The following is a 112,086-nucleotide window of genomic DNA, read 5'->3' as shown; positions in this document are numbered from 1 at the left end:
AGAGGCAACTCCAGGAGCGATTTAGGGCTGGGACCAAGGAAATCCCTGCTGTTTCCCCTGCCTCCACTACCAGGCTCACCAGTGACATCATGGGCCCTTCCTTACCCCCACCACTCTTCATCTTATATATATATGGGAGAAGATCCTCAAGGCAGACAGTGCCTTTAATATGAGTGTTTCCAAGCAAACCTGTCTGATAGTGCTTCCAAGGAAAACCAATTTCAAATGGAGCCCCCATGTATTGTTACACAACCTATTATGAATGATCCCAACTTAAGGTGATGCAGAAAAAGACCCTAACACCCATCTTAAAGAGACAAATGGGTTCCCAGTCCTGTCCTGCAGCCTGTAGTCTAGGCAGACCTGGGTGATCTGCATTTTCAGGAGCAGAACATGTTTACTAGTTTTTAAAATATAAAGAACAAACATTTTGTTGACTATTTCAATGTCATGTTTCAAACTCTGATTTGGGAAGTGGGTTTGTGTCATTTTTAAATAGAAAATGCTTGAGTTGCTCATGAGATGCTGAGAGTCGTATAACATGCAGAAAATCTATCAAGTCCCCATAGAAATTGGGATAAGTGTGGCTCCAGAGCTTTTTTTAAAAGGCACTTGAGAACAAGCCTTCATAACAAGCATTGCTGAGAATCTGCAACTGTCACAAAAGGGAGTGGAAATACATATAGTATCTTAGAAGTGTCTCTCTGACACACTTAAGAACTAAAGTCACAACAGCCCCTTCGGGGTAGTATCTCTTGAAAATCTAACTGGAGTGATGTATTTCATATACAGGCAGAACATTCAGCTTCTCTTCCCTTCCTGGGCTCTGAAAACACTTTCTTTATACCTGTCTGGATTTTCCTTCTATTTCTTCTGCTTTTATCTGCTTTGCTTCTGCTCATATACAGTCCTATTCACGTGCTTGGCCACCCTGAGCTTTAACTGGGCCTCTAATTATTTTTTAACAATCTAGCAAAAGATCTGAGAGAAAAAAAAGTGGCTTATGAGAGACTTAACACACTTAAGAATATTAATTTCATGGCTCTAATGGATTTGTCCTAATAATCACAAGCATCCAAATAATGATGGCTCTTCCTCCTTCTCCCCCACCCTCATATAAAAAGCAGTGAAATTAATGGAACCAGTGGTTCCACAGATTTACATTTTCTGTTCCCTATCAATCCTCACTGTCCTAGCAATAATCAGTTCCCACCCTCTGCTTCCACTACCATATGGATGGGCAAGATGCTGGATCAGCATCAGGTAGACTGAGCTATGAGCATAGATCCCCTTGTTAGATCCATGGCTGGGTTCAACTTCTTAATTTAATGAGTCTCTTCATAGATCTGCTGAGAACATATAGTTAACTTTGAGACTCCTAGATTTCTCTCAAACTCTGATGGATTTGGCCAGTGGAATCAAAATTTAATGGTGGTGTCAAACAACTAAGTGTTACTATCCTGCCACTGTGGGCTGTAAAATGTGTCCATTCCATGAGTGAGGGGCAAGCTCCTCCACTCCTCCAAGGTGCCCATATCCCTTCATCTCCTTCTACTATCCCTCCTCACACAGTGGGTTACACTGCTACTGCAACTACTGTTTCTGGGAGGCAAGGAGGACTCAGGGCAAGCTGTGAGCAGGGTGGCAGCAGGAATCTTCTTGAGCTGCTATTCCCACTAGGTATGACCTTCCTTCTCATGCTCTGTGAGTCTCACAGCCCATTTTTGAGTCTCCTGACCGAACTGGGTGTGCTCCAAGTGGCAGACACCTGCACAACCCCCACTAATTACACTGCACAAATAAATGCTTCATACAGAGAAAATTAAGGAGGAAGGAATTAACTCATCATCCTTCCCAGCTATATTAACCAAACAGCATCCCTGGCAATGCCTCCAAGCTTCAGGGCAATAAAATAACCTGTGTGACCTGGAGGCTACACAGCTGCTGACAGGAAGCACTAGGCAGCACCTTGGGTTGCTCCAAACTTTTTAACTGGACAGCTGTCCTGCCCAACTTCAGTTACAGCACTTTTCTCCGTGGGAAGAAAATCCCCCTCTTATCCAGGGTGAGAAGGGTCTATGAGAAACTGGCCTTGGAGGCAACCGTCCAGGATGACCTCCACATTCCCTAGGCTGTCTGATTGATACCCCTCCACCTCAATATTTAAGAGCCTAGGGTTCTTAAGAGTTTACTTTCCTCTTGAAAAAGCAAACCCAACTTCTCCTACTAGAGCACAAAGCTTCCAGCATTTGAAAAGCAGTTCAGAAGAGACCCCACCCCACAAGGCTGGGTGGCTCCAGTACCAACATGGTTTGTGTCTGTCCTGGGGGAACGTGGCCTCTTTCCCTGCCTTCTTCTCTAGCCACTGTGCTTCCAAATGTCATGTATTTATAAACATAACAAAACGTCTGAAGAACTACAGAGAAAGAGGCTTTTGGAGGACGAAGTACAGTACAGGTGAAATGTGATACAATAAATCAAGTTTTGCAATATAAAAATTCTCAGATTTTTTTGGCAGGTAAAGAAATAAAACTTTGCTGTCTCAGAGGGAAAAAAAAAAAGGTGTCGTTTTAGACATTGCTAGTCCCTGCCCAGGATGAAGTTAGGTACATAAAAATTCTTGAGGTATTTAGGAGAGCAAGCAAAAGCCTTACCTGGGCATAGGTTTGGAGGGTGAAATCATGGTCTGTGCAATACAGGTCAGGGCTGGGTGCTCTCACCATTGGTCACTCAAGCAAATGGTTACCAAAACAGGCAAATACCTGCAAAGTGTTTCAGTGAATTGGCATCTTAGAGCAATACAGGTTGCAGAGGGCAGATGAACTCTAGGCTACCAGAGCTTGCTAGTGGACATGGTCCCCTCACCTCACAGTCTGCAAAGGGCTCCCAAGAGCCTCTAGCTGTCCAGTCTCTGATTTAGAGCCCAAAAACTGCTGCACAAGCTTCTGCATCTGCCATCTGCCTCTGCCAGCTGCACTCAATAAGCTTGTTCAGGCACCATGGGCTCCTAAGACCTGAGGTCTGAGGGTGAGACCAAGACTGCAGCCCCTTAATGAGAGCTTCAGTCACCCAGGGATGCTCAGATGTCTGAGGGGCACCTGGACACACACGCTTGTTTCTGCACAAATCTGCTTGAATGAAAAACTTGGCTGTTTTCTCCCCACAACAAGCAAAGAAAATTTGAAGTGGTCACATCAGCTACAGGGAAGGATGGAAAGAAAATCTCAGACAGCAACACACATCCTAGCTGATTGAAATCCCTGAGAAAGTCACCTGCCTGGGAAGGGCATGTGCTGCATGTGACACATGTGAGAAACCTGGTTTTGCCAAAGAACAAGGACAGTGATTCTGGCATAAGCTCAGATATTTCTCCTTTCCAAGGGCACCTGTTTGGGAAGCAGGGCCTGATTGGTAACATAAGAGAGAGAAAACAGGAGCAAAAGTGAGAAACCCCCCCCAATACTTGCAGGTATAGACACAAAACATAATTATGCATATACACTCTTTAATTATTTCATACCCTTAAAATGGGGAAAGGCTATATTAAAAAGATAACTTTCTTTAAAAAAAATTGAAGCATTATTTATTGTGGGTTTTTTTTTTCTATATTTAAAGGATGCTCTTTAAAGGTTCCAGGACTGTAAAAGAGTCTTTGACTTTTCTGTCTCTTCCTGTCTTTGCTTTCCACAGCTGGGAGAAAAATCTAAGGGCTTTAAGTAAGTTTAAATATGAAAGTCAAAAAATGGCTTTGAAAATAAGCTGTGAAGGAACACTCTGTATTTGAACTCCACAGAGAAAATTAAAATCAAGGGAAAATGTAGAGCTGAAACTGTAATACATCAAATTTTTACATGTATTTATATATATATATATTTTTCAATCAGAGGACTCAATGTCTTACAGATTTCAATGGGACTTTTGTTTGTGTAAAGATGGAAGAACAGAGCTCTGTTTCACCATGGCTCTGTGCTTTGTCTCCTATCTCCAGTACCCAAATTTTTACTCCAAACTGTGGTAGGACACTCATCTCACAGAGCAGCTGAGCTTGTATAGGATGGGAGCGTTCTCCTTCGTCTGGCACCACCAGTGCCTAAATCCCAGCTCTGCTAAAATCAGTGGCAAAACTGCTCTGAGAGAGTTTGCTTCTCACTGCCAGGCACACACAGCCACCTTGCTGACCCCCCAGCACCCTGCCAGGGCCCCTGCCATGTAGGATTAGTTGTGCTTGTGCTCACAGGGACTGTGCCTTGGTGGGTTTTCTCACCTAGGGATGAGACTGCTCTTGCCACAGCCTGAGCTGCCTTTGGACTGGTTTCCATCATCAGCCCCCAGAACCAGGCTGAAATGAGCAGGGCTGAAGCTGAGCGGACATATACCAACGTCAGGTGGCATCCCCCAGTGACTGCTTTTTCCTCCTCACAACTTATCTGCTGACAGCTGCTTGAAGTTCTCTGTGGCAGGTTCATCATTCACAACCACACCAAGGTGAGTCTTTCCTAGCAAAACCTGGTGAACACCAGTCCCCCAACCCTCCATGTTCCATGTCCTTCAGCACAAAGTACAACATCCCACAGCACAGAAGCACTCCCCTGCAAACAGCCCTAACTCAGCTATAAACGACAAACACACTCTGCAGGTTTTCTAACATATTTATGTAGCCTGCTTCTTCTAGCCACCGAGTTTTAAAATATAGCCCATCACTACAACATCTGAGCACAAGACTAGACTTGGTGCTGCTGCAGACCCAGTGCAGTGCTCTCCTTTGGGGTCAAAGAAAATAATTTATAGACAACAAAAGATTGGACAGAAATTAAGGGAACAGATAATGTTTCCTAGTAACTCACAGGCAGAGGAAGGTAATCCCTGCCACTTTTACTATTGTGGTTTCTAGGTGCAATGAGGAGAATGGCTGGAAAGAGTCTATTTTAACAACAGTACTCACCACCAGCCAGAGAGAGGAGAAAATTGTTGAAGCTTCAGTCAGCACCTCACAGCTTTCTCTGTTGCATGCACAGGGCTCCAGGGGACACAGCAACAAGTGTGGAATCACAAAATATTCTTTTCCTCTCTGTTTCTTCTCCAGAATCTCTCCGACCTCAAAGAAACCTCTTGCTTCCATGCCATGGCTTTGCCTCCAGGAACAAGCACAGTACCCACCTGCATAAACCATTGTGGACTCCTCTGTTCACCAGGACCCTGTGAATGCCAAGTGCCTAATTGCAGTATTTTTCCTCTTTTGTAAAGGCAATTCTTGTTCTACCTGGATTAACTTTCAGAGAAAGTGTGGGACCTCCTTTCTATCCTTGTCTGTATCTCCTCCAATCATAGACAGGCCATGGCAGTGCCTTTTGCTTTTGATTAAAAGAGCTTTAGGTATCCATTAAATGGCACTGACCCTGTTTTTATCATCTGGCCCCACTGGTAAAGCTCTCTTTTGGGAGGCAGCATCCCTCAGTGGAACTACTGTAGCAGCCTTCCATCACCGGAGAGAATAATTCTCCCGAATAAAAGCTAAATGATGGAGCAAGACAGAGTGGGTGTCTGTGTACATAAACATTAGAATTTGTTTACTAATGCAAACAGCTCTCAGGGTGAGAGGAAAGTAGCATAAATATTCAGTTAAACATTTATCTCAGTTAAACATTTATGCAGGATTTACATATGATGACATACACAGAGGTGGTGTTTGCATGGGTGACACTATTGGCAGTGTTGGATTTTTTAGGAATGTTTTCCCAGAGCATTTTTCTTGCCAGGAGAATTTTTAGTGAAATTGTGCATGCAAGTGTAACAGATCTATCATTCACATACAGAGCTGTGCAATTTTTCTTCCTTCTAAAGAACAGCTTCTTCCTGTATTTACAAGTTATTAATATAGGAGGTCCTATTCCTGACACTTGGATATAGCTTCTCAGGTTTCCCATATGGGTTCAGATCTCTGATGATGTAACCCAGTGAGGTCAGCACATAAAATTGGAGGGAAGTTAGCAGGTTAACATCCTTTTCTTCAAACAACAAAGATACTGCTTCTATTTACATATTCCCCTAGAAAGGTAACCCCCAAAGCCAAGGACTCCCTTAGAGCACTTACTGCTGCTATTACAGCACTCTGCTAAGGGTTGAGAATGGAAACCTCAAATTAACCAGAAGACCTGGTTAACCCAAAAAATCGCCAAAAAAGTTTGAATATTACTTCTCTCAATTAAACTGAGATGTAAATTAGATAAATAATACAATTATCAAAACACAGAGCAGAATTCAAAAAAGGACCTCATCTTTACTAACTTACATTTTACTTACATGAAGGTGTTCTGATAGACAGGATATTTTGCCCAGAGCCTGGGGTAGGATACTTCAGGAAAGTTAGGTCCCACGTCAGTCACATGCTTGAGGATTCCAGGTGTGCATTTTTCTCATCAGCTGTGAAAGTCACCTGCATTACTGAATTTACAGGTCTTAAAAATCAGGGCCTGATTCTGCTGCATAACCAACCTCCAGTCTCTCAAATTTATGATGCAAGGATTCAAAAAAAAACATTTGTGGGATAAGTTTACCATGACAACCTGAGATGCCTTTACATACCTTCTCATGACTGAGTCCTAAGGGTCCCCTTTTTCATTCTCATCCACAGGTAGAGAGAGAAACTCCTCCCCTCTTTTCTTTCTGACAAGGACAACTGAAATGCATCAGGGCTCTCATAACTCCAGGAGCTGCAGCTGTAAAAAAAAAATGCACAATTGAGTGCACACACTGAAACCATGAGGTCATTGTGAGAAGTGCCATTTTTTCTGGTCCAACTGCAATTAATTGGAACATTGCTACTGTTTTCCAAGGCCAGCAGGACTGCCTTTTCCTGCCTGCTGAGCTCTGTGGCAGGTGAGTTTCAGTGGGATGAATTCCAATTTAATTAACAAAAAACAATTTTCTTACAGGGAGAAAAAAAAAGAAAAAGAAAAAGAAAAGAACAGCCCAGACAACAAACTGTTCCTATATTTCTCTCAAAATGAAAATATACATCATATAGAAAACAGAAAGGTAATACAAAGAAACTTGGCTACCTTCCACTCCTAGGAGATGCTAGAAAGCCATTTGATACTATATTTTAAAATACCATTTATACTAGCACTGGATACCTTAGTTGTAGGACCCCATAATGGATGGATGTTTTTTCTCTCATTGAAAAGCATCCATTTCCTCTCTTAGGCCACAAACATAAATATAGAAATAGATCATTCTGAATTGGTCTGTTAACGATTATTTATTTAATGGCTAACCACAGTGTCAAGCTACTAATACATAATTTAAATGTCTCACAAATACAGCACTTAGTTTTCAATTCATTCTCTGTACATATTCAATAAACTGAGCATGTGAAAATAATAAAGGAAGTGAGGCCTCAGTTATTAATTCTGACAGGGTTCACAGTCCTTCTAAATGTGTCTTTATGTTACTTTAGCTTGCATTTGAACATAATTATCGTGACAGACATGGCTTCAACCGAGCCAACAGAGCTTTAAAATAAATACTGGAAGCTGCTTGCTCAATGTCGATGCAAGGTCTGAGTCCTGATCAGGCAAACATCCCTATTTCCTTCAGTAAGCCCAGTCCTGGCATGGCCTGGCAGGCTGAGGGTTCTTTGTTAGCCAGCGTGAGGGTCACCAGAAATGTCTGCAGGAAATAAACACCCAGCCTTGAAATTCAGCTTTTGTCATGCCTCCACTTCTTCTTCCAAAGCCAATCTGGATTTGGGGCCTATTTGTCCTTTGTACAGGGGTGAATGTCCCTGCCATGCCCCACCCCCAGAGGAGCAGGACAATTTTTCAGACTTTCTGCTGAAGTCCCACAGGACCATCTGTGTAGCCTGCTCTGCACAGTTTCAGTAGTTACGCTAAAACTCTCTGCAAGTGAAAACATTGCAGCCCACACACACTTACACTAATTTAGGCTTTACCAGGGGATCCATTTCATATTGCAATTAAAAGCTACTCTAGCATGCAGCAGTTTAAGAAAGAATGCACCTTTAACACTTAAATATATTGTATCATGCTGCAGGAAGCCAGGTCTTCCATGAAATCTATTCTGCTTTGATTAATAATTGATTTTTGCACAGGAAAGAAAAAAAATCCCAAAGACACTCTTCCTATTGATCTGAAAGACTCAAATAAATGAAACAGATTCCAACTTTTGCCTATGTTTGTTAACTATTGATAAAATGGCAGTACTAAGTAGAGGCAGTCATAGGTACAAATGTAAGAATGATGATAGAGTTTTACACTGCATCTGGTTCAACATCTTGAAAACCTTATTTGATGTTGAACAGCCAGAAAACCTGTGTATACTGACAGTACAAGGTTAAGCATATCTTCCATACGAATTGCAATGTATGTTAACATACAAGAAGTAGTGGAAATTGTGCAGGCACTTGAATGACAGAAAGATAAAGATTTGGGGTCAGATCTTGAGCTGGGAAAAGAAGTAGTTTAAAAAGTACAGTTCATTAGTCTGACCTGTATCATGTACAACTTTTTCAAACAGATACTGGAGAAAATAATACTCAAGATGCAGAAACAAAAGGAGGCCAAAAGGCAATGTGGTTTTAGGAAAGGCAGATAACATTAGACTAAACTTGTCTTGATCAGAGAAAAGTGGTAGATGTAATCTTTGGACTTTGCTTACATTTGACTTAGGCCAACATGGAAAGTTATCTGTGGAGCTGGAGAAGAGGTGGGTTGTTTTTTGTTAGTGGTGTGATGCAGCACATTTGCTTGTTTGTTTTTTAATTTACTGCCATTGCTCCAGTTCACTCCAACAGGAGACTAGTCCTCTTCGAATTTCAACAACTTTCACTGAGTTTTCAGGCTAGGACTCTGAGCACTGATAGAGGTTTTTCTTCAGTCGGAAGCTGCCGTGGCTTCTCCTGTGGCTGATAGCAAAGCCAGCAGGATCTCAGCAGCACCTCGGGCTCAGTATCGCCCAAAGTGTACAAACCTGGGGAGCTGCTGGAAGATTTTCCTGGGTAAGAAGCAGAAGTCTGCTCCATTTGATCTGTGGGAGAAGTTTCAGGGCCAAGGTGAGGGGATTCTAATAAGCCAGCAAGGATGCACTGGGAGGGCATTTCCCAGCAATGAATATTTGATTAGAAGAGCTGAGAGGCAGAGGCAATCTATAAAATAAGACTGATGAGTCATTGACTCTCAGTCTGTGCCTTCCTGTGCATCAATATTTCTACTGGAAGCTCACAAAATTAAAAATATTAATGGGTCAGATTTGGCCCCAGAAGTTTTGAAAAAAGTTGCAGAGTTATTTCCACAAAATAATTTTATCTTTCCAGCTACATTTAGCTAGTGGCAAGTACTGCTGTTCTCCAGTGTTTCTAGTCCCATTGCTTCTTCCCAGGTTTAAATTCCCCTTTCAGACCAAATGGCCTGTATTTGAGAATGGCTCATTTAGCATACATGAACATTTATAAAAATGCCACTGCACACAATTCTCCCTAGCAGGACTAAAAAAAGGAGCAAGTCTCATATGAGAAACATTACGTACTGTCAGAGGGAGAGCAAGTCAAGATGTAGAGTGACATCAACAAATCAAACTAGCCAGAAGCACAGTCCATTCAAGGCTCTTTTTCCTTGCATTTCTATGTCAGGCTCATGCCTACTGCAACACATCAATGGTAAAAAGTGAAACAGAAAGCAGATTTAAATATATAAGACTAGTTTGGTATATGAAAAACAGTTAAAGTTGGCATTGCTCAACTGAGAAGTGAATACGTTTCACTTTTATTTACTTTTTACTATAGCATTGCATGGGACAAAGCTGAAGAAAAAAAGCAGTAGTTTCCATTCACTGGAGAGATCATTGGGAAAGACAGGTATCCATTCCAATAACTGATAAATTAAAATCTGAAGATTATCATGTTTTGACACACTGTGTTTCCTTTTATGTTGGATGATTTCAGCCTGCCATTTTACACCTAAGAAATTATTCTGGGTGGAGAAGCCTGGGCATGTACAGGTCACTCCTCGAATGACTGATATGAAAACTGCCAGGCTGTGCTTTGGTTTTGTGGAGTTGGTAAGTCTGTTAAATCTAGTGATTTCCCACATGATTATGGATAAGGATTTTAGACTAGAATCTGTGTCTATGCCTGTGCCAGGGCAGGTATGAGGGGTGTTGCACAGTCATCACCATCCTGCAAATACAGTTACAATGAATAAATTAATCCAGTGACATCAAAATCCATTAGCATTTTATGCTGACTTTAGTACAGACAGGATCAGTCACCTTACTGCCTATAACCTACCTTACAAAATAAAGAGATACAAAAAATTAATTAAATCAGTGATGAAACTCCTATGACTCTGGAGGCTTGGGAACAAGCCTCTGGTGTGAAAAGCCAGCAGGATACCTTCTGCAGGAAAAACTAAGCAGAATTGCTTTTCACTCAGTAAGCAGTAGAAAAGCAACAGCTACTAGACAGCCTCTAAGAAGCTGAGTGTACAATTGAATCAATACTTTCAGTTTTACACTCTTACACAGGCAGTGGGTAGAAAAGTTTATATTCCAGTCATGATATCTGATGGCTCAACAACAAAGAAAAATGAAAAAAAATGTTAAAGAAAAATGAAAAAAAACCCCAGAGGCATTTAAAAATTCATTGGGTGACAGTGGGTACCTTGTCCTTGTGTAGGAAATGCTTCTACTAGAGAGACTTTAACAAAATTAATTAGGTCACCAGAAAGGTTTACAGGCTACATTCAGTGAGATAGCAATTTTCTTGAAGCAGTCTGTTGAAATAGCTAGCTAAACTCTATACAGAAAAATCACTTGCTGGGTACATCCCTGCAGATTAAACACACTGGGTAGAAGAAAAAGCATTTAAAAAATTAAAATCAGTCTTCTTGCAAACAGTGAATGAAAAAAGTCCACCCATGCTACATCCCAAACTTTAAGCATGTGCAGAAGTGCTGTTTATGTCACTGAGAAGCAAGTCTGCCCTTTGAGCAGTTCAAGCCTTTCAGAGAACAGGCCATCCAGTGACATCCAGGACTTGCCCTCTGGAGACAGGTGACCTGTGCCTCTACACCACTTCTGGCTCAATGCAGGGTAGAGGAGGCTGTGGCACCCTTGGGCTGCTGCAGACTGCAGGAAACAATGTGGGACTCAGCTTACAGACACTGTTCACTGCTAGTGAGCAAAAAACAAGGGATTTTTGTCTTGCTTATCCTATATTATGTACAATTAAGACTGGTGGTAAATTATCTGGCTGCATGTCTATTGGTGATTGAGGGGCTACAGCAGCAACCCAGCAGTGCCCTTAAACACATGCTTAGATTTGTCTCTAGTAAATCATACACCTGTTCTGCTGCACCCCACATGCTGTTCTGCACTTTTCTACAAACCCCTCTGCCAGGTGAATGAACTCATTCTGTTAAGAACACTGCATTCAGAAACAATGGCTTAGATGGGACTGCTCTTCCTATGGGCTCTCAGAGAGAACAGGTAGGGCCAGCCCAGAGGAGATGAGAGTGTAGCAGAAAGTAAATACTGTGCACAAGAGCAAAGGGGGTGGTACATTGTGGACCTCATTTTCTGAGTCTGAGAGAGTTTTCAATCTCTCAGTGAAAATTCCTCTTCCCAAGGGAAAGTTTCTTGAGAACATTTCTCTCTCAAGGACTGTTTTTGTAAATAATTTATAGTTCTCAAAACAATATTGTACAGCTGTGAAGAGTGTGTTTTTTCTTGTTCCACCAATGGGACTAGAGAGGTGTTCCCTTTACCAATCATGTTAAACCTGTATTGGAACACCTCATAAAAAGGAGCCAAAAGGTGACAATAAAGCCCTACTGACGATCCTCTTTCTGCTGTGGAACTGAACTCACACTCCTAATTTCGTGTCCAACAGCGACTGTACTTCATCTTCAATGAGTGTGACAAATGGACATCTTGGGACCCTGTATGGTAGCACTGCATGATGTCCTATGGCTTTACAAAGCATAAATATGCTTACCTTTTCTTATTTTGTCAGGCATGTCCCGTTTTCAAAATTGACTTGCAGTGAAAGCCTTTTACAGTAGCTATGTAATTTTTGAGGATGTAGTCTGAGGACTCCATCATTTTTGAAAATTTTATGTGAACCGAATTGCTCGTGAATATGTGAATGTAGAAAACTGGACAAAGTCCCCATGAGATGCGGGTTAGTGTCTTATGTGGACACAAGCACGGGGATCCTGCTTCAATTCAGAAAAGTACTGCCCATCCTGAAGGTGAACCTTTGCAATTTGAAGGATGTCTGGCTTGTCTACAAGAAGCAAAATGTGTAATTCTTTAATGCCTGAAACTGTCTGCAGAGTAGTCAGCAGACCTTAGTGTTTCACAGCAGCTGACAGCTCATCTCAGGGAGCAAGGGACTTCAGTGATACCTTGATAATGCTTGACTTATTTCCAAGGGAAAAAAACCCTGTTTTATAAAACACTGATTAAAAGCAGAGTTGGGTTCTTAAACTGACTCGGCCCAAACATCAGGAAAAAACCCAAGTGCCATAGATTGAAAACTCTGACAAAGCTGCTGCAGACCAAAGCAAAGACATAAGAACATTAAGCCATCAGTATTTCAGTGACTGGCTTTCTTGCATCGGGAGCAGCAGTAAAACATCTGCCTTATACAGTGCTGCACTGCATAACATGGAAATGCCTTTGGCACAAATGACCAGTGATCTGTACAGTGTGGGTACTGCACACTGCAGTAAAATAAATACTGAGTAGCGAAAAGGGAAAGCTGGTGGCTGTTTTCATATTACCCCTCTTCTGTGGACATATTCTTCCCTTTGGAATGTGCTGCTCCTGGTCAAGGCTGGCCTGGAGAGCCCATATTAAATGACATACATTTCCCTAGTCAAGCCCAGGGCAGGACACCAGGTCATTTCAGAGCACCTGCCTCAGGTTCATGCGTGACTATGTCTTCTCTTGGATTGTTTGTCTGTGACTGTTGTGAACTAGATGTGCTCTGAACTTCCAGCAGAGGCCTTCCTCTTAGTAATTTTGGCAGGGGGAAGCCAGCTCTCTGCACTCCACAGTGCTCTTGTGCAGGAGCTGCAATTTCTTGTGGAAGCCTCTGCAGCCACCATGCACATCAGCTTTGCAGCTGGTCCCACACTCCCATGAGAACAGCTTTGACACACCTGAGAGCCCCAGGAGAAAGGATCTGTGTGGAAGCTCCTCCAAGACAAGACACCAGAACCCATGCTAGTCATAGCAGGCAGAAAGTAGCTCTAAAGAACTTCCCTGTATTCAGGAGAGCAGTAAATCCTCCAGGTCCCACAGTGATACTAGGAAAGGCTGAAATCTGAAGAGTGAACTCAAATATTTGCTTTGCTTCTAGGCCCAGAGGTCTACTGGAACCATCCTAGCATGTTACCTCTCTTCAGATGGTATCTCCTGGCTCTCCCCAAAAGCAGCACATTTCTTCAGGTGAGTTGGTACGTGGCCAGAAATATATTTTTTTGGTGCTGAAAACCACCATGTATGGCAGGTACCACCACTTCTTCCACACATGTGGTTCACCCTATGGCAGAGCCCAAGTACATTTAACACCAGGGATGATGATTCAACCCTTAGCTAAGGCATGTGGAAAAGTGCTCTCTGCAGCAGCTGCTCCTGGTAGTACTTACTGTTCCCTTAGGGACCAGTGTCTCTCCGTGCCCAATGCCTCAGTTTGTGTCACCACCAGCAGTACACACAAGGTGTCCCAGAAGACCAGGGATGCTGGGCAGCCTGAAGCCAGAGCACAGTTTTCAGTTTGCCTGGCACCACCTTACACTTCTTGGGATGTTTTCTTCACTGCACCACAGAGTCTCACACTGCAGCAGAAAGGAAAAGAGCAAAACAAGACACACAGTTTTACAGCTGCCACGGGGAGAAGGCATTTTGTGCCCTGCTTTGGCAAACTGACTCAAGGAGTTGGAAGAAGAAAGGCAGAACAGTAGATGGGATTCTGTGCTGGATAGTGGATCAGCTAATGGAGGGAAAACAACTCTCTGAGTAAGAAGACTGAGATGATTATTGGACATGAAGTGTGCAAAGAAGGTCAATAACTAGAGGACAGTGGGACAGTAGAGGAGAAAGAGGTAGTAACCAAGACAGAAATCTGAAGGTTTGGACAAAGTCTTTTAACTACAGAGCAGAGAGAAAATGCAACACAGAGCTGTGCTGGAAGAAACAACAAGGTCAGGAAACAGGGAAAAATTCTCACAGGATTGGCTGACATTCCTTGTGTACTGCTGGTACCACACAGACATGCTCCACAAACCTGTCATAAGGCAAGGTCTGCCCCAAGATCACCTGCTGCTCCAAGGGGAGCAGCAAGCTTTCTTTGGCTGTCCCTCAATGCCACCTTCTCCACACCTTGACATTTCTCAGTGTGCTGCAGCATACTGAGAGTTGATCAGCCTCCAGCCCTCCAGGGTAGAAAAGACTTTAGAGAAGAACTAACACTTCTCTCCAATTCAAGGAGAAATAGGCATTGTGCTAGTGGATACAGTTATGGTGTTATGACCCATGCAAAGGCAGAAACCTCCCAGTGCAGCGTGGTGGTTTGTGGAGGACTCTGGGAGAAGAGATGAGACTGGTTTTGTTGGGGCACTCTGGAGAGTCAGCCGTGCCCTCCAGCAACGAGGTGCCAAACAATCACTGCTGCTCCTTCCAGATGCTGGGGGGGTGAGGGGGGGGGGGGGGAACCTTTGAGTGGAGAGTTAATTATAGGGGTTGTATTCCATTTCCTACAATTAAGGGAACCCATCTGCAGAGATTTTAATTAATGGAGATCTTATGGGGAGTTTCAGTTTGGCTGGAGGGTTTTACTGGGTGTACTCTGTCTCCCTGGTGTTTTCTGTAGTTGTGTAGTCATTAGCTTTGGCCATTAAAGACAGGGAGGCAGCAATAAATGAGGAACGGACAACACAATGATTTCCATACATAGCAGATGGACATATTTGCCTGTTCCCCTGATTCCCACCATCTTTCCCTAATTAATACAACCACTAGCTACAAAAGTCTTTTATTTTTAAAAAAATGTGTGGATGGTACAATTCATGTGCATGAAGCCACATTTAAAAATTAAATGAGGACATTTCACTCCATATAATATATCAAATATAAACAGGCATAGGATGAATATTAGAAATAATTATTGAAATAAACTCTTTTTCTATCTAAAACATTTTCATTCCATTTTATTCTGTGTTGCAATTAAAACTTATCAACATTACTATTGATCTGTTTGTTTTTTCCCAGCATTCTTTGGACATAACCCTCCTTCTTGGATAGATTTTTTGTTTTGCTTAACCTACTGTGTTTCTCCTACATACATCTTGAAATGAGCAGTTCTTTGAAACAAAAATTAACTTAAATCATATATGTCACACTTATCACGAGCCTAAGGCACCACAATGCACTGAAGTTTGTGCAGCCATGAGTGTGTAACCAAAAGCTCAAACCACTGGGCATCTCCTCTTGCTGTGGGGACTTTGGGTCTGGCATATGCACATTCCTTCATTCATGAATCGACTGAAAGGTACCACACTGCTGGCTCCTGCTGTAGACTACTTAGGTTTTGCTTGGTTTGAATTATATTCCTCATGCCCTAATTATTCCTTGTTTCCCCAGACACAGCTGAGGGTTGGGAGCTGCCAGGCTTGCTGGCCAAGCAGGGCTGGTAAAGCCATGATGTGAAGTGGGGAGACTGAGCCTGCCTGGTTCACCCTGCTTGCAAAACAATGTCCTGACATAAAGAAGACATCAGGTCACCCAGGAATGACTGACTACCCTTCGGAAGATTCCATTACACACTGCCTCCAGCTGCATCCTGCCTATCCTAAGACACAACAAAGGTCTGGGAGTGAAACCCCTGCCAAGCTATAGAGGCAACCACTCTGGCTTCTAGACCCTGCATGTTAGATGCCACAGCCCATATTCACCTGTCTTGCACCCAATCCAGACATTCCTCCTGGGCCCAAGCCTCAGCTGTGTGGGAGAGGTTGCTCCCTCTGCGAGGGTCATGGAGCTGGAGGAGGCCACTGCTGGGTGCTGTGGTTCCACAAATGCAGCTGGAGTAGTTTCTCCACTTATATGAAGATGCTTTGACTTTCTTGCTGACTGGAATTTAGTTCAGTTCCTCCTAATTTTTTTCCCATTTTCAGAGACCATTTTTCATTCACTATCTGTAATGAGACATTCATTCCACAGCAATATCCAGTTCATCAATCTTTCCTTTCAAGAGCACTGCTGCTTTTACTGACCTTCTATTTCTTTTATATACAAGGCCATATGCACACACTCATATATATGTGTGTATAGAGAAGATTTCTTTCCTTCTGTCTTTTTGTTCTTTGCTGTGTTGAAATTGTTCGCAACATTCTTGTAATTACATGGTCTTTGATTACCTTATGGATTTATTGTTGCCCCCAATACTGTCTCTTACATGTCTCTCAGGAAAAGTATTAACAACTTTCCTGTTATTCCCTTTCTATGCCACTCCTGCTTCCTGGCTTTCCAGGGGGATCTATGTATTCTTGCATAATTTTCTGGTGAAATGTGCTCTGCAGCAGTGAAGAATATCCCTTCTGACCTTCAGAGAGTTAGTTTGAAGAAAAGGTGGATCTTTACTAACCTCAGATTACCATTTAAGAGGCTTTATAACATCTACCCTCCTAACAAGGTCTAACACGTTGCTCAGAGCTCCACCAGACAGCTCTGCTTCCTCTCTGTGCTCACTCAGCTCCTGGTGCAGTCATTCCCAAAGTTTCAAAGCCAAAAAGCTTTACATATTGTCTCCTCTCCGTCTCAATGCCTGGAACAAGCTGTGGTCGCCCTTACTACTCAGTCAAGCGTTACTGAGAACTCCACAGAGAGACAATATGCTATGCAAACCATCAGGCCTTTGGGGGTTTGAGGCAGGGAGAAAGGCAACTTCTCCTGTGGGAGCAGTGCAAAAAAACAAACCAGCTGTCTGGATTGAAATCATGAGCAATTAACAGTAGTTTCAACTACCCAGAACAGAACTTTATAAATATTTGCAAATTACAGCCTACCTATTTTTGCATGAAGAGTGGCAACCCGTGAGGGAGCCCTCCGTAGATCAGAGGGGTGTCATCTGAGGGAATTCTGAAGGTCAAGGGTTCAAGAGATATTTTGAAATTAGCTTCTTAATTAGAAGCAGCACAGTCTAGTCTGCTGTGTGTAGATGGGCACAAGAACTACAAATTAAAATTAGAGAGAGAGCTTGGAGAGAAACTCTGCCAGCGACTTCTCATCATAAGACACAGCATGGCAGGGATTCCAGCAGGAAGAGATCTCACCCCTGCCTGCCTCCAGCATCCAGTGGAGACACCACAACCGTCAGACTGCAGTGAGCATCGGAGGAAAAAGGACCCATCCATTTATACCTGTCTTGGGAGAAGAGATTGGCTTGAAAATGAGTGCTCTTGCAAACTAGAAAGATTTCCTTGAGTGGGGGTGGGCCTAGGTCTAGGTTTCCTTTTTCAGGCACTGGATACTGAAAGAAACTTACTGATCATAATATTTATCACATTAAAATGCATCATGTCATGATAGCTGTAGAGACAGAAACTCATCCCAGATCATCTGATAAAAATAGTTACATGGGGAATGGAATCCACCACCACCTCGGTGAAGCCACAGGAACCTCTTTCCATTGTAAATATGCTCCATACAATGATGCCAGCTCTCGCAGGAGCGATAGTAAAACATAAATCACACTAACTCATAACAGCACCCACCAAACAATGCAAAAGGGCTACAGACTGAGGCTTGGCTCTGCCTCCAGAGAACTCTCTAAACTTGGAGCATGTGCTAGGGCAGCCAGAGGAAAGACTCCAGGCTCTGTGCACATCATGGGGGGAAGACACAAACCTGGGACACAGACTTCACAGAAAAGTCACACTCCTGTGTATTTTATTGCTATCCTGCTTATGGGGAGATTGTTAACACTCAGTGTGCCAGCAGAGGCCCAAGTAAAGAGTTACTAGATTGAATCTCGGCAGGAGCTACACACCCATGGCACCTGTGTGAAAGAGGCTATGTGCCTATCGGTGTTAGATGAGAAATAGTTAGCTCAAAACTGAGACTGACTACATTTGGCTGTCATCAATTATTTAGAAACCATCTAAATCTGATTTAGATCCTGAGGTCAGGTGTTCAAATTTGAAAGTCTTGGTGTATTCCCATCTCCCATGGCTTCATTTCTGGCAGGATTTTTCCACATATATTAACAACAGCAGTAAGAGGAGAGTGTCTTCTTTCACCAGTGCACATTCTCCCAGCCCACCAGTTCCAAGGGACATACACATGTAGCCTGAGAACCAGCCCAGGATTTTTTTGGTGTTTGCAAACTGTGAATTAAATGAGAGCTCATCAAGCAGTGCTGTTTTCAGTGGTTTCAAAATTGCATTATTCTTTATCTGGATCTACAAACACAGGTTTGATTAGGCCTGTAAGTACATGACAAAGTGCCTTGCAATACAAATTCTACACCTTCATAAAGATTACATTTCAATAATTTTTCTTCTATTTACAGGCCTCATTACTTTGGGTGATATTTTATGGTATGGAGCATAAAACCCCAACAAATATTTCAGAAAATACCTTCAAGTTTGCAGTAAGGTGATTTTGCCACTACCAGTTGTGAGTTAATTTGGGGTTTTCACATGTTTATGTTACACTTTTGGCATTAAACCAGAGGATTAAACCAGTGCTTTCCAAAGTGGGACCATTTACAGGCTTCTAAGTCTTGTCTGGAGCCCACTAAGAACCCCATTAATGGAAGGTGTCTCCCAGCAAGCTGCTGTTTGCTCAAGACCAGGCAGCTACAAGACACTAAGGAACAGTTCTTAATTCTCCCTATGGTGACCTGGGCCACAGTGGGGCAGGGAGGAGAACCATAGGGAGAATGAAGAACCATTCTTGGAAGCTGAATTACTCTGAGTGACTATAAGGTGTTTCTGCCCTGCAAGTGGCTTTTGTTGCACAGCCACCTCAGTGCTCCCCTTGCTACCCAGGAGCAGAGCTGCAGGATGTACTTATACAGAGCTCTGCCAAAACCACACAACACCACAGCCTCTACAAGCATCTAAAATTCCAGCTTTTTCACCCTCAACACACATGAAGAAAAAGCCTCTGATGAGCTCCAGCTTCTCAGGCAGAAGTCTAGCAACAGGAGCCACAGCAGAGGAGGGGACCCCTCATCAGTAAGTGCTTAGTAGCATTTGAGGTCACAAATAAAATCAAGGCCTGACTGCACTAATTGCAAAAAAATACACATATGCAAACATTTTGCATGAGGCAAGACAGTCCCTTAAGTCCCAGGCAAGCTCTGCTGAGCACACGAGAAGGATGCTGAAGCACCCAGGGCAGCTGCCCCGCAGAAGGGAGAAAAGCCCAGTGTGCTACCCCAGAACTCTTCTTTCCTGGAGGGGCTGGCAGTAGAACTGGGACCAAATCCATCAAAATCCACAAGCACTTGGAAATCCCTATGCAATGCAAGTATTTTCAGAAATTTGTAACATTATTTAGCACCTAGAATACCTGAAAGGATTATTATTTCCTCCCCTTCTTCACCCTCTTAAAAAAAGGCTTATGTTTTAACATAACAATTATCCAGTTAGCCAAGGCATAATGGATGGTAAATTTATCCATAAGCCTTTATCTACCAATGGACTTCCATTTCTTACCTTTTATTTCTTTGTTCCTTCAGATGGCAACTTTCCTTGCACCATCCCTTTAATTGTCCTTCTTCCATCCCTAAGAGGGAGGCTTCTGCAAAAATCCTTTCCTACCTCCATCATCTTCCTTCCATCCATTTCCCAAGCTTCCTTGTAATCTCCTGTTCCTGGGTGTGTAGCAGCCATTCTGAAGTCTGAATGCAATATCATTGATGTTTGTTGGTGCAAGCCATTCCTCAGAACAGGGCTGTGTTTCCACCACTATCAGGTAAAGAGCACGTTGCTTAAAAATATTGCTAGCTTGGTCAGGGTGAAAGGTACTTGATAAAAATGTATGGTCCAGATAATTAAAAACCTTGTGATGACCACATGGTCTGAAGCTCTAAAAAGACAAACAGACCTGAAGAAAATTTTCCCTCTCTGCAATTGCTGCTTATAAATTGCTCTTATTAACTAATATGCCTATTGGTTACTCCCAGTCAGAATAGTCATAGTTAATAAGATTATCTTCTTGTATTTTGTGTAATTAGCAGGGGTAGGAAAAGCAGAGAAAAGTATAATTTACCTTGCATCAGGTGCACAAGTTTCCACTTACCACAGATTCTTGGATGCAGTCCTGCACATTGGCCGCACCTTGGCCTTTTGCAGTTTTTCTTTAAGAGTTCTGGATTTTGAAATTTTCACTAAGACCTCTTGCAAGCAAGCATACCAACAGCATCCCAAAGAAAGAATCTCCTTTTGAGTCTCTTTTCCATTTATTTTATTCCTCTGTTGTCTTTTTGTAAATATATATTGAAATCAACTCTACTTGCATTCTTTAGTTTAATACTGAATTAATTTTGCATTTGCGGTGCACAGTATTCAAAAGCAGGAGCTTAGATCCCTTGAAATCAACATTAAAATTATTTCTCTATGTCTGCTTTTAATTTCCTTGTGCTTTTTGTATCAATGCAAATTTCCCCTCTACCCAGAAATTTTCACCGCTTTTGAAACTTTAAATTTCTGGGGGAAAAAAAAAAAAAAACTGCAATAAGCATTGGAGTTGAAAGCTGAGGTAGTGAGTGAAGTAGTGTGAGAATTTCATTTGCTTAGCCCTTTAAGGGCAGCAATTCTTGCCCAAAGAACGCTTTTCTATTGGAAATTAGAAGCACGAAGAAGAGAAAGGAGGCTCTCTTTGTCTCCTGCTTAATCTAATCTAATCTAATCTAATCTAATCTAATCTAATCTAATCCAGAGCAACACGGCTGCCAGCAAGAGCCTGTGCACGAAGGCTTTGGGAATGGAGAGATCTTTACCTGAGTCTGTTTAGTTTCTGATGGAGCAGAAAAGAACCTGGATCTCAGGTGTCCTGGCTCCATGCTCTTGTCCAAAAAGCCTCCCCGGGGCTAGCAACAGCCCAGTAAACATTTCAAATAGGTAACAGCTCGACCATACTTAAGAACTGGCTTTTGGAAACAATCTCTAGGCAAAGTGCATTTGAAAAAGAGACTGTATTCCTGTGCAGGCAAGCACACACGGCAGCGTTCCTGAAAAGCAGCTTCCAGAGTAAGAAGAGGTTTGTTCTTTCCCCGGGAAGCAGAGGGTAGCTATTATACAGCCATTCTATGATTTCCACGTATTTTCCCTTCTCCGGAGTGCTTTGTCACCGCAATACTCGGGCTGACGAGGAGCTGCTGTCGCTCCGTGCCCAGGGCCGGGCTCTCCCTCACGGCCGCGCTCACAGCGCCCCCTGCCGGCCCAGCCACAACAAACCCGCGCTGCCCGCACCAATCCAAGGCCAGGAGCTCCCAAAAAGGTGAATTAACTCTGCCCCAGCCAGCTCCGCACAAACACACACCGGCAACCTCAAGGGCTTTGAGTTTTAACTCCTTTTGTTCCCCTCCTTTCAAAAACCTCTCTACTGGTAGCACCAGTACAAGACGGGTCCCACAAAATTCCTTTGCAAACACTGAAGTTCTGAATGCTTGAAGACACTTTTAAAACTTTTTTTTTTTTTTTTTTAATCCCAAATATCCCCTAAAGTTGTTCCTGCATGCTTCCAGAGTACGTTTTTTTGTTTCCAAAAACCACAAGTCTGCAAACTCTCCTCTCCCCGTCTCCTACCAGACCAGGGAAGGGCCGGCTAAATCCCTTGGGAACGGAACTTTGAGGCGTATTTTAAGCTCCATTTCTGGAGTAGAGATCTAATAAGCAACGCCATCCTAGCCCTTATTGCATACTGGATTTATAGCACATGTCCTACTTCTTGAAAAATCACAAGGGGGTAACAGGGGTGTGGGGAGAAAAACCCTATGTCGCAATGGTTTTAGCAATTTTTAAATGTGCAAACAAAGCCTTCGCCCTTTATTTATTTTTGTGGTCACAGCACTTAGTAGGTTGGAGGGGAAGAATATGAGGCAAAGGGCTTTTATGAGGCTACTGCTACTCTGTAGGCAACTTCTCTCTCACACTAAACTAATCACAGACTCTTTCTTCCACCACAGTCCTGACACCAGAACTCCTTCAAGCCAGCACACAAGTGAAACAGCACTCTCCACAGATTTCTCCTCTGCAAACCCAAGGATTTGCCTACACCAAGTAGAGGAATACTCACTTCAGCACTTAAGAATGGGGGAATTAAAAATAAACCGTATTTACTTACCATAAAAATAAACTCCTTAGGAAATTTCTTCTTTCACCTATTAAACTTTTACAGTGGTTGGGGGAAGGTAATATTTAAGCAGAAGTTCTTATCTTGATGAAGTTTCTCTGTGGGAGTTTCATATCCTAATCATTAAAAAAAATTTAGGTGGAATATTTAATTTAGAAGGTATGGTTTTATTAATATAAGGTTAGCAGAAAAATTTAGCATTATCTTGACAGAGTAAAACATGTCTTAAGGCAGTCTAGGCCTATTTCTTTCTTCCTATTTTTTTTTTCTATTTTTAAGACGACTTAAACAAAAAATGAATTGTTTATTCTCCTTATTATGTATGTTCCAACCCTTCCATTTTACTTGGATTGATCTGTGGAAAATACCTAGCATCTGCTTCTCTATTCTCACCACTGAGTTTTTTCATCAATTTCAAACATTGTCTACCTCAATAGACATGCCTCTATTTTCTTAGTGGTATTTTTGATTTTGCCATTGTATACAAATCAGTATGTAGAGATATTTACCTTAACAACTGTAATCTACAATCTAGCACCATGGTAGTTTATTCTGCCACAAGAACTCTGCTGCATATGCCATTAACCCAAAAATCTAATCTGAATTTTAAACCAGTACACAGAAGTGCCCCTTGTCTAGAAGTCACCCATCTGATACTAAGAATAAGGTAATTAACTCCTCTTGCTGTAGAATTAATTAATAATTAATACAAATAACAAATTAGATGCTGGGGAAGTGCCATGGGAAGGGACCTGAGGGTTGATGGCAAGTTGAACACGAGCCAGCAGTGCCCTGGCAGCCAGGAGGGCCAACCCTGTCCTGGGGACATCAGACCCAGCATGGCCAGCCAGGCAAGGGAGGGGATTGTCCCCTCTGCTCTGGGACAGCCTCACCTCCAGTGCTGGGGGCAGTTCTGGGTGCCACAAAATGAGAAGGATCTAAAGCTCTCAGAGCCCAAAGGAGGGCACAAAGATGGTGAAGGGCCATGAGGGAAAGCTGTGTGAGGAGCAGCTGAGGTCAGTTGGTCTGTCCAGCCTGGAGGAGACTGAGGGGAGACCTCACTGCAGTTACAAATTCTTGTGAGGGGAAGAGGAGGGGCAGGCACTGATCTCTTCTCTGTGGTGACCAGTGGCAGGACCTGAGGGACTGGCCTGAAGTTGTGTCAGGAGAGGTTTAGGTTGGATGTCTGGGAAAGATTCTTCACCAGAGGGTGGTTGGGCACTGGAACAGTGTCCTCAGGGAAGTGGTCACAGCACCAGCCTGACAGAGTTCAAAAAGCATTTGGACAATGCTCTCAGGTACATGGTGCATGAGATTCTTGGGGATAGTGGTGTACAGGGCCAGAAGTTGGATTCGGTGATCCTTCTGGGTCCCTTCCAACTCAGGATGTTCTAGGATTTTAATTTGGGCACCCATTCAAGTAGGAAATTGACTTAGTAATATGCAAATTCATATTGCTTCTTCAAAGATCTTAATGGTCTGAGAAAACAGATACAACTGCTCACAAACATTTGAGACAGTATTGACTGAGCATTCATGGAAGTCTGAAATCAACAGCCTCAAAAAGCAGCAAATTAAATGCATTGCAAGAAAGACTTCACAGCTATCAAGCAAACTGTAATTATAGCTGGGAAAAAAAACCAACCCAAACACCTAGATTGTGAAGGAACACTTAATAAGTACATTGGTGAAAACCCTTTAATGGTCAGAATACATACATGCAGTTCAAAGAAAAATGCCTGGATAATTTGAATATTGTTTTGCTTCAATATCATGAAAATTGGAAGTAAAAGGTAATATAGTTCACTGTTTGCAACTTCCAGATTAAGTCTAAAAAGAGTATTTCTCTTCTTTCCTGAAATGATTCTGTTTGGAAATACAAGCAGGAGCAACAGAGCACACAAAAGACAAACATATGTATCTATATATACAATTTTCTTTTATTAACAAGGTATGTCATTACTGAACAAGGCAACTGAGAAATACAAGGACTGGACATATACATGAAAATCTTACAACTTGACTAAAATTGGCATATGTTTTATATACAGATGTGATTAATTACGGTTACAACTCTACTGTATTTGATTAAACACAGTCCTAAGCACTTACATTATGAAAATATGACATTGATCATACAGAGCTCAAATATGGAATCTAAAAATAATAACAATTTAAAAACTTCCAACTCTCTATTTTCATCTGTTTTTCAGAACAGCACTATAGCTTTTCCTACTACCATATACATGAAAGATTATCAAAAATATATTGATGGGTCTATCACTAATCATGAATATTTATATTTACAATAAGTTAGCAAATTCTTCACCAAATACTTTATATACAAAACTCAATTTGCCCTTTGTGAAAGAGTCATTAAAAAGTTAAAAACCATAGAAATGCCAGTTAGAAATAATGCATTCCAAAAATTGGACTTGTTTACAACAACTGAGAACAATTGAAAATAATTTATGAAAAAGTATGTAATTTTAGAACATGAACTCTCACAACACTTTAGCTCCAATACAGAGTAGCAGGAATTTTGTCCCATGTGTTCTTTGAGTGGAAAACTTCTCTTCCAATCAAGCTGCAAGAAAAAAAGAAAAAAAATATTCTTAAGCAGTTTGATGTGAGTCTTTGAAGACAGAAGTAATTCAGGGGACCAATATTGTTCCCCCCCTTCTCAATGCAGGAAGCCCTGTCCCAGTCTGTACTGGCCCAGATACTCAGAATTCTTATTTCTCACCCTAGAGGCTAAAAGGACAAGGAAACAAAATAAGAGAAACCCAACAAAAGCCTCTGTACGCTGTACTTTAGTGCCATTCAGAAGTGCACAACCTTTTGCCAGCAGTGTTTTTGAGTATGATCTTGGCTGATGCTTGTATTGACTATAATGCTTTTGCAGCATGCTTTGAACACCCCTAACAAAATCATCTTCTCTGCCAAACTAAAAACCCCTCCAACCTGTCTCTCAATTGAAAAAGAGCTTAGACAGGAACCAGACGTTCGCTCTGCAGGTAGTTCTTCTACACAGACACGAGCACCTAAGGAATTCTGCAATACAAAACATGGATGCTGAATGAATCTACACATACTAAGGATTAGACAGCTACTGAAACACAGACTCTCTTGGAATTATGTTCCACTCAGGTCCATCCAAGTAACAGAAATCAGTTTGACAACACAGAAGCAGTTTACAGGGCTTCCAGTATGTGAGAAAATAGCAGATGGATCACTCACTAAGGTCTCAGCTCACTTCCTCAGTTGACAGCGTTATGGAAACAACGCTGTGGCTCTGCACTGAATCAAATCAGTACAACACAATTGCTCCTAATGCACCACAGTAACTTTGACAAAGTGCTGCCACTGTATAACAAGCAAAATTAGATCTCGCTATCAAAACCAAATGAAGTAGACTGAATTTCCCTTTTTATCTCTAGAGATGATAAATGTATCTCCTAAACTTGTTGTATGAATTCCCTGTTTTCCAGTTCCAACAATGTCTCTCCATGTGCTATTATCTTGCTTGTTGCGCTATTCTTATTTATTCTTCAAATTTCACAATGAGCAATGCTCCACTTGGTTTTTTTAAACATCTCAGTCACCTTTAACCTTTGCAGCTGTACTCCCAGTTTTGAAATCCTGTCCCCTCTTATTTCAGACAGTCCTCAAGGCTTTTCTCCTTAGTAATTACTCTTTAATCTTATTTCTTTTCAGGCCATCTTCCATGTTCCTCTCAAAACAAGCCCACTGAGGGAAGAGGTATAACAATTTTGGCTTTCTCTTTCCTCTATCCTGTTCCTAACTTTATCCAAAAACCACAATCAACTTATCTTCTCTGTGTTAATAATTTTACACATAGAACACCTCCTTCTCCAGTTTTCTGCTGCTCTCTCCACATTTTCACACCTGTTTGTGAGTATCCATTTACAATGCCCTCTCCAAATTCAAGTCTTTTTCATCACAGCTTGACAAACTTGGGCAGTCTGAGTAACCTGCTTCAATTACAGACCAATGACAAAGGCTCACATCTTCAAATCTTATTTGTCCCTACATCTTCACACTCAAGAACCACATCAGCATTTTGCACATTTTTGACAGTATCTCTCTGAAACATGTTCTGATTAGTCCACTTAGACATCTAAACTAATCCAGGCCCTAAGCTCTTCCTTTTAAGTTGTCTTAGTCTCCTGATTCAGGTCACCATACATTCACACAAACAATGCTACTAGCACAACTTAAGGTGAGATGTGGAAGCAGAGAGTAACTGAAGCTACTTAAGCAGCTCTGCTAATGTATTAAATCCACAGTTTATCCATCTTCCCTTCATTAACACCTGGATCTGTGTCTGATAATCTTCAGTCACAGTCTATTTTTGCAACTGCTTCCTATCTCATACTTCACAAACTCTAAGAGCCAGAATTTCGTACTGTCTGTTTGTACAGTCCCCAGAAAAGAAGTATTTACAGCAATAGTTCAGGATCCTTTGCATTGCAGTGACATGAATGTTATCACAGACACAAAATTTGTACAGAACTTTGATAACTTTAAGGTGCCTCAGATCTTACCAGTTTAATTTGTGCTCTGTCGCTGGACTTTTGGTCCAACGCTCTGAGTTTCTTCTTCTGGATTTGGGCGTTTCCCTGCACTAATGCCAGTACCAAGGGCCGTTCTTCCTGATAATTTAAAATCAGTGTTTACATTAAGACTCTATTGCACCCTTATATATCCAAGAAAAGTGTTTGGGGTTTTTTTGTTGTTGTTGTTTAAATTACCTGCTTGCAATAAGTGTGATTGCTGATTGTCTCCATGAGCATAGTGTAAGATACTACTTGCTTGACAGTAACCTGTTCAGATACAGTAGATATTTATTATACTACAAAAAATTAAGAGCTGCAAGCAAGTGTAAAATTATGTTCTTTACAACAACAAAAAGGAGCCAATTGATTTATTTTCCATCATCAAGAAAAATCCTGCCAGAAACTATCCTGAATGCAGAAGAGTTCTTAGGCAAAAGAAAAATAAGCCTCGTGGTAGTCTACAGCAGTTAAACATATATGCACTTATATCTGCAGAGTGAACAACATTTAGTGCCTACATATTTATGCATTATATTTGCAACAAGCAGAATGCTTGTATAGCCAAAGATTTAAAGTTGTTATAAATTTTAACATTACTTCTGCCAAGTCTCCTTATCCTTTCTATTATTTTGTTATAGCAATGTTAATGAATCCCTGGCATAACTTAGCTGTGGAAAAACAAAAAAAGCAAGTAACTTAAAAGAAAGAGGAGAACTTCCTTCTGATTCATGTAAACTATCTACTGGCAACCTTGAAACTGAGTGTTCTGCATGAATAGTGCAATCAGCAGAAGCAGTTGCAAGGTTTCTTGTTCTGAACAGTTGTCGTGTTCCGGTAACGTTCTGGGTGCTTAAACAAAACACAGATTACAGCCTTTCCTGATCAGTAAACACACCACCTCTGTTAAGACTGCAAAGAAACAAACAGTTGGGTTAAATTTCATTGCAAATTGGATCTATCACAAACCACAGCTTAAGGTTCTGTATAGTTAACAAAAATTTGGTTCTACAATTAGAAACTATCCACACAAAACTGTGGAAATTAATTATATATGGAAAGAGTGGTAGTGAAATCAGGGAAAAGATAACATACGATTTTGCTATCCAATACCCAAGGTGAACTTCTGGTTTTCAGTTTCTTTTAAAGTAGCCTAGGATATTGTTTATTAATTTTTGTTTAGTCATACTTGTGATCCCTCCCACTCAAAACATACAAATACTTCTCTAGATGAGCACTTTAAGGATAAAAATGACAAGATAAGCAAGTCCACGCTAAGAAATAATTTCTATGTTTCAAGAACAGAAACAAGGTCAGTTCATGTTGTAGACAGCAGCTGTCACCCAAAATCTATCCATGCTATTTTGATGTTTTGTCTGGTTTTCCATAGCTGCAAGGATTTGGAGATCCTCTACAGACAGGCACTGTCATAATACCTTGCTGCTGAATTCCACTTGTTCCTGTATGAGAGTCTCCCAGGGCACATGACTGAACAACAGAATGACCATCACCAGTTCCCAGTTGAGCTCCTGGAGAGGCAGGGAGAAGAGTTAAACATAACAGAAGGTACAACTCCAGTTCTGGGATCTAAAATGTGGGGGGTTTACCCCTGTCTTCAAGTGATAGGCTGCTTATTGTGGCTTTTAAACTTTCTTTTTCAAACCACCTCATTATAGGTCCAAAGCTCTAATAGTTTTTGTCTTCCAAAATTCACTGAACTTCCTACAAAAGGAATGCATTTCTGATGTGAAAAGCTTAAGTACATGTATACATGAATGCATTTCAAAGAGAAAAGAGTGCACATAATGTTAATTTTTAAAAAATAAACCCTTCTTGTTTTATACAGGTCCTAAATGTATACGAAACAAAAGCTCAAGCACCCAGCTTTAAGGAGTTTGTATTTTAAAGCTTTAGGAGAACTGTACTGGCTAAGAACAGTAAGGTCCATCTTCCTCCACAATCTGCTTCTAACCTTGACTAAAGCCTACGAAGAATATAAAACCTGTAATAATAACTGCAATAATACAGATTTCCAGTTCTGCTGTATCATTTTATATTGAAGAGTCTAAGGTGTATATAGAATTTAAGTATTTAAAATACACCATGGGTTAATTCAATCTTAATACTGTTCTTATTTTTATTTTGTAGAAATAAATTCCAGTATGTAATCTAATACCAGCATTAGAAAATTTTAAAAGTTAATAATTCTCACTTGAAAGTTCACAAGTCACTCCTTATTATAAATATCAGGGTGCTTATGCACTTCTAGGAGAAAATAACATACAAATGCTTTTGAAATCAAATTGTTTGATACTAGTTAATAAGTAATTTTTGGAGGGGAAAAAAACATAGGTGAAAAATATTTGCGTACTTGAGATTAAAAAAATAATTTAACAATGTCTATATACAAATACTACCAGTGAATAAATTTAAAAATATTTGTGATTTGCACTCAAAATTGTCATATGAAAGCAGTTCTTTTTTATAATACAAAATGGCAAGGGCATTATAAAAGAAGTTCATGTAGTTCAGTCCCAATAATTCTATGTATTGAAAGAATTTGACTGACCTCCTGTACTAACACAACCAGAAATGCTTTCTCCTGGTGAATAGCCCATTAGGCCACCATTTCCATTTCCATTTGGATTAGAAGGCACAGTTGCAAGAAGACCTAAAAATGAAAATAAATATATTTAAGAAAGATAGCAAGGAGGGGAAGAAAAAATAAAAAATCAAGTGCAGCATTCTGTTTCCCTTGTGAGAGCAAATTCTCCACCCTCACATCTTGAGTGGTTTATTTTATGACAGAACACCTCTCTGTCTTGCCTGTTCCTGTTTCTTGCCAAACAATTTTAGTTCACATTTACTTAACTTAAATTTTTCTACATCATATTCTGCATCGCTTTTCCAATATTCCTTAGTTACACATATCCAGTGTGTTGAGTTTAAGTGCAACAATTAATATCTGAACATACTGACTGCTCATACTTTCCTGAGCAGTACAATGCACCTGGTTGAGGTGCAAAGGGGAAGAATCCACCAGGGGCTGGGTTGGCACCTACTTCTGCAACATCATTTGCATATGCAGATACAGTATTGCTGAAGTTAGAAACCATATTAAATTTCTAACCACTGCTGCTAAAACTTAACTGTACGACAGTTTATCAGAATGCACAAAAGGCCCAGCTTAACAAGAACACTTCTAAACACCCACAGAAAAGCAAATTCAGGCAATATTTTGGACAGGTACTCCCCTCAAACTCTTTCCTTTCTCAGTTACATATAATATTTACTTGGATATGAACCCTGGTCACCACCCTGAACTTAGACCTAATTCTCACTGCTATGAGACTAAATTATTAATTGCTAGAAGGTGAGAGAAGTTTTAAATAAATAACTAAAGCAAATATTCTATAATCATACCCAGTCCTCTGTATCGTGAAAGCTGCTGGTAGATCTGTTTCATCCTCTCAATATTCAGACGGCTTGCCTCTGCATGGTTTACCATTGGTTTGGGATAATTAACTCCTATAATACATTTTGCCGCCTTCTGGATGCTCTCTGGGGCATTCCAGGGATCATAGATGTATTTTGCAGGGAAACCTCTAAGTACTGGCAAATAACGTCTTTAAAAAAATTACAAAAAGGTAAAAAGGTCATGTTAAGTATAAAGTTGCTAGATAATTTAAGCAACCCATGAATCAATCACTGCAATTTCTGGATTGTGAGTTACCTGATATAATCCCCATTTGGGTCAGTTCTTCTGCCAAAACCCACTGGGCAGTAGCAGTGAAAAAACTGCTGAAAGAAGGAACTACAGGACAGCCACATCCAGCTTCCAGCATTCACACTCCAATCTGCATCAAGTAACAGCTCTTCAAAGACCTTAAGAAAGCAGTGCAACAAGTTAGTCTGGGCATGGCACACCTTCAGTACACCTACTTATTCAGCATTAGCTCCTGAGTTTCTGCTTTAAGCTCTTTTCTACCTGGCAGCATTCACAGAATGCTCAGTATGCAATTACAAATGCCTTAATACCAAACTCAAGAACAAAAGAAAAAAATCAAAACCAGGCTTTTATCCTGTAAGCATCACAGGAAGCTACACAATCTTACATAAACACATCCTTGAAAAATGAATCCCCAAAGGATGGCTGGTGCCTCATGGCTTCCAAGTCGCATTTGCTGTTTTCGGAATTGCTTCATCACATCACAACTGAGTAAGCTTTGCAAACTTCCAGAAAACATACAAAAGGAACATACAAAGTACATTTTGAACTCAAATTGCTGGTCTGAATACCTCAACTTCCACACTTTTCACTATGTGAGGAATCCCAAGAGTAGAATTCAAGAGTTTCAGGGCAGAACAACATGCAGAAGTTGTGCTCTTAAAGGCATATAGTTAATCTAGCAAGTCATAGTTTTGAGAACACACTCATACTCTTAGAGGCATTATGAACCACCAAGAACACTGAAGGGTGATGTTACAGATAATGAATTCTGGTCTGAAGACCAAAAAAAAAAAAAGAAATCTTCCAAACACTGTAATTTTAATTTGCTACCTGATTACAGTTTAAAAAACCCCCAACAAAACATGAGAAAGTTAAAGATATATAAGGGCTTTACTTTAAATCAGGAGCTCAGTAGCTGTGAAACATTGAAGCTTCCAGCACTGATTGTTTTTTCATCTTCAACACAGACAGTACCAATTTGTATAAAAGGAAGTCTGTCTCTTCAGTCAGATCACAGCAATGCAGACTGACAAAAAACAGAGCAAAGCCTCATTCTGTGAAGGACAATGCTCAAGGACCTTTTATAAAAAGAGTGTACCTAGAAGTAGTTTTAAGAACATATACTTATTTAATACGTATTTTTGCAAATTCTGATTTCCATTTCCAAATTTTCCAAAGTAACCATCTGTCTTCATGCTAAGGCAGTAAAAACTCAACATCTTGGTACTGCCATCCAACTTCAACTAATACAATTCCTATACAAGGTCTAAGTAAGGTAATAATACCATTAAACAATGATCTCTCCATCTTTCTCTCCATATACTCAATAAGGCATTCATTCCACAGTATACAGTGAATAAGCATTACAAAAGTATCTTTTAATAAATATCTGCAACTACTTGGGAAAAAAGTTTGTTTTGAAGAACTAGGATTTATCTTAAAATGCTTTCAAAAAACATTTCAAATAGATGGTGACTCATAATGCAACAAGATCTTTAAACAGGAAGTGTGTTAGCACACAATTATTCCACTAGATGCTGCCATGTAGTAAGACTTTGGAAATAACACCACATGGAAGGCCAGATTAACTTTTGCTACCTAAGGAAGTTTGAGTTGAACCTATTTCCACTGCACAAGTTTGGGGCCTTCATGTATCTGCATTATTGAAAAAGTAAGAACAAGCTGCCATGTATCTGTAATTTACAGAGTAATTTATCTGTAATATACTGAGTTACCCATGTATGTGAATCTCCAATGTCTGTATTTGTGAACTGCAGAAGTAACCAAATTTTTTTAAATTGAAAGGTGTTTGCTTACAACTGATTTGTTAAGAAAGGAAATTTCCTATGATTATATACATATAGAAGTATGGGGTCAAAATCCTGATGTAAATTAAATTTTTTTAGATTTCAAAAATAAAATTCTCCGATTCTCAATTTTTCATAGATTATTATTATTGCTCAGTAAAAGTTATGCTACCCTTCTAAAAATGTAAAATTGATTCAATTAATTAGTGAGAATAAATTATTCCATTGTTTTCTTCAAAAACCTGACATCTTAAATTTGAACTTCAGCATCTTATACTTGCTTAAAATTAACTGCATTGAGCCTTCAGCCAAATTGTGTTGCCTTTACTCACAGTTCTAACACTGGGCAAAGTGACAGAAATTGCTGAAGGGACATTGTCAGTTTTCTCTCTTCCCCTTTGCAGGGAAGCAGATTCAAGACATGAACAGAAATTATTCATACACAGAATGACTGGGAAAGAAATAAATCTAAATTACAATAGTTATCCATGCTTACTTGTCAAGATTTAACAAGAAATCTCAAATTTAAGAGAATTTCAGACCTATTTTGACTGCAAGAAACACTCTTAACGTTTCAGTAAAAGGGGAGATCCAAGAGGAAAAATTTCAGCACACCTGGTTTATCAGAACTGATTTAGTTTTGCCCACAATTTAAGGTTTAAAATCCAACTTACAGCACACACAGTAACAATTCTAGGATGACTATCTGAAACTTTAACAAGTACTTTAAGAAATTCAAGAATAAGAAACAATACCTTCATTCCTTCTTCCCAGCTAATCCAGAGGTCACCTCGAGTCAAAAAGCATGCTACAGCATGCCGGGCTAAATGGTGAATCCAACCTTCCTGACGAAGTTGTGTCATAATTGCATCAATCCAAGGAAAACCTGTCCTGCCTTCTGCCCATTTGGCCAAAGCCTCAGGATTCTTATCCCATGGAATTTGAACACAGATAGGATTCCCCTCCATTTTATCAAACCGTGGATTGTTAGTCGCCGCTGTGTAGAAAAATTCACGCCATAACAGCTGGCCATAGAGGGAGAGGGGAGGGGAGCTGTTCTTTTTTACCTGAAGATCATCATTAAAGAAAAACACTTTATTAGGAGAAATAGGGGAAAACCATGTCATTTAACAATATATATCTGACTACACAGAAGTCCTACCTTTTTGTACAGATCCGTTAACTTGAAGTAAAAGAGCCGACAGGACAAACAGCCAAAGCGGAGGTAGGGACTAAGCCCCGTAGGGCTTGCCAGGAGGGAATTTGCATTCATTCTTGGTCTTTCAAAGTTTGCTACCCAAGCCTTAAAAAAACAAAAGAAAACCCACACAGCAAAATCAGACTAGAGGCTACAAAGAAACAAAGGGGGAAATCACACATTGTCTGTAACTGAATCCAAACACTGGACAGATGGTCAGGTCACCTACGATACACAGGTGCTCCTTTTGAAACAGCAGAATCTCTAGAAGGTAATTCAACTCAATGCAGAAGGCATGGACTGTCTTCCAGAGCTATTTGTGCCTTTCTTTTCAATACACTAGAAACCTAGACAACTAGTGATACATTAGTTGTCAGAGGAATTCCCCTTCAAAATTATAAAATGTATGCTTCAAATAAAATTACTTCAAAAATAATTTATTTTTTTTTTAATACAGAAGAGTAAAACAGACTATCTCTAAAATTCATATTAAAGATTATCTACTATCATCTTTAAAAAATAAACTATTGATTTATATCATTAACACCTTGAGTTCAAGTTTGTGGGTCTGATTTTTTCTCTAACACGACTTGCCCAAATCCCTTTAGGTTTCGCAGTCTAATTTAAAAAGAGTAACTATGTTTCCCAGATATGTCAGGCCTGCAGTAATCTGAAGCATACCTTTCGCTCTAAGTGTCTCTCTAATCGTGTGAGGGCTTCAGTTTCTCCCCCTGGCCATACTGCAGAAGGCAGACCATCTGTGTCAAAACCTGAAAGACAAATTGAAACAAGGAAATTGCTTGTTTGCTTATTCTGCAAGGCAACAAAATTATAGCATATTGACACTTGACTACTGCATCCTGAGAAAAACCCTAAGGTGGACACATGAAAAACTGTGCTTTAAAACAGTATGCAACCAAGCCTTCCCAAAGCACATCCAATACCTCTAACTTGCAGCAAAACTCAAGTTTTTCCTTTACATTTATATTCATATACATTATAAATTTTAGATGTTGGTCTTACTTCAGTCCCAATTCTTCTGGTGATGCAAGGTGCTTTTTTGTTTGGTTGGCTTTTGTGCTTTTTTGGTTTTTTCCCCATGAAGTGACCCCTTTATCATTTTCCAAATCTTCAATATGCAAGCTATCCTAAAACCGCAACCTTTTTTTTTTTAATTATTACTAACAAGCAACAATTACTTTTGTAATTTACAGAATATCTAAAAACTTTTCCACCACAGTAAAAATGTGAGTGCCATCTTCAGAACATTCCTAGATATCACTGACCTCAACTTAACTAACAAAGATTGTTAATCTGATGATAAACATGTACTTGAGCCACAAAAGAAAGATAAAAAGAAGATAATCAGATTTTTTCCACACCCTCCCACCTGCCCCAAGATTGCTCACCAGATGCATGGGAGAACATGTCTGCCTATAGCTTAACCACTGCATAGTGAGATCATCTTTTCTTATAAAGGCATTAAAAACCAAAGTCTATTCTGTGAGAGTTCAAATGGACTAGATAGGGCAGTCACAGGTTAACCAAAATCTGTCCAGAGCCTTCTGTTAGCTAGCAGTTTGGAGGTCATACCACGTTTTCTTGTATTTTGGGATGTGTGAGGAAACAGGAAAGAGATGAGGAGATTCACAGGACCACAGCTGATACAATTGCTTAAAATTTCATTTAAAGAAATCTAAGACTTCCCCCGGCCCCCCCAGAACCTTCTAAAGTAATTAACTGTCTCATTACTATCTTTTTCAGTATATCAAGAAAAGAGGGCGCTTTTTAAAAACTAGTTTGTTAAACGACAGATTAATGACCTGAAGCACAAAGATACAAAGTGTATTTAATACAAAATGAAGCATCAAAGACTATTAATTAGTAGCTTAATGATTATTTGGCACCCTGGGAAATCAGCTATGCTGTATTACAAGAAGCCAAACAATATTTAGTATAGTTCGACCTGACTTCTCATTTACCAGAAAACAACCAAAAGTTAGAGTCGATTATCTTTTTTTTTTGTTCTTTTTGTATGCCATAATTGCATCAGGTTAACAATTAACCACTAGCAGGACCTCACTTCTTTTAAGTATCGTGCTTTTAGTGGGAGATTACATCTTCTTTCAAAATGTCAAAGCAATCTCAGAACATACCCAGCTCTTCAAGTGATGGCACACCGTATTTCTCATCATGGTCATCAGAAACTGGAGTAGTACATTTTTTCATTACTTCTGGGGTTATAGTCTCCACAGGCATCTCCAGGGGTTCCATTCTACTAATTAGGGTCTGAAATCGCTTGTAAGTAAGAGGAGGCTGTCCTCCATTTAATTCTATTATTCTGCATTAAAGAAAAAAAGAAAATACCATGTCAATAATGACAATAGTATCTAACAGTTTTTATTATAAAATATACACACCTACACATACAGAGAAATATCTTCTTACCTCTCTCCATCTTACAATCCCAAATATACAGGGTAATCTAGACAGTTAGAACTTTAAATCTACCATCCTTCTTTCCCCACTAGGGAGACACATAAATTAACTGTTTATAACCAAGTAAATTTTCTTCATGCCTGGGTTACAGAAATTCCCTTGTGAAAAAGGATATACTGAACACGGACAGTTCAAGGCAAAGAAAAGACTAGATAAGTAAAGCAGATAGAGATCCTAGCTAAATACAGAAGTATCAAAGTCACACACAAGGCCATGGTATTTACATTCAAAGAAATTCACTTTCCCATTCTGGTATTGAGAACAGTACTCAATATTAGAACTACCTTAATATATGGGGGGAAAATTACATGTAGCTTATACACACTGACTGCTGTAAAAACACAGATCCATGTTTTGCATTGCCATTTTAAATAAATCTGAAATCTTGGAAAAAAGGAAAACTTTGAAGAAAAATTTACAAAGTGATAGATGAAACCAAATGCTTATTTAGCAGGGTGTGTGGGTGGGAGGGAAAAAAAATCAATTTAGAATAAAAAAGAAGTCAGCTATTGGTTTCAAAAAGTAAATGCTTCCAATTTCACTGCCCTCTCATGTGTCTAACAGTCTCTTATATACCAGCTTGTAACAGAATAAAACGGGCAGCTACCACAATAAATCACTTAATGTTACAGGAAGACAAATCATACTTGTAACTAGTTTGTGGATTATGTTTCCATAATAGGGAATTAACCTAATCCATTAAATAGATCTGTGGAAAAATATAAACAAGACATTAAATAAGGCAACACAGGGATAGCAAGCAATCTCCCATTACTTATTGAATAGATATTTGGTAGGAAATAGTTCTTAAAAAAACTCAAAGGACTTTCTCATAACTTGTGTACAAAAAGTGAAATAAAGACAAACCAAACAAAACAACTAAAGAAAACCAGATGTTATTTGGGAGAAGTTACAGGCATGTTTGAGTAAATTAATTATAAATGACAAGTAATTAAGATGAACATTATTTTCAAAAGAACTCCAAATTAAAACTGCATTTCAGATATAGTTACATACCATTTTTTGGAGTTTCAAAATTCTACTGAGTATGTAATAAAATTTGGATGGATGGATGGATAAAAGCAAAACCTAAATTTGCAGTTTTTCTAACTATGAACTGTTTGGTGTGGAAAGTAGCCCAGAATATACAAATAAATACTACATAAAATTCCAAGGGGTTTTTCCCACCTTTTTTTAAAATCCAAGGTAAATTAAATGGTAACTTACTTGTCTAGGTCATACAATGTGTGTGAAATTCGAACAATGACCTCCACTCCAGCTTCACTGGCCAGTTTCTTGATAGCTGCATCTCTTTCCTTCCCAAATGGTTCTGAATCATATTCAATTGAAAGTTTTGCAATGTTCCATTCCTAAAACACAAACCAAAAGTGTGCTCCTTTAGCAACTCAGCTGCCTGATGGAGGGTCAGGGAAAGGAGAACTGGAAGGATGGGCAAAATGGAACACCAGCTATTACCTGTGGATAGTTATCAGAGATACAGAAAGAGCCAAAACACATATAGCACCCAGAATAACAAAAATAAAGTCAACTTTTTGGCATCTAAGTAGCTATCAGGCATAAGAAAGGCTCCATCTGTCCTATTACCATGGGTGCTCACTGTAATGGAACAATTTCCATGCAAATTTTGAAAACTCATCTCTAACTTTAGGATCCACATACCTTAAGAGAAAAGGAAGGTGACAAAGGCAGTCTTCTGAACATGGATCAGCAGAAGAACCTTGCTCTGTAGAAAAGCTTTTTACTTATGTCTGTTAGCTTTAGCAACAGAACTGAAGTTTCAAGGGAGGAGGGGTGGAAATACTGTCCCACCCTATCATCAAACACTTCCTTTACCTTTTCCAAATCCCTTCTCCTCATTCAGACAATTTTCAAATTCTTAATTAAAAAAAAAAAAAAGAAAAAAAGGCTGTCTTCCACAAAGAGAACACTCTTATGCCTTGATGTCTAATATTCTTTATGTCACAGATGCTGTTACCAAGGCCAGCAGTCACAGGTGAAGAAAAAGAAGGGAACAAAGGGATCAATAATGGCAAAGGCTCCTTCAACAGTAGGAAGTTGGAAAGGTAAAGTATGAGCAAGATAATCCTAGAAAGTTAGCATGTCAGTCAAACTCAAATACCTCTCTAATTCCTCAGAATCTTAATGACTTGATTTAATACACCATAATATTTCAGAGAATTTGCTTTACACCAGAGACAAGGGCACTCAGTGCTAATCACCTGGGGTGCTATTTCACTTCTGAACTCCAGCTCTCTCCTAGATGAAGCCCAGCCCTGAGGACAGATGATTCCAAGGAGTCTTTGTAACAAGGCTGGGATCCCACCATCCTTAAGTCTGCCAAGACTAAGCCAGCAAGCCTTGAATCCTCAAGCAACCTCCTACACCATCACGTAACATTTACTTCCCATTTCATAAATGTAACAAAACCACTGTCTGACAAGTTGCAGCAGAAACTTTTCTAAACCCTTCCTTCCTCTGGCTTTTTGCAAAGAAGACCATAAAAAAACGTGTCCAAGACACAGAGTCACATCCCTAAGGGAGTCAAGAAACTGAGACAGCTGCTGTGTAATATGAATACACCCAGATCACATCAGCATGAGCCAGGCAATTAGAAGAATCATGGACACAGAATTTTACACACATTCATACTGCCAAACAGTTTTAGCAACACTGATGCATTAAAAAAATTAGTGATTGTTTCAATTTTATTTTCTTTATTAAGCCAAGCCCAAAGAGCTAAAGACAGAAAACAGACCAGGACAAATTGAAGAGGATGAGGCAAGAACAAGCCAAAACTTAATTGAAATGAAAGAGCCTAAAGGTGTTTGAGGACTTTTATAAGGATAAAGATAAATCAGTGTCCTGCCTTTTGAAGGAATCCTTCAGACAGTGAAAAGGAGAGCCTTAACAAGAAACAGCTGTGATACGTTCATTCCCAGGAAATCCACAGATACTGGCAGGCTCCTGACACCTGATAGGGCTCTACAGAAGTTCCACTATCTCCTACCTTAAGTTAATGACTTAACTGAAGTTATTTTTCCAAACTTAACTGAACTTATCTTTTCCACATGTGTTCGTTCAGGGTCAGGATCATGGCTCACCTTTGAGACATTTAATAGGGATGATCTGAAAAGCTTTGTTCAGTGTTATAAGCCCTTCACTGCACTGCACTGTCTGATGTACAGCTACTGCTCTGGCAAAAGAAGTTGTGAGATATAATTATAAAACACAGATGCATGTTCCAGGTATACTTCTGCCAAAATGAAAAAAATCCTCAAGAACTGCAGTAACTTGTTTGAGCACAGAGGACGTCCTGAAAAGCCCCTCAGTGAACCAATATATGATAAAGACACTAACTTGAGGAACCAGTGAATATTTTTTTTTGATTGCTGTACACTATCTATATTCCAAAATAATTTTCTTCTCAGCACTAAAATTAATATTCTAAAAATGTGGCAATCCAATGCTACCAGGCATAGAAAGATCAGCCTAGCAGCAATATAGGAAACAGGAGCTGTCAAAGTAGCCATTAAAGTATTTAAGACTTGTCACAGGTTGCTCAAATCCAGAAGGCAATACACAATACAAAGACCTTTGCTTCTATTTAAATGCAATCAAACTAAGTTTGGCAGACAAATACAAGCTTGAATATCTGACAGGCAGGCAAGCAGCAGCCAATGCCACACTACTCTTCCAGGAAATTCTCCACTGAGGGGAAATTAAGGAAAGACCAGCAGAAGTATCATCCAGTTAACATTTCACAACAAAAGCACAATAATGAAGACAGAAATGTGAGTTTGGGTTGAGTTTTCAGGTTGGTGTTGAAGACTTGGGAATTAAAAATAATGAACATAGGACCTCTTTGGAAAAATGGATATTTCCTTTTGCTTCCCCCCCCCCCACCCCCCTCCCCGTCTTGTTTCAGTCATCTCAATTCAATCAATCATTCTGAAAAAAAAACTCTTCAAATCAATTTGCCAACTGTTCATTTTTTACTATACTATTATAGCATTACTACCTTAAATACACAATTATCCATAGACAACACATTACTATCAGTAACAATCACTCACAGCTTTAATTTTTTTCAGTAAGACCCTTTCCCACAAAAGCCTGAAATTTCTTTGACTAGAAATTTCTTTTAACAATCTTACAACTAGAAAAAAGCTTATTAAATCACCTTTAACGGCTAAAAAGCAATCACAGTAGATGTTTGGCCTAAATAAAACATCGCTTTTACAGGTCAGGCTTTGAATGTGGATTCATGTGGGCAAAATTTTATTTCAGTACTACAAAGGGAACTTCTAAAGAAAAATGTAGTACTATACAGTAACTACACTTAGCAAATGATTTGAAATAAATTCTGTTTCTGGAAATGGGTGAAGTCTAAAAGCAACTCAGCTCAGTTGGTGATACGTACATTAGAGATGAAAAATTCAAAACACAACCTTAATGAGAAACTGCAAGGATAGATCAGTATTTACATGAATAACTTGCACTGAATGAAACAGTACAAGAAATACCCCTAGCTGTAATTAGTTTGTTGGTCATATTTGTGGATTAGAAACAACAACTGCAAGGTGGCATTTACCTTAAAGAGCCTGGGGAAAACATCTGCTGGCTGTCCACGGATAACAAACAGACGTGAATTTAGTTTCCGTAGATTGGCATCAAGATCCTCAAGACACTGAAGCAGGAATCTGCAAGAATTCAGAACATTTACTTTCTGAGGCAAACCAGATAATTTTACAATAGAAAAAGGTAACTAAGGAGAATAATCAACAACAATTATCAGACCTTGAGTGCTTGGTACATATTTTAGTGATGCATGCATGTTCACATCCTAATTACACTTGGCTTACAGTGGTATGACACCATGTAATATCTTCCACAATACATAATCATAAAACCAAGCCACGTTGTCATTTCAGTTTTCCTCTCAGTGTTATTCACCTCTAGAATGGACTAAAACATAATCTAATCTTAACTAAAACTACAAGTCTCTTGTCATTCTAAAGACAGAAAACCCCTACCCTACAGAAAAAAACTCCAAGGAACAAAGAGATAATCAGCTGTTGGCACACTGCTGTTAAACTTAATCCAAAACCTTCTTACAACACTGAACCGTTACTAAAAATGGCATACCAGAGGAGTACACAGTCATGACTGTGGCCTTCATTTATAGAAACAGCTCTCTACGTAACATATGCATCTTGGCTGTAACCTCACCTGAATTATTTAATGAGCAAATTAGCACAGCAGGCAAAAAACAAAAAGGGGGAGAATGGGGTGCTGCAAATCTTCAAGTGTTCCAAGGAAAAAGGTAGTCGCACAAAGAATGCTGAGACAGGTTCGCATACACAAAGATTTAGTAGTAGATATAATAACTAAAGTAACTCCAATAATTAAAGTGGTTTGGGGAAAAAATAAAAACAATAGGAAAGAGGAAAAAAAAGAACTCTACCTTGCAGCCAGCTGGAATGAGAAGTGCTAGGCTGTAGTGCCTTTCCCTTGGACTCTCTCCAGTCTAACAAGTGGCTCTTCCATAATATTTTTCTTGTGGTCAGCAGGTTGAGGGAGGTGATCCTCTCCCTTTACTCTGGTCTCCTGGTGAGACCACACCTGGAGTGTTGAGACTGGTCTGAGTCTGCTGAGTTCTGGGCTCCCTAGCCCCAGAAAGACTAGAAACTACTGGGGAGAGTCTGGTAGAGGGCTACAGAGATGGCGAGGGGACTGGAACATCTATCTTAAGAGCAAGGGCTAAGAGAGCTGGGCCTGTGTAGTCTGGAGAAGAGATGACAGAGGGGATCTTATCAATTCATACAGAGATCTTAAATGCAGTGTCAAGAGGAAGAGGCCAGACTCTTTTCAGTGATGCTTAGCAGCAAGACAAGGGGTAATAGGCACAAACTGAATTAGGAAACTGCATCTGAATATAAGGAAAAGCTTTTCTGAAGGTGACAGAAGACTGAAACAGGCTGCCCAGAGAGGTTGCAGTCTCCTTTCCTGGATATATTCGAAACCCATCCTGGACATGATCCTGCTCCAGGTGAACCTGCTTTAGCAGGGACAGTTGGACTAGGTAATCTCCAGAGGTCCCTTCCTACCCCAGACATTCTGTAATTCTGTACTAACAATATACATTTCACCAATGTATGCTCAAGCCCTCTCAGCCATTTCTTCTCACAGTGCTGTTGGCACTCAGCAGAGCACATGCTGATCAGGGCAACTGCTGAGTCAGTGCCTGCTGGTCATCAACTTCTGTGCTCACAGATTATTGCATCCTCTGCCATAAAACACAAGCTACACCCAAAGAGGGGGAAAAAAGAGACAATTCCCACACTGCAGTCCTTTACTCCTGAGAAATCCTGCTGTAATGACACAGTGCAGGTGTCAGGCCACAGCGATAACACCTCTGGAGCAACCACCCCAGAGCACGGCAGGGGAAGCAGTGCCACGACCGCTGGAGACTGTGCCTGCTGAGAAGGAGCACAGCTACCACGGAAGGGCAGCAGCACCTCTGCAAGTGCCCACAGTGTTATCAAGACAAAGGTGCTGCTGAGCAACCAGATTTACTAAAATCACAAGTTCATATGCACCAAGATTTTTAAAACAAATCCTAAAAGGTAACCAGATACAAAGAAATGAACTAATCAAAAATGCCTAATTTTCTCACTTTGCTCAGTTTTGGAAAAGCTCTGCGATAGTTAGAAAAGAAGAAGAAACTTCTCTATACTCATTTATCTAGAATGCAGGAGTCATTTTAAGAATCAGGTGAGAGTTGCATATGCTTCTATTACAGAGAATTTGAGCCTCATGTTCCCATGACAAAGCCAATTCTATGTGGATTCTGAAAATTACAGCTTCATTTTCTCATTTTTAAACTTGGAATGACAGACAATATTCATTAGTCTTATCCATGTGAATCTCACTTACATGGACCATGTGTGCTCATATATACTTCACAAATCACTAGGGAGACAAATTGCAATACTGTCCTGGATACCTTTGGAATAGTTGTTGTTGTTTGGTTGTACGGAACTTTGTTGTTGTTTTATCTAAACTCATCTCACAGAGTAGAGGGAAAGGTTATAGAAAGAAACTGGTGACATGAAGTATTCATAACTATTCCTGTATTTCAGGAAACTTGATTTTTTTCCTATTGGCATTTCAGTTCCCTCTATATCCCTTTTCTCAGTCTTTTTTCTTCCTATCTGACTGATCACAATATATAATCTCTAGGCTGGACTTGGCACAAAATCCTATTCAAGAAGATAACATACACTGACCCAGTCTCCACATCCAAGATCCCTAAACTTGCCCTTAATACTGTTTAATCTCCATTTGTTGGTTCCCCAAATCCCCTCTATTATCTCTCTTATCTCTCACCACACTCCAGCATTTCAATCTCCATAAAACTTTCAGGTACTTAGCAAAAATAACAGTGTAGATTCACACTATTAAATTGATGTAGGAAGAGAGCAGGAGGGTGGCCAGAGGACAACACTTCCCCTTACCTCAGCAACAACCAGTACAAATTAAAACCAGCCCAACCACAACTTGTGTTGCAAGACTCACAGAAAGCGCATTATTCAAAAATAACAGACCAAATCAAACCCTAGTGACCCTACAATATCTAGAGAAATACCAATGCAAAAGAATACTGCTTTTGGCTTTCAGAACACACACTCAGCTCACAGTTACTCAGAAGAGGTATGCCATTTTTATTAGTCATATTTGAATCTTTCAGTTGAACCAAATGTGTTTTAACCACATTTGATGCAAATAATACATTTTTTTTTCATCAACTGTGTTTATACTATACCACATTGAAAGGCATTTTTTTCATTAAAGTGTTAATAGAAATTGTCTAACATAAAAGCCTTTACACAGATTCATAGAATCATAAAATAGTTTAGGTTGGAAGGGACTTTTGAAGGTCATCTAGTCCAATCTCCCCTGCAAAAAGCCTTATTCAATTAAATATGAACCTTCTTAAACAATCACTTTTAAAAATATACCTTACCAAGAAAGATAATAATTGAATCAACGACTTGTCATAAACAAAATTTTCACCTCCTCTTTTTCTCATTAGTACCTCTAAAACTTGCAGAAGCAGCACAGCATCTTTAACTGAATGCAAAATTACTTGACCTTTCTCTCTGAAAAGATACACCAGAATGCTCACAAACATGTTCCTTTCACAGTATAACAAACCCAAAAATAAATGGTAAATTAGTCTATGAATTAAAAATTAATATGAAACCTCCATCTCACAGAAAGTATTTTGTTTCAGAATATGAGCTCTAGAGGCAAAGTTTCTTCATAGCACCTATGAAGTAAGAGCTATTAGGCTTGAACTCTACTATACTTTATACCAGACTCTGGCAATGAGAAGATATTTAAATCTCTCCCTACAGTAACAGGTCACGTTCCTGAGTCTGCAATCTAAACAATTTTTTTCCCCTCAACCTAACAGTCAATGGGAAAGCACTTTCTTTTTCATTTTGAATTAACTGCATGAGCTGTAAGACTTAATTGAGACAAAAAAAGATACCCAGATAATTTTTATGGGATTAGCGTATCAGTCCAGTTTTCTGTATCTAGTTTAAAACATCCCCCGGGCAAACCAGAAGGAAAGGTTCACTAATAATTTCACAGTGGCAAATGATGTGAGGTACAAGTGACATGACAGAGGGAGACAGAAAGGACTTACTTATTTTAATATGGGAAAGATGCTGATGCAAAGCATACCAGTCTGCAAGCAACATTCATAGACAGCATTACAGACATTTTGCCAGAGATATCAAATTATAAAATTTAGAACTTTCATGCAAGCTGATGAAGAATTCATTCTTTAAAAGACATTCACATACATAAAATCTTAGCAGTTGACTCCAAGAAACTCCACAATCTTCCCTGTTGTCAATCATACAAGGTAAGCTTAGGGTCTAAAATACAAACTAATTGCAAGAAATTGGCAATAATTGCAAAATACAGCTTATAATTTCAGCTACCATGCAACTGAAATAAACTGATACCATCAAAGCAGCTATTCAAAAACTTCAATAAATAATTGTTAACCATTAATAACAGTTAACCATTAACAAAATTACTTAAAGCAAGCACTAAATCACACAATGTTCCTGGTTCTGCACTATTAACGTGATTAAAGACTGTCCAGGGAAGAAGTCAGGAGCAGTCTGTTAAAAAGGTAACACTTTTATTCAGGGAGGAGATCTGCAAGAAGGATACTTATAGACACACTATTTAAGGCTACCCTTAAGTCTTGTTTGGGGTTATTTTTAGGTGTAATGAACACCCAGAAATCACATATATGCATCCTTTCAAGTACAAAATGAGGGCAGTTGCTGGGAACTGAGGGGACTTAAAACACAATGACTTCTCTTGCAGGTGCTATTCACATCTGAAAATGCTAGTGTGCTAAACCATTAAGAATAATTTTTCTGAACTAATCCAGATTCTGAAATTAACCATTAGCAGGAGTGTTAGATTGCACAGACCCACAAAAATATAGGAATTTAGCTAGGCCTCCTCAATCTGAAAGGAAATTTAAGAATTTGAGTGAAAAGGAACAGTGCTAAAACTTGTTCTGCTGCTAAGTTTGATTAATACATTTTACCCACATCTGGTCAGCTTCCAGCAACCCATCCAAACTTGTGTTTAACCTCTCTTATTTAAATACCTTTTATCTATCCACTAGTCCTCACACCAAGCCATTGATTCCCATCAATAGAAAAGCTCAATCAAACAAGATACTCATGTTGTTATGGGTATTTGACTGCCACCCAGACTTTGTCTATCAGAATTATCTTAGGCAGCCTAATATCTGCTAGCTTTATTACCCTGTTCAATTGTTTCTTCCAACAATGCTATCAGATATTTCTCATCTTTCAGAGTTTAGTAGAGCTGTATTCAGTAAAAAGAAAGAATATTATACACTGTATAATACCAACCACATTTTATTAGAGGGAGTATAATTTACAGCATTAGACTCTAATGTATCAATCGCATAAATCATGTACCATTTATTTCTCTTCAGAGAGAGAGCAAGAGCACTTTTCTTTCACACTTAGTTTGCCATATGTTTGATTAGGTTATAAGGAGATTTCAGTACATATATACAGTATAAATATACATCTCATATTAATTTCAACAGGAATAACAATGTGAATACCAAATCAAAAACCAAAACAGAGTATGAGGTACTGAGAAGCATCTCAATGATACTTGATGTCCCTTTATACAAATACTTAGTATTTTACCAGTATATTTTCCTGTTTGATTGTCACTAACCAATGTTTGATTGTCACTAACCAACGTGTCTTAGTGCAAGCAGTATATTCTTACGAAACTGTAAGAAGATTAAGCTCAGACAGGATTTAAGTGTTATGTACACTCCACAGCATCCTTTGGCAGCCAGCCACAGTAGCATTTTCCTGTTACCAAATCAAGGTCACAGAGGCATCCCTCATTGTACTGCATTGTTTCAACAAATCCCACATCCTAAAATGGTATACCATAATACATTTTGCAAAGGTAGGAAAATGTTCATGTTATTCAACTCTAAATACTTAAGTGAAGTAGCTGTGGGAGTTAATTAATCTCCTGCAGGGTTGCTCTACAGTCAGCAAAGAAAAAACAGCTCCTTTAGAGAGCAATTCAGGACTATAGCATCTTTCATAACTTAGTATAGCTGATCCACTTGCAAAAACGAAACCAAACATTGACCACAAATGCATCACTTGACTTTTTTCCCCCTAATATTTACTACTGTTATAAACTTTAAGCAAAAGCAGAGCTGTGACGGAGAACGAATGCAAGATACATCCAAGCCCATGTATAGCTGTAAAAGAGGTTCTCTGGGGAAAAAAAAAAAGCAATTCTTTGAAAACAGATGAAAGAAAGGGCTTTGAACAACAATCAAGAGAAAACCATGTTTAAAATTTAATCTCTCCAAGCTGAGTCGTTTCGGGTGCACCTTCTTTGACATTAAGGAATAAAGACCATTTCAGATATGGAGTGGGAATAGAACATCAACCACAGCAAGCAATACTGCTCTATTAGGAACAACAAATTCATTTGAATCAAACCTAGCTCACACTGGGTACAAAGCTAGCACTTCCTTACATATCATCCTTCATTCATTTCTTTCCAGCTGAATTAACTTTTCAAGGTTAGCATTCCCCAAAGGAAGGAAACACACCATTTTTTTTGTCCTATTCAAAAGACATTCATAATCTCCCACAGATGAAAGAAGCAGGGTAATAGGCAGGATTACAAAACTTTTGGAGAGCTACATTTGGCCACTTCAAGCACCTACTTGGAGGAATCCCATGGGTTAAGACTCCACAAGTTAGAAGGCTCCAAGGGAGTTGATTAATACTCAAGCATCCATTTGTCCGAAGCTAAGGACCAGTGCATGCCTATTAGTAAGAAATCAATTAAAAGCATCAGAAGACCTGTATGGATAAGCAAGGAGCTTCTGACAAAACTGAAACACAAGAAGAATATTTATGGAATGTGGAAAACAGGACAGGCCACTTGTGAGGAATGAAGGCATGTTGTCAGAGTATGCAGGGATATCACAAAGAATACTAAGGTCCATTTGGACTGGAATCTACCAAGGGTTGTCAAGTATGACAAGAAGGGCTTCTTCTAAGCTTTCCTACAAGTAGCAAAAGGAAGACTAGAGAAACATGGGCTCACTGCTGAATCAAGTGGGTGTCCTGGTGACAAAGCATACAGAGAAGGCACAATTAGTAAATGCTTTCTTTGCTCAGTCTTTATTGCTAAAGCCAGATCCCAGGAATCCCTGAGCATGGAGGCAAGAGTGAAAGTCCACGAAAAGGAAGATTTCCCTTAGGTCAAGGAATATCAGATTAGATGTCCTTTAGTCAAACTTGACATCCAGAAATCCATAGATTATGATGAGATGAACCCATGAAAGCAGAGGGAGCTGGCGGGTATTATTGCTAAACCATCATCCATTCCATCATCTTTGAAAGGTCACAGAGAACAGGAGAAGTGCATGAGAGTACCAGTGCAGGTTAAATGTTGTCCTGCTGAAAAGTAGCTCTGCAGAGAAGGACCTGTGATTCCTGGTGGACAACAGGTTAAACCAGGAGCCAGCAGTGTGCCTTGCTGGCCAAGAAGACCAATGGTACCCTGGGATGCATTAGGAAGAGCACTGCCAGTAGGTCAGGGGAGATGATCTGCACTGGTGAGGCCACATCCAGAGTGACGTGTCCAGGGCTGTGGCAGGGTATGGCTGGGCTGCCCAGCTCAAGAAAGACAAGGAGCTCTTGGAGAACGTCCAGGGGAGGGCTACAAAGTGGATGAGGAGACTGGAGCATCTCTCTAATGAGCAAAGGCTGAGAGAGCCAGGCCTGTGTAGTCTAGAGAAGAGATGACAGAGGGAATCTCATCAATGCATTCAACTATCTTAAGGGTGGTGTCAACAGGACAGGGCCAGACTCTTTTCAGCCATGCCCAGTGACATGGGCATAAACTAGAACACAGGAAGCTCCATCTGAATATGAAGAAAAACATCTTTACTGTGGAAGTGACAGAGCGCTGGAACAGGCCCCAGAGCAGCTGCAGTCCCCTTTCCTGGGGATACTCAAAACCTACCTGGACACATCCTGTGCAACCTCCTCTGGGTGAATCTGCCTTAGCAGGAGGGGTTGAACTTGATCTCCAAAGTCCCTTCCTACCCCAACCACTTTTTGATCCCATGAAATAGCATTATGAAGTTGGTTTCTATTTTGTGACCCATACATAACAGCAAATGATGTATTTAGCTTCTGTGAAGTCTGGATCTTAACTTCACATTCAAAGGGCATCCATTACTCACCTAAATTATTCCCATATAACTTGAAACGAACATCTCAAATTACTTCATGTTACAAAGGTCAACCTGCTGGTGATAGAAGACTAACAGGCTCACAGCTTCCTAAATCTCTCTCTTAGTGTCTTCTGTTCTTTTATGTACATATTCTGTGTTTATTTTTTTCCAATCCTCTAATTCCAATCTGATAAATCAAAGTCTTTATTATTTGACTTGAATTCTTTATGCTTGTTCTCTCCGCAGAGAAACTACTTGGATCCATAAAGGAAAATCAAGAGCAAACAAATTGTACTGGAGACAACTGGGGAAATATAACCTAGAAGCAAATTGCAAAATTAGAGTTACTTGAGAGTACAGACATGGTCATACATAAATTTAAACCACCTTATTCTCATGTATCCAAGTTCTCTTATTTAAATTAGCAGCTCTTACGGCTTGATGTAATTAAGAGAGCTGGCCTGCTTTATAAAATATTTCAGCCACGTTATTTTCAGCAATCTAAGCTGTCCATGAGAAAGTAACAGCTAAAGCTCATTTCAAAAGAACAAGCACAGTAAGAGAACTCCAATAAGATGGTCTTGCAATCTAATTCTGAAGGACAGATTTTATACTGCCCTTTATTTACTTTAATAAAACCTTCTTCCTCTCCTTAAATTAAAGGGACCTCTTTAAGGTTAGAATTAGTGCTGGTAAAATTTTGCAGCTTTATGTTTCCTAGAAATAAAATACTGGCTTAAATAAATATATTTCTCAACTACACTGGATAAATTGCAAATCCTTAAGGTACAATCCATTATTTCTGGCTTCCCATATCTCAAAAATCTATTAAACTAATAGAAGAGAATTAAAGATAGAGATGAAACGCTTTAGTAAGCACAGAAATTAGTAGAAAGTTTGGAAAAAAAATATCCAGAAGCTATTCTTGGAAATCTTAATTAAAACTGACTGGTGCTCACCTCATGGTGGTCAGACTTTCAGCATTGTCTTAACTTCCCATTGCTACTATTATAAGTCCAAATGCCAAAATATTCTGAACTGGTCTTTCAAAGCTGAAATTAGTCATTTATAGCTGAAAACAAGGTAAACTTGATGAAGATACAATCTGTGTTTTGAGTTATAATCATGTAGGAAAAAAACCAAAACATTTACCCCCCAAGCAGATAACTGAAACACAGATTTGTTTATCAAGGTGTATAAATCGTGAAAACCTCCACTTTGTCCTCAGCTATCTCAGGCTGTGGGCAGACTAATGGAGGTATCTCTTCACCTCATGATGCAGAGGCTGATGCAGGAAATGCAAAGAGCTCAGTCAGGTAAGTCCTGGAAAACAGAGCTGAAGTATAGCTTAAGACACAATAGATGAAATAATACAAATAACCTCTAGATAAACATGCTATCTATCTGCCACAACTTCAGCAGTTCTCTGCAATATTGAAAGTCAGGACCAACAGAAGGTACATCACGTGAAGAAACTAAACTGATCTTATAAAGTTACATAGTACAGTTAAGTAGAAGACTCTGACAACTAAGGGGGGATACTCAACCATCTCTGCCCAAGTCACAGTAGTTTCGTAAAGAACTATTTCATGAAGACTGAAACCTTTACCGTAACAACTGTACTTCCACATCTTCCCCATCTGCCCATTCCTCTTAGAAGACAGAAGTGGATTTCCAAAAAAAATGCACCTCCTAAGCACCAGTGACAGTATTTTTATTACTTTGTTGAAAGAATTAAGGTAGACAATTGGAGAACATCCTTTTATACAGAATCACTGTACTTTTTTCCAGTTTGCTTGTGTGAGGATTAGAATTAATAGCAAAAGAGAAGACTCAGACAACAACACTGCCAATTTTAAAGGAAAAAAGGGGGGAAAAAAGGGGGGCAAGCACCAAGCCCACCTTCCTGAATGTGGATAAACTTTGTTGGATACAAGTAGTATATAAGCAGTGAAATATCAAGAGAAACCGTGAGCATTCCAGAAGAGTGGTACTCAGAATTACAGACTATTCTGAGTTGGAAAGGACCCACAAGGATCACTGAGTCCAACTCCTGGCCCTGCACAGCACCATCCCCAAGAGTCACACCATGTGCCTGACAGCAATGTCCGACTACTTCTTGAACTCTGTCAGGCTGGTGCTGTGACCGCTTCCCTGAGAAGCCAAAAAACGTTTTATCCTCTTTTCCAAGAAAAAGGTGGTTCTCTAGTTTGTTTGTTTTAACTCTAAAGTTATTTCTATAGACAAGAAGGCTCTGAACTCTGGAAACATAATCACCAATGATAGGAATTATTGTTATGCAGAACCTTCAAGAAAAAAAAAAAAAAAAAAAGTCCCCCATTAGAGGTCACCCTGAACAGAAACAAATCTTATTTGCTTTAATCCTACTATATCCAACATCAGGGGGGCAAGACCACGGGGTGGGGGGCGGAGGGGAAGGAGGAAGGCAGCAGGAGTCCACAAAGCATGCAGTTTCCATTGTTACATATCTCCTAACCTGATCATTTCCTTATAGCACTTTCAAGAAGAACATTTCAATATGAATCAACAAAAATAGTTTCGTAAAGTAGGTCGTTGCTGCAGCAACGGGGCGGCTGTTTGGACTACTCCCTGCCACAATGACCTACTTTTCCAGTTATATGTAACCGTGGTAGTAAGATCCGAATATTCCTTCCCTATGGAGCCGCTCCGAGAGGATTCCTGTACCACAGCTGAACTTTATTCCTAACAAGGACAGAGAAAGGCTGCATTTGAGCAGGTAAAAGCAGCGGGTCGGTTCTGCTCCTCCTCTGTGTCATATTCAGAAGTGTCGGTGGCTAAAGGTTACATGAAAGCCAATATGTGCTCGGAGCTCAGAAAGTGCCACGGCAGCGCTCAGAGCCGGAGGAGCCGATAAAGAATGGAAGGGAAGGTGTGAAAAGGAACAGGCGCTCATGGACAGCGCGTCCCCTGCCAGACCCAACAGCTGGCACACAAACAGCCTGTTCCTGCGCCACCAGGAACACAAGCTAATGGACACCGGCCTTTATTACAGCTCTAAATTACATTAAATCTGCATAAGAGAAAAACCCTGGTGAATTGCAGGTAAAGCTCACGTTTTTAAACCCTATTTAACCCTGCATGCGCTGGAGAGGGGAGACACAAAGGTACCACACAAATCCAGGAAGAAATGTTGGCAATTACATAATTTCCTGTTTACTGTTGCTGTCAAAACCATCATTTTTCCTTCTGACAAAGGAAAAAAATACCTCCTGTTAAACTAATAAAGGAAATAATTATCTCTGTAGAAATAAGACTACAAGACTTCAAACATCAATCACACTGTCTTGTATTTTGCTATTTTTTGATCAGTGTATTCAATCCCAAGTTCAATGTATTCAATCCCAAGTTCAAAAGCTTTCATTCAAGGTAAAAGTAAAGAGACAAGCATAAGAGACAAATATTTCCAAGCAAAAGAAAACTCATTCCAAGAAAAGACAAGCTAGGCATTACCATGTAGTACATCATAATTAAAAGTCCACTCAACAGAACGCTTCTGACAGATAATGCAGACCATATGCAGAGAAGCATAAAAATGAAGAACACACAGAAAAGCTCTCCAAAGCTTACTTTACCTTAGGTATTCTTAAAATTTCTAAGTTCAGCAGGAAAAATACTGCAACTGGTGACAATATAGTACTGCAAGTGGAAAAGTTTTTGGAATTTTCCTCACACTTCCATTTGGGAGCAAGCCAGTTACAATGACATAACTGCTCCTGAAAATCTCACACCCTTCAAACAAAATAGTAAAAAAATACCCAAAAAGCCTAAAAATTATTTTTACTCTACCACTGCACTTGACAAGCCATAGAGCAACAACTGCAAACTGTAGCATTCTGGGGTTAAGACAGTCTAATAGAAGAAAAAAAAGTACAGAATTAGGAAAAGAAATAGGAAAGGCTGCTGCCAAAAGAGCAACACATGGTTACTAGCAACACTTTCCAGTTTCAAAGTGTGACCTCCAATACCAAAAATGCAAGTTTCATTGTGCTGTCTCATATGGAAGCAGTAAAGAATTGGAGTAAAAATTTCTTCAAATGCTGCAAATGCAGCATTGAAGAATTTTGCTTTGACAAATACAATGTTTCAGTGTTGGCATTGAAAAAGAGAGGTTGGTGGAATTATATTCAAAAGAATGCAGAAAGCCAAATTCTAAATTGCAAAAATAGAAACAGCCACATTATCCCCCAAAAACTCATGATTTTTTTCGTGGTTTAGAAGAAAAACAGACTACTGCTGAAATACAGTACTCCTCAACAGTAAATTTATTGGCAACTAGCTTTCAGAAAAGAAATTTCAACCAAGTAAGAAAACCTTACTCACTGAAAAGCACCATGACTGAATGATGAAAATTAATTTTACACAGGTCTCTGCAGTTTACAAAAGCCTTGAAATAAAAGGGGAAAATAGAAAGCAATTAAAGCAAAACTGTCAATATCACAGCAACTTACAACTTTTCCCTTTGTCATAAACTGAAGAAACTACATACTAGGAGAAGTTTCGAGGTCATACAAATGAAAGAGTAGGCTAGTGAAAAAAATAAAAAATTAGTCTCTCATAGAGCCCTTTAAGGAAGCATTCACAGGATTTGGGAGATACTGAGCAAGAGCAGTAAACAGCAAACAGTTACACTGTCTAAAAAGAAACATGGATAAAGCACAGTAAACTAGACTTTACCAGGCCTGTCATCTACTGAAAAGTAATGAAGGAAAGTCATAGGAATTATCCCTAGGCAACACAAATAAAACAAATAATTCAGATGCCATCCTTGGCTTGATCACCCTCATTAAGACTTGGATGGCTTTAACTTTTTGAGTTCACCAATAGCAAGGCTTACAAAGAACAAAACTGAAATGCAACCTCCTCCGCCAAAGACCCTTCTCAAACCTGGATAGTAAAAATTTCTGTGTAGAATATTTTCTTTTAAATGCATGTCTCAGTTTTGCAGATGTAGTCATGCTTCTCTCATGAGACAGGAAAAAGGGAAAAATATTAGGTAATCTCTGCTAAAAGCCACAATGTTTCCTTCAACTTTAAGACTTCTAGAAAAAATTAAGCTTGTTTAGTCTCTAGAATATAAAATATAAAGGAGAAAGAATGAAAAGAATCACTTGATGTCACAGGATTTACGGACAGAAAATTTCAACACAGAGGAAACTCTATAGAGAACATAGCAAAGACAATATTTAGTCCATTTTTCAATGAATCCAATGTATTAGAAATCAAACCAGTAACTATTGTCAATGCCAGTTGCTCTCTAAATGCAGGATCACAATTGTCTGTATGCTTCCCCAATACTTCAGAACTGCACAAAGTGTGAAATTGAGGTAAGTTCACCCTGGTGTTCTGTATCTTTAGTGCACAGCAAAACTGCAATGGTCCATTTAGATCATGATCATGTTTTATGAACTGTACAAGGCATGAAGTAACAAGCAGCCTACATGAAGAAGTTGCCTATTTATTTATTTCTCTGATGCAAATTACCCTCCTATTTCTGTTCTTTCAATCACTTTTTTCTCTCAATTGCAGCACAGTTTACCCCTCACCGACAAGGTCAGTAGAACTCTGGCACTGAGAAACCAAAAAAAAAAAAAAAACAACCAAATCTTCAAGCACTGAACTCCACAGATTCCTTACTTTAAAAAAAAAATAAATAAAGCATTTCTTAGCTTTGGATACATAACAGATAGAAAAATCAAAGTTTTCATTACAGGAATTGTTCCTAAGTAACTTGTACTGTATATATTTCATCTCCATCACTGAAGAATTAATAACATATATTCATACTTCACAACTTCCCCATTTGAGCTTAAACAGATTTTTTTTTCCATATTTCTGGTTTTAATTCTGAAGGGGTAAGGGTTTGTGTTCTGAAACGGTACAAACCTTCAGTGCAAGAATTTTACAGCCTTTGCTATTCATGTCCATGAAAGAGCCACAAACATACAGACGTTAAAGAAGGAATACATGAGAGTGAACAAGAAGGGAAATGCTTCTCTATAAATTAAGAAACACTGAGATAAAGTAAATTTCTAACACAGGTCCAGAAAATTTCTCTAGTTTAGTTGTAGGAGAAAGCAATGCATAACACAAAAGTTCAGGTGCACATCACATGCCTCTTAATACAGAAATTAGATATGCAGGACACATCCTAACCGATGTTCAATGGAAGAAATCCCTTCCACCTCTGATAAAACTGAACAGGTTTTATCTTATTGTAAAAAGGTTGTTGCACTAGCACTTTTCAAAGAGATTTTAAGCAACAGTTTGACACCTGAATTTGCTAATTTACTTCCGAAACCCTGAGTATCACAAAATTCTTATTTCCTATCCAGGTTTACCAACATTGAATTTTAGACCTTTCCAATACTAAAGCAATTTAAAAATAAATAGAAAAAAAAAATAAAATCAAAGTACAGAATTTATCAAGAAAAGTGCATATTTTAGGAAACTGTTCACTGCAGCTCACCTACTGTCCAAACTAATGCTAACAAAGCTCATGTGTTGTTTTTTATTATCTCCACTAGTAACTGGAATGCACTCCAATTTTTAACTGCTCCCCACAGTATAGACACCCATGCAGACTTTTGCCACAGCCATCTCCACTTACACACTTCAAACAGAGTACTGTAATATTGACCTGCCCTTTCCAGTCTATCCTTCACCTCCACTGAAGCTTTATTCCCTTACAAAAAAATCATTTACACTCACTAAACTCCAAAGCAGTGAAAGCAAATGTTTTATGGTGACCTGAAAAACAAATGGAGGCTTCAGGGTTAGAAGAACACTGCAATTATAGCTCACCTCTTGACCTAGATTGCAAAGAGCAGGAAAGCCAAAAGTACACAGAAACACACAAACTAACCTTGCTCCATATTAAATTAAGAGTTCTGAGAAATCTAAGTGAAATGTACTGCACCAAAATGCTATGAAGTTCTTACCCTGGTAATCAAATCCAGTCCTTTTCTAGGGGTAACCAAAGGTATGGCTATTAAACCTGCTAAAGTGTGATAAGCAAATTACTAAGCCCATGGAACACACAAAGCCACGTACTCTTACACTACTTACACAACTCACTCATGCTCAAGCTGACTTTTGCCTTTTTAGGTCACTGTGGGAAAGTCACAAAATTCCCTAAAGCAAAGGGTTTCTTCCAGTATACAAATTCATAACATCACAAACTTTAGTGTGACTTCTACATTGAAAAAATGGCCAACTTTGTTGGCAGCTTGACCTTCCTCCTATCACAGGTTATATAACTAACCTGAAAACCTGCCAAGCACTGAGACACAGTATGGAAAAGAACCACTTCTGAAAATAAAGGTTTCCATGCTGCAAGATAAACTGCTAGAAACTGAAAAGTTCAGGCAGTGCACAATGATAAACAGACTTTTCTGCAATATTTGCATAATATATTTAAAGAGTAGCTTCCATTGGCTTGGATAAAGACATTGTCTCAAACTTTAGGAGAATATATTTTATTGTATTAAAATGATCAAAAGAGAATGATAATATATGAAATAACTTGTTTTGAAGAATTGATGTACAATTCATTGACACTGACACATACTGATCAGTTAAGGAAAAAAAAAATTATTCTTGTTTGCCTAAAAAAAGCTGCTTTCACATCCATCACAGATGGTGTTTGTTGGGGGTTATCACCCTCCCCCATTTGCGACCAGAACAGGAAACACTATGAGACGTGGACAGATTACCTTGCGCTACTCAAATGAAGAATGTAATCTATTGATACTTTCGTAAAATAAAACAAAAATAGATTACTGGTCCCAAGAGAAAAAAAGACTAAGAAAGTCCTATGTACTTGTTTCAAAACCACACTTCTCCCTTGATATTCAAAGTCCACATACTATTACATATCAAGAACACATGACCCAGATCTTCTCTGGACATCTTCAAACCTGTAGATTAGTGATGCAAAAACAGGTGTCTAAAACCTCAAAATTTCTTAATCTGGGGAATTAAGACTCCTTCAAGATCAACCTTGGAGTCAAAATCCAGATTGTATAGAGGCTCACTATATTTCTTCTGGCCTATAGTAACTGCTATTTGGAAAAACCAACTTACTGAGCACGATTCAATTTGCTATACCACCTGCTCCCCCCACACAACCAGCACAGTCTTCTTGTCCGACTGAATAACAGTTACATTACAGAGTCTGGTGATACAAGATAATTCACCAAAATAAGGAAACAAGCACAGTGTAATTTCTCAGCTAGCAGGCTTATTTCTCACATTCTGACAGTTTGACAAAAAAGAAATTGCATATTTTCCTGGCACAGTAAAAAGGCCAATACTTATTTTCAGCAATATCATTTCAAAGGGTGTCAACAAATGGTAAACCACAGGAGAAACCAATAATCCCCTTCCAAAAAACACCTGCTGGTTACTGCAGACATGAGCAATGCAGGCCAAGAGTGATATGACCACTGTAATCTGACTCAAATCCACACTGCCACTGAAAGAAATGGTACCTGCCCTTCCCACTCTTTGCCTCTTCACTACTACGGTGACCTTTTTGCTGGCACAATCTACCATAGAGCTAATCACACCAAAACTGGTCATTAATCTCTTTTGGACAGATTGATGAGCTAAACTGGCTCACCACAGGGCTGTGTGCTATCATACAAGGGTGGAACCTTTCATCAACAGTGCAGGATTAAACCCATGAGGACATACGTCAGCGTGCTTCAATGACGTACATTGTAAATCATAGGGCTAGATCATATAACACACATTATAGAGGGAGTTGCTGAATTGCAGGCACTTTTGGGGTAAAAAATGTTTTTTGTGGAAGACAACAGGTGAGCAGCCTAGGTGTGTGGCACTGGGGGGTTTCTCCGGACTAACTGCGGGTACCACAGAGCTCCCAACTGAAAATGCAACTTCTGGAAACAAGCTATAAGACTTTTCATAGATTAATCACCCTCAATTTAATGGGCTGGGTGAACAGTAGTGCTCCAAGTGGCACACGCCACTCTAGAGCTGAAGCCACTCATTAGAGGGTATGATGGGTTGCACTGGGTCTGCATGGCCAGGTTTTGGTATTGGGGGGCTACAAGGGCTCTCTGTGAGAGCTGCTGGAAGCTTCCTCCACCTCTTTCCAGGCCAATGCCAGAGGGCTCCAACAAGGACCTGCTGCTGGCCAAGGCAGCGCCTCTGGGGTAACCTATCTGACAGGAGGAAAACGTTCTTGCTCGGGAGCCACTGCAGACAGAGAGGAATGAGAATATGTGAGAGAAACAACTCTGCAGACTCCTAAGTCAGGGAAGAAGGAGGGGGAGGACACGCTCCAGGCACCAGAGCAGAGATTCCCCTGCAACCTGTGGTGAAGACCAGTGAGAGGAAGGCTGTCCACCTACAACCCATGAAGGACCATGGCAGAGAAAATGAGTGTGGAGAGCCCTCCCCCTGAGGAAAAAGCAGCAGAGACAATATTTGATGAACTGACCAAAACCTCCATTCCCCATCACTCTGTGTTCTTCAGGGATAGGAGATAGAGAAAACAGGAGTGAAGCTGAGCCCAGAAAGAAGGGAGGGGTGAGAGGAAAGTACTTTAAGAATTTAGGGGGTTTTTTTGTTACCCTATTCTGATTTGCTTGGCAATAAATCTATTAATTTTCTCCATGATGGTAATGGCTGAGTGACCTCTCCTTGTCCTTACCTTGACCCCCAAGCATTTTTGGGGGGTTGTATTTTCTACTCCCTGTCCAGCTGAGGGGAGTGATAGGGCCCTTGGTGGGTTTCATGTTAAATATTTAATAAATCAAATAGATTTTCATTCTAAGTGCTACACAAACAATAAAAACCCAAAGGGATGTTTTCATCAGGGAAGTCATAAATATCTCTGTGCATTCCTTACTATAAGCATGTCACCAAAATTAACAAATTATAAAAAACAGATTTTGTTCTGCCTGAATTACATATATGAAACTCAAATCACTCCTATATTAATTCTATTAACAAAATTTTCACACCAATCCCACACCCAACACCTCTATTGGACAAATCATACCTACATAAGCTGAAACTGTAAGTATATTTACAAAACCAGATGCACAGAATAGCAAAATTTAATAGATACTACAGAAAGATGTCTAAATATTAACTTTTTAAAACAAGTTCACATATCAATAAACTGCAGTGATTGTCCTGGAAATCAAACTTTTTTTTCCTCAGATTTTAATTTTTTATTTGCTTGAAATTTGAGTGTGGGAAAAAGAAAAATATCTTTTTTCCTTCTCCAAAATCAATACCACTATCAGCCATAATAGCAGCAGCTAACTTTGAAAGATCTTGAACACATCACTATTCTCACAAAATCTAAGAGGTACACAAACCAAATTATATTACTCTTATTTTAAAAGTGAAATCTGTTCTCTTCAGGAATGGTTAAAAAATAAATATAAGGACTGAAAAGATTAAACTATTAATCTTTATAAAATCAGCTGTTGCACACCAGTGTTTTAACTGTCACATCAAAGACAGACCTACACACTCAAAAAGACAAACTAAAAGTAAATTATTACCTAAAGTAAATCCCTATGCAGCAATTAACAGAATGTTTGCATTTCTTTTCAGGTACTGTGATCAATTGCCACTCTGTACTAAAACCAGGACTAAATAAAACTCTCCCCTAGGTGATGTTGTTAAGCATGAGTTTCCATTCTCCGTAATATGGAAAAGTCTGTGAGCACATATGAACACATTTTTTCAGAAGTAGGTAATGGTAACTTGTTGGAGTATGCAAGTTACATTCTCTCTCTGCTTTGTTGACACAATTAGATGCAAGCTAATTCTGGTGCCTAACGTTTAAGGGCAGCTGACAAAATTTTAAGAGAGCTTTAGTGTGATTTTAGCATTTAGCATCTCCCTCCACCATTTCTCCATCACCTTTTACTGCACCAAGTAACTTCTCTCTCTCAAGTGTTGATCTGTGAACAACACTGTGAACTCATCCCATAGAAAAAGCATGTCTCAATGAAAGCACATCTCGATTTATTTGACAGCTTGAAAAAAAGGAACAATAAGAAGAAACAGAACAGAACCAGAAAAAAATGAAGCGAGCTGAGGGAGGTCCTGGCATTTGTTACGTAGCATTCACGAATTTAGAACAGGTAGGCTGAATGCCAAGAGAAAGGAGGTCAGTAAGACCATGTGACTGCTTAGTAATTAGACTTGCTCAATAGTGCAATTACACAAAAATATTAGTTCCTGATTGTTACATGACTGTTTAAAGAGAAAAGTTAATTAGAAAGCACCTATATATTAAAGATTGCTATTTACCAGATTTAACACACATTTGTTAATATAAACAGTAACTGGTGGCTCTGCAGAGTGACAATATTCTAACAGGAAACTAAACCTTCTGGTTTCTTGTATTCTTTCACCATTCTTCATCACGTAGATTGTGTTAGTCATAGTTTGACAGAGGAGAGTTTTGCCCAGGGCACCAGGACCACAAACACTTGGTGTCAGTCAACTCAAATTAAGAAAGGGCCACTGTAAATTCACACCAGGAGGTTAAATTTGACTCACCTTCCTAATGCTGAAGGGCTTCTGCTCCAAGTCTCAAATAAAATGTTTTTGACTAATTCAACACCCTACTCAACAGGCATGTAAGCACCAATTTTGCTCATATCCAGCAAGTGAAAAAGAACATAAAATGTTTCATCATTTATCATGACACTCATGAGTGTCAAATGAGACTGGCATATCAAAAAACATCATCATAGATCTTGTGTATGCTTATTGGGAATATATGTGTCTGCACTGTTTAAAAATATCTCATTAAAACCACTGGAACCTCAAGTAGATTCATACTGAACTAGTAACTGTCCATTTAAATAAAAAATTATTGAGAGGAACTGTAATAAACATACAGCTTTAGCAGCCAGTTATTCTATAAAGTTACTGTACTTTTAAACTTGGAAAAAAACCCCAATAATCTCACAAACCAGGCAGCAGGGTTTTCTTACCCAAATACATGTGCACCATGTGCCTTGAGGGCATTTGAGTGCCAGGAGATTGCTTGAAGTGCTTTGGACAGGGGAGCTGTAATTTGCCCCAAACTCAATCCCTTCAACCAGCAACTAAAACAAATCATTTTTCTTTGAATGCAAAATGCAGTGGTAGGACTAGCTGCCTTCTAAAACACTGGAAACTGTTAAAGTAAACCAACCAGCAATCTATCACACACAAATGTACTCAAGGACTCTATTAGCTAATGATCATATTACACAGTCATTGAAGAACCAGGGCAATAGCACTGAAGACATGAACTTCCTTCTGCTAGAATCAAAGTTCACATTTGTCTATCATTCACTAACTCAGAGAATACAACCAAAAACTGTTCAGCATTTCAACTGCAGGGCACATTAGAGACCTATAAAGTGTTCTTAAGACATGTGATTTCCTTAACACTTAGAATTGTGCCAATTGTCCACCTTCTTTTAAAACTTAAGTAGCTGTTCACGTTTCATCCACAAAATTAAGACTTCTGAGCTTCCTCATGAATTCAAAATGTTATTCAAAAAATTCACCCCTTCAAAGCTAAAGCTATTTAAAAGTCTGTCATAGAAGAAACAGACACCATGAATCTCAGATAAGAGAAGTATAACAATTATTCATAAGTTATTTTTGTCAGTGAAAAGGAAATAACCATCAAGTTCACAAAAAGCATCTTTAGCATTTCTATCTCTTGAAAACAAGAATGTAAAGAAAACCTCTCAAAAATTGAAAAAAATAGAAAACCAAAACCTCCAGAAATAAGTCATCTGGTTGGTAAAGTATTTAATAAGTTAGGATACAAATTATTAAACCTGAAAGGAGTAATCCTTCAAGTGAACTCAACTGAAACATGAAGTATCTAAACTTTGTCGTTCTTCCATGACCTAGTGTTAAGCCAAGTTTCATTATGCTTGTTCCATAATTAGGCAACTTCTCAGCATTCTAGTCCGGGCAGGCAAGTTCACGAGCATTTCAAGTTCCTGACATTGGAGGGACAGATGATACACAAACTCTGCTGCATTATCAACCGTTTTATAAGGGTAACAATTTTCAGATTCCTAGTGATGTTTTAACTAATCTCACATGACAAGCAAACACATAAGTCCTATTAACCTCTGCACACATTTAGCATGCAAACGTCAGGCACAGCTCCACAGTAAAGTTCATTTTTATATCGGGTAGGAAGAAGAATTACAACTGGCTTGACGGTGCAGGAACAAATCTGCATGCTCCGGAAAGGGACACCAAGCCAACCAAAGTTCAAGAAGCATTTAGCCAACGCTCTCAGGCACACTGTGGGTTTCTTGTGGCTCTTCTATGCAAGGCCAGGAGCTGGACTCCACGATCCAGTGGGATGGGGTCACTTCCAACTCGGGGTATTTTGTCATACCGTTCCGTGCAGGAACGCTACTCTGAGAAAGTACTTCTGAGCTAAGCGAGCAGCTTCACAGTTTCTCCAGGACGGAGTCGCCCTGGGCTTCCCGGCTGCCCAGAGTTCCTGAGATGGTGCAAGCCCTCCGGGCTACTCCCCACAGGGTTTTCCCCGGCAGCAATCCCGCTCTGTGCACCAGCGCTCGGAACCGCACGGAACCGCCGCCTTCGGGAGCGACAACAAGCGCTGCCCTCCCCGAGAAGCCACAGCCCACCGCCCCGCACTCTGCCACGGCCTTCCCGGTTCCTTCCTCCCCGTCCCTCCCACGTGCGCCGCGGGAGCCGCAGCCCGGGCCGGCGCTGGGCTGGATATGTAACACCGCCGGGCCCGCGGGGAGGGAGGGAGGGCGGGAGGGCGGCCGAGAGAAGCCGGCGCTGGCGGCGGCCCAATCGGGCGCGGAGGGGAGGGGATGGCGGGGAGGCAGCGTGACCGAATACATAACGCGGAGATTAGTGCCCCCGCAGCGCCCCGCACTCACCGCCACCTGTTGATGCCCACGTTGGAGGAGCCGGCGAACCAGGGGTCCAGGATGTAGACGCAGCGCACCGTGTCGGCGCCCTGGATGCATTCCCGCAGCGCCGGGTTGTCGTGGAGCCGCAGCCCCTTGCGGAACCAGTGTACGGCGTTCACCCCCATGCCGGGTGCGGGCGCTCAGCGGGAACCGCCGCCGCCCGTGGGGCCGCTCATGGCCCGGCGCCGCCGGGCGAGCACGGACGGGCGGCGGGGCGGCCCGCGGGGCCTCGCTGCGGACGGCTCTAGGACCCGGCGGACACGGCGGGAGCGGCCGCCCGGCGGGGACGCATCACCCCGCGGAGCCCCCGCGCCGGGGAGAGCAGGGACGAAATGTGGGAGCGCTGGATCCGGCGGTCTCTGCTGGGCAGTGACGGCGCCCTTCCCGCGGAAAGCGCCGTCCGTAGCCGCTGCCTCCTCCTCGCCGCTGGCCCTGTGACTGCGCCGGCCGCTGGGCTGCGCCGGCCACTCCGCCCCGCCCCCCGCCGCCCATTGGCCGGCGCCGCTCCCACGTGACCGCGGCCCCTCACGTTTCTGAGGTGTGTTCGGTACCGGCGGCGCGCGGGGGAAGGGAGGCCCGGTCGGGCGGGCGCGCGCCCGCGGCGGGGAGAGAGGCAGGCGGCCGCGGGACCCGCGACCTCGGCGGGAACCGCGGCCGCCGGGGCGGCGCGGGGTCGGCGGGCCGCGGCGGCGGGGGGCGGGGCGCGGCTCTCCGCCACCCCCCCCCCGTGGCTCGGCGCGGCGGGACCCGGATGAGCACGGGGCCGCGAGGCGGCTCTCGGTGGCGCCGGTTCCGCCGGGAGGCGCAGGCGCGCGCGCGCCCCCGAGCCTGTTACGTATCGCGGCCTGCGCGCGCCCGCGCCGCTCCCGTCACCCGGCCGCTCCCCGGGCCGTGGCCGCCGGCCCCATCCCGCGGGAAGCGGGCGGGGGTTATGTAAGCGTGTGCGTAGGGAGCGTCTCCTGGAGCAGCGGAGCTCCGGAGGGCCCTTCCAGCCCTGACGATTCTGTGACGCGGGCCGAGGGCTCGCTGCCGTCGGGACGTGTTGGTCAAAAGGAACCCCCGGGCAAGAGAGAGCCGCTCGGCCGTGCGGCGCTGCCGCACCCAAAGAGGCTGTCAAGCAGCAGAACGAGTTAAAATGGTCCCTCTCGCACCGTTAGTAAAGTCATTACTAAAAGGTGAATTTCTCACGCCTGTTAATTACAGAGCTCAAACCACCGCCTGTGTGCTGCCAGCACAGCGGCTTTCCCTGGAGCTGATCCTTGGCTGCACCGGAGGCCGACGGGGGCATCGCACTGACAGGATTCAGTACAACCCTCTGGAGCCTTAACAGGGCAGCTCTAGTTGCAGGTCTGAAAATAAACCTCCACCTGTGGATTTCAGCTCAAATCTACAGCTTCCAGAGTGCTCACGGACAAGTGGGTAGCAACAGCAAGAGTGGTCTCATTAGAGAGATAAAAGGCAGTACAAGAGAAGTAAAAAGGCAGAGGATCCAAATCAGCAGTAAGGACCTTTCTTAACTTCGAGAATTCCAGACAGTACTTTAAGAACTGTCATTTTTCTTTCTCCTAAAATATTTTTTCTGCTAAGATGCACAGAAAGTAGAAGTCAGCAAGAAGAGACACAGGCGTCATAGATTTTTTCCCTTTATTCTTTTCTTTCCTCACTTCAAATGACATAATAAACATAGTAATAGAATCACAAAATCATTTAGGTTGGAAAAGACCTCTGAGGCCAACTTTTTACTGGCCACCACCATCTCGGCTTGGCCATGGCACTGAGTGCCACTTCCAGTTGTTAATTGAACACTTCCACAGATGGTGGCTTCATCGCCTCCCTGGGCAGCTCATTCCAATGCTTAACAACTCTGTCCGTGAAAAACTTCCTCCTGCTGTCCAACCTGAACCTCCCCTTGTGCAGCTTGAGGCTCTGTCATCTCCTCCTGTCACAGCTTACCTGGGAGAAGTATCACCACCATCAGGCCATACCTGATGATCAAGGTATGCAAAAGCCCCAGCCATGATTAGAATCCCCTTCTGCTTGGTCTTATACAAAATTTAGTTTTAAAAGGTGTAGCACGTGGAGACTGAACAGTTTTTGACTGCTGACTTTAACAATAGCATAGATTATGATGAATTTTTCAGTTATCACTTTGTTGTATCTAGAAAATCATATGCCACAGCTCATCATTCTGATCCAAGAAGAACATATAGGATCCCATCATATACCCTTGCTGAAACTCAGAGCCAGAGTAGTGGGGTCATTGTAAAGTCAAACACTGCTTTCTCAGTTAATACAAAGTACATTCTTATTTGCCTGGTTGTATTATTATTATTATTATTATTATTATTATTATTATTATTATTATTATTATTATTATTATTATCCAAATATTTGATAAATAATTTTCAAATAAAAAATAAAAAGAAAGTTCAGTAGTTATTAACCACTGTCCATCAAGCTCATTTGAATTCTATAATTTTTGAACACACTAAAGAAGTAAAATCCTTATTTTCGAGGTAAGTCACTTCACAACACAGCTTTTATTTCAAACATTTAAATTGCTTTTTCCTACTCATTTTGTGTCCTGCTAGCTCTCCACAAGGCTGCCACACTGAAGATAGCCCTGAATAAAGTCCAGCATCAACCAATCTGCCTTCTTGGAATACTGAGGTTGAAACAGCCCTTCCTCACTAGACCTTGTGGTTTCTTAAACAAATTGCAGCCATGAAAAGCATCAGTGTCTAGGCTGTTTTGTTGCTACAGGCTAAATAACAATTACAGTATATCATTAGCATATCATTATGTCAAAACACTATTTGTCTCTATCTGGCCATGCCTTCTATGCGAGACAGTTTGTTCTTGACTCAGAAGTGAGAGAAAGAACATATTAATGTATAATTAATATTGTATTAGGATATATTAATATATAATAGATACAGAGTGTATTAATTAAAATGTCAGATCTCAAGGGAAGAGCCACTCCAACTTAGTTGAAATAGAAAATAGAATGACAGTTAATCAAAGAACTCATACAAGTAAACCTCTCTACAGTGTTCTCTTGTGAATAACTTTTTTTAAACAATATTGCAAATTTATCCCAGACTGTGAATGCAAAAATGAAGAGACTGGGGAGAAGATAGAAGGGAAAAAAGATAACACGGAGGCATGAAATGAAAAAAACAAAGAAGGAAGTATACGGTACATTTTCTCTTACAAATTAGAAGCTATTTTTTTAGATGCATGTTTTTGACATCATTGTTTGCATTATACTCACAGACTTCGTTAACTGCTCTTGGAACAGCTGTTATTCAGGAGACCAAGCTTGAACCCTGCTCCTAGAGCAAAGTTTCTTTCTATGGCATTTCTCTTCTTCATTAGCTCTTTTTTACATCGAGTACAGACTCCTGAACATGTAGCTTACAAAAGAAAGGTTCACATAGACGACAGCAGTGATTTTCACTCTCTGAAAGATGTGATTGTGCAGACTTGGAGTTAGTTAAAAAATCCAAACACCTCTAGTAAAATATTTCTAGTCTAGAAATCATTTAGGTGACTGCTGATTTGTTACTCTAGATGAGAAATATTAGTAGACATGGCTAAAAAAATTAAGATAGAGGAAGATAGCTCTCACCATCACAGCTCAATGAACTTCTGAAAAGCCACCAGCAAAGCAATATAAGCCAAATGACTATATGTAATTGTGTAATAAGGCAGTGTCATATGAAGAAAATACACTGGTGTAAGGCAAGCCTCCGATCATGATGTCGGTGTTACTGAATTCAAAGGATCATCTACTTCCCGTCAGAGCACAGGCACTCAAGTAGTCTGACTTTCAAACGCTCCGTTCATTGCTATTGTATTACTTAGAAATTTTTATCCAATTTTTTTTTTGTTTTTTTCTACTTAGCCCGCTACTTCTCTTTGCAAGCTGTTTTAATCCACCGGCCTTTCACTTTTCCGAGCGCCGGCCGGGCCTGCTCCGCAAGCGCTGGCCCGGGCAGTTCCGCCCCGGGGGAGCCCGGGCCGGCTCCCGCTGCGGGCGGCCACGGCCCTGCGGCTCAGCCGCGCCCCCCGTGCCCGGCACATGGTACGTGCCGGCGCCCCCCGCGCGGCGGCGGTGGAGCGGCCCGGCGGCGGCGGCGAGGCCGGTGAGCGCGGCCGGGGGCGGCGGGGCCGGCACCGGGGCGCGGGGGCAGAGGGGCCGGCGCGGCGCTGAGGATGGCGAGGGCGGCTCCGAGGGATGCGCGGCAGGGGAGGGACCCCCGGGTGCGGGGCACGGCCGCCGGTGACTGCGGCAGGAGCGGCACTCGGGGCGGGATGGGCCTGCGGCTCCCGGGCTGGCTGCAGCAGAAAATCCGCCTCCTGCCTCTCCGCCCCCAAGCGGAGTCCAAAGGGTGGGAAAGGGACGGGCCGAGCTGTGGGAGAAGGCTGTGATGGAGACCCTTGTTTTGTCTGTGCTGAAAGCACCGCCACTTAATGACCAGTGGTTTAAATAGTGCAGTGCGTCCTTAAGCACTTTTCAAATGTCTCTCCTTTCCTGGATGTAAGAAAAAGCTTTTTCCCTATGAGGATAGCTGAGCAGTAGAACATGTAACCCACACAGGCCGGCTGGGCTCCATCCATGAAGGTTTTAAAGACCTGACTGGACAAAGCAGCCTGGATCCTGCAGACCCTGCTTTGAGCTCTTGAGGTCCCTTCAAACTTGGATTATCCTAGGATCCTCTATATTATTTTCTAGAAAGCTTTCTGTTGGTCTGGCATATATTTTATAATCATTTACTTCATTTCCACCACTAATGCAAAGCAGGGATTAATTTTTTTGTAAGTGTAGAAGTGCAAACATTTACTGTGCATTAATCTAAAAAACTGCAACCTCTGACCAGCCCAGATTCCTTCACAAACCATTCAAACCCTGTCTACACTGCTATCTTCTAGGTAGATACCTACTCTTCTTGGTTCAAAGTTCAATCTAGGCATTCAGGAGTTTAATTTAATTTTTTACAGCCTGCTAAGTTTCCTATAATGAGAATGGTAGTGGTCAGCAGCCATACTTGTTGCCATCTTTACGGAAAGATTTTGTGAACAATCTAGCATGAGTAAAAGTTTGGGTTTGCTAATTTTAAAAAAAGTGATACTTGAGTCTCAAAACACACATTCAGAGATTCACATGGGTGATAAATCAACCAGTTGACCCTTGTAGCTATTTCCTATAGAAGATTTACATAGAAGTCTCATTAAATAATGAAACTTACAGCACCCCTTTACTTCGTATATGCATGTCTCTGCTAGTGTGCTAGCAAGCAGGATCACAGGCAACTTCAACATTAGCTCACTTCCTTATTGCTGTTCTAACACTTGGTAGTGAGAGGGTGCTGCTGGCAGTGACAGCAAGCACCTTATCTGAGCTGGCTCGGTTTTTCTTCTTAATCTCTCAATTGCTTTACAATCCCCACAGCAATCTAAGTATGTAAAAAGTTACAGTGGAGTCCTATGCATTAGAACATGCATTAGATCCAACCAGAGCTTTAAGAGAACTCTGAATTCTTGAAAGCAGTTACATACCCTGGAAATGTGATACTGTCATCTACGGACTTGGAAATACATCAAATCAATACTCAAATCTTCTTGGTTTCTACAGAACTCCAAGACATTCAAATCCATTCATGTTATTTTGCATGTTGTAGTTTGCATTGGGCTTTTTTACAAGGACTCCTGAGTACCCCAGTCAAATGAGTTTTGGCAAATAAAGTTTTCCTTTCTTTTACAGTATTCCGTGGTTCTGATGATCCTCACAAACAAAAGGGACAAATTGACTATGATGCCAGTCATTTTCAGAAAATGTAAAGCTTATTTTAAATAAATGTAACAACCATTTCTATGTCAGATTTTAGAAGAGCACAATTTACTATATCAGAATTTTTAAAAGGTTCTATAATAGTAAAAATTACAGTATTTTAAGGGACTGCATTACTCTCAAAGGAATTTTGTTTAACAGCAGGATTATGCATTAAAGTTAGTCATGGATATTTTTCCAGTTTGTACTTTGGAAATATTATTTGACATTCCAAACAATTTTAACAACACTTCACTTTGCTGGCCACTTCTAGCTAAGCTGAAGCATTAAAGAAGAAAACCCTGATCCTTCAGAAATTTGGTTATTCTGACTGGACCCACTAAACTCAGTAGAACTACTCAGAGTGCTCAGACACAGGCAGTTGTGTCAGTCCTGTAGAGGAGAGATTTAGTTTGCAGCCAATTTTTCAGGACATGGAAAGGTCAGCAGACAAAACATCTGTGACTTACCTACACTTCCAGTACTTCCAGGGTTACTGGGAAAAATCACTTGTTCTGTTGTGGGGCTTGGGACAGCATTTCTTAAGTCACAAGGTGTAGGAAGACAAAACCATCAGCCCTGGGATTCTGACACAACCAGCACATTAGGCAATTGGTTTTGCCTTAGAGGTGTGAAATAATACTAGAGAACAAGTTATCAATAAACAGCTTCTGTTAATAACATAAGTGTGCATATAGGAAATTATGTCATAGTCTGTTAGTTTATGATGTAGTAACATAACAGTAGTCCACCTCAGAAGCAGAAAAAAAGCAAAGGTACACTTTCTTGAGATGAAGGATTTACATCTATAAAATATTTAACTATAACTGGCAACTAGAAAGAGGACCTACCACTAAAGTTCTCTAAACAAACCACATTATTTTCGTAGAAGATGGGCTCGAAGGAAAATTCTAGGGCTCTTGTGCAGCTCTGTGACAGGTATTGAGGTCTGTCGGACAGGAGATTAGGCTGCGTGATCATAACAGTATTTTCTCTCCTAAAAAACCCCCAAAAAACAAAAACAAAAAACAAAAACAAACAACACCAAAACAAACAAACAAAAACCCAACCGAAAGTAATTTAGCAGTGCTCAGGTAGGTATTTTTTGAAGCATGCTATACTTAGGGAGAGGTGAAAGCAACTGTCCAAATGTTCTCACTTTCAGTTTGAGCAGTTTTAAGCATGTTACCAGCAGCAGCTATTTGCAGGAGTATTGCAGAGATCAGCAGTTCTCCCTCTCACAGTCAGTACTTCCAAAGGGTCGTTATGAAAACACCCCCCAGGAAGTTAAAGATACACTTGATGATATCTTTCTTTGATTGCTGCAGCTCCTTTGCCCCTGCAGAGCAAGTGACAATGCATGTGCTATTGGTGATAACTGGGCAGTGAGTTTGGGCAAAGGTGAGGTGTGGGGTTGGCCCTGTGGACTCCAGCACAGCCACACACCTATTCCACAAGGACTGCCTCCAGAAGAGACCTGGAGGCAGAAATAAGGCATTGGTGCAGGGAGCAGCTGTAGCAAACTAGGTGCTGGAAGAGGTAGGTGAAGGCCTACAAATGTTACTGTGTACTTGCTTCCTCCCCCAAAATACCACGGTGCTTATTCAAACTCAATTAACACACTCGGCTGGTGAAAAACACTTACATAAAGGTTCATGTGACTTTTTTTTCCCTTAATTATATAACGAATGATTTCAAAATGAAATTATGCTACAAACTGCTGCTGATGCAGCACTGCGTGGTGGATCTCTGACACATGAAAGAACAACTCACACTCCAAATAATGCTTGAGAAGTTAAAGCAAATACATTCATAAGAACTAAGAAAGAGATTTAAGCTGCCATTTTTTGTTAATTTAGTGGGATTGCTGTCAAATGAAGTTGCATGAATCATTTTCCTCATACAGTGTGAGTGATCTAAAATGCAGTAACAATATTAGCTACAAGAAATGGCTGACAGTTTGGAGCTTGTATGACTGCAGGCATTGATATGGAGAGAGCACTGCCCCACATCAAGTCTGTTGCATCCATGTAACTCTTCCAGTAATGTATCCATCAGAACACTAACCTTTCAAAAATAGTCTTTCCCCCTGCTTTCATGTGAAAGCTGGATTTTGCACTAGTAACTAAAACCACTCTGGAGAGTAATTTCTTATGCCAGTTCTGTCTAAACATCGATGATCTTGACCATTACCTCCTTCCTTAAATGTGTTTTCTTACAGTTGTTGTGTCTCCACAGGACTGACTTCCATGATGTTGAGAGGAGTCGCTCACGGTGCAAAAGACACGTTCACTCTTCTGTTGACAAGATCTCAGAGCCGTAACCCAGGACCGAAGCTTTCATCAGTGTGGCCTGACATAACAAACAAAAGCTTCCTAATACATTCCAGTAACACAACTGATACCAAGTCAAAAGAAGAAAATAAAAAAACCCTTGAGAATCTCTACAGTTTGTCAGTTGACATAACGAAGATACGCAGACTGAAGGAATGGGTCCTTCTCCAGGATGTGGCCTATGTTAAAGAAATTGCTGGTATCTTACAGGAAATGGGAGCAGACGAGACCACTGTAGCCAACATTATAGAACGCTGTCCGGAGGCAATTCTTCACACCCCAGCAGAGATAAACTCTCAAAGAGCTTTATGGCAATTAGTATGCCAGAATGAAAAACAGCTGATTAAATTAATAGAGCAATTTCCAGAATCTTTTTTTACTACTGAGTATCAGCAGAACCAGAAGGCAAACATACTATTTTTTCAAGAGCTGGGACTTAAGAATAATATAATCACCAGGTTCTTGACAAGTGCACCCAATATTTTCTATAACCCTGTCGAGAAAAACAAAACTGTGATAGAGACATTACAAAGAAATTATTTAAATTTAGGGGGTTCTGAAGCAAATATGAAGATCTGGATACTGAAGCTATTGAGCCAAAATCCATTTATTTTATTAAATACTTCCACCACAATCCAGGAGAACTTGGAATTTCTCCAAAAGAATGATTTCACTGACCAGGAAGTCCTACAGCTGCTATCCAAACTTAAAGGCTTCATTTTTCAACTTAATTCTACCACTATGCAGAAGAGTATGCTTTTCTCCAAAAACACCTTCAAGTGCAGTGATCAAGAACTAAAACAACTAGTGCTGAAATGCCCAGCCCTTCTCTACTATTCTGTTCCGGTTTTGGAAGAAAGACTTGAAGGACTACTGAAGGAAGGTATTTCTATAGCACAGATTAGAGAGACACCAATGGTGCTGGAGTTGACAACACAAATCGTTCAGTACCGAATTAAAAAGCTCTCTGCATTAGGATATGATATAAAGAGTGGAAATCTAGAAAGCTTGAATGGTACTAAAAAAGATTTTGAAGTTACTTATGGTAAGATACAATCAAAGAAGGAGAGACCAATTTTTAATCCTGTTGCTCCTCTACACATTGAAGATTAATTTGAATGCTGTACTTCAAGTTATGCGAAAGCAAATTAAAAGGGAAGTTGGTTCTTCAAGAAGAGATGGAAGAAAAGCAATCTTAATCAAGTCTGTAGTCTTACAATGTACTTTGTCCAGGAGGGGGTCTTAGGCACAACTTCAGTGTACAATTGTAGTATTCTAATGCTTTCAAATAATATCATAGAAGTTACAGTTATGATAAAGGTTGCCTTTTCCTAAGAGTACCTCAGATGTGACATTTTCTTACCTGATGGGGCATTAACTGCCTTAGATTTTCAGCTCTGTCACTGCACAACACCACAGCCCATGGTACTGATTAGCACAATTTTTATCTGAGGAAGACAAAAGGAGGACTAGTATTTTTCCAGCAGTGTTCATCAATCTGCTGGTTCACTGTCTTCAGGAAATGCTCTTTGAGTTCTTTTCCTTATTGCTGAAGTAGCTTTAGCTCCTGGATCCTGACCTTCAACAAGACTTGATTTCTTGGACAGGAAAGCCCTGTCCTAAGCACAGGGGTGGGACATGATGGTTTTGTATTCATTGACTGCTATGGTAAGACTCCAGTATGTTTGTGTACAAACCACAACGCAAAGAAGCCACAAGATAACAACCTTTACATTTCTGAGATGTCAAAATTTTTCCAAAAGGTCTGGAACAGGAGGAGATACATTTCTTGCTATTGTATAGTCCTTAATCTCTTCTAGCAAGGTTTGGGGACAGGAAAGATTAGGGAGACTCAAGTCTCAAATGATTGTAAGAGAACAGAGAATGTCATGCTTTTCTATTAGGTGCATCAAAACTCTAGTCTGTAAACCACTGGTGATTAAACATGAGTACCAGATTTGCAAACAGCTGCAACAGTTTCTAAATATATGGGTGGCACTGCTTCTCAGATAACACCATATGACAATTGGCGACAAGTGCTGGCTTTCAAAATAGTAACTATCAGACAGTGTTTAAGTTCTCAAGGGATTTGATTTCTTCTCATTTATGGACTGTGAATGATAATATAAAATAGCAGCATCACTGACAATCATTTCAACAGAATTAGGATCATCAGTGACTTTACTTCTCAGACTTTTTCAAGTAGCTATTCCACACATATTCCCTCTTGACAACAGTATAAAAACCAGCTACACACCACCCTCACTCCAGGCATTCTTCAACACACATTTTGGCAGCAAGTCCAGGCCTCCGTTTCTTAAAATGTGGTTTGTAATTGCTGAAGAAAGCTGGCATGGAGTTACTGGTCCAGAGGGTGGGCTGCAAGAATGATGATTTTATAAAGACTGCCACATTATCTGCTGTGCACTGGGAAAGGGCTGGGAACACCTGGTAGGAGCAGTCTCAAGATCTCAGCAGCTGAAGGTCTTACACTGAGCACTCTGCAGGCAAGTGCAGACGTGACAGGCGTTTCTGGGGGGAAATACCACTCTTAACAAGAGCACGTGTGACAGTGGCAGGAATTCAAGAAGGGGATGTATCACCATTATGAAAAAAATCAGGCTGTGGTACCAGGCTGTGTCTATGCTGAATCTTTCAAAACACGTTATTTTTTAAGAGGAAACTGGGAAGACAGCCATATTAAAAATTCACAGGAACTTGCCTTTGTCACTTTCTGACTGTCCTTCTCTGCTCAGCTATTAAGCAGACCACAATATTAATCTGAATTCAAAAGCCTCCTTCCCCTCAGACACAAAGGAGCATGTCAGCTCTCCAAAGCTCTTACTAACACAACCTGTAACTGAGCCAGAGACCTGATTGGTAGCTTAGGAGGAAAGGAAAATAAGAACAGTATTTTCCCTGAATATTTAGTTCTATCATTTCTACAGGTATCTGTTTCTAAAAAGTTCTTCAAACAGCTTATTCCCATCACTTAAATTATTTCCAGTGGCAAGAGAACAGGAAAAGGATGTATTTCCTTAACTAACTCACAGCCTGAGTTATCACAACTAACTCACAGCCCTGAGTTATGCATTCTGAATGTTTCAATTTCTCTTCCCCTTTCAAAATAAAAGCATGAGCAGAAATGCTCTTATTCTCTACTACCAGATGAAGTCAGTCAGTCCAAATTCATAACTCAATCCTGGGAACTGTTTCTCTCTTCTTCACAGGTTTCATTTGCAATAAAACCTCAGGAAAGCTCCCAGTCACCAAAGCATTGTATTGCTGAAGTACTCATCTTTTGTTACTCACAGTGACTGTGGACCAGGCTGTACATAAGCCTTTCACTACCTGGAGAGCAGTCAGGCATCCCAGCTGCCTTCATAAACATTTCCCCTTTTGAAACAGGGACTGGGAAAAGGAAAGTGAAATAAAGCTACCACAAAAACAATCCCAAGGCAAAAGAACAACCTCACTCCCCCAGAAAATTTAAGTTCCATATTGCATTCAGCACACTATGATCTTAAAACTGGGTATTCCCAAGCATCATTGACCAGGGGAAAAGAAAATTAGTGCAAAACATTTTGTGCTGTGTCTGTGCACAGTTTATACACTGAAGTTACAGCTTTTGTTAAGAGCTGGTTGGTACTAAGTAGATATAAATAAAAGACACTCTGGAGTGTGGTACTGTGGGAAGATTTATACCTAAGGCATAAACTTAGGTTTATAAACTAAGGAAGTTTTCAAATGTCTGAAACAGCAACAATTTAATGTTTCACAGGTGGCAGGACAGAACTGGAGCAAGTTTTTAAGATGAAGCAAGTTTCATAAGTGAATGGAAAATACACAGGATATAGGACAAAGCTAAGCTCTTTGAAAACTAAAACCATATGCCATGTTCAGTTACAAGACTCAACAGCTACAGGATATGTTAAGAACAAAACATAATGAAGTGTTGGCAACTCTTTACATACCTAACATTGCTAATCTCAGACCACACTTGTTTTGCTCCAAGTTTCAAAGTTTAAAATAAAATAATTTAGTAAAAAACATGACTATGACCAGTTCAGCATTTACAGAAAAACTAATAGGAATAGTTTGGCTGACTGTCACAAATTATCACTGTGCTCCAAACAGGTGACTCTTTTTAAAAGAGTTCAGTGGCAGCACTTGGGGAATATTGCTATATTGGAAATTGCATGGGAGCAGACCATACTATATTATATGCTGCAGCAAAATTGCCTCTGATATGCAGGCTAGCTCACATCTAGAGCTAACTGGTACCTCTAACAATACTATATTCTATGCAATTTGCTTTTGACTATAAAAAAAATAGTTAAAAGTCTTCTATTTATTGCATCAACTTACCTCATTACACCCTTGCAGCAGATCAGAACCAAGCAGCCGGTGCACCTAACAGAAGGAGCAGACACCATTTCCTGGGTTTTTGCTGTTGAAGTACCAATGGCTCAGGAGATTGGGTGACTACAGTACCATAATTGAGACATGGTGTACTTTCAACACCCATGAACAGAGGATTAAGTTTGACAAGTGATATGTTTCAGGTTTTTTTCATTTTTAAGAAGTCCCCCTCATATAACCTTCTAGTACAACCACAGCCACTGAAAAAAGTAAGCGTACAAGTTCTCCATAGAAACACAAGTTTTTAGAAAATACTGCATACACAACATGAACAGACGCCTTCCATGGGCTTCTAAAGAGGTGACATACCTGCAAAAACAGTACACAAATAAAAGATCACAAATGGTTTCTATTTTAAGGCAACCTCGCGTTGTGCCATTACAAGTGCATTTTGCCTCACATGCTGCAGAGGATGTACAGGTATTCCCGTTTGAGGTGTCAACATTTGGAATCTGTCAGTATACAAATTACTTGAATCGTGTTTCATTTTTTTAAGGCCTCATCTACAGTTTTTGGTTTGTTTTAAATACGAGTATTGCATTTTACTCAAAAATCAAAGTGGAAAGTACAAGAAACGTAGTGAAAATTTCCTTGCATTTGCCTAAACAGAGCAAAAAGCTAACCTGGTGTGTCACGGAGTTGAGAGAACAGCTTTGCTAGTTCTTCAGTGGTTTCCAGCTACACAAGAATTCCTAGCCAGTTAGACAGCTGTGCTAGATGACCACAAACATCAGCCCAGTTTCCACAGGCTGTCATTTTTTCTAGCGTCTATAAGAAGTTCATTAGAAGCAAGGTCTCACTTGTAGGAGATAGATGCATATTATTAAATACACCTGAGATGAAGCAATCACATTTTCAGTAAAAACTGACAAAGTTTCAGATATAAGGATTTATAAAGAGCCTAAGGCTCATTCTGTAAACTGTACTGAAACGACAGGACAGTTCTTTACACAGCTTCACCTAGTAAAAAGGTATTTTATTCCAGTAAGGCGTTAAGATAGTTCACTCTTTCTGAGACTTTCTACCATGTTGTTAAACTTTTACACTTCTATCTCCCATTCTTATTTCCAATTCCTGCACACCTCCAGTCTCTGCTCCAGTCTTCACTGGCAGAATGCAGTCAGGGATAGTTTACAGGCTGCCTGTACATAACCAAGACTGGGTATGTCCAACAGTGCTTTTACACAGCTGAAGGATCCTTAGCAGGAGGATGTGGAAACCACTGAGAACAGTAATTGGCATCTCATTGTATCGATGGCATCACAGAGACTACCGAGTTTCTACATTCACATTTTAGTCCAAAACTGCAGAAGTAAATAACTATTCAAATACGTATTATTCCTTCAGATACACTCACTTCTATAGTTATCAAGTGTAACATTTCACCAGATACAAAGCTTCAATCTAGGCTCTAATAAATCCTCATACGCTGTGCTAGCCAAGCTTCTTCTGTCCTTTTCAGATGAAATCGAGTTACTTGCACAACTCGTTAGAAGATAAAGTGTCTAAGACACATGGCTTCTCATGGTCCCAATCTTCGCAGATTTTAATGCCACTGATGCAATATTCTGGAGAATTGAGTATGTCTCAGTTTTGGTTTTAGTCGGACTTGTCCTTTTTCTTTCCTGTTAAAGGCACTTTACTTGCAACAGCAGATCCTACAGCTGTAACGCCTCCAGCTACAGCAGAAACACTTCCTTTCACTAGACCCACTCCCATGGAAGGCACAGATGTGACTGCTGTTTTGGTAATTTCCAAGCTCTTCCCTCCAATCCAAGCAACGCCCCCAATCGTGGCACCGACAGCTCCCTTTGTGACACTGAAGAGGCCACCAGTCACACGAGAAAGCATGCCAGCCTGCTGCTGCGGGTGGCCTTTGAGTGACCCTAAGGGAAGAAACAACAAGAAAATCAATCTCAGCACCAGAATTTAAGCATTTTCTAAAAACATTACTCAAAAGTATTTCCTTTTCTAGCCTAATAGCCATTGCACACAGTCTATACTTACCTTGCAGGTCGCTCTTCTTGGATGATCATACAATACCTAGTTCCAAATAACAAACAAGAGGGAAACCAAGAAAAAAGCAAGTGGAACCACAGTGGGCAGAGCTAGGGAATAAACAGACATGAAATAAAGAGGTGAGGGAGTCAGGAGCAGAAATAAGACACTTGGAGGACAACTACTCAAGGAGGCAGCAGGAAAGAAAAACCAGCCCTGGATGCACGGGAGACCTCTGTCCAGCCACGCCAACACAGTGACTTTCCACTGCAACATGCCTTAGGAGAACCAGCAGAACAGGTCTGTCCCCAGCTCCCTCACTGCCCACAACTTGCATCCAGAGCACAGATTCCAAGAGTCATGCTCCAGCACCCATATACTACAAGATGAAAACTAGGGTGAGCAATTTTCCATGCACTGCCAATGCATTTGTGATAATGCCAGAACTCAGAATTCATTAAAAAACTGTAAAGGTCAGAGTTCCTATCTCATACCTGGAATAATTCAAGCAAAAAATGCCACCTAAATGAGAGAATTTCCTACAAAGTTGACAAAAAGGGAAAATAAGGATATGGAATAGTGAAGCCCAAGGAGTTGAAAATACCGAGTCCTTCCAGCTTACACTGGTGTCCTATTTAAGAAATTGACATAGATAATAGAAACTGAAAACATAAATGACAGCCTTTTACTTAAAGCCATGTAATAATACCCTTGCTGGTTCATTCTAGGCCAGCAGCTTTCAACATGGACATCTCCAGCAAAAATGCACTGCCAACACAAACACACAGAGAGCAGAATTTCTGTTTACATACAGAAATCCTTTAAAGCATCACAAGCAGAAGGAAACATGCAGAGTCTGCTATAAAATCCAATGTCTTGGATTATTCACTAGAGGATTCTTGTGATGAGACTAATAGAACTTGTAACAAATTTGGTCAGAAACTGTTTCACTTCACTTAACTGGTTTGCTATCACCGGGGTAAAACAGGTGTGAAGTTTCATCCCACTGAATTTTAAGATCTGATTTCACTGAATCAGAACTGATGTAAGCAAGAACTGATCCATCATAACTAACTTTAATAAGAGAAACAAACAAATGTAATCTTTACGTGTTTTTTTTTTTTACCTTACTTCAGGTAGTCCTTTGATATCTACTCTATTTCACAGGTGTAAATACAGAACATGATGGTGTATAAATAACTTCTGGTAATGGCTGGCACATTCTATTTCCATCCTGTTTGCATTGTCCATGAGGTCTAACAAACACCCAGTGCTGTGAAGTTTTACTGCCAGTTGATTTCTGTTGTAGGACACACATCCCTGGTCTCCTTTTCTCTAAAGAGTATGTTTCCAAAGAATACCAGATCATGCCTAAATCTAAGGAGATTGGCTCAGTCACTTAGACATGGTGCTGATAACACCAAGGTTGTGAGGTGATCCCCATGTGTACCCTCCACTTAAGAGTTGGGCTTGATGATCCTTGTGGGTGCTTTCCAACTCAGAATATTCTGTGATTTATGGAGCACTGAGAAAATGACATAAGTTCCCTATCCAGGAGTTGGCTCTACCAGGCTATTTTGCAGCCAGCTTCCCACTGAAAGGAATCCAAGAATAAACAAGAGTTTGAATGAACTTAGGTTGCAAAGGTTGGTGCCACTTGCAAGACAGAAAATACAGCATTAGAATAGCACTACTCATAAAAAGCAGGAGCACAAAAGCTTCTTCCACGCATCCTTTAAAGCTTGTTGAGCATGATTTGAACAAACTACAACTATTTCTGTCTTAAGGAAAAAATTGCAAATTGGTTTTGGAATTGAGCCTTTCCTTTAAGGAGTATTTTGGCAGCCTGTTCAGAGAGATGATCTTGCCAGCATTGATCTGGTATCCTTCCATCCACATTTGGCCGTCTTTCTGTGATGGTGTAGGTTTATCATATATATAAGGCCTGGCAGAACATTCAAAATGGGGTTGTTTTTCAAGGGTATTACAATATTTTAACTAAACTTGTAAGGCTTGAAGCACGCACGTGAAACAGAACCAAAAGGAAAAAGCCTCTTCAAGGATGGAGCTCACATTAAGATAAGCTGTGCTTCATTCTATTCCCTCTAACTTTCATACACCAACTTTCTCCATCTATTTAGACTTCATATTCAAAATAGTTGTTGTCATACTGAAAGAAAGCAATGTGCAGAAGAAAATAAGTCTTAGCTGCTCACAGATTTTAAGTAAAACTTTGGAATACCCAGTGATAATCAAATTCTGCTGGTATGCTCTGAATCTGGAAAACCTAGTGAATACTCTAGGAAGATAAAAAAATACCCACTTGTTTCATTGCCTTACTCAATAAAGAAAAAGTTCTAGTTTTCACACCACTGTTCACTTTCTGTGCATGATGTTTAACGTGTATAAAACACAATTAAATCTTTAAGGCAAAAAAACCCCTAACAACTAAGCAAGCAAAACCCAGCCTTAGAAATTAGACTTGAAGGTAACATATTAAGGTGTAGCCTCCAATCAGGCATTTGCTATCAGAAATGCTTCTGGGATCGTAACACCAAAAGACCAAGGTTTTTGTTCTCATACCATACTACTATAACAAGTATAATCAAGATGAAGAATTACTGTTCCACGAAAACCTATTTTTCCCTTTCCTCTCATTTTCTTCTACTTGTGTTTCTTGCCTAATAGCTGTTAAGAATAGAGTGAGCTACTCCAGTGCTTTCTGCTACAGTTAGTGGATAATACTGTTCTTCAAATGAAGTAAATTGTTCAGTTATACAACATAAAAAAGCTGAGGTGAAAAATAACCCAGACCAACAAACAGAACTTTTAAAGGCCATTATAAACTGAAGAGCAATGAACCGAGAGGAATCATGACTCACCGACCTCTACATCCAACACATTTGGTTTTAAAGCAAGAGCAGACGGAACACAGACAACCTGTGCGCCAAGAATTGCTTTTGATCTAGTATGTTTCCAGTCACATTATGCAAACACAACTCTGCTCAATCCTGCTAGTCCACAGCTTGGAAGAAACTGCTCATCTGCAACTGCATTTCCTCTGCCGATCTAATAGCAAATTTAATATTCAGTTGGTTCAGGAGACCACGATGTCACTGTGTGTGGTTGTTTTTATGAAACTATGAGATTGTGAACAGTTGGAATCACTTTTAATTGTATGGTGGAAAACAGTCTCCAGAAGCAGTAATGAAATTCTGTATTTTTTTAAACACATCTTGCATAAAAGTCACATGCACTATGAATACATCAACATGTCAAAAAATGAAGCTGGCTCTTTCTGTCTCATATAATGAATAGCAGAAATAAATACCCATTAAACCAATTCATATCTCTGGAAACTAATCTGCAAATTAAGTCCTTCAGTAACTGCCCATCTTCTCGATAATTTATAGGTACAGTTGTTTACTCAGTTATATTCAGTGGCCTTTTTGTAATCATGATAATGCAGAAGTGAACAATAACCCAGGCCCATCTAATCCCAGGTTGGTAATTCCAGTTTGTTTACTGTTATGTAAAAGAAAGTTAAAAGTGTTCAGCTTGCAGATCCATTTTTTAAAGAGAGAACTGACCTGATTAATTTACTTCATATCATGAAAACTAATACATACCTTCTGGTGGTTCATCATGAAGGTATGATGGGACTTCCTGTTGATTTTTGTCCATTTGGTTCATTATTGCCTAAAAAAAGAAATACACATGTGCTATACATCTCTTTTGGCAAAGCATAAATGTAATCCATGAATCCAAAATTCAAGTATTTTAAGTTTCACAAAGACAACTTTTTCATTATTAGATAAGCTAGCAGGTTCTGTCAAATGCTACTTTTATTATCAGACTGTGTTTTTGCATTCTTCAACCAGACTCAGTAAAGGAGCTCTCCACCACATCAGTAGGCTTGGTGAGAGCTGCCACACCACACCAAGTGCATCTCAAACCTAAAAATCAATCAGGAAGACAACAAGTAGGAAAACAAAAACAGCTACTGCCATACAACAGCTTATGTTTAAGTACTGAAAAAGAAAAGCCTAGCAATCATAGAGGTGGTGGCCACTAGAGAAACAACAGCAGCAGGCCTGTGAGATCTGCAGGTACCTGGAAAGCTGTTTAAAAAAACAAGTCCTTCCAGCATAATTTGAACAAATGCTGTGAAAACAAGATGGAAGAACTGCAACAGAAACACAGGATTTATCTTGTCACAGAGCTGCATAAAGGGCGCAGTGATGACAGCAGAACTAGATTGTTCTAGCTCTACCCAATCTTCCAATAGAAACATTTCAGGGAAGATTTCTTTACATCAGAAGCTGTTTCCTAGAGCAGTTCTAGAGAAGCAGTCCCTGACAGGCAAAGCATAAGAGAAAGCTCAGCTTTCTCTCAGCAGAGCCCAGCAGCTCTGCTTTACAGAATTTTTCCTCTGGTAGGGAAGAAAGTAATAACCAGTCCAGATTTCCTTCCTGCTTTCCTCCCCCACCAAAGCATGCCTTGATATTAAGTCCTGCCTCCTCCCTTGAGTCCTCATGCTAATCTTTCTTTCCCTCCTCAGCAAGCACCAAGGTCAGAAAAAGGAAAAACAAGTCACATTACACCAGTCAGCATCCTTCTCTCTTTCTGCCAGCAGTTCTTAGTACCCTTCCCTCTGTACAAGTCTTTAAATAATTTAATTTCTTCCAGGAGTCAACAAGTGCCACAAAAATAATTCCCGCTTCTCTTGCCATGCCCAAATCTCACTGTACATGCTCTGGGTGAGAAAGCAGTGGCTGGGATCTGAAGAAGGAATGCGGAGGCAGAAGCAGGTGGGAAGACTCATCTGGAAAATGAACTAAAACCTTCACAGTACTATTATGAAATTAAAACATCATGATAAAAACTGGCACCCACATACTAAATCATGGATCTTTGGATGAGAAACAAGCCTAAACTGAGTAATAAAGAGCCCAATCAGCACTAAGGCTATCAGTTCAGACCTCAGAAAGGACAGGTACCTTTATACAAGAAGCTGAACAAGAAAGCAAAAACAACCTACTGCCAGGATGGCAAATTTGACAGAAATGCTGAACAAGTGCCACTCAAAAGCCAGAAATCCAAACATGCTAGCTAAGAAACAGGAAAGTATCACATGATATCCCAAGTTGAGAGGAAACCACAAGGATCATCAAGTCCAACTCCTGGCCCTGCACAGCACAGCCCCAAGAATTACACCATGCACCTGAGAGCATTGTCTAAATGCTTCTTGAACTCTGTCAGGCTTGGCACTTTCCTGGGGAGTTGTTCCAGTGCCCAGACACACTCTGGGGGAGCCTTTTCCTAATACCCACCCTAAACTTCCCTTGACACAACTTTAGGCCTTTCCCTTGGGTCCTGTCACTGGTCACCAGAGAGAAGAGATCAGTGCCTGCTCCCCCTCTTCCCCTTGTGAGGAGGTTGTAGAGTAGCAACACAACAAGTTGGAAGATTAAAACATGAGGGCTAAAAGACAACTTTTAGAAGTATCAATTACAGAATTTGTTATTTTATTTAATCACAAATATGGGGAAGAAAATTTTAAAAAATGAACCTGACCAATCACAGGGAGTAAATGAGGACAATCAGGTTCTGAGAAAAGACCCAGTGCAGATACTACATGACTTCTTTGCATTCACCTAACACAAGCTGGAAGAAATACAAGGTTATCACCCTCACTATGTGAAATTCCACGTAGGTTTGTCGCTTTTCTCCAACTTGAAATAATATAAAGCACTGTAAAAAAGATTAGACAGAAGAAACTGACAGGCCTGACATTATTCAATCAAAATATCTGTATCAAGATGAAGCAACTATGTTCCTAATTAATATATGGCCATTTTGGTCATGAAGATGATTACCAGGAACGTGGAAGGAGTTTAACCACTGCCTTAGGGAAAGTCCTAAAAAGAGTAAAATAAAAGTCAGAACCTAGCAAGTCTTAATTCAAACAAAGGAATGAAAAAGTGATCAAAACAGTTTTAAAGCAGACTCAATGGGGACAAATGAGTAAAGCCAGAGGTAAATTATTTTTCTATAAAGAACTACCTCCATGAATTTATTTGTATCTAGACAGCATGTAACTCCTAAAAGAACACAAGATGAAATTGCTTGTTTGAGCTTCCGAAATGTTTCTGTCAACAATTGCACATAAGAGATTCAGAAAAACTATCTAATCTTAAAAGGACAGAGAAAACACTGCCAGGGATTATCAAGTTAGAGGGGAGCTGGAGTAAGTTACCAGTTTTAGACACAGGTAGAACACTAGAAACAATCACGAGACTTCACACAAAGTTTAGTATTTCTGCTATTAAGAAGGTATTGGGTACAACAACATTAACAGCAGACACAGCTCAGAGGAAGCCCCTGGAATCTGCTGTACAAGATGCAATACCAGTATTTAATTAAGACAGGACCTGTCCAATAGATAGACCGGCAGACAAGAGAGGTAAGGATTGCTTTCATAACTCTCCACAGTTTAGTTTAGACTGTTAGGTTTGGTTTCAGCTCCTGCAAAGCTAAATGAGCAAAGCAATGTAATGGCAGGGGAATTTCACAGCAGAATTTCTAGTCTAGTCAAAAAGTATACTGAATATAAAAATATATTGAGTACAAAAAGAAAAAAAAATAGCAGCACATATAAAATCACAGCACTATATAAAAAGTGGTTCAGATTGGCCAGTCCTTCCCATTACCTTTCCTTGAACCTCAAGGTCACATATATATAATCTACATGCACTGGTTTAACACAATTGCAACAGAAATACTTCACTCGCAACTAGACAGATCCCAGTGGTCTTTCTTCAGGCACTGGCAACTTGCTACTATCAAACCCCAGAAGTCAACAGAGAACTACTACATCTGAGAACAGCAGCTAAGGCAAGTTGGTCACAGTCCACCACTCTTGGTGGAACTGAATTTGTTCCACGCAGAAGGGAGTTTCAGGGGTTTAGCAGATCAGAAAGTTGAAAACTACTGTTTGATGGGTGCTTCTACAGGTGCCTGGAAGCACTCCAGGGATGCTAAGTGCGTGGTTGGACTGGATGATCTTGATAATCTCTTCCAACCTTGATGATTCCATGATGCTGCAAGATGTACCCAACCAGCCTGTACTAGATTTTACTCACTATTCTATGATATCAGTGCAAGCAAAAACAGAAGCATATCACTGTCAGAAAAGGCTCACAGCTTGACCTGAAACACAACTTGGCACACAAGATCTCACAAAGCACAATTCAGGTACTTTTGTTTTTCTGTAGAAGCTCTCCAGGGAATTCCAGAATCAAGACCAAGATCCAGCAAAGGACTTCTACAGAAAATTTTCAAATATCTGCATTACAGTTTGCGTTACGCATCCTTGTATCCAATTTAATACGTCAGAAGAGCTGAAGGACTGAAAAGCGATGCAAAAATCCTGTGTACTGAACAGGGTGCAGCATATCTGGTGAACAGGATATGCACAGGAGCATGTTTTAAACCTGGCTCCCTTCCAGAGATTTAAGATGAGTATTTCTATTGACTGCAGGTCAAAGGCCTGGAATAATTGCTTGGCGGCAGATTACTTCATCCAGTCTTGAGAACAAGAGGGCAGGAATACAACTTTTTTCTTCAAAAACTGGAGACAGAAATACAGAAACCACTCACTACATTTTGCATAATACCATGGAGGTAAAAGCACTCAAGGCCTCATTTGTCCATTAAGATCTAAGCTTGTATGTCCTGCTTTGCACCAGAGGCCCCTGGTCACCAGACTGCAGTGTATCCTAAGGGAGGATCCTGTTCAAGCCTCCCCCTGAAGATGTGTCCCCAGAAAGAAGAGAAACCAAAGTTCTGAGAGCCAACAGAGATTACAACTCAGCTGAAATCGAGGGCAGTGACCCAGAGATGCAAGCGTAAGACTTTTGTGCAGTGTTAAGTCATTCAGACACACTATAGGTTAAGAAACTTTGGAAACTTTGAAGCTGCAGATTCAAAGTCCCCACTATGCACTGAATCATTATTCACAATAATTACCAGCACTGCAGGCGTACGCAACAAGGCAAATACTTATCAGAAACCTGAACTTTGGAACTCTTCTCATACATTCTCAGAATTTTCTTCAAAGTACACTAAGACTGGCCAAAGAAAAAAAAGAAAAAGGGAAGAAGGGAAGAAGAAAGCAAGCAAAAAGATCTTTCTTTTGCATTTTCATCCTGTGATGCCAAATTCAGTTGTGTCACTGCAGAAAAGCCTCCAGCCTCATTTAACATCTTCATTAAATGATGACACGGAATGAAGCAGGATCTCCATGAGGCCCAGCAAAACTCATAGGGACATTCATGAAGCAGAAATCTATTATATCACTGACACACTCCAGTTTTCTTCTTCATCTGTCTTTTCTCATATCAAGAAAAGGAAGCAAATCCAGATCTTAAAAGAGATTTCAAACAGGGATAAATGTAAACTACTTCTTGGGTTTTTTCCTCCTGCGTGCTTATGAAGATGCTATTCATTCAAGAGATAAGGGATAACTTATCTTTCTTAGCAATACATTAAAATAAATTGTAGCCTTCATACAAAAAAAAAATAAAGATGGAAGTCACTCAACTGATTTTAAAGAAAACATTACTTCCATATTTTCAGAATATGAAATACATAGAAAGCTTAAATGTTTTACACTGTTGTACAAAAAAAAAAAAAAAAGAAATTGTTTATTAGAGGGTTTTTAATTCAATAGCTATTTGTAACATTAATAGTGTTATAAGATCCTGAATGAAAGAAGCTCTAGAAGTAACGGCACAGCTACAAGTACATTACATTCACATCAAAGCTGATTGAAATAAAACTTACCAAATATATTTCTTGAATATGTTGTGAATATTTCTAGTTAGTTGTTTCCACAAAAGTATTCTGCATACACCTATGAGAAAGGCAGAAGGTTAATGACATCTTAGGGAACAGTGACTGTCACATACCTGCCATGGGTGTACATTGGGAATCAGGAATACAAATCCCCACAGTATGGAAGAAGCACACCTGGCACGGCCTTAAGATGCCACATTTTTAGAGATTTATGTCACCAAAACACCAATTCCTTCTGGGCAATGAAGATTTTACTTGTTCCATGTGTTGCCATGAGGATTGCTATGAAGCACAACAATCCTCGTTAAGACACAAACGCTCCTTAATGAGCCTGCAGTTCTTGGACAGTAATTTGTGTAAAGTTTTAGCCTTCAAACAAGAAGTGGGCTCTAACCATTACAGATGTAACTTCCCAAGTTTCAGCGGATGCTCTTGGTGTCTTTCTGCCTTTACAGACAAAAAGCCCTTCTGTCTTAGCACAGCAAACCTGGCCCAAGCAGCAGCCAGTGAAAACTGGTTTGTTTCAATGCCACTACTCAGATATTTGTGGGCAGCAGTGAAACGACCCAAGGATGGGGCCAATTTCAGCTGGCAGTTTGATGCTGCTCTAGACGGCTGCAGCAGCAGCCAGTGCTGGAACTTCCACCTGACAGAGCTGCAAACAAATCCATTGCCCTGTCTTGTTCCTTCTGGCTACCAGCTATGCAGGTAGAAAGCCTGGCTACAGAACTGATGGAAAATAAACAACCCTTGACACATGCACAGCTCTTCTTCCCCTCTTCCAGCAGCTGCAGCAGATTTCTGAATGAACTTGATGTATTTCATGTACATGGAAAAAAAATATTTTTAGGTATGATAGTTTAGGAAAGAAATTTCTGGAAGAGCAACAGTGCTCTACTCTCCAAATTAAACAAGGAAATAAGCATGAAGCCAAAAAAGGTAATCCCACCTATGGCTGCTCTTCAGGGTACTGCTTCAAGCTGCACAAGCAACCCCTCACTATCAGCTTTGCTGCCTTACTCCTTGGATTAGGGCTTGTAACATGTCACAAGCAATTGTGCTCAGTGCTCTTAGTTCTCGCAGACACCTCAGAGCACAGCCAACATGGAAATGCGTGTTTCAATTTGCTACTGCATGGGAGAGTTGAACAAGCTTCTGCAAGAAATGTTAGTGCTAACAGCACTAAAGTACAAAAACAAATCAAGGCACGTAGCTAAAAACCAAGAGCATAGCTAATATTTCAATAAGCCTTCAGATTAAAACCCAAGTTTTAAAATTCAGATTTATATACAAAGCAAGACTGGATTGGAAGCAAGCATGCCACAAAAAAAGGTGGATTTTCAAGTAAAGACCACAAGAAGTTGATCAGAAGTTTTCAGGTGTGAACTACAACTTACTTCCAAGCCTACAGCAGGATGGGCTACAACTTCCTCCAAAGGAAGTTGCCATAAGTAAAGTATGTAACAGGCTCACAGTATGCAGGATACTGAACACAGCTGGAAAGGTAATGCAACATATCTGTATTAAAAACCAAACACGTACCACAATTAAAAGCAAAAGACAAATATAGTATCTCCTGCAAAAAAAACCCTAAACTCTGCCCAGGACATTACTATGATATCTACCATGGATAGAGAATCCACCATTTCTCCATCACTGTCAACTGAAAAATAGATCAGGCTCCAGAAGAAGCTCTACAGAACACCTGATGTCAGCAATCAAGTTTTCTCTGATGCAATGATTTACAAGACATAAAATCAAAGGTGGCATGAAACAGAATTTCCCTTTTCTAGTTCTCCAAAACTGGTTCCTAAGAAGTACATGGTTAATTCCAGTAAGGTGCATGGCACAGCTTCAGAAAGACCATGAAAACTCCATTTTACCAATTTTGTCATCCTCTGCCTCCTCCTAGCTCAGTTTTCAGAAGAGTTTTCCTCACGTCCCCACTTCTTTTAATACTCTCCTAATGCCTGAGCTCCAGATCAGTCTCAGACCTGCTTTTCCAAAAGACCCTCAAAGACAAAGCCTGGCTGTGCCTAACAGCCAGCAATAAAGCAGTTTCTGAACTTCCTTTCCACCTCGGCTAATGAACTAATTTTTTCCCTAGCATCCACCACCTGTTTGTTGGCTCCTACCTGACATTTAGATCTGGTCACTTGCTGGACAAGGACCACTTTTCAGTCTGCACTTTTGTAGTGCTGTCCATTTCTAAACTGAGAAGGCAATACTAACTTTTCTGAATATTCAACCACAGCTTAACAGAAAGCTTTACATTATATCCTGGATAATATTTACTGAGCAGACTTAAAACTGATGCGCATACACAATCAGCACTTACATGCTATATTAAGCAATCTTGTACGTACCCCTCTAGCTGCATTCATTTTCACCCCAACTCATTCAGAGTTGTCATTTTTACCCCAATTAAATGAGCAGAAGGAAGCATTTAATTGCATCCACAGAAGCTGTCTCTGCAGTTCATACAGTGACCAGAACCAGGCATACGGCTAAAACAACTTGCCTTGATTTCCAGGCCACACCATATAAACGCCTAGGCTAGGTGGATGTGGAAAGCTAAGCTGGTCTCAAACAGCTCACAAAAAAACTCTTCATACCCTAGTCCATTAAGCTGGACTCTGGAGATGTGGATGAAACAAAGAGCATGTTACTACAGCAAACATTCGAACACAGCAAAGTTCAAAAAGAAGAAAACACAAAACAAAGCTTCTCCTGGGTCGGAGAAACTCACGAGGGAGAACAAGACCATCCAGGAGCCAGGCCGAGGCGAGCACGGCTCCCTCCTAGGTAGGAGGTGGGACCGCCTCCTCCAAGGGAGTCCGGCTCAGGGAGGATGGCAGCGGTAGGGCAGAGGAGCCCACCTTGCCCTCGGTCCCGCACCCGAGAAGCCGCCCCCCGCTTACCCTCGGGCGGCCGAAGCCCCGCAGTCCCCGCCGCGTCCTCCCCTCGCAGCCACCTGCGTGCCCGGCGAAGCTCCGGAGGCGGCCCGGCAGCGACCCCCGCCCATATCCCCGGCCGGGCGGGCGCGGGCACCGCCGGTATCTCGGCGCAGGGCGGCGGCACTGACGTGGCAGCCAAGGCCGCGGCGGAGCCGCTACGCCCGGCCCGGCCCTCCCGCCCCGCGGCGCCGCGACAGGAAGCACAAAGGCGGCCGGGCTGTGCCCGCGCCGGGGGCAGGTGGCGGTGGCTCCGCATCCCTGACCCGCCTCTCCCGCCGGCAGCTCCGCCGGGGCGCGCCGGTCGCTCTGCCGCCTCCTCCCCTCGAAGTTCCCCATCCTCCGCGGGGAGGCAGGGAGGGCGCTCGGGGGTTGCCCGGCTGGCGGCGGGGCCGGGGGGCAGCGGCCGCTCATCGCTCCTTCACTCCCTCACTCACCTCACGGCTCGCTCGGCCCGCCCGGGCTGCGCTCAGACTTTACTCCTCCGGCCGTCCCCGCTGCCGACGTGGCGCCCGCCGCCGCCCGCCCTGCCGGCGCCCGCAGACCCCGCCCCAGCGCCCGGCGCGGCCCCTCGGCGGCCGGGGGGCGCCGCCGCTCCCGCCCCCTGCCCGCCCCGGGGGTGCCGGGACCCGCCGGCCCCCGCCTCCTCCGCCGCCGCCGCCGCCGCCCGTGCCCGCTCCCTCAGAGGGGCCGCTCCTCCCGAGGGCCAGCGCAGGCCCGGCCCGACCCCCGTGGACCCCACGGGCCGGGGGGCACGTTCTTCCCGCGGGGCCGGGCACCGAGGTGGAGGAAGATGCTGGGTAGGGGCAGGGCTGAGGAGAGAAGGGAAGGGGTGCCGGCGTCGCTGTAGCTGACCGAGATGTTTCGGGGTGCGGGCGATTGGCTTTTGGCGCTCAGTTGGGCTGGGGAACGTCACGCCGAGAGGTCCTGGTGAAGAGGTGACCCCTTAGGGCACCCTGCCCGTGCTGTTGGCACAACGGGGAGGCTGCAGAAGCTCCCTGCAGCACAGAGTAGCACAGTCCGACACGGAGCTGCATCCAGTCCAGTGCCAGCGGCGTCTTGTGGAGCCATAACACTAATCCTAAGGACTTACGTTTATATTAAGCAATATTTACATTGCACCCTTTATCCTAGCTACTATTTGAGTGAGCTGAGCTTCTTACATGGCAGCTGTAGAGAATAAATTTGTGGTAATCATAGTTTAAGGGCATGGCTTTATAGGTAACTGCGCCAGTGAGGACAGCTGGGGAGATACAGGTTTTATGATGCTCACCCTCTTCTTTGGGACCTCTCCATGTACATATCTAAGGATCCCTGGGGAAGAACAGTGACTTTCAAGTTTGTTAGACAAGGAAATGCTAGATGGCGAAGAGAGAGAGGAAAGTCACAGGTACTTTGAGTTTAGAAACTCAAACAGAACTGCTCTCAGCAGCAGAGGAATATTAACTACCTTATTGCATGCTTCATGAGTTTAATAAAGTTATATAGACAAAATAACATCTCTGCTTCCTCCTCCATTTGTGCATCAATGTGACCCATCAGAGCAATGCTGCATGGGCTCAGAGGTGTTTGCTGATAACCCCATATCAGCAAAGCCAGGGACTTGGTGTTCCCAACCTGCTTAACGAATAACATCCTTATTCTCTGTTTTGGATCTGAAAGGGTGAAATCAAAGTGGGAGAATCCAAGTGAAACACTGAGGATGGTGTCTGGTAGGGAGCATACCATGGATTCTGTTAGGATATGGGAGACACCCAGAGTGCACAGATTAGTCATGTTCTTTGGAAATAATACTACACAGACACACAGGAATTCTGCTCTGGGATCTCAGTTTCCATCTGGGAGGCTGCAACTCTCTGAGCTCAGTGTTTGCAGAGAGTGTTTACTATGAAGTGTTTACCTGCCTGGTTCTAATAGATGAGACCTGCAACTGTTGACATCTTTTTGGTCTTTGAGATAAGGCTATTTTCTTATAGCTGCTGTTCATCCTTTGCCCTAAGGCCCAGCCGTACACTGTGCTTTCTATGCATGTGGTGCTCTGCTTCAAGTGCAAGGCCTGAAGCTTCTCTTGGCAGCAGAAAGAGTTGCTGCTCAAGTATTTTTTCTGTAATAGAGGTAATCATCCATAAACTTTACAGCATGAGGCATCGAAGGATGTCCTACCTCCTAGTAACTGAAAACAGAAGGCACCACAGAGATTAACATCTTTTCAAACACTGGGAGACTTAGGATAGTACAGGACTTGGGTCAGTCAAATGTTTTGCTGAGCCAACAGAAAGAGCCAACTTCCTTGTAAAGCCACAGCTACAGAGAGAAGAGCCTCACTGACAGGTGTAATAACTGAAATAACTTCAGGCTGACATCTCTACAGACAGTAGAAAAAAAATGAGCAGTGTGCATGTTGCTTTGCTAAGCCAGCACTGAAGCTGAACGAAAGCTTTTGGTTGCAGAGGTATTGTTATCGTGACTATTTTTGGCCTCATTTAATTTTTCATTCATTGAACATTTCATTGATAAACAGGGTTAAAGATGGTCTACTGTTGGCATATTCAGAAAAGACTTCAGTATTATTGAATCTTTCTGAGAAATAAATAACATGCTTTCACTGGAAATAGCATGCAATTACCTTCTTAACAATTTTAAAATGGAAAAAATATAACATTCTGTCTTCCCCTGTGGAGGAGTGGTTCCTTCATTTAAATTATAGGTTTTTACATTTTGTCTGGGAATGTACTATAATTATAGATGCAGAAAATAATTGAAGTAAGGTCAAAATATATACATTTTGTATTCTTTTGTGAGGATTGTGGTTGCTCCTGCTGCAGTAGCTGTGGGGAGCTACAGCCGGAGTTGGAGTTTCACTGTGTTGGATTCAATGTAAACCTAGGAAAGAGCCTTAAAAGAAGTCCTTCTCTCTCAGTACAGAACTTTATTTAAAATGTGACAAGTATCTCCTGAATTCCTCAGCCATGCAGTTCCATTCTCCTGTTGTACATAGCTGCTGTGAAAAGGCAGAGCCTGTGGGGTTTGTGTCTGGTACGTGTCTAGTGAAGTCTACAGATGTGTGACTGACAACAAACTCCAGCTGAATTGTTTGCTTATCAGCAGGCCTGAACAGGGAAGGCAACAGGAAAGCTTGTGAGATGTGCTGTTATATTTGATCCATTTCTAAAGATTCTAAAGTGGAGCAGGCAGGGCCAGAGATGGACCTTATGGGATGCATCTCCTAACTTGTATGCCATGGATGTAAACAGCTCCCCACTGCAGATCCATGCTTGTGGTGTAATGGAGAGGGATTAGGGAAAGACTGTGCTTTTGCAAATTCCAAATATAAATCTACCATGGAGCTTAAAAACGTGCTCCCTGAGTAGATAACCTAGGTTAATAGTGCCGGAAGGAAGGAGAGATGGAGGGAGGTTAATATCTAACATTTTTTTGGTAGTGAGGCTGCTGGCTGATTTACTACTGACAAAACCAGGCAGGGATGAAAGAGCAGCATACCCCACTCAAACATATGTAGTGTCTTCATTGCATATGAAGAGATGTGCTTGGTTAAGCATGATGCATCTTGTCTCATAGGAAAGGAAACTGTCTGCTAGTTCTGGGCGACTGTAGCATGCAAGGTAAGAAACTCAGAGAAGTGAGTTGGTTGCACAGTATTTTTGGCTGAGCGGTCAGGAAATAAGACATCAAACATTCTAATGAAGTACCACAACACTTCCAGCTACCAACAAAAAAGCCAGAGTATCATTGTTTGTTACAGAGTTAAACTAATACAAATTGTGAATAAAAAATAACAGATTTTAAGTCTTGGACCCTTAAGTGTTCAGAGGTATCTTTTTTGTTACCTGTGCACACACAACTTCAAGACATTATCAAATTATAATTATATAATTAAAAAAAATTCAAGAAACATGGTTTTGTAGATTGTAGTCAACTCATTACTGAGCCATTAAGAAACTGGTTCCAGCAGCAGAACTATTAATGAGTTGGTTTCAAGTAGAGTGTGTGCATTGTGATTACTTGGCACTCTGCCTCAGTTTAATTAAGATTTTAAATTTACATAGTGCTATTCAACCATGTGTTGCACTAGTGTTTACAAAAGAGAATACATTTAATAGTCCTCATTTTATAGGTCAGGCCATGGTGTCATTTTGGGGTCAAGGGACAAAACTGAAGCCACTCATCCCCTGAAGCAGTCTGGATCTGTTGCTCAACCTGCAGGGTGGCATTTCTTCCATATGACTGAGAAAATGATTGGGTGGACGTTAACAAACCCTGAACAAAACAATTACAGTATTATTTAGTAGAACTACAGTACCTAGTTTGATGCATTCGTTGAGATTGGCAGAGATCACAGAAAAGCTTCATATCTGTAGAAGTGCAGTGGCCAATTAAAAAATTTACCTTTGACAGGAAAATGATCAAAGTAAATGAAGTGGTTTCTCAGAGCCTTAAAGAAAAAAGAAAGATAATCACATAATAAGAAAGACTATTGTTCCTTCTGTCACACTGTCTTCATATTATCAGCAATTATTTGATGTTCTAATCTTGCAAGCCTTATGAATATGAGCAGTCATGAGTAGCATGAGCAAAGTTTGCTGAAACAAATGAGCCTGGAAAGGTCAGATCCCTGCCTTGAATAAACAGGTACAAATGACAATATTGCTGTTTAATCTCCTAGGTGTGGTGTGCTGCATAGAAGTACAGCAACTCTTGTGACTTTACTCAGTTTTAAAATGTCCTTCTTGCTGTTTCCCAGCTGCATCATCTTCTTCCTAGTGTGTTTTCATAAGTTTTTTTTCTCTGTTTTATGCAGGTGGAAGGTTGAGTGAGTTATGAGTTGGATGCGTGTTCACCCACTTTCATAGCGTTAACTTCCAAAGAAAATTGTTGGCATGGGAACCTTCCCCAAGAGGTTGACATTTAAAATAGCATGCTGTGCTTAGCATGAAGTCACTCCTCAGGTTTATCTCTACCATGCCTCCATTTTTGTTATGAAATAAAACATTATCAGATTTACACATCTACACAGCAAGAAGTCCTTCCATGTTTTTGAGGTTACAAACAAAGCTAAGATAAAACCCAGGTATGTGAAGGCACTGAGAACCTCTTTCCTTGCTTTCCTCTCCCAAGAGGTCTCTCCAAAGCTGACTGGATGCCTTCCTCCAGTTTAATTAGACATTCAACTCCTTGCTCTGCTTCCTTGTTCTTCCCAGTGGACCGATGAAACATAAGCATTTGGAAAATCAGGAGCGACCTCCAGATTTTGTTACAGCTATTTAATTACTGGGTTATAGCTGAGCAAATGCTTTCAGGTACTCTTGGTACCTTTCAGAGGTGGCAGCATAACAATAAACTACTCCAGGATGTCTTAAGGTTCAGTCTGATCACTGCAAGCTCCTAATCAGGAGAGCCATCAGCTTGCCACTGGCTCTCAAGTTGGGCATATCACAGTAGTGGCATAGCAGAGACTCTTTTTGCTGTTACCGTGTTTATTCCTACAAATGAAAGGACAACTATGAAACAGAGAATTGTAAAACAGGTGTGGGAACACTCACAAGAAGTACCTTAAAAACTATTTTGAACTGCAAGTCACCTACTTCAAATACAAAGTTCCTTTTGATACTCAGGAGTGAATACTTCATGACACAGCTTTCTAATGCTGTGCCTGATCTCTGCCTGACCACTCTATACTGACACAGTTGGCATATTGAGGGGATGAAAGGAACATTCAAAAGTAAAGGAAACCATGTGATTTTACAAACCCCAGACTCAAGCCTCTGAACTTCATCAAATACAATTCCATACAAAACTAGGTCTAAATTCTGCACAATAGTTCTGAACCCTTCTTTTCTATTTGGAGTACAGTTTTCTTCTTTCTCCTGATTTTTCAAATCAAACCCTATACTTCCTTTAATTTTCTTTTCCTATTTAAGAAAAGAATAAAAATACCAGTGATGATGATGTCAGCATAATTAATTACTTATATTTTAAAGCTCTGACTCACTCCTGTAATGCAGTTAACAGTCTATAGAAGACACAGAACATGTTTTTTTAGAGTGAAAGAAATGATGGGATTGCTGTACTCGCTCAGGGGACTTTCCAGTACCACTATCTGCTGAGCTCCGTGTGGAGCAGGGAGAGGCTGGGTGTCAGAGGTGCGTGTGTGCGGTCAGCCTGAACTCCAGCAGTGCGAGCTGCAGCTTTGCCAGGTCCTGCCATGGGTGATTTGGAAATTCTTGTTGTGCTAAGAGGTTGAGGAGTGGGAAGGTGAAAACACAGCTATGGGCTTGGGGTTACAAGGACTTACAGAGTTTTTATCTGCCATGCAATGCACTCAGTGACTTTGCAGTTCTGCAATCCTTTTCCCTTCATTAGTCATATCCCTTTGCTGACCCCTCATTAACCACTTCCCATCATTAGCTACACTGCTGGCTCTGACCCTGTTTTGGAGTTTGAGCACTAAATAATGATTGGCTTCTCAGCGAGCTTGGCTCTGGGTCATCACTAACAACATGAAGTGCCTACAGTGAAAAAGAAAGAAAGAAGACGTCTTTCTAAGAACAACTGTGGAATGGCGAAAGCCTCACAAGAATGGATCATCCTTGGAAAAAATACAGTGTATCATATCCCCTGTGCATTATGGAGCTGGTGCCCTTCATGCATAGACTCAAGAAAATTAAACATGTAGAAAGGAATGTTCTGACTACTTGTTGATTATGAAATGACAATATGATAATTCTGATTACAAACTACAACAACACTCTCTAAATTCACCCTAGCATTTTTAGGCAAAACCATCTAAATAAGTCCCATTTCTATACAGATAAATTCACACACCTTGGTCACACACCTTCCTCTTTGGGAAGGTTCCCAAGCCAACTGTTCCATCCACACTGACATCTTACAGAGTCTGGAGTAATGCTATGGAAAGAGAGAACGAGTTGCCTGTAAATCTTAACAGCTCATGTTAAGCAGCAGGCGTGTAAGGGCAACCTAAACCCTTTCAATATTTGGTATTTTTCAGGTCCTGTGAGTTTGGATGTCTGTGTCAAATTTGGAAAGGCTGTGCCCTGCACTGCTGCAGCAAAGGTCACAGACCCAGAGAGATTAAATCCCCATGGCTACATCTGGCTTTGCCCTGCAGCATTGCATGTGAAACAACGGTCTAATAAACTTACATGAGGATTAGTACATCTAAACATGATATTCAGCAAAAACTGCAAGCAGAGATGTCTTTTATTCCTAAATCACTACACCCTTATGACGTAAAACATTTGACAAGCCTAATGCTGAAGCACAGGGATACCCATTAAAGGAGAGCTTATATAATCTTAATTTAATTTTTCTTCTATTGATGTGAGTTTAGACATGGAATAACGTGAGTGGTTCATGCCAATGTGAAAAATGAGATCTGACCATCCACATCCATCTTCAGGGTGGATGGAGGGTCATATTCCTTAGTGCCAGCAGATGGCATCCATACACTTTGGCATGCCTGCTCCACACTTCCCACTGCAGCAACGCAGCAATTTCCCTTCACTGGAGGGGCCCTAGTCCGTCACATGAGAATATCTCCCAAACTGGTACAGAAAGTTTGTTTTCATAAGGGTTGGAGTATTTTCTGTACGTTGTCCAGCCTGATATATTGGTGGACTAGGAGGACTAGATTTGTTATCTCAGAGATTAAAACTGAAGTTAGATCTCACAGAAATTAATTACTACATACAATCTGTCCATTTGCAAGACATTTTGATGGAAGTTGGGAGGTTTTCATGCAGGTGCTCTTTCATATGAACTTTTCTAAGCTGCTTCATTATTCTGAGTTCTTTGGATTAAGCAGAGTATAGATATTATCTAGAAATCCTAAGATTTTACTAGCTAAATAATTGCATCATTTATTAAGCATTGCCATGGACAGTTTGCTTGGAGGAAAACAGCACAAAGGTGCTTTAGAAGTAGTGTTTCAAGAGTGAATGTGAGACCAGAAAAGATACTATTGTGTTCCTAGTTTTTCAAGATTCACAGAAAACAGTAGGAAATAGCTGAGGTTTGACTGGACAGCTGATTTCCACTTGCAGAGCAATGAATCTCAACAAGTGGAATTAAATATTAAAACAATTTTGACATGATGAGGACTGCTGATAACATACTAGAAAGCAAAATGATTGATGGATCTCACAGAAAACAGAAATATTCCAATAGACAAACAGAGTATTTGAAACACTTGTAAATGTAATATGAGAATACATTATTTCTGCCCTCTCTGTATCTTCAAAAGAGCACAGTAATGAGGGGGACTTAAACTATTCCTATTCTTTTGAGAGTGAAGATTTCACTAACTTTAGTGAGTTCCAGGTTAGACTGTACATGAGCACAACTCACAAAGTCAAATGCCAGACAGGAAAAAGAGAAAAGCTGCCTCGAACTTGCTGAAGATGTGTCTTGGTAAACCCAGTGTTAATGTAAAAGCCCTAAGTGGAAAACCTGTGATGGAACAAAGTGAACAGTGCAATACTTGTATGTAGAGCTAGATGGCTGCAGTGGCACACTAAGGATGTCCAGATTTGCCAATTCATTGTGGATGTACTTTTGTTTTGTATTTTGCTTCATGTAAAACAATCTTTTCTGTCTACATTTTCTTGACATTTTTATTATGTATGAACTCCATCTACTTTTTTCCTCTGTTTCTTTTAAATAAAGTTAATGAGCTTTAAGATTTGCATCAAGCGGCTTTGAGAAATGACAATTTTAAGCTGAGACTATTTAATTCTAAAGTAAAATGTTCTGTCTGTATTTTTTCAACATAGCTCCTTCTTTAACTACAAAGAACAGAGAGAAGTTAAAAAAAATTAAGGTAACTACACATATTTAGAGAAATATCTTTTTTTAAAGGACTTTTCTGGCAGGCAACCTGCTTTTGCCATAATTTTATAAACTTGCAGAATATTATCTCTTGGGAACTCTATTATTACCTTAGGCAGTAAATTGGCACAAAAGAAACTTAACAAAAAGATGAGCAAAGTGTTGGCGGGTGTGGGAGGAGGAATACATCTTAGTAGCTTACACAGGCATTTCAGAAATTTTTTGGGGGAAGGGGGTGTTCTGTATTAGTTTAAAAGATTAAAGTTTGCAATCTGCACTAGAGGAGAGTTCTTGCTTGAGTCTGTATACCAAAGCTGGCTTTGAATTGAAGAACTGTTGTAATTAGATTACTGTAAATACAATAAGAAACTCACTCCTGGTGGTCTGGGGAGGAGTGTCATAGGGCACTGGAGAATTGTGTTGGCAGGATTTGGGACAGTTTGACTGAAAGCAGAGAATACAATCTCAAAATCCTTTTAATCTTGCCCCCACCTCCCAGTTCTTTGGGGATTTGTTTGTCATTAAGTAACAGTCAAAAGATTAAGGAAGTATAAAATGACATTAAAGCTCACAAGTACTTCTATAAAATTATCAGTGCTAGCATAGTCTTCAGCAGGGTTTGCTTCTGCCAAGACTGTCTAGAGCCAGGCAAAATGGAAAGAAAAGAGGCAAGCAGGCACAAAAGCAAACGCCGCGGACGTGGGCTGCAGTGCCCGTTGTGTGCCTGTGCCGCGAGCGCGGGGCCTCGCGGAGCTGTTGCTATGTGTCTGGGCTCAACAAGCTTAAACTTTGCATGGCCCATGCTAAACTAATTTGAGTCAATTTGTCTACATCATTTCAACAATCATCCTGTGCATTTTGTATCGTACATACAACACTGCATGATAAAGGCCCACCGAGCAGATGCCGACTGCTCATTCTGCCGTGGTCTGGCTGTTGCTAGCTCTTCACCATGGTTTCTCCATATCCTAGTGACAATGTTAGTTTTTCCATGTTGAGGTTAAGTCTGTGCCTGGCTAGTTAAGACTTTTCTTTACAGAGGACAGCTCCTATAACAACTGCCAGCTCTAAGCATGACCTTTAAAAATTAAATGAGGGAGTGTTAACTGGAGGGGTTTTTTTTAATCTCCCAGGGGAGTTCAAAGGAATACAAGGAGATTTTGCAAGCAAAGTTTTAAGCCTGGACAAGAAAGAGACACCAATATCAGAAGATGTTATCATGGAAATCTGATCTAACCTGCTTACAATTAAATAGTTTCCATGTAATGGGTTTTGAGTCACTTGTAAGCATGTACTTTCTAAGACAGTTTTATTTTTGAAATTGAAATCAAACAAGAAAAAAAAAATTAAAGCAACTCTACTCTGTGCCTAGGTAATACAACAGGACTGATCTGCAGCCAGTGCAAATCAGTATAGCTGCAGAGGGAATTAACTGTATGATCCCATTTTCTACCAGCTAAGGATTTAGTCTTTGAGAGCATCATGTTTGGAAAACTCCAGTATTTGATGAGTAAAAGAGCACCAAGGAGCAGTAAAAATATACCACATTCTCATGTGTGGTAAATCCCTGCAAGAGGCATTAAAGTCCATGTATTCTGTAGGGAGACAAAGCCTATAATTAACGTTTTTATTATTCTTGGATTGGCTTGATAGTTTCTCTGCAAACCTCTGCTGAAAAAGGATTACTTGGTGGTTCTTGCCAATTTGGAGCCCTGGATAACTCCAGGGACAGGGTAGTTGTTTTTCTCTCTCTCTAATGAACTATTGAGCATTTTTTGCGACATCCACTAAATGTGGCAGCCATTTTCCTCTAGCAAACTTTTGAGAAAATTTTCAGTTTTCACTGTGTTTCCAAAACAACATAGCTCTGCCCAAGTTGTCAAAATCTTATCTGGGATTAAACTTTACTGGTTTAGGGGCTTGGGAATGGGGGGGGGGGTGTCCCCTTTTTTTCTTTTTTTTTTCCTTAAACCTAAGATATTTAGGTAACCTCTCTGAGTTAACCAAAATTTTATTATGATGAAAAAGAATCAAGGATATATTGTCTAAGGAGTCACTTTTTCCCTGTCACAGAAAATGCCAGTGAAATCTCTCAGTGAGGTCCATATTTTGGGAATTGTTCTAATGCAGAGGCTTTTTTTTCCACCCCCCATATTTCCTCTCCAGCTGATAAAACCAAAGAAATGGGAAACATGGACAGCTCTAAAAAAGAGCTCAGTGACTCTTTTTAAAATGCACATCCTCCAAGCATGCACTCATTGCATTCTGATTTGAATTTTAGGGCTCAAAATAAAGTTCAGTACTTTATTCAAATTCAAATGAAGTGTGCTATGCTCTGGCAGCCTCTAAGGATGTAGCAGGCCTGCAACACCTCAGAAAGTGGAGGGGGCAGCAGGAGCTTGCAGACTAAATCCTGGCTGCCCCAGGACAAAGATATTCTAAAATTTCTCTTTTCAGGCAAGCTGAGCAGAGAAAAGGCGCACATGAAGATCCGAGATGTTCCTTCCTAGAGCACTACAGCTAACAAAGATGCAAGACAGAGCTGCATGTTAGAAAAGCTGTGTCTGAGTTTGAGCTTCCTGCTGATGGTGGTGCTGTAGGAGTGTTGCAGAATTATGGTAGTTCCTGAATTTTGGGTAGGGGATTGATTTAGATGTTGAACTTCCCTACAAGATTCAAGGGAACAAGTGTCTGCCACTGTTGATAGAGTCACTCATGCGAATAAAAGTGAGCTGATTGCAGAAAGGTTTACCAAGATACTGTGAAAAACAGTATCAGGAATAAATCTGAATCTAAACAACATGGGTTTATAAGATAAATGCGGGAGATGGTGAGTGCCTGAAGTTAAAAAAAAGGAGCTGGGCACTGCCATGACTGTTTCACACCTCAGCCCAAAGCGTCACCTCTGCCTGAGCTTTGGCTGTAAAGCCTTCTGGGAATCAGAGGCAGAAATTTGCTTCCATTATTTCAGAGGGATAACTGAAGTGAGAAATGTTAAACTCCACCTTTTACAGTTCATCTCAGAACACATGTCACATGTTAGAAAAATCTTCTGAGCATCCATCTCCTCCAAGAACTACCCAAGCACAATTTTTACCTTTATTTATAATGCTTTTTCACCCAGCTTGATTTCCCAGACAGTCAACAACAGAGAGGAAAGCAAAATCAGGTTCACGCAGGAGCATTAGTTATTAATTATTAATCTACAAATTATGCAACATCCATACAGCTTGTCAAGAAAAAGGTGTCTGGCCTTAGCACTGTGCTAGGAGCTGCAGGACCCAGCTCGTTCTGTCCCTGACTTACCCCTCCTGACGTGGGAACAGTCACAAATGTCAGGACAGAAAAGGCAAAAATTTGCCAAAATTTTCTCTGAAATGGATGAGATCCCCATAGGGAGTCATGGGCTGCCCAAACCCTTTGTTCCAGGGGGAGCAGCCCTGTGAGAGTGCCAGGGCTGTGCTGGCCTTGCTCTCTGCTCTGGGCATCAGCTTCTTTAGCAGATTAGGAATACACAATATGATGGGGAACATCAAACCCACAAGCACAGATCTCAGCAGAGAGCTCTCTCTGTACCCAACAAGGCTAAGCTTTATGCTGTAAACGAGTTCTAAGTGCTTTTCTGCCAATGTCACAGCCAGCTTGCTGCAGGCCAGGCTGCCACTCAAAGGTCACAGGGAGATGGGGACAGCCCTAAGCCTCCAAACCACAGCCAACCTTACCCCAGGGCTGATGTTGAAATCTCCAGTGTGGAAGCACTCCAGGCTGAGAGAAGGTTGTCCATCCATTGGGCATCTCAGCTGCCCATTGTGTGAAGCAGGGGCAGGAGCCTCCTAGGAGCTCCTGCTGCAGATCCTCATGGGAGAAGCGGTCCAGTGCCAAAAGGAAATGGACATCAGCCCTTGGGCCACAGTACTTCGGAGGTATTATTGCCACAGGAGCAAGTGGAGCTGGTTCTGCCAAAAAATGAAAACATGATGAGCACCTATGAAAAGGGAATTTGTTTTCACAGGATATTGCTCTTCTAAATGATAATGACTGCTCTGAAACTCTCACAGAATATTGGTTTTTTTCATCCAAGTTGTCCTTACCTTGTAGCTTCAGTGTGACCCCCCACAATGAGCGGCAGTTGCTATATAAGCAGTACCCCTGTCTCCACAGGCACAACCATGAGGAACAGATGCTGTTCTTTGGGGTAAACTGAGTTACCAGAATCTGGTTTTATGGAACAACTATTTAACCTGTTGATGCCATTCTCTTTTTGTCATACAATGAGCATAAAGCCACGCAGTTTTGCACAATAAGGCTAAAGTGCTAAGATTTTTAATGCTTCTTAAGGTGCCTAGGCCTGGTCTAAATGTTATACTGCACCTTATCTAGGGAGAAAAGTACTCCCAACTTTTCCCAGGACTTGCAGAAGAACCCTCCTGCATTGAAAATCCCCAGCTAACCAAAGAATGACTTTTTCAGTTAGTGGCAGCCAAAGCCAAGAAACAAAACAAGGTGGGAGACTCCAGCAAAAGCTCTGTGTTTACTGCTGAGGGAATGAGGCAAGATGGGGGAAGGATGACGGTGCTTTGAGAATGCTGAAAGAGAAAGGAACAGTATTTTGTCCCAAAATGGCCAAACCTAGGGGTTTCTATTGGCCACTGCTTGTCCTGTCCCACAGATAAAGTCAGTTTTTAGAAAAAACACATTTCTGAAATTTGAAATTCCACTTGGCATCTCTTGCTCTCTATGCTAAGCTTTAGCAGGGTGTGTTGCTATTCCCAAGTGCTGGGCCAGAGCATGCCCAGCACACTGCAGTAAATGTGTTCTCTGTGCTACATGCTGAGCACCAGCACTGGTCTTATTTACACACACAACCCATGACAGCTGAGCTGTGTAAACTGCTTCTAACAGTTCCTTTCCTTTCTTTGTTCAAACAGACAATGGTCTTTGGAAATTTATTTTAATGCTGATGAGACAAAATTGTAATTTAATTTAAAAATTAATAATTCTACCTTCCAAATCCCCTTTATCTCTGCATGTGTAGTACTTAATAGTTTATCTATATGCCTATCAAATTCTTACTGCTCTGAAAGAATACAAGTGAGCCTTTGCTTGTACAGAAGATTGGGAGAGGGAAAGGGGATATGGCTCCTCTCTTCATTCCCATCTTGAAGAGAAAGGACAACCTTTGGTTTCCTATGGACCTTCTTGACAGCTTTTTAGACCACAAGACAGAAAATTAGGAGCTGCTTCTGGGAAGACCTTTGTGATAAAGAATGCAACACATGAAACCCTGCTAATAAATTATAAAGATACAACTTAAAGTATCTTTCACCTTAAAAGTTACTTCTTTCTGTTTTCTACATGGACCCCTCCACACCATCTTTTGTGGCAGCACCAGCGCTGAGGAACTTTGCTTCCCAGAGGATCAACCCTCTACCCCCATAGCTGAGGTGGATGCGCAGCCTGCAGTGAGGTGAGCCTGCTCTCACCTAGGCTCCATAGCCTTTGAGTTGGCTCCTGTGGATGAAGGCAGGCAGGATGGAAGGGCAGTGCTGGGCAAGCTGAGTAAGTTCTCTGCCTGTCTAGAGGGGATAAAAACCCAAAGGTTATTAGGGATTTAATAGGCTGAGTAGAGACGATGGACAACCCAGCTCAGCTGGGTGAGACCTTGCTGCCTTGGATAAGGAGCCTGCATGGCTGTAGGAGCTTCTTAGTGATGGGTCAGGTCACTTGGCATCTCCCCTGTCTTTACAAAAATTAGCTGTGGGGCTGAGGGCAGTGCAAAGCAGCAGCTGAGCTGCTCTGCAGGTGATTCAGGCCTTGACAGGTAAAAAGGTGTTTGGGGGGACCAGCAAGCAGCACTAGCGGAGCTGTGGGTACAGACAGCACCTCAACCACTGAACTGCAGAGTTTTCCTTATCCTTTCACCTCTCCAGCTTCTCTTAAGCTAACTCCTGGATTTATTCAGCCCCATTTCTCAGATATACAGAAAGCATTTTCCAAGGCTTCTACCATTTTACTTTACAATTTTAAAAATGGCCTTCTGAATAAACGAAACAATTAATTAATACTACAGGCTATACAGTAGGACCTAGCATGTCAAATTATAAATTAATTGAAAACATTTAACTTTGAGAACAAACACCCCCACCACACACACACCCCCTTCACCCTGAAAAAGGCAGCATTAGAAACATTCTTGTATTTAGGTAAAAATGTGAGGCCTAAGCAGTTAAAAGGCAATGTGCTCTAAAGCCTCCCTAATCTATTTTCCTCCAATTCTTTCCACCTCTAAGAAGCTTGTGGAGTTAGTTGTCGATTAACATTCAGGAAGATTGTACTCTGTCTCCAGTTCATTGCTCTCTTGTTGGCTTATTGTTATTCAGAGCCCATTTATTGTAGATGAGCCATTCATTTTCCTCTAATTGGATGGGATTGGATTTCACTTTCATTGTTGGATGCATTGAAAACCCTGGAGGGGCTACAGGGATCAGCCCAGGGCTGGGGAGATTTAACTTAGCACAAAGTTTAGGTTGCAGCTGAAAGAAGCTACAATTTTTTTAAATTTTGTTTTTTTTTTTATATTCAAATGCCTCATTGCTAGATTTGCAAGGTCTCCTCTGTGACCCCAAACATCTTATTACATACCATACTGCTGGTATTTTTATGTAGTTCCTCACCAAAGCATTCAAGACACAGGGATTGTTAGGAAGATTTCTGAGCATCAGAGACCCAACAAGGGCTTTGCACCAGCATCCCTCCTTCAGGATCCAACTGGCTGACTCCTCCAAATGTTTGGATTAAATCCTTTCACAGTTCTGGGACCTTGCACTGTGACATCCTCCCCTGACAATCTGCTCAACTTCCTTTGGGGCGATACAAGAGTCTGCAAGCAGAAGTTATTATCAGATCTGCACGCTACAGTTACTCACACCACAGATTGCTCCTGCAGCTGCTGTCACCATCTAAGGGTGAGCTGAGGGTGGAAGAGCCTGCCCAGTGCAGATCCACAGCGTGGCATTGTGGCAGAGACACAAGTCTGGACCAAATCCCTCTTAGCCACCTCTTAACTCGGTCTGAAGGGTTGGCAGCAAAGCTAAAAAAACACCTGGGCACCCATGTGTGTGCGTGTGTGTACATCTCTCTCAGGTTCTGCATAGGGGAGCTCCCTTCCCAGCTGGAAACACAGGGTGGCCATGGTCACAGTGTGGGCAAGGGTGGCACAGTCACTCTGAGCTCCTTGACTGCAGCATCTCACATCTCACCAGGCAGGGGTTGCAGCAAGGCAGAACAGCCCTCCTTGTTCACCTGGATAAACATCTGCTGGGAGCAGGCCTCAGGATCTAACTACCAGAGTTAAAGGCAGCATTAGAATTAAACTCAAGGGCTTCATTGTCAGAGAAAACAGGTCTGTGATCTGCTGCAGGTTGCTCTGGAGTCAGTGAAGAGATGGGAAGCCCTGGAGGGTGAGTGGTTCCTCCCAAGACAGGTCTCATGGGTGGGCAGACCTGCTTTTGATAGCAAAGAAGCCAGGAGACACCTGCCTTAGGTGCAACTCTGAGCTCTAGCACATCCTCCAGATGTGCATCCCTAAACTCACCTCTGAACATCATCTGGTGAGGTAAAGCCAGGGACTGTGTGGGAGAGAAGGGAGAGGAAAAGGCACAGAGAGGAAGTAGAGAAAGCCTACTGTGGTGCATTGGCAGGGTTAACATCTGGCCTCCTGCAGATGTTTGTCTTATGGGGACCTGGGGACTGGCTGAACTGGGGTATTTGCATGGGAAATTCTCCAGCAAACTGCAAGCATGTACTGGAGCCTTTCCGCTGGAGGGGGCCTATTTTGCACCTCTCTTCTCGGGCACAGATTTTCATTAAAGGTGGGATGGATGCATCTCCAGCACCCTCACTGTGCTGACAGATGCATTTTAAACTGGCCAGCAGGTTTAAAAACACCAGAAGGCACACGGGGAAAGGATGGGAACAGCCATGTGCCTCCACACAGTGCTGGTGTTATGAGAAGGATGAAACAATTACCAAAGGAACTGTTGAAAAAGACCCTCTGCTCCTGCACACAAGAACAAGCAAAACCCATTTCCTACAAATCTGTGCCCAGATCCTGATAGCACATAAGGAGGTACCAGCTTGACTTAAACTGTTTTTCCCATCTTATAAAGGCAAACCCTTCCCTCCCCTGTCCCTCCCTCCTTTAGTTAAATTTTAGATGACTTGACACCTCTGAGAAACCCACATGCAGCGGAAGGAGACCAGCAGAGAGCCGCAGAGCCTGGAGGGAGACAAAGGCACCCACACACCATGTGGGTTGAAAATCAGAGAACTAGCATTAGTACCAAAGGTCAGGCTCTGGCTGAGACACAATATATTACCCACTAAAACTGACAGACCCAGAAATGAGGACAAAATCCAAAGGTGCCCGAAATTATAAATAAATATTAAAAACAAGAGGTAAAGTTTCACCTGCTGCTTGCTGAGATTTTTTTTGTTTAGAAGAACTGTGGGAGACACCATATGTGAAAGGCTTTAACATGAAAACCTGCATTAGAAGTAGCTGGTCCAAAGCACAGACATTTTTAGGGTCTCCAGACCCCTCACAGCACACAGAACACCAATGACAGCAGCAGGCAACGCTGCCCAGGTTCAAAAGCCAGTTGACCAACAAAGAGCTTAAGATGATAGCAAAGCACATCAGAGCTCAGTCTGTCACTTCAGTGCCCAATCATGCACATGAAATACTACTTTGAGCATTTTTCAGCTCCATTAAATAAATGAAAGCTTTACATACCTTCTTCCTATACAGATATTTGGTGGTTGTCAACCTTGGCTCTTGGTGGTTCTTGGTGTCTCCAGAACCCTATTAAACAGTCTGCAAATGATAATTAAACAAAGCAAGTCTGTCAGCTCAACAACCACTATCCCAGGCTTGCAACTCCCCTGGAAAATTGTGCTGGTCTGCAAGGAAAAAGTTACAAAATTCCATCTGCTCTGGCTCCCACACAGCCTCCTCTCAGCCTTCCCCTGAGCATGCTGAGCAGCACGATTGTAAATCATCTCCCTGGGTTTTCCAGGCCTCTACAAATCCATGGGTTATGGGCAGGGAGCTGGCCACAGTCATGGTCTCTCCAGCACTGTATGGAGTGATCAATCTCCCCGTGGCAAGTGTCTCTTTCACACACTCCCCGTGCAAGGACTGTGCAGCCTCTGCATAACTTGTTGGCTTTGACCATCACACACCAGCTCTGTGATATCTCCAGCCCCTTCAGGTTGTTTTCAAAATCATTGAGTCCCCCAGGGCCACAGGCTGGATGTTTTCCTTTGGAGAATATTCTCCAACAGCAGCTCCAGTTCAGATACTGCTGAGTTACTTTACAGTCATGCTGCATGTGCCACACCAGCTCTGAGTATTATTTCTCAGAACATGATCTCTAAGTCCAGCAGGGCTCATGTGTTCCCACCTTCAGCCCAGCTGCAGTGGGACCTTTGCCTGTGGAATCACCCCAGCCCACAGCAGTGAACACATCAGTCATATCACACACTCAGAGTTTAGGTATTTCTCTCTTCTTTTTCTCCATTTTTTCCCAGCTGTCAACTACAAAGAAGCAGTGGGACTCACACAATGAGTCACTGTCACAGGCAAGGAGGTTAGCTACCCTAAATCAGTCCCAAGACTGACTTGGGAGGGGGAATCTCTTAACTCTTCTGTCCTTGGGCACAGCAACCTTTCAGTTTTTCCTCTTGCAAATCAGCCAAGCTAAATTCCACTCTTCTCTGGAGAAAAACAAAGCCAAACTGGTCATGCCACAAACACAGCATCGCTGGGAGGTACTGATCTCTAATGGTGCAAGAGTTTTACCAACTGAAATCTAGCAAGAATAGTAAAAATTATGGCCTTTTAAAACTCTTTCAAGCAATTACAGAAGGAAATGAGAACTTGCTATGCCATTTTAATGCCCTGCTGCTTTAGTAAAAATTAGGCATGACTGTTCCATTTAATTTCAGGATTTTTTTCAATTTTCTGATTTTTTATTTGTCTTCAGTTACTTATTTTTCCTTCCTTCCAATTTTACAGAATTTCCAGAGGTTAAAGGGCATAGATACACAAAAGTAAAGGAACTGACAAAACAGATAACTCTTTTTTTCCATTTGACTACCTTTTCCAGATGTTCCTGAATGGGAACAACACACCAGGAAAAAAAGGCCTTGGATGAAAAATAAATAAAAAAGTGGTGGGAGTAAAGGATGACAGAAGTGGGAAAGTGAAAAAGAAGAACAGACAGTTCCTCAGAGCAGGATATCCCACCCCACACTGCATCTCTTCCCACTGCTGAAGCAGAGTTTATTTGCAGGCTCACCAGCTCTCCTGGCCTCACCTGCTGCCAAGGATTTATTTTCTAGGAAGCCTCTTTCCAGGCCCAGAAGAGGCAGTGGGAATGCCTGGACCCTGGTCTCAGCAGGTGGATACAGCAGCTCTGGTGGCACTGGTGCAGCCAGGCCATGCTCTCAGGACACCTCTGGGAAACACAAGCCACACTTACAGAGGCGTTTTGCCTTAGGCTGGGAAAAACTGCCTTCATCTTCCATAATTATCCAAGAAATGACAATGAACAAATGGCTCCCTGCCACTTGTTATTTTGTTAGAAGTTTGCCTCCATGCAAACCAGCTGCCTCATGACCTGGGGAATGAAAACTGCCTGATTCTTGCAGGTTTGCACCCAATATTGCCATTTCCTCACTGCATTAATTCCAGCTGCCCATCCCTGCACCCCTTCCAGCCCTGCTGTTGCTCTCTCCTTGCCTCAGGAGTGGCCCCAAGCTGTGAGTCTCAGTGGCTGAGCACAGGCCATGGGGACAGCCCAGCCTGGCTCCCCAGGGAAGGACATCCACCATCACCCCGCTGCCCTTGTGTCCCACTCTTGCTGCTTTGACATGAATAATTCCAGCTCCCCTTTTCCCTCCCTGGCACAAAGCTGCCCGCTCCCCCAAAGGCGGCAGCGTGTAAAAGTTGTTGCATCTCCATTAAACTGTACGCGCTCCGCCCGCCGGCCGCAGTGCACTTCAGATAATTCTTTGATGCAATATATTTTCCAGGATAGGCTTTTGTTTTCTTTCTTGGCTGCTCACCCTCTTTCTGTGGTCAGTTTTGCTCATTTCTCTTGTAAGCTGTCTAGAGGCAGAGAAAAGGCTTTCAGTTTTAAGCAGTTTCCTTTTCAGTTCCCCTTTATTGAATTCCAACCTCCATTTTTTTTTTTTTTAAGCATAGGGACATCATTTATCTTGGACTTTAAGTTGCAGGGGCCTTCAAGGGGCTTCTTTTTTTCTTTCCCAGCTGCATTTGTTGACACACAGTCAATCTGTTTTTTGCCTTCATTCCCCCTCTTCCCCCCAGCAGGCCATAAAGTATCGACAGCTGTGCCCTTTATTAGCATAGCCATTTTAAGCACAACAAGGGGGAAGAGACTAAATATATTACTGCCATTACCTCTGTCAAAAAGTGACAATTTTAAAACATTTTAGCTTTTCACTGGGAAAGCCGGCAGCACAAAAGAAAGTGCTATAATTTTATTGTAAATGCTTTTTAAATATGGGTCACTTGGCCATAATCAATAGAAAGGATGAAAAAGTTCAAAGCTTGAGAACAGTTCAGGCAGATAGCAGAATTTTTTTTTTTTTTTAAGGCATGTCTTTAAAATATGCTAATTGGGGCAAAAATACAACAGTGAGAAGCATGCAAAATAAGATCTTGTTCCTGGTGGTTTTGTTTTCTTTACAGCTCTGTTCATGCTTTTCCCATCTACTTATAAGTGTGTTTTACAACTTGGATGGGAATTATTCCTCCCCAACAGGGTGTTATGAACATTTGGGGTCTGAGAAAACAGGAGAAAATCTAGACAGTTACTAGTCTCTTTTCAAAAAGGAAAAAAAAAAACAAACCCTAATAAGCTACTGTTTTTTTCTATTGCCTTTGGAAGCATGATGTGCCACAGCACTGTGATTTACCATGCAACCTCACTTCTTGAGCATAAAATAATTCTGAAGCCTGAGAATCCTGGTAGTTTAGATTCAGGTTTGAATTCTTATTGGCAGAAACTTGTATTTTAAGCTTCTAGAATGAAGAATTGGGTTTTTTGATTAGACAAGGGCTAACACCCACAGTCAGCATCTGTTACAAGCTCTAAAATGTAAAAGAAGGCTAATGGATGTCCTGAAGCCTGATGGTCTTGGCTGCTTTTCTTTTAGTTTGTAATGGTTTCATCAGGCAAAGAGGAAGGGGCAATCTCAGCAGGGTTTATTTTGAATGGCTTCACCTTCCTCTCCATTTGTGAATCTGGAGTGAATCTAGAAGTCTTTTCTGTTATCTGTCCTCTAGTTACAAATTTTGCTGGAGGTTTCACTTTGTTTTTCAAATTTCAGATGTATATAAAACTTGGCTTATACTAAGGCAAGTTGTTAAACAGGTTCCCAAAAGCAAAGCTGCTTTAAAGAACCTGTTTAAGCAGGAAGCCCATGAAATCCTGCACACAGCATTATACAGCACCTACCAAGGGCTGTGATGCAGCTTTTGTCTTGTGGTGGTTCCTGGAGGCCTGTATCCCACTGCACTGAGCAATCTCCAAATTTGTAGGAGAGAGCAAGTGAGCATCCTGCTGCGGGAAGAGTGTGGTACATGGCAAAGGGGAAAGTGGAAGGAATTCTCACCACCCATCTTTTGGCAAGCAATTTAGCAGTTAAATGTAACCAGCTGGTCTCCCCAGGCTCCCTCTGTAGTCGAGGGAGGGAAAGCAAAGCTCCTGCAGAGGGTCATTCAGTGCACCCAAATTAGCCTTACTCTGAATTGTCCTCTCTCTCATCCGTGACTGGAAAAGGAGTTAGAAGAGACTATCCGGGTAATTTAGTCAGCTAAGATGGGTGGTCTGAATAATTCCTTCCCCACCAACCTCTAAAAGCCTGCCTAGGTACCCCACAGAGATTGGCATGCCGTTGGAGGGATTGATTCCCAGGCACGTCAGCAGCTCAGTGATCTGTGCTCTCGCCTGCTCTGGAGAAAGCCGGGATGTTCGAGGAACTCACCTGGTCCCGTTGGACCCTGCAGCTCCCAGCCAGGACAGAGAGCTGAGCTGACCCACGTGCTGTAGGACTGCTTGTGGCAATAGTCAGGTTTGGGTTTTTTTCCCTACCTGACAGACTCCATCTGCTGTCCTCAAGCCTGGCCAGAGGCCACTGGGGTGGAAGTAGCTGCAGGTCAGCCTGGCCCTCGGAGCTGTCTCACAGCAGAACGGAAAGTGGCTCCAATGCTGCATAGAGAGGAGACAGAGCTGCTCCTACCTCCTTTCCAAGAAATTCGTTTGGTGCCATCTTGTGGGAGCCCCCTCCTCCTCCTCACTCACACGGAGGGAGGAAGAGGGGCTTGCTCTCAAGGCCAGCACGGCACAGCAGCACGGGGCTCTTGCTGCGTGAGGGACTGACCTGCAACACCCACAGCGTCCCTGAGGCCTCCAGCCGAGGGCAATGACCAGGCACAGCCTTCAACGGGGCCAAGCAACAGGAAAAAGCAGAGGACTAACAGGACCCACCTGCATTGCTGTGGTGAGAGAAGGAGCCCTGAGAAACACTCAGCTTTACTACAGTCACCACCTTTTTCCTCACCTCATAGCACCTGGGCCTCGCAGCCACCCGGCAGCCTCGTGCCGGCCCTGCTCCCCTCAGGCAGCGGCGG

The 112,086-nt window shown here is 41.3% G+C and overlaps 3 protein-coding genes across 7 annotated transcripts; 1 reads left to right on the top strand and 2 right to left on the bottom strand.

Annotated features, from left to right (window-relative positions):
• Window positions 1-24,302: 24,302 nt before the first annotated feature.
• Window positions 24,303-63,421, bottom strand: LOC131592943 (cryptochrome-1). Of its 2 annotated transcripts, XM_058864895.1 has the most exons (14): window positions 63,064-63,418; window positions 40,811-40,919; window positions 37,426-37,568; window positions 35,856-36,040; window positions 34,381-34,469; window positions 33,664-33,804; window positions 33,257-33,568; window positions 30,697-30,848; window positions 30,387-30,589; window positions 29,533-29,634; window positions 28,400-28,492; window positions 27,162-27,233; window positions 26,955-27,062; window positions 24,303-24,973 (listed from the first exon to the last, which is right to left on the bottom strand). In XM_058864895.1, the coding sequence occupies exons 1-13, from the start codon at window positions 63,219-63,221 to the stop codon at window positions 26,959-26,961; spliced, it is 1,863 nt and encodes a 620-aa protein (XP_058720878.1). In that variant the 5' UTR covers window positions 63,222-63,418; the 3' UTR covers window positions 24,303-24,973; window positions 26,955-26,958. The 2 variants fall into 2 exon arrangements, with proteins under 2 accessions (XP_058720878.1, XP_058720879.1); XM_058864896.1 differs by lacking the exons at window positions 26,955-27,062; window positions 27,162-27,233 and having other exon boundaries at window positions 63,064-63,421.
• Window positions 63,422-67,027: 3,606 nt separating this feature from the next.
• Window positions 67,028-72,994, top strand: LOC131573580 (transcription termination factor 2, mitochondrial-like). Its single transcript, XM_058827660.1, has 2 exons — window positions 67,028-67,244; window positions 71,168-72,994. The coding sequence occupies exons 1-2, from the start codon at window positions 67,181-67,183 to the stop codon at window positions 72,373-72,375; spliced, it is 1,272 nt and encodes a 423-aa protein (XP_058683643.1). The 5' UTR covers window positions 67,028-67,180; the 3' UTR covers window positions 72,376-72,994.
• Window positions 72,995-75,012: 2,018 nt separating this feature from the next.
• On the bottom strand, window positions 75,013-90,077 carry LOC131573685 (transmembrane protein 263). Of its 4 annotated transcripts, none has more exons than XM_058827879.1 (4): window positions 89,933-90,073; window positions 86,530-86,599; window positions 81,312-81,381; window positions 75,013-77,570 (listed from the first exon to the last, which is right to left on the bottom strand). In XM_058827879.1, the coding sequence occupies exons 3-4, from the start codon at window positions 81,373-81,375 to the stop codon at window positions 77,284-77,286; spliced, it is 351 nt and encodes a 116-aa protein (XP_058683862.1). In that variant the 5' UTR covers window positions 81,376-81,381; window positions 86,530-86,599; window positions 89,933-90,073; the 3' UTR covers window positions 75,013-77,283. The 4 variants fall into 4 exon arrangements, with proteins under 4 accessions (XP_058683862.1, XP_058683863.1, XP_058683865.1 ...); XM_058827880.1 differs by lacking the exon at window positions 89,933-90,073 and adding an exon at window positions 89,463-89,528; XM_058827882.1 differs by lacking the exon at window positions 89,933-90,073 and adding an exon at window positions 87,939-88,016.
• Window positions 90,078-112,086: the final 22,009 nt, after the last annotated feature.

The sequence above is a fragment of the Poecile atricapillus genome, chromosome Z (assembly GCF_030490865.1).
Source record: "Poecile atricapillus isolate bPoeAtr1 chromosome Z, bPoeAtr1.hap1, whole genome shotgun sequence".
Lineage (NCBI taxonomy): Eukaryota > Metazoa > Chordata > Aves > Passeriformes > Paridae > Poecile > Poecile atricapillus.
This window is presented reverse-complemented; position numbering and strand designations above follow the sequence as displayed.

Bases quoted from the DNA above. Each gene is read 5' to 3' on its own strand.
- LOC131573685 (XM_058827883.1), bottom strand. From the start codon at position 81,375: ATGAACCAAATGGACAAAAATCAACAGGAAGTCCCATCATACCTTCAT. The intron at 77,571-81,311 runs GTATGTATTAGT...TTCTTCCCTTAG, and splicing joins TCATGATGAACCACCAGAAG to GGTCACTCAAAGGCCACCCG.
- LOC131592943 (XM_058864895.1), bottom strand. From the start codon at position 63,221: ATGGGGGTGAACGCCGTACACTGGTTCCGCAAGGGGCTGCGGCTCCAC. The intron at 40,920-63,063 runs GTGAGTGCGGGG...GAATTCTTGCAG, and splicing joins GTGGGCATCAACAGGTGGCG to ATTCCTGCTTCAGTGTCTTG. The intron at 37,569-40,810 runs GTAAATGCCACC...TTTGTGTTTTAG, and splicing joins TTTTCCCCAGGCTCTTTAAG to GAATGGAACATTGCAAAACT.
- LOC131573580 (XM_058827660.1), top strand. From the start codon at position 67,181: ATGGTACGTGCCGGCGCCCCCCGCGCGGCGGCGGTGGAGCGGCCCGGC. The intron at 67,245-71,167 runs GTGAGCGCGGCC...GTGTCTCCACAG, and splicing joins CGGCGGCGGCGGCGAGGCCG to GACTGACTTCCATGATGTTG.